Source organism: Pinus tabuliformis, chromosome 4_1 (genome assembly GCF_031772625.1).
Source record: "Pinus tabuliformis cultivar Carrire ecotype Pingquan chromosome 4_1, CPIR1, whole genome shotgun sequence".
NCBI classification, from domain to species: domain Eukaryota; kingdom Viridiplantae; phylum Streptophyta; class Pinopsida; order Pinales; family Pinaceae; genus Pinus; species Pinus tabuliformis.
In genome coordinates this window covers 347,122,540-347,266,718 of record NC_142303.1, presented here as the reverse complement: position 1 = coordinate 347,266,718, position 144,179 = coordinate 347,122,540, and the positions used below count along the sequence as shown (strand labels likewise).

Here is a 144,179-nt window from a genome sequence, read left to right as displayed (position 1 = left end):
TTTCATTGTACCCGTTCATTATAATTGTACCCTTTATCTCGTATATATACACCAAGGAGACCTAGTCTGAAGTGATAATATCATGTCTTCTGTATTGAATTTATTGTAAAAGAAGGCTTTCCCCTCATATTTCATTGTATCCATTTCCTTGTCATTTTTAAGGTGCATGGTTCATAAATTTTGGTATCAAATCTATGGCCTTAGGGTAAGATTTTTATACCTCAATGAATTCATCTTGGAATTTTCATTATAAGTCTCTTTTGATAATCTTAAGTTAGAGAAATTTTGTGGAGTTTGAGGAAAAATATATATGTACAAGTGGTAGAAATTCCATACTATGTTACAATATTCTTTCAAAGATATATACCCTATGCAATTTAGGATTTGTGTTTGGTCCTCAATTTAGTTTCAAATGATCTATCCTAGAATTTTTGTTTTATTATTTTGAGAAGTTTTAGATAAATATTTTTTTCTTTCAAAATTTTAGTATAAATATTTATGTATAGATGGTAAAAATTTAAAGTTTTGTTTCACTAAAAATTAAGAGATATGGCTTATGGAAGATAGGGTTAGTGACTAATCCTTAAACTAGTCTCAAGAGAGTCATTCTTTTATTTTCTCTACAATTTCCTTTTTAGGAAGTTTCAAATAGAGAAATTTTATGGAGACTAAGAAGACATATCATAATAATATGGTGAAAAGTTAATGTTTTGATCCATTATAATTTCATAGAGATATTTTATGGAAGATAGGATTTGTGACTAATTCGTTCTAAAAGAATAATCTTGGAGTTTTCACTGTAATTATTTTTCAATGAGGTTACAAACTCTAAACTTTTAGAACCTAGAGGAGGCATAGTGAATGATATGTGGAATTATTTTTATATTTTTAATCCTTATAATTTATGAGTTATATATTGTGCAATTTTAGATTATTTTAAGAGCGATTTTTGGTCTTAGAAAGCTCATTTTTTTTTTAATAGTGATGTGTTTCAACATCTTTAAATAACATAGGATTTCTTGTTTATTAAGTAAAATAATAATTAGGGAACAATACACATAGGAACTGCATGAGGTTTCACCTTAATAGAAATCATTTTCGGCACCCCTTCATGTACTATTACATCAGATAATACTTGTGTATCTAACCTGCTTCACATATTCCCACCAGATGTATGTTTTCCATTTGATGCTGAAGATATAATATTTTGTCCTTCATATTCTCTGTGTATTCATGCAACTCAAAGAAATTCTTCATCTTTGTTGTTTTCCTTCATTATTTCTTGTTGTAGGGATGCTTAAGTGTTGTATTCAAGACTTTTAGCCTAAAAAATAATCAAATTGGTGATGAGGGCAACTTTAGGCCCTGCTGACATAGTAAGAAGCTCTAATAGCATATCCATCATCCATGGAATACTCCACCTAGCAAGCACAACGGGCTAAAACAACAAAAATTACCACAGGCATGCCTTTTTGGTTAAATATCAAGCAGCTCGCATGGTGGATCATCGTCCATCTCCACCTGATTGGCCCCCGGAAACATTTCGGGGGGGTAACTTGCCCGTACGATAGACCTGTGCTACCCCCCAAAGTGGAATAGTCAAGCGAGTAGGCCCACCAATCCAATGGCCCAGATTAATTCTAGGGGGCAACCGTAGGATGTCGTCTCCCATTCTTCCACTCAATTGAGGAACATAAGGACCACCCACCCCGTCAGAGTCTTTCCAACACCATTTTTCAAGAAAGCGATGAAAGTAAAGACAAAATGGTAACTTTATCATCCCCCGCTCCTATCCACCTGTCACCTAGGTCACCCAATCTTCCTTCACTAGGTGTCCCCCCCATGACGCCATCTGACTGTTGCTCCTCTCCACCTATAAAAACCCTTCCTACTCCAAATTTTTGAATTTGTTTTGCTTTCTCAGTGCTAACTCCTCCCGTAGTTCGCCCGTTCTAAAACACTATTCGATCACCAAGTTGGTCCAAAACTCCCCTCCAATGTGGTTTTTAGTTGTCTCTAGGCCAATTAGGTAACCTGTCAGTCCCCTCCACCTAAGAATTGTTTGATAGTTGTTCAAAATGAAGAAAGCGACCCCCAAGACCCCAAAAGCCCGAGAAACCAAACCCTCCTCCAATGTTGAAATTCTCATGGACAAGGAGGCACAAATCTCAGACCCCATTTGTTCTTAACACTTGTTGGACCTTCGGTTCGACATGTATGGCTACCACGTTAGAGCAGAGGACCCACTTTGTGTCGTTGATTGATAGCTATATTATCAGATCATCCCTTATTTTCATAATTTCCCTGAGTTCATTTCTTGGTTAACTATTGCTTACATAGAAGAAAATAATTGTTTTATTTCTCCCACTGGAGCTAAAATCATAGAGGTGACCCTAGAGTTGAGTCAAAATGCTCTAATTTACCGAAGCTCCCCTGAACCCCAGCAATTCAGATAAACCATTCTAGTTTATAATTATAATACCACTTTAGTTGATGAACAAAAATCCTTTCTACAAATGTTCCTAGCCCCTGGCCTATAGTCCTTGCCCATTATTGATAGTTTCCCAATAACTATCTTTTTTGAGTTTGTGCAGATTATTATGTCTATAATTACTCATATTTTTGGGTATGACAATTCTAATATAGCCAATAAATCATCCCTAGGGTTTCTAAAGGAGATTATGTAACCAGGCCATCTGTTTGACATACCTTTGTACTTGGCTGAGTCCATAAAATTCCAATTATGTCATTTTCCTACCACCACGTACTTAAGGTATTATTCCTTATTGTTCTATCCATTTGTGTACACCCATGTGGATGAATTCAATGCCTAGGTCTTAGTGTGATGGCCCCAAATAAACATAGGAATTTTTTTTTGACTGGGACACTACTATTAGGAGAAGACCAGATAATGATGGCTATTCATAGTTCATGTCCTCCTAAATGGCCATTGCTTATAAAATTATTCATAATGTTTCCCCTGCAAGAATCCCACCCCAACAAAAATCAATCCTTCCATTGAGAAAGGACACCAAGGTGGGAGAGTGGTATCTATTTAAGGATTACACATATATTTAGGTCTATGGGTGTGAGATTCCTCCTTACCGCTTGCCTGCATTCATACCTACGAGTATATTCGCCCCGGAGTTCATTAGACAGAGTCTTAGTGTCGACTAGGTCCACTTTGTCCCTGCCAAAAAGGTATATATGTTCAAGTTGGGTAAGCCTATATGGAATTTTATTGTTAACTCCATATAGGCCTTCATGGCAGCTAAGGAATTACTGAAGCAAATAAATTTTGATATGGGAGATGTTTGGCATTATGATCCTCATGGGGTCATTGTAAAGGAAATTCAAAGCATAAAGACTTCAACTTATGAGAATGGATATAGGCCCAAGCTTCAATGGAAGACTAACCTTGATTCATAGCCTCTTAACAGAAAGATGAAGATCGAGACTCCAACAATAAAGGACAAGGTGCAGAAAAGGACCATTGATGAGACAGGGGATGTAGAAATGGAAGATGTACACACTAGTAAAAAGCCCAAGACCCAAGAGATAGAAGAAAAAGAAATCGAGACTAGGTTGATGGAGACAAAACCAGAGCAGCCAGGCTTCAAGTTGACTTTGAAATACCCATTGCAAGGTTCTGCCTCATCATCTTCAGAGGTATCCATTATGATTTCAACACGAAGTACAACTACAACTGAGCCTAGTTAGCCTACTCAAAAGATCATTGAAGAAAGGAACAAGAAAGTAAGGGAGGAGATGCATCAGAAAATGACATCCCATTCAGTAGCATACCAGATTAGATTTGGGGAGAAATCAAATGAAATTCTCCCTGCATCACTCACTAGCACAACTACTACCATCAGGCTTCGATTTCAAGGCCCTGGATGTTTCTTTAGACTTGGGAAGTGTCCCCCTACTTGATAAGATCAACTTCCACATGAAAGTGGGGGAGATGTTGTACAGTGAGCCTAATCAAAATGCAATGACCATAAGCAAGGATGAGAAGCTGCTGGAGAAGGCCACAACAAGATTAAAGCATGAAAGAGCTAACTCCAAAGATCTCCATATGTAGAATGAGAACTTCAAGGACTTTCTTGTGAAACTGGCATTGAATCTAGAGGATAAAGCTTCATTTGAGGTCCTTCTTCAAATCTCACAAACAAAGGTTCAGGAGTTAAGAAGCAAGCTGAAGATCTCATTTAATGAGGATGTGCAGTCCAAGAAACTTGCACAAGTGAAGGAAGAGAAAGAGGTCCTGGAAAAAGACCTGATAGACAAAACCAATGAGGTGGTGGCTCTTAAGCAGTAGGTAGTAGACAGGGAAAATTTTAAGAACCCCCACTAAATTTATATGTATAATAAATGGGTGAATCTCCATGGTATATAGGAAAAATGGAAGGCGATTTTATCAATAATATAATATGTATATATAATTTTTTGGCGAATCTCTCACCAGGCATGGCGAATATTTTACTCAATTATAAAATCTTGTCTTTATTGAATACACAAATGAAATCATTGCATTTCTTTAAAATATCTTTTGAAATCAAAATTACCGAAATTACATATCGATAACCTAGTGGGTGTAGGATAAAATTCACCCGTGTCATTCACAAAAAGCATGAGAAAAAACCTAATACTATATATAAAACCAAGAAAAATTCAAATTCATCACTTTTAGGGACCTCGTAACCACCCTGCCAATACACAAGTATGTTCCTGTTTGCAGTTAGAACAATTACCCAAATTACACTCTATTTACTCCAGCATATGTTGGAAAGTTATAGAAGGATGACTAGTGCAATCAATCCATTCCTTTTAGCCCTGGATTTGTTTCAGTTTAAAACAGAAGTATAAAAATATACTTGTCCAATGTCTATGCTTTAACCATTCACCTTAAGATGATTTTACAGTATAATTTCCTAAGTCTATTTAATATCTTCATTATCATAAAAACCAACCTATATCCATCTTAACTCCACATCTACCACTCTTAGGGGAATGAAATCTATTTATCCCTCTGAGCACTTGGTAGACACAGAATTAAGATGGATCTAAGATGATAGAATTTCACCTTTAAATAGTCTATGCTCACATGAATACCATGGTATTACCATGGGTCAATACCATGGGTTATCATAAACCTGGAGCTTAAAATTTACTATTAGTAATTTATAAAAATTAATAAAATTAATAGTTGATTTTTATTTTATTTTTTATTTTAACCAAGCTAAAATGTTTAACCTACATTAAATTACAACATCCATTTTTACTTTTGATCTGCAAGCCCCGAGAGGGATCAAATATTTTTTCTCTCTATGCTAGTTTGCATATCACGATATTTGATACCTCTCGGGGGTTAGTAGATCCAGAGTAAAGATGGATCAATGCTGGTTTAATTCCCCCATTTAAATAGGCTACATTCCAGGTGAATACCATGGGTCAATACCATGTGCCATTTTGGTGAATACCATGGGTCAATACCATGTGCCATTTTGGTGAATACCATGGGTCAATACCATGTGCCATTTTTATTTTTATTAATACTAATATTAGGGTTAATAATGTTTTTTTGCATGGTATTAATAACAATCTAGTCTATGGTATTTGTCCCATAGTATTCTGCCCATAGGTTTCAACTAAATATAATGCATTTTTTGAATGTTCGTAAATATAAGGTGACTTATGGAGTAAATATAAAAAAATGTTTTATTTGTTTACGATACCTCTCGTTTATTTATATTTTTATTAATTTACCATACATCTTTTACAAATATGGTATTTGGCCCATATGATTCACTTAAATAAAACCTCTTTCTTGAGCCTTCATAAATAGAACGAGGGTTATGGACTAAATATAAAAAGAGGTTTTATTTATTTACCATACATCTAGTTTATTTATATTTTTATTTATTTACCATACCTTTTGAGTAAGTATAAAAAGACGTTTTATTTATTTACCATACCTCCACTTTACTTATATTTTTATTTGTTTACACCCTTGCATATATATAAGGTGGCTTATGGAGTAAACATAAAAAATGTTTTATTTATTTACCATACCTCTCATTTATTTATATTTTTATTAATTTACCATACCTCTTTTATAAATATGGTATTTGGGCCTTTGGCCCATAGGATTCACTTAAATAAAACCTATTTTTGAAAATGGGCGAATGGATTCACTTAAATAAAACCTATTCCTGAAAATGGGCAAATGGAAGGTTGTAACTCCTAATTTCAAGGGCTAAATTTACCTTTTTTACCCTCTCCCTTAAAATAAGGTGGGCTATTTGAGGTGATTTGTAAAAATGTACTATGATACAAAATATTCGCCCACTAAAAATTTAAAACCCCTTAATTTCACCAAAGGGCGAACATTCGCCCCTAAAATCACCCCTAGTAGTAGAACATCAGCTGAGAATAGAAACTCACATTTGTGCAATGTTAGTGCCTGAGAACCCTTAGAATACCACATAAAAACTTACAAAGAAACTCACTAAGCTCTAGTTCTCGGAAGGGGAGATTAAGAAGGTGCAGAAGGACTTAGACACAACCCATCGAGCTTTGTCACCAAAAGAAAAGAAACTTGAGGCAGCTAGGACAAATGTAGATCTAATTAGCAAGAACCTACAAGCATCCAATTAGGAGATCTTTGATCTCAAAGGCAAACTGAAAGGAAATATGTCCCTCCTACAAGGTAAGAAACAAGTCTGGGATGAAATTACTACAGAGATGAAAAACAACTAGAAGCACATAAATCTAATGGATGAGAAAAATATTGTGATCGAGGTCTATGAGTTCTTCATCCTAGTTGCCAAGGAAGAAGGTGAAAATAATTCCCATATTTCCAAGAAATTCATCCAATTCATAAATGAGAAGCCACTTAAGGAGTTGAGGGCTATAGATGTGGTGGATAGAGTGTCTGCTATCATGGAGATCTCCAAAGTAGTTTAGAGGGAGGTGATTAGAGCCAAAGATGAAGAATGCCTAGACATGGTGCTGAAGGATGTGGCTGCCTTCAACTCTGAGTTTGAGGAGAGACTCAAAGAATGATTTTCTAACTGTTAGGATATTGTGGGAGTATTGCTCCCTTGGGAACAATAAAATCAAATGTTAGTTGAGGCCAAGAGCAAGGTGGATTCATCTCATGAGAAGACTTCCACCCTTAAAGGTAAAACTGTGGTTAATTATCTGAGAAGGGATTTTTAGTTGTTAGGATTGGTGAAGACCTTGTTCCACCCTAGGTTGAACTATATAGGGCTCACAAATCTCAATATTTCATATCAACGATTCTTTCACGCTCCTCTACCAGCTCCAGCAATGTGGCAAAGATGTGAACAATTCATCAATCCTCCAGTGCTCCATATCATTGACCCAACGACACTGCATCCTAAACCTATCTATCATGATTAAATATGTTGTTGGTTGTGTCGATGATGACACTGATATTTTATGTTTTATGTAAATATTTTGTTTTCAGAGACTAAAGTGCCAGTTAGTTAGGATCATGTTAGTACAACTATGCCACTAAAGCATGCTAACATTTTTGTTATGATGAGTCACTACCAAATAAAGAAGAATATTTTGTAAGGGGTTCTCTCCTTCAGGCCCTATAAAAACAGTTTATGATATGGAACAAAGGGTTCAGAATTTTGTTTTCAAGAGGGAATCTCTACAAATTTTAAATGAATTGTATGCCTTGTTGAAGATTAATGAATTTTTTTGGTGATTCTAGGACATATGAATGTGTAGTATGTATTTTCTCTTGTTTTTGTTCCATATACCCTCACTCTTCTTCTCAAGTTACATGTAATAATATATGCTGGATATGTTTATATGAATTCATGGATTCATCTATGTCTAATGTTGATCTAAGATGCCTATGACTAATAAGAATGATTATCCTTAAAAATGTACTCCATGTATCTTAATATATCATTTAATTTTTTTTTCTCATCCACTTCATATTAAACATTGATGAATTGGATTCCTAATTTAAGCCCTATGCGTGGTTTTATTTCCTTCTTGATTATTCTCTCCAATATAATAAAAATGACTGATAAAACTACATGCTCATGTGGTATTGGCCATTGGACTTAGACATTATTTCTTTTATGAGTATTACTTTGCATCGATATTTGCATTTCTACTTTTAAAGAAAGTTTTGAATCAATTTCATCTTACATATGTTAAATATTGAGTGTAAGAGAAAATCTCAGCAAATCCTGCAAGAACTCATCATGATGTCCTAGGTACTAGCCCCTCCTCAACCCACGGGTTGTCTTTAGCTGCTACAACAATCCGAAGCAACCATTCCTCTGCATCTTTTGGCTTCTTCTAATCACCATAAAAGGTAGGTGGCTTAGATTTCTTGAACTCATCTAGAAAATATCCCTTGTCATTCCTCCTATAAGGATGATAGTGATGATGACTATGGTACATGTTGGACCTAGAACTAGAATAGAACCTGTTTCCGTCACCTCTCCTATCCGGTATATCCAAGAACCTTCCATCCCTAACTGTATATTCCCTATCCGACTTATGACCACCACGAGACATATTACCATATTCCCCATTCACCCTTTCCTCCTACTCATAACTGATCTATGGTTTTCCATGTCTCTGCAATTCCTACAAACTCTGAAGAATAATTGCATTGACCTCTCCTTGTTTCTCTTGTTCTCTGGAAAGTCCCTCCCATGACTAAATGATTCAATCATTATATACTTTGAAACATCTTGTTTCTGCCTTCAAACTTCTCAGTGTCTGTTATGTGAGGGGAGTACTCATCACCATGTTTCTCATCTGATTGGTAGGGAGTGTCTCGTTAATTGTAGCTTACCATCTTGCTAGTCATCTTTGATCTTCTTCCTGCAAGTATATCATGTCATATGAAAAAAATATAAACATAATCAAGATACGCAGTATAGTTCAAGGGAGGATATCTCGTCTACAAGATCAACTTGATTAGCATAGTACATGTATAATCATAATTGTAACAATATATCACCATCTTCTCAACCATTATCCAGTTACCATGCATGACAATACCAACTACATACCATGACCTCATGCACGACAACCATAACCATGACAATGCATGCATACCAACATATAGACACTCACATGCATAACAAATTCATAACTGCCATGCACTCATGATGACCACACTTCAATAACAACACCATCAACTTCCACATGACAACACAACTATAACAATGACCATCACCATGCATACATAACAAGCACATATGCAACCTATATGCATGCATCACAAACACATTCTTCCCATCTAGTCTAAGTGTTGAACCATGCTATGATACCAGTCTATAACACCCGCCTCCCACACTTACCCAAGAGTATCAATCCAATGGGGTAAAGATATGATGAAGAGTTACTATGATATGACTTGACCTCCTAGATCTCCTTAAGGAAGTGGAATCAGCAAAGAGAAAACTTCACTGACCTCCTTGAGGTGCTATAGGGCCCCTAAGGGCTAAAACACCCTTCTAGTTGTTCAAACCTTGAGTTAACTTGAGTTTTTAATGATCTAGACTCTGATTCACTCCCATGACAAGGAAATCCAGTGACGGTAAGCCTCCAGTCACTCTTGTAAGCCTGCATCCTAGATACTATACACTTTTTCACTCATTTCTATGCTAGTGACTCCAATATGTGAGCCACTTCTTCAGGGATAGGATCCAAACCTCTGCCCAAAACTTAATGAAACTCTCAGAAACGATAAATGACATAGGGACAATGCCTTCCATACAAAACTTAGACAAGAACCTGGCCTAGGAATTCCTAGTAATGACAGATATTCCGTCAAACATTTCATGAACATGTAATGTATAGGTCATAAATACACATCTGAACATAGAGGTTTCATACTTATCTCGGAATTGTTAAGAAGGACTAATTCCCTCTCATAATAGCTGGATTTTCATCTATTATGTCATAAATTCATTATTCATTAATTTACTAATCAAAACATGAAGAGAGCCATATCTAATAACTATCATAAAACAATGTTTATAACCAGTATATAACCAATAGATTAACAATGATGGAACAATTATTAAAATCACATAATAAACAAGCACATTTGCTCATAAAACTCAAGAGGAAAAGAGCTCATATTAACATATGCAAAAACCAACCAATTTAGGGATTTCCATGTACCACTTGACCGTAGATTGGGATGGACCAAATCTTTCTTTCAGCTAATGACCCCCATGCCATATTCCAAGCATGAATGTGGGACTCACAAAAAAACCAACGAGGGCTTCTCAAGCTTTACCATGTATCCCACCATTACCATTGAAGGGATTACTAGGCCCAAAACCCTGATCTATACAACCAGGATTTACCTGTATCTTGCCATTACCAATCAAGGGATTCCTAGGCCAAATAATAACATACACTATGAGGCCAAACAATAAACATAGTAAAATTCTTTGATGCATCAAACTCCGAGAGTGCAAATATTAAAGGAGGTTGGAGATATGTATGGAACTGCTCTTATTTCTTCGCAAATCAAGTAGTTTCTAGAGAAGCTTTCTCCATTTGTGGCCATTAAAGAATCTCTACCATTGCTAGACAGCTATATTTGGTGGAAGGGGGAGCCAAAACCATAAAAAGAAATGGTAAAATGCATCTTAGAGGTACTTTTTGTTCCTGCAAGTGATGAGAATGTAAAAGAAGAAGTAGCCAAGATTGAAATAGAATAGAGATCGTGGGCACCGAGAAGAAAGGTTAGAAGTTCAAATGCCCACTAAGAAAATTATGGTGAGTTGTTAGGAATGCATTGTAATTATTGTTAGACCACTATTTTATGCTTTATGTGAGCCGCTGCCTACCTTCACTTTGAAGAGGAGTTATGTAAAATCCAATATTTCATCTAGATTAACGTGCAATGAATTCTACCACAAGTTCACCACAAACAAAATTTGGAACTACTGTAGAGTCAGTCAGTATAATTCTTAGCAACAATCGAGGCTTTTGAAACACTTTGTGACATCATGTCAGGCTTGTGAAATTTGTGACGCCATTTTGCAGAGAAACCCTTATCATGCCAAAATTTCCAAAATTATAATAGATCTAGAAATAGAGTGAAAGTAGAGGTTCGTTCACATCTTGAATTATCTCTGAAGTGATTTGTGTGCCTACACGATATTGTCCTCCTAGGTGAGCTTCGAGAAGAGGTCAATTTATTTTGCCTCACCATCCTTAGTGACCTTTGCATGGAGAAATATAATGGATCGAGGAGGCAAAGGAAGCAAGGAAGATAATGTGTGCTAAAGCTTCATATCTCACTTAGAAAATCCTTAAGAAATTTGAAAGCAAAGAAGAGGTAGATGGGATCAAGTGAGGTAAAATCTTAGCATGGATGGTTGTCAAGTTAGTTGAGGAGTTCTGAATTTAGGGAAGGACCCCTCATTAGTTGTTGAAGACATGAGCGCGATCTACTAGAGATGTTATGCGACAACTTGTGGATGTTGTCCAGTAATTAAATTTAGGAGATCCGTGATGCAAAAGTTCAAAAGCGGGACTCGGGAATTCAACTCCAAAACTACACTTTTATGAGTGTTAAGAGACAACTTGATGGAGTTAGTAGCCTATAAGATTTTGAAATGATTAAGGAAATTTGATGAAGACCTTATTTGATAGAGATCAAGAAACGTACTCATTAAGGGTGCGTTGTGGAGTAATTAACTCCTACTTGTTTTGTGATGGAGTGATTTGCTTTTTTTAGGAGTTTGTTAGATTTAGGAGAGCTCTTAGATTCTATTTAGACGTGAGGTTAGGATATTCAATCAATAAAATAATTGAGTGATTGAGGTATTCAACGTATCTTAAGTCAAGCTTAATGTAAAATATGTGGAATAATGTTATGTGTGAACAATGTTCTCTTTCCTATTTTCTAAAAGATACTCTATAAAATGAAATCAGGTACCTTTGAAATCCATCAAAGTTTTATTTCTTTAATGATACACGAGCTCCAAATTAATATAAGATGGAAATATGACCTTCGGTTTTGAGCTTAAACAACTCATACAATACAGTTTGGCTCAACCCCAACCCTACGACGGATTTATTCCTCCCCCATTGGGGGAATATAGACGTAAATTCATTTGTTACAGATCTATGCAACTAACAGCTTATGTGGCCACATGACATTCAAATTCCAACAATATAGTGTGCCAAGTCTCCGATAAAGAACATAAAAACAAACAAATTACAAAAATGATTATTCTATTAAGGGATTGTAAACAAAAAAATTATGAAAATGATTATTATATTCAGGGGATTGTAGACATTACATTATGCATGGTCTGGGGTGTATATAATGGGTAATTTAATGGATTTAACTAAACCAACTTTATTCTTCCACTACTTCGCAATTATTCCAGGCATATTTGATCTTGCAATTTTGAAATAACTTGCTCTACAGGTTTTCAGTAAGCGAGCATACTTACTGCACTTAGTCAGGGTATCCATCTTTCCCTGTAGTTGTCATCGAATCATTCTCACAAAGTATGGCATGGAGTTAGAGGATCGATTTCACAACAATGTGAAGACTAGTTTGCAAAAGATGATCAAAGATGGAAAGCTATGATATAAATTCAACTAAAGAAGAATTTACCTAGAAGAGAGCATAGGATTTTCAGGCGTGGCTGAGGAATTGAAAGGTAACAGAGGATTGAGAACTGTCCTCTCCATTTCCTTGTAACATTTGGACAACCTTCGTCATACAAGGACGATCTCTGGAGTTGTACTGAATGCACCACAATCCAACTTTTGCAAGTTTCATGGCCTTCTCCTCATCTGTAGCTTCTATTTCCCCTCCTCTCAATCTCATCCCAAACTCACCACTCTCAATCAACTTGAAGGCCCACTCAGGGAAGTATAACTGACTCGACGGGCTCACCTGGACATCGATATTCTTTATGCCGCAAACAATCTCTCAACAGCATTCCGAAACTATAGACATGTGATTTATCAGTAACAGTATCCATATCTCTCGACCACACCTCTAGCGCAACATATCCAGGCATCCCTCTCGGCACCGTGATCGAAATATGATATTCTCCCTTCCCACAAAGTTATGCTAGACCAAAATCAACAACTTTAGGGTTGAAGTCGTGTCCAGCAATATTTTTTGAGGTTTGATGTCGAAGTGTATAATGCGTTTTTCACAATCTTGGTGTAAATATGCAATTCCATGAGCCACACCCAAAGCAATTGAATAAAATTTCTCCCACCTTAAAATTTTCCCATTCTCTCTTTTGGCAAATATAAACTTCTCTGGAGATCCATTGACCATGTATTCATAGACCAGTGCGCTTGTATGGATTTTGAAGCAATATCCCAACAGCCGAACCAAATTGATGTGATGCCGTCCAATTGTGACAATTTCATTCATGAATTGGGTTTGGTTGTGCCTATGACTATAAAGAAGCTTAACAACCATTAAAGCGCCATTCCAATGCTTTCCCTTGTACACAACCCCATAACCTCCTTCCCCCAATGTTTCCTCAAAATTGTTTGTGATCTTCATAATGTCTAAGAGTGAATATCTGGTTGGTATTGCTTCAGAAGCATAATCTTGTAGGAATTTCTCCACCTTTATAGTGCAACTATCAGGAGGATGTCTTCTCTTCTTGGCATAAGACCTTAAGAACAATGATACTATAGTTGTTCGCCTAAATATGTAACCTGCAGTGGAATGGAGAGTTTCGTATGAATGTGACATTTCTGAATTTAATTCTGGCTTTATCTCTCAATTCCTCCAACCTCACCAGTTGGTTGATCCTCTCTTGAAGTAAGGCTGAAGGGGTTCCTCTTGAAGCTTGGGAGAGCTGTAAAGAGGGAATGGTAACATTTGGAGGCAAGATGGCTTCCTGTCCATAGACGTGGAAGTATGGGGAGTTTCCTAAGGTCACCTTAGGGGTGACCCTATCGGCCCAAAGGGCATTAGTTAGAGCATTGTTCCAGTTCCTCTGGTTGCCAACGACAAATTTATGGATTATGCGTATGAGGTTCTTATTTGAGGACTCTGCAACTCCATTTCCCTGGAGGTAATAGTTTGATGCATACCTGATGTGAATTGATTTAGCAAATTCAATCAATTTCAGTGATGAAAAGTAAGAATAATTATCAAATATGAGAGCATCAGGGATGCCATACCTGTTGATAATGAATTTCTCAATAAATGATATTACTCATTTTGGTTTACCTTCTGAAATGGGATGGCTTTGGTCCATCTGTTGAAGTAGTTGTTCGCTGTGAGTATATACTTACGCTGTTGTGAGGAGTTTGGAGTGATCTCGCCTATGATATCTAGGCCCCATTGCTAGAATGGGTGATAAATCATAACGGGCCTGAGGGGAACAACTGGCTTTCTTTCTCATCCTGCAGCGGTTTGACACACTTTGCATTTATGAGCATAGTCATGTGAGTCTCTGAACACTGTGGGCCAATAATATCCAGCTCTTAATATTTTGTGAGCAGTGGTCTCCCCGCCGTAGTGACCACCTGCTAGGCCATCGTGCATTTCTTTCAATACATGGTTGGCATAATCCTTTTCCAAACACCTCAACCAAATTCCATCATAATTTTTTCTGTATAATATGTCATTGGCCAAGTGATACTGATTAGATTTCAATCTGAGCGCTCTCCTCTGTGATGCATCCATGTGTTCAGGACATGATCCCTGTGTGAGATAGAAGTGTATGTCGTAATAGCACGACTCAGGATCCAAAAGGGCTTCTGACGCTTAGCGTTCATATATCAGTGCTTCATTAATCCATAGGGGCTCCTCCCTGCATTCTACTTGTTCATTTTGCATGATGCTTTTGGTTCTTCGGATGCCCCTTCTCTATCCACCAAGGCTTCTAATGCTAGCCTGCACAACCCCTACCCTCATACTATCTTTGTTGGCTTAATTTCGAGGTCGAATTCTTGAAGTGCGGTGATCCAATTCCCTCTCTGTTCACCCATTTCTTTTTGCACAAAGAGGGCTCTCATAGCAGGATGGGGAATGATTAGTTTAGTCCTAGCCTTTAATAAATAAGGGCAAAAGTGTTTTACGGCTTTAAAAACCACAAAGCCTTGTTTCTCCACCTCTGGGTAGTTCAGTTCTGCTCCTTTGATATTAGAACTCATATAAGAAATAGGGACTTCATTACCATCATCATTTTTTGGAGTGAAAATTGCGGCATATGAAAGATCAGAAGCAAAAGTGTACAAGAAGAATTCCTTGCTGAAATTGGGGTTGACCAATGCAGGAGCTTCTGCGATGGCTTCCTTGATTCGCTAAAATGATTTCTTAGATTCATCGCTCCACTTATACACAACATCTTTCTTCATCATTAGCTTCATGGGGTGCACTATTTCCGCGAAACCTGAGACAAATTTTCTAGCGAAATTAATCTTCCCGAAGAAAGATTGCATGGCATTTTTATTTGTAGGGGGTTTTATTCTCATGATGGTCTCTATTCTTTCGGGATCAATAACAATCCCTTCGTTAGAGAGGATATCACCCAATAGTTTCCCTTTTGTGACTGCGAAGACGCTCTTCTTGGGATTTAATGATATTCCATACCTTCGACATCTTTCGAAAATCTATCTCAGGTGATAAATATGATCCCTTCTGTGATGTGAATACACAATGATGTCATCCATGTAAACCACTACTGATCTATTAATCAACCCTTGGAAAGATATGTCCATAGCTCTCTGGAATGTGGCACCCACATTAATAAGTCCAAAAAGAATTTTACAATATGCGTAGGTGCCCCATTTAGTGTTGAAGGTTGTCTTCAGCTGATCCCCAATAGATACCAACACTTGATTATATCCTGAAAACCCATCTAATAGGGACAACATTTCAGACCTAGAAACGCACTGAAGAATGTGTTCCATAGAATGGACAGGGTAGTCATCCTTTTGCGATTCTTTGTTCAGGTTTTTGAAATCGATACACAACTTGATGTCTCCATTTTTCTTTCTCACTAGTACGAGATTGGCTACCTAGCGAGTGTGTCTGACGAGGAAAATGATTTTAGCATCCAACATTTTGTTCAATTCTTTCTTCACCAACGGTTCTAGGCTTGGATGCATCTTGCGAAGTTTTTGATGGTAGGGCTTAGCCTCCTTTTCCAAAGGAATTACATGCTGCATAATGCTGGTATCAAAGGTTTTTAGGTCTCCATATGTCCATGCAAAGACGTCCTTGTATTCTTTAAATAGCTTGACAAATGCAGCCTTTTCTTGTGGAGAGCACCCTAAGCCCAAATTAACAGTTTTTGGCTCTTCTTTGGTTCCAAGGTTGACCGATTCGTACCTCATGGATGAGCTATGTGTTTTGCAATTAGTTTGCTTCTTGAATTTACCATGTAGGTCATACAAGTTCTCCATCTTGACAACTGAGTTGGGAATCATATTGCATTGATCCTTTTCCTCATCCTTCCTCTCGTTCATAAGATTGTCATGCTCCTTTTCATTAATGACCGAATTCTTGAATGTGTTCTCGCAGTGCAAGAACTCAAGGATTTGCTTGTCATCTTTGAACACCTGCCAATTTGAGATGTTATCAGGCACGGATGGTCTGAAAATCAATTCAACATAACATTTATTCTTCTTCAATCTAAAATCAGGCAAACGTTTAGCAGCCATACTAGCCATCAGATCAACATCTTGGTTTTTCCCTCAAGGTATGTATGTGATATTAAAAGAATCAAAACTGTCGATTAAGCTCCATACCTCATGCTGGTACATTACCATGTGTGGCGAATTACAGTGTATCCTTTTCCTTACCTGATCCATGATTATCTGTGAGTCACAAAAAACTTAGATTTTTCACCTTCATATCAATGGCTTTCTTTAGGCCCTACAGAAAGCCTTCATACTCTGCCATGTTGTTGGTGCACGTGAATTCCAACCAGTTGGCCATCAGATGTTGGTTCCCTTGTGGATCAATGAGAATGATCCCAACACCTACACCTTCAAGGCAGTTAGAGCCATCAAAATAGAGTGTCCAAAATATAGATTCTAGTGTTACATTAATTGAATTTCTTCTTACGAAACTAGTTCTATCATCTACTATATTACAAGGTGGTTCATCAGTTGGATTATAGGGGAGAGATTCGAACTGTGTGTTTATTGCGGTTTCTTCAGTTGTTTCTACATGGAATTCTCCAAAATAGGTTTTTGTGGCACAACATTGAAACTATAATTCCAAAGAATAGAGTTGGTAAACATTACAGGTTCGTTGGGACCGTTTAGCTCTGTCACTACATACTTCATGTATCTTTCACGATCAACTCTCAGCATATCACCCTTCCCCTTCTGAGGCAGCAAGAGATGGGACCAATCAGTTGAGAAATATCCATTGATTTTTGCTGACCAATCCCTACTAAGCAACATTCCATAAGCCTCGGGTATATCGACTACCACTATATCAATGACTTGTGTGTATTGTGGTTTAGGAGTCATTCTGATCAATACATCTTTCAATTCCCCAATTACTTTCATATTTTTCCTATCTAATTGAATGATTCGAGTTCCAGTTTTCTCAGGTATTGCATGAAGTATTTTAGCAACAACGTAAGGCATCACAGTGGACGAGGCACCTGAGTTTACTAAGCAATTGTGTACGTTCATGTTGAAGATTTCAAATGTGATTAGGAAAGGGGGAGTCATTGATTTTGATTTCCTTCCTATCATGGCTGCACTGACATCTTGGGGGTTTCGATTCATTTTTGATAGGGTGGCTTCCATGGTTGCTACCTTTTGGGTTGTACTGCGAGTACTAACAAGTCTGGAGACCAACTTTTGGGTTTGGCTGCTCGGAATGGTGGGAGTTTTGCAGTTCCTCGCATTCATAGATTTCAAGAGAAAATCTCTTTTCTGCGTTAATTTTAGCAAATCAAAGTATGTGATATTAGCCCTTGATTTCTTAAGATCATCCACAATATTGTAATCAATGTTATAAACATGATAGTGCAGAGTAAACATCCCAATTTTTCCATTCTTAGGTGGGAGTTTACCATTTTGAGTCACCTTTGTTGGAGTGGGAGATGCATTTTCACTCTCTGGATGGTTTGCAACTGGGGTATTCTTGGACTAACCACTAGGTCTACCCTTCTCAACAGGAACTTTGGGAGCGGGTACCTTCACAGGGCGAACATCTTTCTTGGTCTGATCTACAGGCTTCATCACACCCGCAAGTGGCCCCTTGCTTCATCTGTGGATTTCATTAGTGTGGATCTCTGCCATACTGTCTACTTGGTCATCATCGTTCTCATTTGCATAGAAATCCCACAGTGTGTTGATTTGAGATTCTTCTTCCAAGGGCTCTTCTACTTGGTATTCTTCCTCATTTTCTTGTTCTGGCTCTAGCTCCACTATAGGTTCTTCTTGGTTAAGGAGTGATCCAATAAGAGCCAGCTCTTCTGTATTTAAATTCCCTTCATTGGGTGGAGCAGGTAGTGCAAGTGGACCTTGACTACCTTCTGTCTTCTTACGATAGAAAGGTTTGAAAGGTTTTATGTTGTTATACTCTCCTCCACTCCTCCTTGTACTCTCTTCAGAATTCCTTTTCATATCGATGATTGTGTTCGTTAGTTTGTTAATGATCCGATGCAAACCTTCCACATCTGTGGTATCCTTTTATTTGGTTTCAGTCCCTTTGTTATCACTCCCATTATTCTTCTTGGATGCTTGAGAGGCTTTCTTTTCTTCAGTTGTATGATGGCATGCTGTGAGACTGAGCATTTCATTCTTGACTTTTACTGCTTCATCGATAGCACCCTATAAGGTTCGTGCGTTACTCCTTTTGACCCACATCGCAGTAGGGATAGGGAGAGTAGTGATGTAGAATTCCATGAGCACCTCCTCAGTAGGTCTAGCGTTGGCCAGGATTCTATTGAACAAGGTGTTGAACCAGATGTTAAAATCCTTGACCTTTTCTTTGGTTTCCATTTTCAAACAGGATAGTTCTAGAACTAAGGCCGCATGAGTTTTGTCATCGCCATACTTGGCTAAAAAGGCCTATTGAAAGGTAGCCCACGAGGTGATTGATCCCGTTCTCAAGCTAAAGTACCATGTGGAAGCTGCACCAATCAGGGTAAAAGGGAATAGGTGACATACTATATCTTCATCGGCTACCCCCAACATGCGCATGACCAAGAAGAAAGAGTGAATATGGTTAGCAGTGGTGTCTCCCTTCTCAGGGTCGAATTTAGGGAGTACTCTTTCTGCATTCTTGGGTAAGGGATGCTGCTTCCTAGGTATCGCTACGCATCTTGAGCAAACCAGGGAGGAAGTGCTCCTGGAGGAGGTGGGAGTTGGTTCCCACCCGATTGAAGCTGGTTCCCACCTGGGAGAGGAATGTTAGACATATCATGGATAGGGATGTTCTGGTTGAAGGTTTCTTCAAGGCTTTCTTTATTAATACTTCCCAAGTCGGGCCAGGGAACACCTTCAGCGAGTGGATCTTTAGGAATTTCTTTCCAGGGAGTGTCAATACTTTGCAAGGATTCAAGCACAATATCTTCAAGAGACGGGGTTGCAGATGCCTCTTCGTTTATGGAATATATCCTTGGCTTTCTTTTAGTTATCGGAGGTAAAGAGTGAAAGATGGGGAGTTGAGAAAGGGAACGAGTGTAATCCCGAGTAAGTATTCTGACTGGATGTTCCTGAGTGACAGGATACTTCCATAGTGTCTCTTCTTCGAAATGAGGATTTTCAAAATGGAGGAAGGGTATTTTCGACCTTCAAGATCCATGAATTAATCTTTTCGATTGCATGCGTGACATTTATAGATGAAATCATAAAAAGTTGTGGACGGTGGTTCATGCCCTCCTTCTAGTGCCAATTTGTTGACATGGCAAATTTTTGCTATACCAACAAGGAGAACTAACCTGATCGCAGACCCAAATTAGACCTGCTTTCGTTTGGAATAGCTAGTTCCAACGAGTTTTAAGGGACCCCGTAAACTGTTAAATGCATTGAAAGATTGCTTCTGGGAAGAAGGCTTCTATTAAATCAACAAAATAAAACAGCTAACCACTATGTATTGAATCCTATCTACACTTCTTCTAACTACTCTAGTCTATGTCCTAACTATCCTAATCTATCCTGCAGGAGCAAAACAAAAGGAGGATAAACAACATATATAAATCCCATGTCCAAATGAATCAATTGCTGGTCCACATAAGAACAAGGCTATATTAAATCCTAATCTCAATCCAATTACTTATACAGGAATATACATTCCTTTCCATACAAATAACACCTGCAACTGACGTTTAACAAAGTCTGGAATCAACAACCTTTCATGAATTATCAATGCTATTGAATTACATTCAAATAACCTGGAATAAACATGAATTGCTAGTTACCAATATGCATAAAGAAAATCACATTTGTCTTTATACCAGAAACAACACATTGATTCTAAACATATCAGAGAAAAGGGAAACAAATTTGAAACAACAAGCTCCTTCTTGAACCAAACAGTCCTCTTTATTCAAAATAAATGAAAGTTGTTTTCTCCAAATAGAAAAAGCCCTTCTCTCCTATCTGGAGGTAATATTTATGCCTCAAGCCCCATGACCTTTCATATTCCCCTGTTCTTTTCAATATACCAATTAGAATACACAGATTTAGAGCCATCAGTGTCACTTCTAACACGTAGAAGGCATTTCCTGTCACTGGAGTGCTTCATTTCCTTGGGAAATGAATAGGTGTTAATTAGAAGAGGATGACTATGTGTCATCTCTTCATGATGAAACCTGGGGAAATTTCACCTTCGAAATACACAGGAAAGACCTCTAAAGATGACTGCCAACAACTGAAGCCAAATCTTTAAATAAAACATATCTGCATAGGTGACTCTTCATATTCGCTCATGCATCTTTTATCTGGAGTCATACTTGAAGCTTATGCATCCATTCTTCGACCTCGCTTGCCTTCTCTTGGTCCTCGCCTATAGAGATAACCAACATCAGTCATACTTATATAATTATAATAAAATTCTTTAAAAAACACAAATCTTTCCTTCATGAAGTGCTTATAACATCAAAAGGAGAAATTGTGAAAGAATCGCCCCTTGGTTTTAACCCATGCATTGATTAAGTCCCGCAAGCAAAAATCCAATTTACACTGAAAATCATTGCATAACACCAGACCAGATGGTATTTCGAAAAGGGTATGAGTGGTAACTGGTATTGCGAGGAAGGCCCTTGATTCCACTCTTCAAGTGACACATAGCAGCTAGGAGGAAAGAGGATACTGCTTTCTGGGCGGGTATTCCTCGAGCAACTCATTCACCTGAAATCCGTGTGGACCGTTGGATCCACGAGGATAAATCAATGGTGGAGGGACTTGACACAGCAAAACTTAGAAAACCCCATGGCCGGGCCGTACAGCCGGACTTGAAACATTATAGATGGGAACCTGTACCCTATCGAGTCCGCCATATGGGTTTTTCCATTAAAAATTGCGACCACATTGTTTTATCGAATACACAGGAATATACGTGAAAACTTGTAGCCGAGCCGTACAACCGGACTTCAAAAATTATATACCAGAGCATATAATCATCGGCGGGTCCGCGGTATAACACTCTCCTTTGAAAATCGGGTCCGGAACGTTTTATCAAAAATACAAAGGAATACATGGGAAAACTTGTGGCCTGGCCGTACAGCCGGGCTTCAAAATTTATGCACCCGAATTGATAATTATCAGCAGGTCTGGAATATCGCAGCGCACCTTATATAAAGCTCTTGGGTTCCGCCGATTGGGATATGCAATATAGCTCCAGACTCGATATACATACATACATACATACATACATACATACATACATACATACATACATACATACATACATACATACATACATACATACATATACATATATATATATATATATATATATATATATATATATATATATATATATATATATATATATATATATATATATATATATATATATATATATATATATATATATATATATATATATTGCCATTAATAGTCCTAGCGAGTCCGCAATGTAAGCCTTCCCTTTGAAAAACCCCGACTTCAATGTTTTTCAAAAAACACAAGAATATACGGGAAAACCCACGTTCGGTCATAGAGCCAGACTTGAAATATTATATGCCCGGATCTATAGTCATCGGTGGGTATGGGTGATGGCGATGTGCCTTATATATAGGCCCCGGACGTTGCCGATTGCGATATGCGATGGGGCTTTCGGACCCGATAATATATATATTGCAGTTAATAAAGCCATCGGGTCCAGTAAACAGTGGCGCACTATATATATAAGTGCTGGACCTAGCCGATAGCGATATGCGATATAACTCCGGACCCAATATATATGAAATATGGTTAATAATGCCATCGGGTCTGGAGTATAGTGGTGCGCCTTTTATATAAGCCTCGGACCCACTGATAGCGATGTGCAATATGGCTCCAGACCCGAAATATATAAATTTGGGTTGATAATGCCGTCAGTTCCAAAAGAGAGCAATTCACAATGTTGATTGCAATAGGCCAAAAAGGGGTCATTTATGCATATTTGTGAAGAGTTTCCATTGTAAAGGGTTATAATGAGAATAAGGTGCGATAGAAGGCTTTTGAGGGTTAGAAAGGTTCAGATGGAGGAAATGAATGGAGGGTTAGGAAGGGCTAGAGATGAACCATGTGGTAGATATTCAAAGAGGGGGGTTCAACCATTAGGAATTGAAGATTTGACTCGGCAACGAGTTAAAGTCTCTAGGATAAAACAGATCACTCGGAGAGGTTAAAGATTAGCTTTAGTGGACCCATTCAAAATTGCTACCAAGGTAGGTTTTGATAGGGTGGTGGTTGTGGTCACAACACTTTGACAATTGTGTTTGTTTTTGAGTGAAAGACCATAAATTGTCATTTTTCATGAAGGGTAGTAGGAGAAACTCTTACTCCATTAATTAAGCATAAAGCACTAGTATTTTTTTATTCTATTTTATTAATTATTTATCTCATCTGACATCTCCTCCTTCCTTTTTTTGTATGTACTATCATTCACATATTTGGATTTGAAAGGATAGCTACGGTTGGAGTCATATAGGCAAAAAAAATCATCGAAGTACTGCCCAACTTTAGTTCTGGGTTGCATTTGATTTCAAGTATTTCTTTTATTTCTACATTGAAAATCTTCCAAGACCATATATGTTGAGAAAAACTAGTGCAAATAGAATTAGGGTTTCTTTAATAAGTTTTTCTCTTATTGTATTGACAATTCTTGTGATATAATGTTAGTTCATCATCATCATTATTATTTTGAGTTCTTTATCAAGACAATGCCAATAAAGAAGATCACAATGCAAACAATAACAACATAAATAAGCTCTAGGCTAGGGGAAACCCTTTCATAGGGAGAATACCCAAAAAATTCTCTTCTTATAGAAATTCAGGGAATACTTCCAAGACCAATGATTAAGACAACTCATCAAGTGATAAGCCAGCCACCCAAAAAACAATGCTTCTCTCAATAACTTGGCTTATTTCTCTTCCAAAGATCAAAATCTAAACAAAGATAACTTTCTTCTCATACATGTGAGCTTTCCAAACAAAGAATTAATGCACAAGCCAATCAAATAGACCTTCTTTCTTTCCTCACTATCATTCACCTCTTTCTAGCTCTTAAATTGCCTATGACTTCTTGAAGAGACCGAATTACATGTGTGACTCAAATGAGGTCCAATACCTCTCCTTCTTTAATAAATCTAAGGCATTATGTGAGTTAGATTCTTCAATTTGATTTTCTTATATTTACATTTACTTTTGAAGTTATATGTTGATTATGTTAGTGTTCCTTTCATCAAATAAATTCGAACATGAACATCACAAAGACAGGAACATAAGATGTAGGTGCACAACTAGGGAAAAACCATTATGAAGTAGAAATTGTCAACTCTTTCTCTAGTAGATTAAATTAGGTTGAGACACACTTGACCCTTTGATTAAAGAAATATACTTACTCTAATCACCAACCTAGTTACACCTACAATTGTCTTTGGAATCATGGTTCTTGGCTCCTTCTGTTTCAACTTCAATATTTTGACCCTCCTTCTACAATAGTCTTGGTCCTCCTACTTTAGAAATCTCAGCCTTCCTGCTTCAAAAATCTCGACTTCCTTCTACAATAGTCTCAGCCCTTTCTATAATCATGTATGTAACAAGGAACTTCCACCTACCTTTGATTATTTCTCCAATTCACATTTTTGACTTCCTCTATATAATGGTCTTATAATATTCTTGGATTCCTCTCCATTTCTCAGTCATATAATAGTTTCTCTTACTTCTTGAATGAATTCTTCACTTCTCTCCAAATTGTGAAATAGTAGGCTATTTATACATATTTGTCACTTTGCATTTGAGATGACATGAACAATTTGACTTGAATCCGCCTTGATTATCTTCTGTTCGAAGGCCAACTTTGAAGGATTAATGGTAATCCTTTTGGGATAAGGAATTGATTTGGTGGAGGATATATTTAGACACAAAAGCATTTTCATTTCTTAACCTTAAGGAGCCCAAGAAGAGTCTCTTACAAAAATGCCTTTGACTTTGACTCAACAAAATTTTGGCTTGACAATGCCCAAAAAATGTATTTTAAGGCAAATATTTAAGCATTTAGATTTTAGAGTCATGCCCCTTACTCATTTAGTGTTGTCTTTTCAATGTAAAGTGAACCATTTTTTAGAGTTGATGATAAATTTTGAAAGATATGAAAATTAAGTTTGTTACCCAAGTATCAAATCCATGGAAATTTGTGGAATGAGATATAAGTCGAGCACAACATCCCTTTCAAGACATTTGATGACATTGCTTACTCATGGAGAGGTTACAAAACATGTATTTATTAATCTTGTAATCAATGCTATAGAAAAAATACAGAATGAACTTAAAGATGAAACAAAGCTTGGAAAGTTGTAAGGAAATATAGAGATTTAGATTGAAGACCACATATGTTTAGAATGTTATCATGTGGAATTCCTTTTAATGAATTAATTCTTATTGGATTGACCAGAACCACCCTTGGGGTACCATGAATGAAATGTGAAGCAACGATCTCAAAATAGGTATCTAGAATAAGCACATGCTCCTAAGGGGGTTGCAGGGGAAAAACTATGGATATATTTAGATATATAACCTATTATAGTTTACAAAAAATGAGGTCATTATTTAGTCCCTTGATTCTCATAGGATATAGAGAGGAAAAGCGTATAAGATCACCAGTTAGCGAAAGATTCCCATGACAATAGTAAAATACCTTAATAATTAAATATAAGGTACCTTTATGTGTTTCATTTAACATGGTATTCAAACATTAATGATCATTCTATGTCCAAGACTTCTAAAGATTTCACTTGAATGAATCAACTTATCTATGTGAAGTCATTTCTAGATTTGTATGATCCCTATTGAATCAATCATAAAATACAAGCTCCTAGGGACCTCTTGATCAACTCTAAGTTTTATTAAAGTAGGGACCTTTTTATCAACTCAGAGTTTTACTAATGTTTTTATTCTCTAATTTCGATTATTGACGTAGTGTTTATCTATGATTAGTCATAGTTCACATTTACATTATGGTTCACACTTAAAATTTGAGGCTTCCACTATGTAGATCAATTTCTAAGCTTCACTCTCTACGGTTTGTGACCATCTCAAAATGATATTATAGTATATATATACTATGATATTTCATTCTTTGTGGTATAATCTTTTAGGACGTTGAATTCTTCCTCTTCATATATTCTTCAAAGGGCTTGACTAAGCCTCTTCAGGCTGACTTCATATTTGTTAGCCAAGATGTCACTTTTGTCCACCAAGAATAATTTTAATAAGAGAGCTGAATTGAATTCCTGAAGTAATTCTCAAGGAAGGTTGAAGTCAGTACTGTAATAACCAACTAACTTCCTAGAAAATGTACTCGGTCAACTTCAGAAGTGATCACAAAAGGGAGAGTGAATCTGTCTCCAATTCTCGGCAAGAGCACCAACACAATCAAATATATAAGCAATCCAAGTCATTATATCAATGAACCCTTGAGGAGAACCAAACTATAGAAAATATAACCATATTAAGCTTCTTCACAGCTATAGATATACCTTGTAATAGAAGACCAAAATATTTTCAATTGCAGACATAATTTGATGACCTTGATGATAGTTAAAATGATAACAAAAACCCCGTTAAGCACAAATCAGGAGTATCCTAGTTAATGAGTCCTGGAGATTTTCAACCATATTAGGTAATAATATACAACATAAATAAAATATAATGTTAGTTAAGGAGGAAAAATCTAGTGGGAATAACCCCCTAACTCAAAATAAGAGTGCTTTTATCAAAAAGTTCAACTTTTAAGAGCCTATGTTCTTCACTCGGAAGAGTTCCCACATAGACGTGAGTCTTTTTTGCATGTAAATATTGGTGAAGATGTCTATATAATACCCAAGAGTGGAAATACTTCATATCAATTACTCAATTATTCATGTTCTCTCTAATGTAGTGCATGCCAACCTTAATGTGCTTGGCTAGTTGTCTCTAAACCCAGTCTCTATAAAAATTGAGTGTATTTTGGTTAACGCATCATATCACTATAGGAAGTTGAACTTGTACACAAATATTTATCAAAATTTCTTAGAAGCAATGGATTGAATAAAAATGTTCATTATACCCCTATATTGTTCCTCTACTAATGAAAGAGTAGTAGTTGTATGCTTCTTGCTTGACCAATACATGGGATTGAAACCAAGTTAGAAAACATATCTTAATGTGGATTTTCAATATGTTATATAGCTATCCTAACATGAAACTACGTAGCCAAAAATATGTAAGGAAGACCCTACTGCATAGTGTAAACCATAAGTTGTAGTCACATGTCTAAGAATCGTCTTAGCATCTTCCTAGATTAGCTCATATTGCTCATGCAGGTATCCAGAAAGTGCTCCAACTACATAGGATATTATTATGATAAAATGTGTAAGGTATAAATACTCCTAATCAACTATTTATATATAATAGGGTACACTAATGTTGTAGCATTTCCATCATCTAGATTAACTCTCAAAATGAAAGAAGTGGGAACCTCCTTGCAACTAATCATCTAAAATGTGTCAAAAATGTCACTAGCATTTATGGAATGAATCAAATTGATCCTATAATCACCTTGGATGATATACAAACAAAGAAAAAATGAAAAGAAATCCCATATTAGTCATGTCAGACCTTTCTTTAGGAAGAGGTGCCAATTCCCAAGTGTTGATCTCCATTAAGTAGTTGTACTACTCTCTCATAGTTGCTTCACAAGAGGGGTTCCCCTAAACCTCTGCATAGGTTTGAAGTTTTGATCCAAAAATAAAATATCAATTGATATCACGTTAAATATCCATGATGGGCATATCTTACAGGGGCTCCACAAACTACAACTTGAGTCTCTATGGATTGGTAGGATGATTTGCTAGATCACCAACTACCGAAATTGTTTGTTATACCCTTTAAGGCCTTGGCTATATATCTACAATTTGTTCTACTATTTTGAAGTATTACGATCCAAAATTTGATCAAATTATTCTATGATGAAATATCGTTAATATTCATCAAAAGTAGGGGTGGTGAGGATGAATTAGGATACAATGGAAGTTATTATAAGGACCTTCTTCAAATATACCACTTCTATGGATGAAAAAAGTATTTCTTGAAGAGTCTAATAGTTTGTATATCTTAAATCCATCTAGATATCCCATGAATATGCACTTCATCCTTTGAGGATCGATGGACTTCCTCCTATTATAGGGAATCCTAGCCCATGTGCATGAACCAAAATATTTAAAGTGAATAACATATAGGCTTTTTGTATAAATAATCAATGGCAAGACTATATTATATTCTTTTTTAAAATGCAGACCACCATTGAGTATTGGACGAAAAAGGCCAATCATCGAATATTCAATGGCTATAGGTCAAAGTACTCATCGGATAATCGATTCCCGAATCGACGGATAGAAGCACCGATAATTTAGCACTCCTATCAGATAGAACTCTCATCTGTTGCATATCCAATGCCTCACCACTAACCTACGAGTGTCGATGCGATAACATTCTTGTTGCAAAATTTAGCTATATCGTCGATAACATGATGCCTAAATGTTGTTGTTTGCCTTCGGACAAAATGACCTATGTGTCGAATATCTAATTGTGGACTGGCACAAAACCTTTTGGATATTTGACGTTCGGTTTGTCACATATCCGATGATTTTTAGGATCACAAAACAAACTTCTAAATGTTAGTTTTTTAATGACCACATTGGCCTTTTTATGTGTCGGATAATCAACATCTATGTTGTTGAATATCCGATGGTTAATAAAATGTCGACTACTCGACATAATTCCAGCAACGATTTCATGAGCACCTATGTGTCGAATATCCGATTCCAATAATTTGCGTATCCAACTAATAGTCATCATATTTTGGCCCCATTTGTACTAGTCATAGAAATAATGAAATTGAGGGTCCTCTTCGATAGTCCCAACTCTCACTAGCCCTTCAGCTGACTAATGCCACCTAGGCCACTGAACCACTACCACATGAAGCATGAACAATATTCCTACAATTCTATCCTACCACATGGCACATTGCATCTTTGTCACTAATCATAGGTCAGTGCCGAATTGGAGTAAACGTCTTGTACAACAGGAAGACCAACCATAGACGGAAAACAACACATTAGTGAACATAAAGAAGTTTTGACCATGTGGACCAGCTTGATACAATGTTTGAAACTAGTCAAACGACTGTGACACCATAACATAGTCAATAGTCAATCATTTAGAGTAAAGCTAATTCCAAATAGGCTGACCATAGTCGCCTCTGACTTTTAATATAGGAACAACGTCTTCCAGGTAGAAATTCGTACACATATATATGGTGTGAACTTGGAATAAGACGTCCAACTGAACATTCAAGGTATGTAGGCTAACACAAGTTTATTTATTGAACTGTTCGATAGTAAATGTCGCAGTGAATATTATGCTCATAATCGTACATTACATTATCTTTATTTCCTTGCAAATAGATGATTCGGTGGCGGTCTACCCTACTCATCATACATTGAACATCATTGTGAAATAAGACTCAAGGGATCTCAACTAATGAGAATGTAAATAAATATAATTCAAAAATTTTTAAAATAAATTGTTTTTTCTTTCTAATGTTCACTTTATAAATTGTCTCTTTAATTTTTGGTCAACTAGCAATTAATTAAAGGGTCAATGCAAATCAATTGCATTATATCCTACAAGTTACACAAATAATAATGGGCCAATTGATTCATTTATCATATTATAGATATATAATGTTGGAATACCATATAATATGTATAATATGTTTATATGCCATAAGTATTAATTAAATATATATTTATAATATAATATATGGGAACATATATGTAATTGTGCGTTATATTGGTATGCTATATGGGTTATGTTATATATATATATATATATATATATATATATATATATATATATATATATATATATAGTTGTAAGAGTTAACCTATGGTCACATGGAGTATGTGGTAGGGTATGATGCTTGTGGAGGGGTTGTGGTGGGTCCATCCTATTTTAAAAGTACTTATTTCAATGCATGTATTGAAACAATTAACAATATGGCGAAGGGTAGGCCCACACATTATTTTTATTTAAAGTATGATGATTTGAAAATGGTGAGTGCGTGGTCAGAGCCATGCATGACAAGGTCCCACATGGCTATTTTATATATATATATATATATATATATATATATATAATATTTTTATGTAAATTAGTAAGCATGTGCATGCTTTTTGCACGTTGTTTAACAACAAATTACTACAATATATGTGAAATAGTTAATATGGGAATCTAATCAAGGTTGTTGTGATGTTGATTATGTAACTATCAAAGAAACAATCGTACACAACATAGGCCTTGTGGGTCTATGATCATGAAGTACCTAGCAAGGTGGATCACCCAAGAGACTATTAGTCAAAGAAGGGGATGTCTTAGCCTGGAAGAGCAAGTAAAACTTGACAACATGATAAATATGTTGGAATGCAAAGGTAATTATTTAAGGGCTTGAACGGTACCTAGAGGCCTATCTGGAGGGCCTGGGAAAAGGAGTAGTTGGAGGCTATTATGGCTTGGTACCCTGGCCACTGAAGAATACTAAATATGCATTTAGTAATGGGAAAATAGATACCCATGAAGTTAGTTGCATATCATCCCTTACGGATAATTGTTGGTTTCGACCTATTGTATTAGTATATATGTTATTTATTTATGAATCAAAATTATTATAAGGATGCACTATTCTTGGTATTGACATGAAAATAATGTGATGGTTTATTTGTTGAGTCATGTGGGTAATATGTTAGGGGAATAAGACCCAGAGCGCCACAATTAAGTGAAGTACTTAGTAGTGGATTAGGCAGTGAGTTATGGGTTTGAACTTTAAAAGTAATAGAAGTGTAATTATTCAAATAATCATACTTGATTTGATGCATCTTAGTTGAGAGCCTAGGTGGTTGAGAGCTTGGGACTTTGGTTTATAGCTATGGTAACTATGGAGTTCTAGCATGAACTTCATTTGATGAGAGTCAATGAGTCCTCAGTTTGGACTTTATAACTCACTAATTAGTCAGTGAACCCTGTGAATGGAATCTATAACTGACTGAGGCCAAGTCATTCAGTTACCCGTGCTAAATTGGACGTTTCCTATTTATATAATCTACTAAGCAGTTTTGGGAGCTTGGTGGATCAGGTTTAGGGCTCAAATAGTCGTGGAGTCATCATTCCATTGACTCTTGAAAGGCAAGTAGAAATTTTATTGCATACTCTATTCTTGCATAGTAAAGATATATGATTATGTCTTAAAATATGTAATAATACAATATTATGGGTAGATTATTGATTTAATGGGTATAAAAATCATTTTTGGCTAGTAAGTAAATATACCAGCACATGTGCCAATTAATATCCATGGTAAATTGGTCATAGGTTGTAGCAAGACTACAATACATTTTGTAATAGGTGTTACAAATCGTTATACAAGATTATAACAAGTGTTATCGCAAGATGGTAATGGGTATGTCATAAGTTAAGACAAACCTTTGACATGTCATGACATGTTTTTTGTGCAAGTTGTTACAAGACCATGCAGGTGTATGAAAGAATTATTGATAGGTTGGGGAAAGGTTATACCATAGGTCATAATAGGTTCAGTAAAACCTCAGACACAAATTTGATTAAAGGTTTACTAGAAGCTCAAGCTATGATTAATCACTCCCATAAAGAAAATAGTCAACTTAGTATAGATTTAGAGAGGAAAATGCTTGAACTTGAATAGAAATGCAAAGAATTAGAGCAAGAAGAAGCTCAAAATTATTTTAACAGACTGCAAATGTTTTGGAAATCAAAAGATAGGAAAACCTCTACAACAATTATGTCAATTGATCAGGCATTAGAGAAATTTTGGAGTGTAAAATGGGTCTCCTAGGAATATTTCAAAATTTTAGTGGAAATAATAAAATAAGATTATATTACATCATCAAATTTTAGAGGGGAAAAAAAGAAAAAAAAAAACTACTTTTTTTCAACTTGTATTTTCAACCTATCTCACTACGGTTTTACATAAATTTTAAGTGGGAGCACTCGTTCGATGTAGAATTTAATTGCTCATTGAAGGAGTACTCATGCTACATATTTTTAATGGACCCTGCTACACGAAAAATGAGAAATGCATGGAAAACATGATTGCAATCACGTTTTTCATTTATTTCTAATTTTTCATGTAGTAGTGTCCATCAAAAGCATAGAACATGGGCACTCTTTGGATGAGGAATTAAATTATGCATCAAACAAGTGCTTAGAAAAATGAAAAATTAATGAAAAGACGTGATTGCAGTCACGTTTCTCATTTATTTCTCATTTTTTACATAGCAGGGTCCAAAATTATGAAATATGGTTACTCTTTAGATGAGGAATTAGATTATGCATCCAACATGTGGTCCTACTTGAAATTTGGGTAAACCTATAAGAATATAAGTTTGAAATACAAGTTGAAAAAATAGTTTCCTTTTTTAATATTTTTACTTTTTGACTCCAAAAAATGCTAATCTTCCCCTTGGTTGACATCATCATATTGAACCCTATTGGTTGTTATAATTTTTTTTTGGTTTTACATTTTTGTTTTCGGGCCGATTTTTTCTTCAAAATTTCTCTAATTTTAACTGTTAATTGCATGTAGGAATTGTATACAACAAAAGTAGTAAGTAAGATTGTAAGGAAATTATTTGCAAGAGTACAACTAGAAATTGTATATTGGGACAATATACAATGTTGTACTATAAGAACAATGATTCTTAGTTGAGGCACACTAATGCTAGAATGGCATAATTTTTTGTACCATTTCCACATTACAGGAATATTGTAGAATTATGTATAGTAATTAGCAGAATGTTTGCACGCATATGACTAATGTTGTTCTTTTTGAAACCCCATATGACATATGACCATGTTAACATTTAAACCCCATTTATTTTTCTAAGTTGAAAACTAGCTTCAAATATTAAGTTTCTTATAAATCTCAATTAATGAAAAAATATTATTATAAATATTTTACTGCTATTTTTTTTTTCTATATTTTAAAATCAAAATAATAATTATTAAAATTATAAAATATTTCTAATTTATATAATAAAATAATGATTCTATTAATCCAAAATCAATATGCTTATTTCAAATTTATAATATAAAATAAACAATTTATAATATAAAATAAAGAATGAGTAACCAAGGGAATCTCTAATAAAATACAAAATTTTTATTAAATTATTTATAAATATTTTGACACAACACAACTAATTTTAAATTTATATCATAAACTAAATAATGAATAACTACTCTTTCTTTTGTGAGTAAAAAAATTTCTATTAATTTTGCAAAATATTACATTTGATATTCAGAAAAACATTTGCTCTCCAAGCTTCAATCCAACCAGATTTGTTGGCAAGGATAAGAATGCAAAATTTAAGGAAAATATGCCATGCCTTAGATAAAGACCATAAACTAACCAGCTAGATAGCCCAGAAAACACACGAAATGAAGAGACAACCAACCAAATTCACAAAAATATAGGTACATTTGGTGCATTACTAATACTACGACCATGATGATCAAAATCTTGATGGGCATGAAACTCAACATGGGTCAAACGTGCCTCCAAATCATCTAAATTGTTATTGGTTCACCTCTGGCCTCTTAGCAGGGAAGTTAGATCATCAAGAATGTCCCACTGATTTTGTTGCATATCATTAAGAAATGCAATCACTTCATTCCTGTTGTCATGGTGTTGTCGATGCATGTCCTCAAGTGTGGTGAAGGTAAGATGAATTTGCATGTCAAGGAGTCCAAAAAGAAAATGGCTAAACAACATGGCCTGGGGGTTGGACTGAGACATGCTCGAAGTATTCACCTAGCTCTACTCGGGCGATCCCCATAACTTCATCCCCACTTGCTTGATCGTCTCTTCCCCTTGGTGGGCCATGGGGCTCCATCACCCTCCAAGCCTGGCCTCTCTACTGTGACATAACAACCCAAACACTAGGGCTAAGACACTGATTATACTCGATGATTTTTCTCCTAGGCTCTATCTCTTGAAGCCCTAGTTGAAGGATGGTATCGTCAGTCACACCAAAATACACCAGCACCACCTTAAGCCAGGTAAAATGCCCCCGCTTAATAAGTGCTCTAGAGTGGACCCTTGCAATTCTGCAAACCACAAAGAAACTCTAGCCACCAGAAACCCAGAGCCAAAATTGTCTTGACTTGTTACGCACATGCCAAATAGAATTCACTAGTAAACAAATATATAAACCACAATTGAAACACACCACCACAGAAAGGGCCAGAAGGAACTAAGTACAAGTAGGGGAACCAATAAGAAACCTTACCAACAACCTTCAGAGCATTTCCAAAACTGTCAAATTTCCGCTCACCATAGGGCAAAAGAGCGCTTCAACTCCACTCGGTTTTGAGAGCCAACCACCAAGAGAGGCTTCAGGTGCCTTATCACCAAGGTCCCAAATGAAACAACAAATTCCACTATTAAAGGAACATTGAGAACCCTAGCACCAGTAACAACTACCGATAGTAAGTTTTTCGAGAGAGTGATCATGCACAAGTTTGTATCCTGTGAATACTCCATGATGTTTGCACCACTGTACCTATCTCCTATAACCTAAAAGAAAAAGAAAACCAGACATACCACAACCCTTTAAAACTTGTTGTGGCCTTCTCAAAGATTATGAGCCACACTTGCGAGTTGTCCAAATCACCTCCCTCGTACTAATTCTCTATCATTCACACAAGTATATTCCACAGCAGCCCACGCTTCGTGATTCAAGGTCCTCCACCCCATCGAGGTAATGAACGAATTCTCCAATATATAAAGGAAATCTTTAATAAAATATATGATTTTTTTAAACTATTTATAAAATTTCTTAAAAAACCATGGAATATAATTACAGTTTATTTTATTTCATACTCTTTTTCAAATAAAAAATATTATTATTATAATCATTATTATTCTAATCATCCCATCCTTTAGAATATATATATATATATATATATATATATATATATTATATTATTGATATCATTTTAACTATATATTTATAATTTTTATTGTAAATTATTTTTTCATAAATTTTAGTTTCATAAAATAAAACGATTAATATATTGTTGGAGTCATTAACTCATATTTGTTTTGTTTAGAAATTTGTTAGATTTATTAGAAATTTTGAATTCTAAATGTGTGATTGACATCTTTTCTGAACAAAATAATTCAGTGATTGAGTTATTCAATCTATCTTAGTCGAGCTTAATATATAAATATGTGGAATAAGTCAAGCTTAATGTATAAATATGTGGAATAATTTTATGCGTGAACAACGTACTCTTTCCTATTTTCTAAAAGATACTGCATAAAAAAAAATCAGTTACATTTGAAAGTCATCAAAGTTTTGTTTCTTTAATGTTAGAAGGGCTCCGAATTAATATACGATGGAAATATGACCTTCGGTTTTGAGCTTAAACAAGTAGTACAATACAGTTTAGCTGAACCCCAACCCTTTCCTTTGCTACTCATCTGTGCAACTAACAGTTTATGTGGCCATGACATTCAAATTCCAACAATATACGTGTGCCAAGTCTTCGATGAAGAACAAGAAACAAATTATAAAAACGATTATTCTATTCAGGCGATTGTAAACAAAAAATTATGAAACGATTACTGTATTCAGGCGATTGTATACAATATTACATTATGCACGGTCTGAGGTGTATATACTCACTACATCTTTTTAGGAAGCGAGCATACTCACTGCATGTTCTCAGGAAGCAAATCAAACCTCGGGGGCTGTCACTGGGTATTCAACTTTCCCTATAGTTTTCACCGAATCATACTCACAAAGTATGGCATGGAGTGAGAGGATCGATTTCGCAACAATGCGAGACTTTGAAATAGCTTGCTCTACAGGCTTTTAGGAAGCGAGAATACTCACTGCATGTTCTCAGGAAACAAATCATGGCTTGGGGACTGTCACTGCACTTTGTTGGAGATCATTAGCTTTCTCCATGGTTTTCCGGGGATCGATTTCGCAACAGTGCGAAGACTGGTTTGCAAAAGACGATCAAATATGGAAAGCTACGATATAAATTCAACTGAAGAAGAATTTACAGTGGAAGAGAGCATAGGATTTTCAGGCGTAGCCGAGGAATTGAAGGGTAACGGAGGATCGAGAACGTCCTCTCCATTTCCTTCTAACATTTCGACAACCCTCGTCATACAAGGACGATCTCTGGAGTTGGACTGAATGCACCAGAATCCAACTTTTGCGAGTCTCCTCGCCTTCTCCTCATCTGCAGCTTCTATTTCCCCACCTATCAATCTCATCCCCAACTCGCCGCTCTCAATCAGCTTGAAGGCCCACTCGGGGAAGTATAACTGACTGGACCGATTTACCTGGACATCGATATTCTTTCTGCCGCCAACAATCTCTAGCAACAACATTCCGAAACTATAGACATCTGATTTATCAGTAACAGGACCCATATCTCTCGACCACACCTCTGGCGCAATATATCCGGGCGTCCCTCTCGGCACCGTGATCGAAATATGATCTTCTCCCTTCCCACACAGTTTTGCTAGACCAAAATCAGCAACTTTAGGGGTGAAGTCGGCATCGACCAATATATTTTGAGGTTTGATGTCGAAGTGTATGATGCGTTTTTCGCAATCGTGATGTAAATAAGCAATTCCACGAGCCACACCCAAAGCAATTGAATACAATTGCTCCCACCTTAAAATTTCCCCATTCTCTCTTTTGGCAAATATAAACCTCTCTAGAGATCCATTGACCATGTATTGATAGACCAGTGCGCTTGTACGGCTTTCGTAGCAGTATCCCAACAGCCGAACCAAATTGATGTGATGGACCCGTCCAATTGTGGTGACTTCATTCATGAATTCTGTTTGGTTGTGCCTATTACTATCAAGAAGCTTGACCGCCATTAAAGCTCCGTTCCAAAGCTTTCCCTTGTACACCACCCCATAACCTCCTTCTCCCAACTTTTCTGCAAAATTGTTCGTGATCTTCTTAAGGTCTAAGAGTGAATATCTGGTTGGCATCGGCGCTTCATAAGCATAATCCTGTAGGAATTTCTCAACCTTTGTAGTAGAGCTATCAGGAGGCTGTCTTCTCTTCTTGGCATAAGACGTTAAGAACAGCGATACTATTGCTGTCAGCCCAACTCCTCCGAAGATGCAACCTGCAGTGGAATGGAGAGATTGGTATGAATGTGACCTTTCTCCATTAACCCCGATGAGAATAGTGGAAACAAGATACAAGTTCACAGTGGTTTTCAATTGAAAGAAATCATAGTTACCTATTACAATGGCCGGTTTGGTTTTCATACCTGCAATGCGGCCATGACAAATACTATGAGTAAAAGCAACGGTCCATAGTTTTTGCAAAAAGAATGAATACTTGACAATATTGCGAAACACATCGACATATATCCATGCTCCAAAGCGCAGAATCGATTGAGCATTTAATACAGCATTGAAAAGCTCTGGTTGCGAGTTGCCACGGGGACAAGGGCAAAGAAATATTGAACTTGGTTCTGAATTGTTAGAACCACAACTCCGGTGACTATCCAAACCGCAGTTATCAATTTCAAAATCGATTTGATATGGAAAAAGATCGACATTTAAATTTCGATATAGGAAAAATTGATATGAAGTAGATATCTTTAATATTAAGCTTTCAAAAGAATTTCCATCACTTTTGCTCCTTGTTAAAATGTTATTTCTGTTGTAATTTGAAACATTTGTTAATATTAATGGGATTGAAATGTTGTTCTTGTATCTAATGTTGTATAATTCTTTCCAAACAAAATCGTGAATACACAAAAGTATATCCTTTTTTAAAGGGCTGAGAAACCTGAACCTCAAATGAAATTTACCTCTTATTCCATCCAATCCTCCCATCTTAACAGAGGAAGAGGGAGATAAATTTTTAATAAAATATTTAATTTGTTACAAATGAGAATATGTTTCAATAGTGAAGAAATGAAAGCAAAATATTTTTTTTATAATATATTTAATTTGTTACAGATTAGAAGATGTTTCAATAGTGATGAAATAACGTGTATTAACTGGTGGGATTAAAGCAGCCTTATTAGCGGGTGTACTACGGACTTTGTCAACACGAACACAGTTTTATAGTTGAAAATAAAACATATGGAATTGGGAGAATGATTCCCACGAATTATGGTTGAAAATAAATCTTTCGTGGAGGTTAAGAATGAGTGCCAGCAGATGGTGAACTATTCAAGCAAGGCATATGGAATTGGGAAACCTGGTTAACAAAAAGATATAATACGAAAACATGGAAGGAAAGGCAAGGTAACCTAGGAAACTAAAAGGATCATGCATTTCTACAAACCGAGTTCATAGATCACATGCTTCCATTCGCTGTACGACATCGGCTAATCATTTTGATGCCAGCTCGGACCGTGACAAATTCTTAAATTCTTTAATCCGATTCTTTCGTCCAATTCTTTAATTGTTTAGCCCCATTCTTTAATTATTTGATCCGATTCGTCCAAATGTTTAGAATATTTGAATGATACTTATGAACAATAATGGTGATTAATTTTTAGGTCAGTTACATCACCATTGTTGGACTCATTAGCCAATATGCCAACTTATAAAGTAACTTTTGAGTCTTTACATAGGTCACATTCCAAATGAATATTATGGGAAAATTCATAAGCTCCTTGAAAAACTACTAAAATACATGAATCAGTCTAAAAATCTTTCCCTAAACTTGAATAAGGGAGATTGACGTAACACTAATAATTAGTTATTGTATCTGCTACTTATCTAAGACATCTTTTAGCATACACGGTTCAACAACCATCTCACTGAAATCTCACATACCCCTCATTGAGCTAAGATACCAAGAGACCTACCACCCTGGTATCTCTCCAAGTGGTCTATTCCACAACTTTATGACTCCATGCACCACTACATTGCATGTATGCATGAGAAAAATCTTAAAGCCTTACAACTATGCATGCTCCTTCACAACATGTCTGCCTGAATATCAGTCTTACAACTTCCTAGGGGAATACACTTGCCTATAATAGGATTTCACGACTTGGACCAAAACCCTTACGGTGTGCGCATGTCACACACACTAGATCCTTCATTCTATACTACTCCATCTTCATTATGTTCATATCCATACAATCACTCTCTTAGATTCTATATCTTTTGCGATCTGTAATTTGACCTGGGCTTTTCAACACCATTTATACTTGCTAGCTCCAGGTTGTTAGTCCTCGAGTGCCTCAACTATGTTACAAATGCACAATCATCAACCAACTACTTTTAGAAATTTGTTGGGAACTGAATCTTCAGAACTTTTTCAGGAGATTCTCCATCCTTCTTCTCAACTCCATAATCACCTTTCTGCTTCTTTCCCATAGCCATATAATTATTAAAATCTTCTTTTTCCACTTTTATGTCAATAGAACTTTTGGGCTTGCTCTAACTTATGTGTGCCTTAAACGTTTTGTGACAATTCTTTTTCTTTGCTCCCACAACTTCTACAATAAAATTTTTTACTCTCTCATATTCACTAGGCCGTGATATTTACCATTTTGGCTCTGATTCCAGATGTTAAGGTCACAGATCACCGAGAGAAGTGGTGGTGTCTAAAGACATCATTTCTTGATCCTATTATCCAACAGTATGATTTAACAAGGAGCTTCACTACAAGAAAAAAGGTCATTGGTGAGGGTCATGCTTGTAACGGACCTTTAAGGTCCATCAACAATGTCGCATATGGTGATGGTCTTTAAAAAAGCGTTATTGTAAGTGTATATAGTGATGGTCCTTTAAGGTTTGTCATCAAATCCATTTTCAATCACACTTTTGGTGAGGGTCGTTAAAGGCCCGTCACTAATTCTCCCTTTTGTGACACTTTTGGTGAGTGTCGTTAAAGGCCCATCACTAATACTCTCTTTGGTGACACTTCTAGCGACAATCTTTTATTGACTGTCACCAATGATCGTTTTGGTTAGGGTCGTTAATGGCCCGTCACTAATTCTCTCTTTGGTGACACTTTTGGTGAGAGTCGTTAAAGGCCCATCACTAATTCTCTCTTTGGTGACACTTCTAGTGACGATCTTTTTATTGACCCTCACCAATGCTCTTTTTGGTTACTTTTGGTGACGGTCCAAAAATGTTCGTCATCATTGATCATTCCAAGGAGTTTTTTATAATGCTATGTACCTATTACTATATTTTTTCTCAAAATATAACGATTTAAGACCATTGTTGTGGAGTCTTTTTTATTATGTGTCCAAGGTCATAGTGGTTATAATAATCAGTCAATTTGTTAAGAAGTAATTAGTGTGTATCATTTCCCTCAAGTCATAAGAATATAGTCTTCCTATGAGTCAACACATGATTCATCTATATTAGGTTTATTATCTAGCAAGTTTTCTTTAAATAAAGTTCCACTAGTGTATGTAGGAACTATATTATTTAATACATAATCAAGCTCTATCACTTATATTAATGAGAGAGATCTAGCACTTCTCAACACTCATGGCACACCATAACATGCTTTGGAATAGTCCACTAACATTCCTTGGCACCTCGCATGTCTTTGAACATGCTTGTACCTGGAACATCTTTGTACCTAGAACATCTTGCCATGAGTAGGACGCCCAAGCACATGTTGGCATGCCATAGCTTAGCATAGCACTCCCCTATCATGTGTTGGCATTCCCTTTAGTCCCTAGCATGCCCTGGAACTCCTTGGCATAATATTGCATTGAAAAACATTAGCACTTGGCACACATTGGCACTTGGCATGTATTGGAACATATTATTAGTGTGCCTAGCATGCCCCTTTTGAAAAAGATAAAGTCCAGACTTATTAACCCTCTTATGTGTTCATTTCCTTTCATTTTAGCTTGGTTGTTCCTTTTGTTGCCTTGAAACTCCTTAATGCATATTGGCATACTCTGGCACCCTACACATCCTATCATGTCTTAGCACCTGGCATGCCTTGGCACTATTTGACACATGTTATCACAACTTGAAACTACCTAGCACACTCTAGCACTTCTTGACATTCCCTGAAATTCCCTGGCATGCCTTACCCGTGCTTAGAATACCTTGTCACTCCCTCCTTGGCATGACAGCTAGCATTGATTGACACTTCCCCACACGCCCTCATATTCATTCACTTCCATGCAATTTGACATAGTGCTCCCGTGTGTTGTCCTAGTACTCCCTAACACTCCTCAGCATGCATTGGCACTCTCTAGCACACCTTAGCACTCATAAGTGAAGAATGAAACTTGTAACCAATATTACAAGACTCAGAATAGATAATAAATTAGTGAGGCAAAAGAGCTAAGAGTTTTAATCGGATTGGGGAAAAATTGAAAAAAAATCAGGAAACAATCGAGAAAAAATCAGTGAATTTAATAAATAAAAATATACACATATATTGAAATAAAAAAAAAAGGCATTTTGCATTGATATTCAGTAAAGCCATGTCCAAACAATTAATAATATCAATATATGTCCAAAATATCATGAATAAATAAGCATCTCATATATGTTATGAGTCCAAACATGATCCAAAGTACTGAGTCATGACTCCTAACTAGTGACTACATAGAACTAGAAGCAACTGCTTCTAAAAGTTTACCAACAACTGCATACTAATTAGAAAAAAATCAATAAGTAAGAGTCAAAGACTCTTAAGAGTGAGAACTAGAAGCGATTCCTCCCACTCCTTCGCTTGCTTGACTCTCAAAGTTCTTCAAGTCATGTAGGCTTAAAAGAGGAGCCCCCTCTAATTGGACCCAATCTGTTGCATTTGTAGTTTGCAAATCTATCTGTTCAAGGTATATTGGTGAATGATCCAAACCTATCATTATCATGAGACATTGAAATGTGAATTTAAGTTTGAATTTTAACTTTAAACTTTAAATTGGAAATCAAATTATGAAACCTTCAAATTTAAGCTCTCACCTAGTATTTGCTTGTTGCGAAGTTGTATATTGTAATGGAAAAATACAAGGTCATTTAAGTGCTTTTGTGTCAATTGGTTGCTCTTCTTAGAATGTATTCTCTCAAACATGCTCGAGTTGCACTCACAACCTGAAGCATTGCATGCTTGGTTTAAGATTTGAATGGAAAATCTCTTCAAATCTACTGTATCACTACAAAATTTTTGCCACCAAAGACCAAGCGAGTGACAAGGGTTCTTGAGTAGACATACTAAATACTAAATAGTAAAAGATTAAAAATACAACAAAATTTAATAAAACATTTAACATACAAAATAAAATTTAAACAAATTTAATGAATTGATGAAGCCTTCAAGCCTCAAAGGGTACCTAGCAACATCTTAGACCTTTCTCGTATAAGACTGGTATAGGCAAATCATTTAGCTGGTGCTCTATAATCCTCTAGTTGGGAAAAGACACGACTTTGAAATTAGGGATCAGGGAAGCACCTTTCCATGAATGTCATAAGCCCTCTGCAAAGCTCCCCATCCTCATTAAACTTTCTGTTATCATAAAAATATTTTGGGTTTAAGAAGTACCTAGCAACATGTAAGGGAGCATGCAATTTCCTATCCCAACATGCATCAATAATTTCCCAAAGAGGCATATACTTTGCCTCCTCATCCCCATATCTTCTTTTGATGCCTTCCTTTTTGAGATCCATCGCCTCGTAAATGTAACCCATAGCGGTTTTTTCACCATCAACCATCCTGAAAGTTCAAGCTTTCAAATTTAAATAAATATGAAACATTGAAAATAAAAAGAAGCTTGAAATGAAATTTAAAACATGAAAAGGTTAAAAGACTTGAAGTACCTGAGAACTCTAACAAGGGACTCCATCACAGCAATAATCTCTTCGGCATCTTTCCAAAAATCGTCATTAAACACAAGTGCAATAACTTCAATGCCTTCAAGGGTCTTGGAATGTTTAGATTCCATCCACTCAGGTCCCAAGAACATCCTCTTCAGATTTATCTTTTGCTCAACCACAAATTACAAAGATATGAAATTTGTTGCAAATCTAGTCACTGTAGGTCGAACAATTTCTTTACCTTTAGTGTATTTTATCATGGTGTTTAGGAAAATAGTGTGGTTGTATAGGTATTTGGTTATGGATTTTTCATTCTCCACAACCTCATGTATCCAATGAAGCTTACCAATGTCCTCAAGCATTAAATCTATGCAATGGGAAACACAATAGGTCCAAAAAATAGTGGGGTGCCTAATCTCAAAAAGTCTACCAACAGCCATATAATTAGCTGCATTGTCAGTGACAATTTGTACAACATGTTATTCTCCCACTTCTTGAACGACTTCCTCCACCATTTCACAAATAAGTTGTGCATTCTTAACCTTGCCTGAAGCATCCACTGATTTGAGAAACATTGTACCTACTGGACAAGATACAAGGACATTTATTAAAGTTCCATTCCTCTGATCTATCCATCCATCACTCATGATGGTGCACCCTGTTTCTAGCCATGATTAACGAAACTCAGATAGCACAAGCATGACATCTTCAACACTTTGTAATAGAAAATTTGTCCTAATGCTCTTTGATGAAGGGGCTTTGAACCCTAGACCCGCAACAACAACTGCATCAATCACAGCTTGCCAATAAGGACTTATGGCATAGTGTAAAGGTATGTCAGAATAGTAACAAAAGTTAGCAATGGCCTTCCTTTCCTGACTATGGATATTTTTTTTCCAACCAGTGGCATCCAAGGTAGGCTGGGAACCAGGTTTTCTGTGGGGAGAAAAAAAGTTGTTTATGTTTCCACCTCCAATGTTGAATGCAGGAGGATTCATTTGGTCTTGAGTTTGACATGGACTTGGAGGCATTTGTGGGAAATTTGGGAACTGCATTGAGGATTCAACAAAGGGAGATGACAATTGGGTAGTGGAAGAAAAATTGTCAACTCCAAGAGTTCCTATTTCTTGTTTTTTCTTTCCTTTCTTTGCATTATACTAACTCAACATATCAATGGCCAAGGTTGCTTGGTGTTTGACATTTTTGTCAATGTTTTTGCAGAGACCTATATCATGGCCAGGTATTTGTGCAAGGTGTTACTTGAATCTATAAATGCCTCCACTACATTTCGCTTTGCAAAATTTACGAAGGAGCTTGGGGTCTCCAAGAATCTTGTCACAATAATCCCAAGCAAAGTCCTTCTCCCTGAGCATTGTTGTTGTTTTTGACTTGTGTTTAAATTGCGGATTCTGTTTAGATTTGGAGTTGTGCCTTCTATTTATTTTGGCTTGTGTAAAAGACAATAAAAAATTAAAATTAGACATGCCATATATAACTTCGCAAAAAGGAGGTTTGGTTTTAAAGGATATGAGGTTTTGTTAAGGATCAAAGAGGAGTATGTCCAACAACACAAGCACATTTCGACCTAATATATCATTATGACCTTGAAACACAATTAGATATATATGAGGAAATGCTACCTAAAGGAAATATTATGAACATATATTGCACTGTAATATTGAATTTGCAAGTTCTTTTAGCATAAGACAACTGAACCAATACGTCAATAATAGATTCTGGAAGAACAAAAATACCCAAAGTTGTGAATGCATGGTTAAAGCCTTTGGAGTCTGCAAGACATCGACCAAGGAAGGAATTCTTGATGACTTGGACGGTGGTTGGTATGAAACCATTTATTAGTGCATTTTTAAAATCTATTTAAGACCCATTTATAGGGTTGAAAAGTCATAACCAAAGGAATACGCCGAACATTCAATTGTTGAACAATGAAACTTGAAACTTGCCATTGGAAACGACATTGAAACTTCAATATAGTAATATACCTATTATTTAAGCCAAGTGCCAACATACCTCGATTATTGAATAGTGAAGCGGTTAAGCCTGAAGGTAACACACGTTGAAGGTGATGCACGACTGCCCGAGGATCGATATGGAGTATGGATAGAGCACATGCTAGCGACTACCTGATATGGAGTCTAGACTTAGGCTCACACTAGCGGTTCCCCAATATGGAGTCTGGACTGTGTAATAGTGAGTAGTGATTTATTACTGAAGGTCTTGACATATGAGTTGCGGGCTTGAGAAATGAGAAATAAATTTTAGAACGACCAATGTTTAGTTTTTAGCAATGCGGCATACCTAAACTTGAAAAACTCGTGCTCATCGAGTCAAGGCCGAAAATCGAGTAAATCAGAATCAATCACAGGAATCTGCTTTAATCGGCAAGTCGCAAGTCAAACTTGCATTGACCACGAGTTAAACTTGGTCAACGTGAGTTTGACTTGCAAAGATTTGGATCAGATTGTTTGGAGAGATTCTGACTCATGATTAATCGCAATTGATTGGTGAGTCCTGTTTCACTACTTGTAACTGAAATCTAAATTGAAAATAGGAGATCTTACAATTGAACCTAATTGTGAATTTTCTAAATTGAAATTGGCCCATCAGCATTATTTCTATTTGCAGCTAGGTGCGTCAACGGAAGAGATTCATTTTAAATTAGGTTCATGGAGAAAATATTTTATGGAAGATGTTTGTTTTATGTTGAGGAAGACATAGTAATATTTTTTATTAAATTTGAGTAACTGTAGTATCTACTTTGTATCTCACGTATCTCATTATTTTTATCTCCTGTAACTCATACAAAAAGTGGGTTAATAGTGGACATGTAGCATCAAGCTCCACTCCTTTTAATCCAAATTTCTACATGCAAACCTTTGTGTCACTTGCGCCACAAAGCCTTTGTTGTAGAGTGTGGAGTTAATAGCTACCTCTGCACAACAAAAGCTACACATACCTTTTGACGTAATTTTTTCACCTTTTGTCCATTCTTTGTGTGGAGTCTGGGACAACAAGATCCACATACTTTTTTTCCATACCTCTATGTGAGTGTAACTTTGCACATTTTATTTGCTTCAACCAATATCAAAAGAATTTGCGAGCTTCTTTCAAGGCATGAATACATGCTTCAATCAGGGAAACTAGCAAAGTTTCTAAAGCAAAAAATAATCATGGAGTTAACCTTTGCCATTTCAAATATGTTAGGATTCTATTGAGAGTTTTTTAGAGATAATTATTAACTTGCCCTCTACTTTTCGCTTTTTCTTAATATAACTTGCATCTCTTATTAAATTTCTAATCAAGAGATTTACATCAAATACTGGATCAAAGGGCCAAGGACTTTTCATAAATGCTTCCTTGTCCAATGGAAGAATAAATGGTCAACATGTCAGCTTGGCTCCAATTTCTTGGGAATTGATAATTGTTCTGAAAAATGACCACTCTTGTTTGAATCTAGAACTATGTTTAAGCTTTGAAAATGGATTTTCGTCCAAATTGATCTTGGAAAGGTCCTTATTAAAGGCTTCTCTATATCTCCTCGTCTAGAATGAATGGCTTGTATGTTGAAAAGTATAGCAGAGCTCCCTCCTGAAAAGACTGATCATTCCATTGTCACCAAGAGCTCCTCCTTTTCCCCAAATTGGACCCAAAACAACATTGAGTACTTAATTATGATCCAACCTGAGAAATTTTGATTGACATTGCAACTCAAGAGCTATTCAATTTAAAGTGCGCTAATAGGATTCATCATTCTTTCATTGAATAAGTATATTGTTTTTGAATTTGTCATTTGTGCTTGTAGTATGTGGTACTGACCTTGTTTCACGTGAAAGGGTTTTTATTCTTGGACTATGACAATGCTAGTAAGATTTAGGCCTTTTGTAGTATTTGTACCCCATGATCATTTTTGCAAGATGTATGTCCTGTGTGGAAAGAAATAAGCATTTAGTTATTACCTCCTAAACTAAAGCACTGTTTCTTTTATTAGGTGCCATGTAATGTCCTCTACAAATTGAGGACGAATGAGACGTAATATCCTATTGTTAAATTGGAAACTAGGGCCAAACTCCATGTGGGCCAGCTTATTTAAGGCAGCTGATATTTTTATTGGATCCCTCTCGTTGAGAGGTGTAGGATTGATCTAAAGATCATCTAATTCCGATAAGTATTTATGGAGTTATGAATTTATTTGTATTATAAGACTAATTGTCAAGTCGACCAACATCTTATGTAGGCTCGGAAGCCCAATACTCATGTCCATTCATCATCTACATTTTTGGTATAAATAGATGAGGATTTGATGTCATTTGTGACACACTCTTCATGCGATCTCCTCTCCATGTCTGGGTTTTTGGAGAAGGAGAAGGCAGGCCTAGTATGATGCCCTAGCTGCAAATGATGCCCTAATTCGTTGCCAAGGAGACACAGTCAATGTGTGGATGTTAACGTTGGGTTCAATACGCAGTCAACATGTGGATGTTAACGCTAGGTTCACGCTATCAGTGGATGTTAACGCTGGGTTCAATACACAGTCAACGTGTGGGTTATACGTTGTCATATTCACGCGCTGGCATATACACATATCAAACACTGTCATAAACGCTGCTCATGGATACACGCACCAACGCAGTCATGATACACATCAACACAGTCAAGATACGCTGCTCGTGGAAGTAGATACGCATATACGCAGTCTTACGCAGGGCATATATCATTGTCACAGATACGCATATACGTAGTCCTACGCAATGCATATATCAGTCACAATCATATACATATATACGCATATCATACATATATACCATTGTCACAGTCATACGCAATATACGCAGGTCATACGCAGATTGGAATACGTTGAAATGGAGATAAGAAGCCGCAGTTACCTAGAAGGTTTCGGTGCAGTCACAACCTCGATGCCAGGAGCAATGAATAACGTCATCACAGTAAAGAAGAGTCTCAACATACCTATGATCTGAAGGAGGTATCTCACATTCTTTCATGTGAGTATTGGCGCAGATCTGCTCTACAAGATTTATCATATTGCTTGGCAAAAATGATAAAGGAAAGATGAAGTCTCAGCAGCATAATAGTGAAAAGGGTTACATAATAAAGCAGTAATGAGAATCACTGTCTCAACAAATATACATTGATGACAAAGGTATATTGCAACAATCCACATAATGATGGCTTCAATGGTGCTGAAATGAGGAGGATCTCAACAACGATGGAAAAGAGGATTAGAGATCTGGTATATGGATCTCAGTGACATGCAGCAGTGACTTGGAGTACAGCATGATGTATGAGATCATGGGCAGCATGATGAATAGGCAGCATGATAGATGAGATCATGGACAACATGATGTATGGGCAGCGTGATGTATAAGATCATGAGCAACATAATGATGCATGATGCAGCATGATGGTGCTTCACGGTAAGGTGCAGCAAATGGATGAGATGCAGCACGATGATAGGTGAAGCAGTCACCTTGGAGAATCAGTTGAAACAGAATGTCTTCAACTGATCTCATCATTATACGAAATGATCTATGCTTGATCTAGATAATTCAAAGTGTTGACTTCTGTTGTAAATGTACTATCTCTCCCTCTCTCTTTCTCTGCTGAACTTTGAAGAACATAAAAGAAGAATTGATCAAGGGTTTCCCCACACATTGTGGGGTTTGTCCCTGGCTTGCGCCAAATCTTATGTCCTCTTGTCTTGGCTTGTCTTCTACGATTTATATTTATGTTCTATCTGAAGTTTACTTTATGCTGATGTGATTGCTAATATGGAAAAGAAATTAGATAAATTGCTCTAGCATAGAACATAACTAAAATTAACACCTATCCATCCACGTAGGTTATAGTCCTCCATAAAGGGGGGGAACCCCAAAATACCCATTATTAGGCAATTTTTGGGGAAATTGGGCTTAAAAAACCCAAATTTTGGGTTTGAAGTAAGGTTTGCTCAATCACTTAAGAAAATGAAACCCCTCTGGAAAATCTATAAATAAAGAAGGATTGAATTCATTTTGGATTAGCAAGTGTGGATTAATTCATTTGTTCTTGAATTTTGGTGGTGAAAGAATCCACCCTATTTTACATTCCCTTATTATCTCTCTATTTGGGCACAAGGGTCTATGGCTGGTTAGCGAATTTTGTTGGATATTGGTCTCTTATCTTTTTTTGGGCACAATATTTCTATTAAAGGTGAATGAATTTGGAGGATAGTGTGAGATAGCTTAGTTCTGTTTGGCATACACCTCTCTTGAAGGAGGCAACAAAGTTTCTGAGTCCTTAATATCTTGTTTTCGGCAAAGCACTTACCTTAGGCAGTGGATTCGTTTCTGGCACCTGGAGTAGCGAAACTCTTTGCTTTATTTAGTTTTTGCATGCACAGTTAAAAGGAGCACTTCCCAAGTTATTAATTCTCAGCCTTAGCTAGGGAAGCATGTTTGCATATCTCATATCATATTCAGTAGAGGTAGACTTTAATTTTCTTGTCTATCCATGCAAGGAATGTGCATTAGGATTAGGAGTTAAGAAAGTTGAGTCATTATTGTACATGTTTCCATATTCATTGTACCTTCTAGACTAAAGGAAAAGTGAATAGTAGTGTTTGAAATTTTTAGTTATTTCTTATTTCAAAGAGTAATAAATATTGATGTGATTTGAGTTTGAAATCTATGTACTTACTATTACTTTCTTCAATGGCATGTGCTTCCCTGTTCAGAACAAGGCATTTTTCTACAGTATCTAGCCTCCAAGGCTTCTTCAATGCAAACTAAATATCAAATCATGCCCTCGTACTCCAAAGAATCTAAGGCATCACCCTAGAGAAGCTCCAAAGTAGACCAATGAGCTTTGACAGGCCAACTCCAACCCCATGTCACCATACAAGTGTTGACACCACTGCTACAAAAAGTATTCTGAAGTGTTGCATCCTACACCAATTCCTAAGATGGATGCCCAAAGGGGTTCTGAACGAGGCCCAACCTTCATTTCCACATTTAAGACTTTTAAAAGGGACCGGTCCCTTCAAACCATACCAATTTTTACACTTTCACAATTTGGCCTTGTTCTTATCAATTTTATTTTTTGTATTGAAAAGTCAGTCCTATTTTACCTGTTTATTAACTTTAGGAACAATTATAGGTAAGCTCCAGAAAAATGTCAACAAATTTGTGGGTTAGTTTGGCATTTCTCCAAATACTATCACACATGTATATATAATCACATATTTTCCTTTTTAGATATTGATTGGTTGAACAAAAAGGTTCGTTTCCCGTGTAATTTTGTCCCATACCTCCTCATCACCACTCATAGATAACAATCTTCTTAATTATTCATCTGTGTGCACAGTAAGGTCCCTTTTGGTTTCTATTTTTGATGGAGCAACCTCTGACAGTACACCTTTTACCATAGAGATGTTGTTGTTGGATAGAAATCTTGAGAGGAGTCTTACACCAGACATATACATGGCTATTGTATATCACAATAATAAGCATTAACATATGAAGATGTGGCAGACCCTAAACTCTATGCATTCAATCCATTATTTTTTCTTTCATGGTAGATTTCGTTCCGCATAGTATATGTGTTGTGGCACTTGAGTGTGTTCAAATAAAAAATTATAAGGCCAAACCCAGACTCTCATGTGTCATGGAAATTCAACATATGCCTTGTTCACCTAAGAACTACTTGTAACTCATATTAGCATACTCATGTATAATCTCAACTCGGCCCACTTAACAAGTTACCAAGACAAGGATCATCACATCCAACCTTGGTATAAAACAATTAAGAAACACAATTTAAATCTTGACATTCCATAGCACTTGACATGTCTTAGAATTCCTTGGAACTATGCGGTATGCGTTAACATCCCCTACATTCCTTGGCATGCTTTGACACTCCCTAGCACACCATGGCACTTCTTAACATTCCTTGTTAGTTTAGCATACCTTGGCATTGCCTAGCATATAACTTTGTCACTCCCTCCTTAACACACCTAGAACTGATTGAAACTCCCTCTCACACACTCTTATTCGTTCATTTCCATGCAGTTTGACCTAGTGCTTCCTTATGTTTCCCTGACACCCCTTAACACTCACTAGCTCACCCTAGCACCTAACACATCTTGGCCTACCGCCTTAACACTCTAGCATTCCTTGGCACTACATAGTATACCTTATCACTCTCTCCTTAGCACACATAGAGATCATTGACACTCTTGGTCACAAACTCTTATTCATTCATTTCCATGCATTTTTACCTAGTGCTCTCTTGTGTTTCCCTAGCACTCCTTATCACTCCTTCTCACGTGTTGTTACACCCTAGCACCTATGACATCTTCACTTGTTTCCCTAGCCTCTAGCATGCCTTAACACTGCCTAGCATACCTTGTCAATTTGTCCTTAGCACACCTGGAACTCACTGAAACTTCTAATCACAAACTCTTATTTGTTCATTTCCATTCGTTTTGAGATAGTTCTCCCTTGTTTTTCCCTGGCACTTCCAGCTAACACTTCCTTCCACGTGTTGGCACATCTTGGCCGCATGTCGCCCTAGAACTCTAGCATTCCTTAGCATTGCCAAGCATGCCTTGTAACTTCTCCTTAACACACTTGGAACTCACTGAAACTCCATGCCATAGACTCTTATTCCTTCATTTCCATGCATTATGACCTAGTGCTCCCTTGTGTTTCCTTAGCACTCCCTAACACTCCTTGGCACACATTAGCACACCATGGCACTTGTCACATCTTAGTAGGATTTCCTAGCACTCTATCAGCTATTGACACTGCTTATCATACATTGTCACTCCCTCCTTAGCACACTTATAACTTGTTAACACTACCTATCACACACACACACACACATTCATTCATTTACATGTAATTGAAATGAGTCATCCCTTGTGTTTCCTTGGCAATCCCTAGCATGTGTTGGCACCACATCCTAGAACCTAGCACACATTGGAATGCCTTAGCACTTGGCATGTCTTGACATGCCTAACATTCCTTGGAACTTTCTAACATGTGTTAGCACTTCCTGAAATTCCCTACACACCTTGGTACTCCTTAGTATGCATGCCCTCATAGATAACCTTACTTTTTTGTGACTTGGGAACCCAACCAAATCATTGAAAAAATAGTGTTGTGCCTAGACCAAAGTCTCCCTTTGTCTCAAACTTCTTTTTCTATCCTCTTATCACAATCATAGGATTTCCTCCTACAAGTCCTAATATGAAATTATCCTAACACACTTCTTCCATGGGACACCTAGAATTCACTGACACACCCTCGCATAATCTCTTATTCATCCATTTCCATGCACTTTGACCTAGTTCTCGCTTGTGATTCCCTAACACTCCCAAGCACCCCTTGACATGCATTGACACTATTTGGCATAGGCTAGCACACCTTTTCATTCCTTGGCATGCCATGGCACTCCTTATTTATCATGCCCTCATAACTACCATTATTTTCTTTTAGAGTTAGGAACCCAACCAAGTCCTGCCTCGACTACAACAACTTTGCCAAGTTACATTTACTACAACTAGACTATGCATTGTTCCGCTAATGGACTATAAATCATCATAGGCTTATTATTTCCAATATTAACTCATCCCACTTAATAGGTTAGCAAGTCAAGTCTCACATCCAACCGTGCCCATAAAACAACTAAGCAACATAGTTTACATCTTCACATGCCATAACATTTGGCACGTATAACAATCCATTGGCACTACATGGCACACATTATCATCCCCTGCATTCCTTGGTATGATTTTCCACTCCCTAACAGAGTCTACCACTTTGTAACATGCCCTGATACTCTCGCATGCCTTGGCACTGCCTAGCATATACCATTGTCACTCCCTCCTTAACATAATTGGAACTTGCTGACACTCCCTATCGCACACTCTTATCCATTCATTTCCATGCAATTTGAACTATTTCTCCTTTGTGTTCTCGTGGCACTCCTTGACACACATTGGCACACCCTAGGACTTGGCACATCTTGGCATGTCGCCCTAGCACTCTAGCATTCCTTGGAACTATCTAGCATACCTTGTCACTCCCTCCTTAGCACAACTAGAATTCACTGGCAATCCCTATCACGCATTCTTATTCATTCACTTCCATGCATTTGAAACTAGTGCTCCCTTGTTTTTCCCTAACACTCCATAACTCTCCCTGGCATGCATTGGCACACCTTAGCACCTAGCACACCTTGTCATGTTTCCATGGCCTCTAGAATTCCTTAGCACTGCCTAGCATACCTTGTCACTCCCTCCTTACCACACCCTGAAATCACTAACACTTCCTGTCACAAACTCTTAATCTTTCATTTGCATGCATTACTTTCACATAGTGCTCCTTTGTGTTTCCCTAACGCTCCCTAACACTTCCTAGCACTATTTGGCACACCTTGCCACCTAGCACATATTGGCTGCATGTCGCTCTGGCATACTAGAATGACTTAGCGCTACTTAGCATACCATGTCACTCCCCTCATACCACACTTGGAACTCATTGACACTCCCTGTCACACACTCTTATTCATTAATTTCCATGCATTTTGACCTAGTGCTCCCTTGTGTTTCCCTAACACTCACTAACACTCAACACACATTGGCACACCTAACTGCAATGAGTTTCACTAACAGTCAATCCAAAAACCCTTCTAGAGTCTCGCTAGTTACTTGTTCTTCACTAAGATATTAGGGTTAGGTTTATTTGTATAGTGTTTAGTGTGAAAATATTACTGGGTGTTTTTATTGAATTACATGGAAAGTGGCTAAGCCACAATCATGACGGTAAGGTTCCTGAATCTTGGATTGTAAAACTAACCAACAAATATATGACTATAAGATCTTTTGGAAATTGTAGTTCTCTAAAGAGATTCATGGTAGTGATTTTCCCATTGGGCTAGACCCGAGAACTCGATTGTTAATTAGATGCAGAGAAGTGGTAGTTTGATGCTGTAAATGTCAAATGTACAGTTCAAAAACATGATGGAGACTTACCTCTGACATCAGACTTCAGTTTGTTATATTTGTGGTGCAAACCCCATGATGTCCAAGTGTGACACCCTCCTTGAAACAACACACTTCGATTAGTTACTCAGTGACTTCCTTGCCTTTGATTGCCCTCTCCTCATCTTGTTCACTCTCAGTTCCTTCTCCCTTACTCTCCTCTAACTGTGCTCTTTTGCTTCTTATTCTCCTTATCCCAATTTCTCTTCTCTTTCTACTTCTCACTCCATCCTTCTAGTTAGTTAGGGCTTGGCTAACTGGATTTTCCCTTTCCTGCCATTTGGCCTCCCATTTTCTCCCCATCTGTCATTTTCCCTCTTCCTAGGTCTGTTCTAGAATCGACAAGGTGTGGGGGAGGAGAACAATCCGTTCATGTGTGCTAATAGGTTGCAAAATATCTCCTTGCCCTCATTGACTGCATCAAGGCCTGTAAATATTATGTCTGTGAGTGGCTGTGAGTCTCTTCTTAGGTCTTGGGTCGAATTATTTTTACTCTTTCAACTATATGAGCCGAGCTATATGCTCTTTAACCCACCCATTAATAGACTTCCTTATACTTGTATCATGCCCCTGGTATAAAGACATATGTATATGTTATTATGGTATATGTTGAACTTTTGTTATTACTGATCTGAAAATTGATCTAAGACAAACAATAAGGTATTACAGACTCATGTGCATGGATGTGCCTATGTTACTTTGTGCAACAGATCGATAAGATTGCGAAATACACATGCACAGAAGCAGTTAAGGAAAACATAACAAGCAAACATATAGACACAACAAGTTTAATAAGGATTTCACCCAATACTCCTGGGCTACGTCTCCTGGTCTAACCTTCAGTGGTGGCCTCTCTATTATGTTTTCAAAGTAGAGTTTTTACAACAATGAGCTCAATTTGAGTCTCACACAACAGATATCAATCAATAAGACTGTACTTGGATCCCCCAAGTCTCTGGAGTACACAGACTCTTCTTACTGAACTCTTGACCTCTATTGGTCACAGTCGTATCAGCCCAATCTAAGACTCATACATGATAGGAATATATAGAGGAGTTCGCTTGAACCTCTCAAGCCTTCTCTGGAGTATACAGACTCTTTGACTCTCTTTGGCTCTGTTTGGCTCGATGTTGCCTTTTCTCCTGCAGGTCAGCTCAACTTCTTCTCTCTGCTCTTAGCTTGCTTTCTTACTGCTTTCCTAACCTGCTTGCTTCTCTCTTTGTCATTTAGTGGCTTTAAATCCAATCTGCTTTCTGACTGTTCATTTCTGCTTCCCCTGCCTCTACCCATTTGAATCCCTCTGTTCTGCGTAATCATCACTGTATAACGCCTCACAGGGAGGTGGCCACCTATTTCATAATGAACTGAGTGTCAGTTCTCTTGGACGTTTTCAAAACGATCGTTTATTTCATTAACTCCAAGAATGCCCGCGAACACGACCTTCTGCCAATGCATCATCCATGTCGGACTTCAAATCCTATACAACTTTGTCTATTTGCCTCGTCAAATCCAGTCATCCATCGGAACGCTTCTCCGCCATTGATCTAGAGCCTCCAAATCCTACGGTCATTGTCCATATTGGGCAAATAAGTAACATGATGTTTATCCATTCGATGTGACCGGTTTTCTCTCTCCCTACTGGGATGCATGGCGATCGTTGTGTGGCATCGGGCAGAACTCGGCTGAAACCACTTACCGCTCGAAGCCCCTCCAATATTCTACCGGTTTTTTTGTGGAACCCCACTTCTGACGGAATCAGATCGATATTCGTTGTATTTTATGATTTTTCAGGTTCGGGTGTTTGCGGCCCTTTTCTTCTTTGAGGGGTTTTCCTTGCGATATGTGATTAGCGACTTGTCGCTAATTGCATATCAAAAACTACCCCCATTTCTTGAACTGGCCTCTGGTTTTGCTAATTTGTGATAGCGCGCGTTACCATGGGCCGAGTCTATGCGCTTGACCGAGGGTCCTCGTTGCTCTACGCTGATCACAAATTGCAACTATTACAAGGATATCTCTGATAAGCTTGATCTTTATAAGACTTGTAGCCTTTGGCATAATTTTTAAAGAGTTCATGAAAACTTAGAGAGTGTTCTAGGATCTAATTCGGATCATGGCCTTCCCACTGAAAAAGCTTTTGGACCACCAAAAGTTGGTTTTTAAGCATCAATCAAGTGAGGATATAGATTCCTCACTTGCCCAATTTCTATCCATTTTGCACTACTTGGGTTTGAACCTTTGAGTCCAATCTTGAGGTACTCAACATCCCCTTTGTGCGTAGTTCTCACCTTCCTGTCCAAAACTGTATCTTCCTACAATTCATTGAGATATTTAGGCAACATATCATCAATAGAAGGCAATTGACTCTACTCTTCGAGATCTTCAATTAATGAAGGTTCAAATAGTCTCAAGCTTTCTGCACTAACAACTAAGTAGATGTGCATGTAAGCAGGAAAATCAAGGCGAAAAGCATTCTCGCCAATTTTCTCAAGTATCTTGAAAGGTCCATACCTTATTGGCTTCATCTTCCTACCTTCACCTTGCATTCTGTCTTTGTTGATATATAGCGAGAATTGATCACCAACTTGGAAATTATGCTTAATCCAATGCTTATCATGCCTTGCCTTGTACTTGGCTTGGCTCTTTTCCAGCTGTTCCTATACTGCCTGGTGAATTTCTTGTATTTGTTCAATGAACTGGGTTTCCTTGTCCACATCACTGTGTCCATCAACCGCTATGTATTTACCAAAGACAAAATCCAAGGGAGACCTTGGGGTGAAACCAAGACAGGTCTGAAAAGGAGATCTTTGTGTAGAAGAATGTTTAGCTCGGTTGTAAGCATGTTGCACATAACATAAATGTTCATCCCAAAGCTTGGGATGCTTGCTGCAATAGCCTCTGAGCAAGTGGATCACTGTCCTATTGACCACTTCTGTTTGGTCATCTATTTGCGGATGAAAAGCAGTGCTCTTCTTTAGTCTAGTGTCCATCAATTCCCACAGACTCGACCAAAATTTCCCAAGAAATTGGGAATCTCGATTAGATACAATGGAAGTGGGTAATCCAAAATGAACCCATACATGCTGAAGGAACAACTTTGTAGTTTGTTCAGCTATAACCTGTTTGTTACAAGGTATTAAAATACACATTTTGCTGAACCTATCCACAATAACATATAAATAGTCATGACCTTTTCTAGAATTAGGCAGTCCCCCAACAAAGTCCATGAAAACACTTTCCGAAAGATGAGAAGGAACTGGTAGTGGAGTGTACAAGCCTAGTTTTCTATTGCTGGGCTTGCTTTTAGCACACATGGTACACCCTCTTACATATCTAGAAACTATTTCATTCATTTTTGGCCAATAACAAAATCTTTGCAACTGTGCAACTATTTTACTTACACCAAAGTGACCTGATATTAGAGAAGTGTGTGCTTCTCGAATTATCTTTACTCTTTCAGTTTGTGGAATGCATAACTTTCCAAAATGATACAAGAGTTGGTCCTTAACATGATAATCCAATTCTTCTACTTGTTTGCCACGACTTAAAGTTGCATATACATCTTTAAAATCTATATCTTGAGCATACTGTTCAATGTAGCTTTCATGCAATACTGAATTATGCTTAAGTATAGTAGATGCATTTATGATTGGTCTGGACAACATATCTACAACTTTATTGTGTATGCCCTTTTTATATCTGATGATAAGATGAAACTGTTGTAGAAAACCCATCCACCTATAGTGTCTTGATTGCTGCAACTTAGTTTGTGAGTGCAAATATTGAAGTGGTTGATGATCAGTATGTATAACTGTCTCTTTGCCCATTAGATAATGTTTCCACTTTTTCACACTTTGTACTAATGCATACAATTCTTTATCATATGTGGGATAATTAACTACTGCAGAATTAAATGTCTCAGAATGATAACATATGGGTTTACCGTGCTGCATCAACACTACTCCCATGGCATAGTCACTGGCATCCATTTCAATCTCAAATGGTATTTGAAGATCGTGTAGTGCTAGTACTGGTGTTGTACTAATCTTTTCTTTCAAGGTATCGAAGGCTTTCTGCAGTTTTCCTCCCCACTGAAACACCTTGTTCAATCTTGTTAAAGCATGTAAGGGAGTTGCAATCTAGGAAAAGTTAGAAATAAAATTTCTCCAATACCGTGTTGCTCCTAGGAAGCTTCTAACTTTTGTAGCAGATTTGGGTTTAGGCCAATTTACAATGACTGCAACCTTAGAGCGATCTATCTTCAATTCACCACCCACTACAATATGACCCAAATAATTCAAAGATGTTTTGGCAAATTCACATTTTGATAAATTAACATAAAGATTTTCTTTCTTCAAAACATCTGGAGTCTTCTTTACATGCTTCAAATGTTCTTCCCATGTTTTACTAAATATAAGAATGTCATCTAAATATACAATGAAAAAATCATCAATAAAAGGCCTGAGTACATCATTCATTACTCTCATGAGTCATGAAAGTAGCAGGAGCATTAGTTAAACCAAAAGGCATAACTAACCACTCATACAATCCCTGCTTCGTTTTGAAAGCATTATTCCATGCATCCTGCTCTGCAACTCTGACTTGATGGTAGCAACTATGTAAGTCCAACTTGGAAAAGTAAACAACTTCTTTCAACTGATCTAATAGATCATCTATGCGAGGAAGGGGATAATAATTTTTATCGTTATCTTATTCGGTGCTCGGTAATCAATGCACATTGTCCATGAGCCATCTTTCTTTCTCACCAAGACAATTGGAGACCCACATGGTGATGTGCTAGGTCTTATGAACCCTTTCTCGAGCAACTCCTGTACCTACTTCTTGATTTCTGCATTCTCTAAAGCGGACAACCTGTACATTCCGATGTTAGGCAATGGAGCATCTTGCTGCAAATTAATATCATGTACTATTTCCTTTTTGGGTGGCAGACTTTTAGGTTCTTGAAATAGTATATCATATTCTGAAACAACTTTTTCTAAATCAGCTTGCTATTTAGCATTACAGCCCTCAAATACATTGGTTTTATCAAGTTTCTTTTCCTTTACAACCATCAGTAAAAATTGTTTGCATGAATTTACAATTCTTTTCATCTGCCCTAAGTTTATGAGAGTATAATTATTCTTGAGTTTATGAGCTCTTACAATATATTCAATTCCATCTTTAACGAGTTGATACTTGTTTTCTGCTTTATAGAAAATGGCTTTTCTATCATACAAGTAAGGACTTCCTAAAACAATTCCACAGATGTCCAAGGAAACAATATCTAACTCAACCTCATCTACAAATGCTGACCCAAAAGAAAACCTAAGTTTACATTGTCTAGTCACTTTTAGCTTTGCTTTATCACATAACCTACCTAATGGATATGGCTTCTTGTGAGGTGTGGTTAGTAATCCCAACTTCTTTACAATTTCTTCATAAATTAAATTTACTTGTGACCCACTATCAAACAAAGTTTCAATCTTTTGATGCTTGGAAATAACTCTAATATGAAAAAGCTCATGTCTTTTCCTCTCATTTTCTTCATGATTAGTAGATTGTGTAGAATTACTAGTAGATGCTTCAGAATTTTTACCTTTTATACCTGTGGCTATGATCGTTGTTTCATCCCCTGAGTCTGACCCCAAATCTTTTTGAATAGCTGCAACAGTCTTCTTCTTTTTGCCATCGTACTTCTTGGGCCTCAGCTCCGGATGCAGAATCCAGCAGTGTTCATCATCATGGCCATCCTTCTTGCAGTGAGTGCATGAAGGCTTGGTCTTTTGTACAACATTTTTCTTCCTCTCTTTCCATTTCTTCTTTCTCTTTTCCTTGTTCTTGCTTGCAGTGGGTTTTGATGATCCCTCAACTTCTGGGTTCACATTCTTGTGTCTAGCCTCTAGATGTTGTTATAGACATTTTTGGGCACTGCAACCCCAATCATAAATTTCCATAAACCAAGGGCTTCTAAGTCCCTAAAGGTGTTGTTCCGACCACTAAAAGAACAAGGTCAACTGATTACAGCATCTCCCAGAAGTTCTCCATGAAAAACTACTCAGAACTGGTCAAAACTGGACCATTTCACGTGCTCCATGGCCAAAGTGCGTTGCATCCCACCTACTGACACACAGTAGGTGCGATGCATGTTGAAAAGCCCTTCTATGGGGTGCGATGGGCGAGAGTGGACAAATGGCAGGGTCATTCTGCAAGGTGGAGAATCATGGAATCGTCTAGAAACTTCTCCTGTGACACTTGCCTCTCTGCATTCGCCCAGGGATGAATAAGAGATCATCAATCTCCAAGTGGAATCAAGAACTATCAGAGGGAGGACACTAATCAAATCTCAAAAGCTGACTCACTCCCCTTGCAAACATCTATATATGGATCCCTCATCCCAGAGATCCAGAGGCTGGAATTTTGTATCTTGTGAGGAAGTGCCGCTGGTTTCTTGGTGTAATATCATAGTGTTGGGTGATCTAAGCTTTTCATGAGGTGAAGAAGGGCTTCTTGCTGAGAGGATGATGCTGGGTCAGAACAATTGGTTGTAATTCTCTTGGCTCTTTCTTGATTATCAATAAAGCTATTCACGTTTTCCTCCACATTCTTGTATGATTGATATTTTATGCATTTGTGTGGTCAATGTACATCTGGTCCTATGTTGTTTATGATAATAGATCTATGTTCTTGGATAGTATTATGCTGCTTTGATTCCACAGGTGCCTTGTGAAGCTGGGTAGACAAGGAAGCGAGTAGCAAAAGATCTATCAGAAGGGAGAGGGATCGAACAAGGAACCAAGTGCAAGACAGAGGTTGGTCTCCTTTATTCTTCTCTCATCTATTTCTCATAAAGGAAAACGAAAGTAGTTTTAGGTTGTTTGTTTCTAAGGTAGCTACTAGCCTTAGTGGGATTAGCAGCTCTGCATAGACACTATTCCCGGTAACAAAATGGCGACTCCACTGAGGAACGAATAGATTGATTGTTTATCTACATTTGTTTACTTTATAAACTTACAGACGGAGCCTGAAGTCAAGCCAGCTAGCCTTCGAACTGCATTTGCTATGCAAGTGCAAAGTAGATCAACGCTGCTTCAGTCTATCTCCGGGTTTTGTTTATGAATTAAACAACTGATTTGCAAGCTCTCTAATTGCCCTTGTGGTGGCTCTAGTAACCTCTTTGGATCTACCCCTGTGATTGATTTACTAATTACCACTTGCTCGGCCTAAATCCCTGATCTGAACTGCAAGCTGTGACCCGGAACCCAGTCAAAGTCTCGTCCCTGGTCCATCGCACTGTCTCTTCTCAGGATCCTGAATGCATCGCACTTCCCGAGTGGGATAAGTGCGTTGCATTTCATTTTCCCAGTGCTGCAGGTGCGCTGATCAGACCTCTTCTGCTCTTAGATTTTGACTTATGTGTTTACTCTTTCAGTTCTATTCAGGATTTTTGTTGTTAGTAGCCAGTACACCTCTGTTGAAACCCCCTTCCTTGCCATTATTCTGCCTCCATTGTGCAAAGAACTGTAAATGTTTTTATGTATTTTTGAGTCATTATCAGTTCTCTTTTGCAAAGAAGTAGCGTAATTGAACTGTCGTTTCTTGATTTGAAAGTGTCGCAAGTGTCGTTTTCAGTCATAGAAGAGAATCTGATTGTTCTTGATAGTCGATTACACGGTTACTCTTGTATTTGATCTGAATTACTAGTTTTTCTAGTGTCGAAAGCAAGTTTTCAATTCCAAATCGCAAAGTGTCGTCCTAGTCTTCATTTTGTTTTTAAAAGAAGCTTGTTAGTAATTGTCGCTTTGAAAAATAATTCAGATTTGCGCATTAGCTTTATTTTTATCATTCACACATTAAGAAGGCTGAAAACAAATACATGCATGTGCATTTGCATTAAGACGGTTTGTTGGTTTGATTTAGGACAGTGCATATAATGTGTGCTCTATGCTAAAAGAATGTTATCTCTCTTTCCTTAGTAGCTAGGATTTTCATTGCACAAAGAAGATAAAACGATTGTTTGTCATCTTAGATTGCATTTTAGGAATTGTACATATACATCACGCGGTGAACCTAAAAGGAAAATTTCTTAAGCAAGATCAACTATAAAATAAATTTAATTAATCTAACAACGCTTTGGAACCTAACGCACAACATCTAGAAGTCTAGACTAGAGACGTATTTCGGCATTGTAAAGCCTGGTAACTGTTGTTTTCACTGTTGGTTGGGTGATTCCTCCACTTTGAGACGACAAGTGCCAGTACGGACTTGTGCTCCCACGGACCGTCGAGTATATTTTGCGAGACCACAATAGGCTTTATCCTTTATCCATAGGAAGCCGTGTCTGCCGCCCTATCGATCGAAATGCACTGAACACAACATTCGGGAAGATTGACTATCGTACCGTAAAAAGTATTCTGCAGTTTTGCGATTGGTTTGGTAATCACTCTGTCTAGATTTCCAGAGTAGTCTCTTTCGTTCCTTTTCAGACTCCTTAAAGGAAAAGGTCCATCTGAGCACTTGTCACTTCAAGCTCATTAAAAATCGAAGGCGACTAGAGTCATCTTTTGTTTTTTCTCGACTCTTAAAAATTGAAAAAACAAGTTCTGTCAAAGCATCTAAAAATTTATTTTAATTGGAATAAATATCACCTTTCCTACGTTGGTCTTAGGTTGAGAAAAATGGAGTCCACCAACCAAGGGATTCCCCTTGGAGGAAATCCTAGTCCCTTCTCCTCTTGGGGAGATGTTGGTGCACCCCATATGGCCACATTTTCGCTTCCAGGATTGACAATCGGCTTGCCCGTATGGCTCTTCTCAACTTCTGTCATTTAGAACCCCATGATTCCTGAACAATCGAGTCAGCAACTAGACGACACCAAAGTTACCCCCCAACCCTCTACTTCATCCAACTCTTCCTCTCCTCCTTCCTCTTCGCTTGATGAAGCTGGTAAAGCCAAAAATCAAGTAACCGAGAAGAACAAGGAGAAGAAGAAGAAAGAGAAGAAGAAGAAGGAGCCAAAGGCGAAAAGGGGCGACCTGGCATCGTCTAGCGAAAATCCACACACTGCACCATCCAGGCCTAAATCGCCATGTGTCATTTGCAAAGGAGACCACTTTCATCGAGATTGTCCTTGCATCCCTCGGATCTTAAGAGACTGGTTTTCTCATTTGCACAATCCGGTGTCATCAACCTCTGACGATCATGTTGAAAGTACACCGTCAACTAGTGAAAGTGAAGCCCCTGGACAAAAAGGAAAATATAAATTTCCTTGTAAATTGTGTGAAGGCGATCATGCCATCCACCATTGTCACTTCTTAGACGAAGCTAAAAAAGTTATGGACGACCGTCCGGTTTCACCGTTACGACTTCCTCCTGGATATAAGAAACTCTTGCCGAGTCTGTCACTAGTTGAAAATCCGGCTGACACGCCCTTGTGGTCGGTCGAAGCATCTATCATTGAAGAAAAGCCATCTGAATCCATACCAGACGAAAGTCAAAAGGTCGAAGTGGTAGTTGACCCGGTCTTGCCTTCAAAGGATCCATCTTCAGATGATACAATCACCGAAGAGAACAAGAACGACACCGTTCAAATTCTCTTCGTAAGCACATACTCCGACGAACATGGGGGCAGTCTACCTGTTCCTTGACCGCAGGAAGGAAGTTCTTCAAATTCATATCCGGCCTTCTATTCGGTCCCACCTCCAAGCAACCTAGTTGTTTCCTTCGACTGGAATCTACTAGGCAGACCCCGTTTACGGGCTAGTGTACCATTTCGAATCATTACTCAAATATATAGAATGGTCCTGGCTGGTACCATCATAGATGAAGGGGCTTCTGTGAGTATCCTTTCCTCGACTGTTTGGAAAGCGCTTGGTTTGCCATCGCTTTTGCCTGAAATGAGAAATCTAACAGGCTTTGGCAAAGGAACCAGTCGACCCTTAGGGATCCTTCCCGATGTGCCGATAACATTGAGAGGGAAAATTGTTCACATGAATGTAATGGTAGTCCAAGGACCCCTGGATTATAATCTACTCCTTGGACGCGACTATATTTATTGCATGGGAGCCATTGTCTCATCACTCTTTAGAGTAATGTGTTTTCCGCACGAAGGAAGAGTGGTCAAGCTCGTAGACCAGATTTCATTCCCTTGTTCACGCATAGCAAATAGTCATATACCATCCCTGAATGGTCTTTTCACGCAAGGAATGTCTCATCAATCCCTAGTCCGTCCACCTGATGAGCGCGAGTGATTCGGGAGACATGACTGAAACCCAGGGGGCATGCACCCCGGTCTGCTTCGGCAAGAAAACTTTAGGTATAGGGTAGATTTCCGCGAAGGATATATGACTGGTCTGACACACCAGTCTGTTTAGGAAAATGGGATTATACTGGAATAAGTTTCCCTCGTCAAAGTTATGTGAGTGGAGGCGTCTGTGCCACTCACCTTTTTCTATTTCGGTAGACATCGCCGAGGAAGTGCTTTTCCTGAAGTATGGATAGAACAATCTTTGGTAACCTGCAAAATTTTTTGCTATACCTGGGGGCATGCAAACCTTTTGGCATGCAAGCGAAGAGCGACCATTTATTTTTTAAATTTGTAGGTCCTCTAACCCTCTAAACTCGTAGGATTGGTCGTTTCCTAGCTTGCATAAAGAAAGGATGTGGGGCAAAGCTTTGAAAAAATGTCGTTTTTAGATGAGACATCCTTATTATATGACTGGATCGAGCAGTTTTAACGCGGACTTCAAGCTCGTTAAAAAATAAACATAAGCAATGAGCAAATGTTCCTCCAGAGTTTAAGCTCATTTTAAAATAAAAAATGAACCAATTTCCGGTAAATAACCATCGTGAATGTATTACTTCAGCCTTTGAAGCCTTGGTCGTGTTCTCATCATCACCTCCACTCTGTATTGGCCGATCATTCACCTACACTTGATTGTTTATCCTTTTTGAGGAACAGCTACGAAGAGTGATCCTGTTAGCCATCCTTATGACACTGCCGTGACTGGAAAATTCCAAACCTCACCTAGAATTAGCTGCTACCCAAATTTATCACTCGTTCCTCAAAAGACGAGTCTCCTTTAAGCTCTTTTCAACTGACTCGTAAAATATGAAAATATTGCCCAGCGATTGGCCTCTCCAGCTCATTAAAGTGACCAGAAGTGCTATCCCTCCTTTAGATTTTAATCTTTTTGGACCTGAGGGATTATTACACCAAAAGATCGAGTGCTTGCTTTGTTCGGCTCGTAAAAATTACCGAAAATTCATCCCTTTTGTATCGTTTTATACTTTTTCGGACTCAAGGGATTATATGACGAAAAATGTTTGTTGGAGTCTTCTTTACGTCCCTTTTCAGACTCTCTAAAATTGAAAAGGACCGAGTTATCTTTGTCGTTAAACTCGTTAAAACCGAATAGCGACAAACTTGTCCATAACAGACAAGAACGAGTTTCACTATCGCTAGGCTCGTTAAAACATAGCGATGGGTTTGCCCGAAGGGAAAATTATAGAACAAGCATATGTTATCCTCCTCAAGCTTGAAAAAAATAAAGAGGTACTGGTCAGCAATGACTGGGGAAAATTTGGGGGAAAACTTGAAGAAACTTCATTGGTAGCAAGTCGCTCTTGAACATGACACTTTCACTCCGCATCCGAGTCGGGTTGGGTTGTTCCATTCACTGGTCACATCACCATGGTTCCGTCACACCATCCATATTTGGGGTTAATGCTACCAATCCATCATGTCAGTGTCGACGGTATGTTCAAGAGAAGTCGCTCAGAGAATTCACCTGTGTCTCACCCACAGCAATACATTCACGCTCCATTCTTTCATGACCGCCACCCTGAACCTTATGTCGTCAGATTGTTTTCACCTCCATTAAAATCATTTTCTCCGTTTCGTGTCATTGATGTGGGATTCACTAAGGCCCTCCTATGAAGGATCGCTTCTTGTCGACATCAACCCATTATCCAAGAAGTTGATCTAGTTACAACCCTTTCAGTACTTTGAAGCTTGCATGCCTCAATGGCAAGTTTCTCACTTTCGGTGATAGGTTTACATCAATGGCCTTCGACCAAAAGATTTTGCGTGGTGTTCGATGCCAAGTCCCTTATTCACACCACGTGAATTGTACTGTAGTACCTTGAGGGTCATCATCATTATCAGTGATTCCTCTCGCGCCTGTTAACAACTTACATCATTGGTTGGTAATCAGGTGATGTCGTTCCATGTTCGACTCCAGAACATTTCTCACATGGGTTGACTTGTACTTTGAGTGAAGATCGAACGAGATTGAAGACCCCGGATCTAGTTTCATCCATCCGGGCTGCGATATATATTCAGGAAAATAAAGACATTAAATGTACATCATTGCTGCACAGATAATCATCCAATCTAAGGGATGATGGCTCTACCGGAATCATCATTCTACACTTAGACGATTGTCTATCCTATGTACATGAAAATGAATTTATAAAGCTGAGCATGGGAAATGCCCGCCTCAGCTAGATCATGAAAATATTATGAAGATAATGTATTGTATTATATCTTATTACAGGTCGCCTTCCATCTTGAAAAACTTCGGATCCTCATGATAAAGCATTTCACCCGACATAAAAAATTAACGACCTCATGCTTTAGGGGGCAACTGTTATAGAAATTTTTGGGCACTGCAACCCCAATCATAAATGTCCATAAACCAAGGGCTCCTAAGTCCCTAAAGGTGTTGTTCCAACCCCTAAAAGAACAAGGTCAACTGATTACAGCATCTCCCAAAATTTCTCCATGAAAAACTACTCAGAACTGGTCAAAACTGGACCATTTCACCTGCTCCATGGTCAAAGTGTGTTGCATCCCACCTACTGACACACAGTAGGTGCGATGCATGTTGAAAAGCCCTTCTATGGGGTGCGATGGGCGAGAGTGGACAAATGGCAGGGTCATTCTGCAAGGTGGAGAATCATGGAATCTTCTAGAAACTTCTCCTGTGACACTTGCCTCTCTACATTCACCCAGGGATGAGTAAGAGATCATCAATCTCCAAGTGGAATCAAGAACTATCAGAGGGAGGACACTAATCAAATCTCAAAAGCTAACTCACTCCCCTTGCAAACATCTATATATGGATCCCTCATCCCAGAGATCCAGAGGCTGGAATTTTGTATCTTGTGAGGAAGTGCTGCTGGTTTCTTGGTGTAATATCATAGTGTTGGGTGATCTAAGCTTTTCATGAGGTGAAGAAGGGCTTCTTGCTGAGAGGATGATGTTGGGTCAGAATAATTGGTTGTAATTCTCTTGGCTCTTTCTTGATTATCAATAAAGCTATTCAAGTTTTCCTCCACATTCTTGTATGATTGATATTTTATGCATTTGTGTGGTCAATGTACATCTGGTCCTATGTTGTTTATGATAATAGATCTATGTTCTTGGATAGTATTATGCTGCTTTGATTCTACAGGTGCCTTGTGAAGCTGGGTAGACAAGGAAGCGAGTAGCAAAAGATCTATCAGAAGGGAGAGGGATCGAACAAGGAACCAAGCGCAAGACAGAGGTTGGTCTCCTTTATTCTTCTCTCATCTATTTCTCATAAAGAAAAATGAAAGTAGTTTTAGTTTGTTTGTTTCTAAGGTAGCTACTAGCCTTAGTGGGATTAGCAGCTCTGCATAGACACTATTCCCGGTAACAAATGTGTAGCCTGAACAGATACCTCATCTATGCTAGTGGGATTAAACATGAGAATGGTGTGCTTTAAATAGATGCTTAGACCATCTATATACTTCAGTAGAGTTTCAGGTGAGTCTAAAGAAATTCCTAGAATCAAAGCTCTCTTTCTAAATTCTTGGGTGTAGCCTTGTACACTTTTCCCTTTTAATTGGTGAAGAGTTTGCCAACTCATCATGGCTTGCTACATATAAGTTAGTGGATAGAACTATTTTTTAATTGGAGAAACAAATTCACTCCAGACAGAAAGGATTTTACCATGCTTCTTCATGTCAACTTGTGTCCTGCCTTCCCACCATACCAAGGCAGTGCCTCCAAGGCGTAGGCTAGCTAGCTGAATCTTAATTTTGTTTGAATCAATGCTCTGCACTCTACAATACACATCAATCTGTCTAATCCAATTATCCAGCTTCTCTGCATTCAACTCTCCATCATATATCGACAAATCAAATTTAACATCTAATTTAATCAAAGATGTTTTCTTTTTATTTTTAGGGCTATTAGGAGGTGTGGGAAGCTTTTCTTCTTTCCCTTTGCCTTTAGAATGGTCATGGAGGAGAGATTCTTCTGCTCCTTTATCTTGTTTGGAGTTTGATGAATCTTCATCTCTACCTTTCTTAAATTCTCTATACATTTCCTCTACCATGGCTCTCATGGTCATGAAACTATCCATGAACTGGGAGTCTGATTCTAAGGGACTTTCTTCTACCATTTTCCTCTTAGGATAGACTCTTCTAATTTCTGGGTTAGCTTTAACCAATTCTCCTTCTCCTAATTTGAGCTTTGTCCTAGTTAGCATTCAACAACAAAATCTAGCACAAGCTTGTCTAACCTTAGCAACCTAGAGCTCTGATACCACTTGATCTGGAAATTGATCTAAGACAAACAATAAGGTATTACAGACTCATGTGCATGGATGTGCCTATGTTACTTTGTGCAACGGATTGATAAGATTGCGAAATACACAGGCACAGAAGAAGTTAAGGAAAACATAATATGAAAACATATAGACACAACAAGTTTAATAAGCAGTTCGCCCAATACTCCTGGGCTACATCTCCCAGTCCAACCTTCAGTGGTGGCCTCTCTATTATGTTTTCAAAGCAGAGTTTTTACAACAATGAGCTCAATTTGAGTCTCAAACAGTAGATATAAATCAACAAGACTATACTTGGATCCCCCAAGTCTCTGGAGTACACAGACTCTTCTCACTGAACTCTTGACCTCTATTGGTCACAGTTGTATGAGCCCAATCCGAGACTCATACATGACAGGCATATACAGAGGAGTTCGCTTGAACCTCTCAAGCCTTCTCTAGAGTACACAGACTCTCTGACTCTCTCTGGCTCTATCTGGCTCGATGCTACCTTTGCTCCTGCAGGTCAGCTCAACTTCTTCTCTCTGCTCTTAGCTTGCTTTCTTACTGCTTTCCTAACTTGCTTGCTTCTCTCTCTGTCAGTTTGTGGCTTTAAAGCCAATCTTCTTTCTGACTGTTTGTTTCCACTTCCTGGCTTTCTGGTTCCCCTGCCTCTGCCTATTTGAATCCCTCTGTTCTGCGTAATCATCACTGTATAATGCCTCATAGGGAGGTGGCCACCTTTTTCATAACAAACTAAGTGTTAGTTCTCTTGGACAGTTTCAAAACGACCGTTTATTTTGTTAACTCCAAGAATGCCCACGAACACGACCTTCTACCAATGCATCGTCCACGTCGGACTTCAAATCCTATACAACTCTATCTGTTTGCCTCGTCAAATCCGGTCATCCATCAGAACGCGTCTCCGCCGTAAACTAGAGCCTCCAAAAATACTATGGTCATCATTCATATCGGGTGGATAAGTAGCATGATGTTTATTCATCCGACGTGAGCGGTTTTCTCTCTCCCCTTCGGGACGCGTGGCGATCACTGTGTGGCATCTGGTGAAACTCGGCCGAAATCGCTTACCACTCAAAGCCCCTCTGATATTCTGCCAGGTTTTTTGTGGGACCCCGCTTCTGATGGAATCGGAGTGATATCCGTTGTATTTTATGATTTTTCGGGTCCGGGTGTTTGTGGCCCTTTCCTTCTTTGAGGGGTTTTCCCTGCGATATGTGATTAGCGACTTATCGCTAATTTCATATCAGAAACTGCCCCCATTTCTCGAACTGGCCTCTGGTTTTGCTAATTTGTGATAGCACGCATTACCATGGGCCGACGGTCTGCGCGCTTGACCGAGGGTCCTCGTTGCTCCATGCTGATCACAAATTGCAACTGTTACGAGGATATCTCTGATAAGATTGATCTTTATAAAACTTGTAGCCTTTGGCATAATTTTTAAAGAGTTCATGAAAACTTAGAGAGTGTTCTAGGATCCAATTCGGATCAATTACCCTCACCTTGAAGTCATTGAGGTTCCATATAACTCCCCCTAGTTAATACAAGGTTCATTGAGTTAGAAAAATGTGCCATCAATAATTATAAGTGGTTACCTTAAGGAAGGACCATTGGTTGAAGCCTCCTCAATGAAAATTGGGTCGATGGTTAGGGTTTTGATTCCATTAGACACTATTCAATATTATATTTGTAAGAATAGAGTAATTATGATCTTCCCCATGTACACAAGGATAACTAAGAATTATTTCCGATAATCATGCAAGTGGAACTTCAACATGTACATCATGGTAACCACAAAATATTTATCATATTTATACAATGCAAGGTGATAGGAAAATATTTACATTATATACGTGAATGTACTAAGATAGGGACCATTAGCATCATATCTACATATTTACCACAAGACGAGGGTCATTACAACCCCTTAAAAATAGCCATAAGGCCTTCCTCTTTTGCAGCTCCTTGACCACAAGGTTTTAATAAAAAAATGCATAGTTCCTTTAAAGATTTGTAGGTTGAGGCAACCACTTCAAGCGCTTGAATTAAAGATAATCAAATATTTGCAATTTGTTACAATAATAAGTCCATTACGCACACTCCTCATCTTAGAGTTGGGTAGAGAGGGAGAATACTTGATTGGTGCCAACCTTGTAAATGAAAAACTTTGCCTACTCATCGGTTGGACTCTCCACCACTAGTTTACACCACTAACACACACCAAAAGTCCAAGATACCCATAATATGTGCCCTACACCCAAGGGCTTATACTACACTTCCATAAATTGTACCTTCAACATTAGATGTCGCAAAACAGTAATATCCTAAACCTAGCATATTTGTTATATTTTTGTAACTTTCTCCTTAACTAACATTTGTTTTTAACTATTTAATCCACTTACCATATACTCTCTCTTGTTTGCACCCACCTAGTATACAAGAACACTTATGTTTTTAATACAACCAAGTTAAGAGGGCATGTTTCTTTCTTACACATAAATGTTTTCATTACGACCAAGTTAAGAGCACGTGTTTCCTTTTCAAATTCTAAAAGTATAACATGTCTATCTCTATAAACTAACAACAAAATCGTTGCATAAAAAAGGTAAGCTTAAAATTAAATTAAAATTAGATTATATTATTATGATAAATACACCAAATATGGAAAAAATGTTTTCAAACACAAGCATAAAAAAAAGCGTTAGTTTATCAAATACAACTACAAACTTATTAAGCCAGCCTAGATTGATCTTAACCCGAATCTATCAAGTGCTGAGAGGGATCCAATCTCTCGATGTGAAAACCTCTTTTTTGGTGCTTGATAGATCCAGGTTAAGATGGATCTAGGATGGTTATATAATACTATATAATATCTATATTTGTATCTATGTGTCTCTTTCTTATTCCCTCTCTCTATCTTAGCCCCCAAACATACACACTCTCTCTCCACATCTATCTCTCTCTCTCTCCCCCTTCCTCTCTGCCTCTCTCTCTTCCCTTTATCTCTCCTCTCTCCATCACTCCCTTGTCACTCCTTCTCTCTCTCTACATTTTTCCCTCTATGTCTTTCTTCTTCCTTCCCTCTCTCTCCCCCTCTAGCTTCATCTCTCTCTCCTCTCTCTTACTCCTCTCTCTCCCTTTCTCTCTCACCTCCCTTTGTCCACCCCCATCACTCTCTCTCTCTCCCCCCTCCATCTCTGTGCCTCCCTCTCTGTCTCTTTCCCTTCTCTCCCTATCTTTATCCCCACCTATTCTCTCTCTTCCCTCCTCTCTTCTCTCCCTCTCTCTCTATCCATCTATCCCTTGTCACTCCCTCTCTCTCTCCACCTCTATCTCCCTATGCCTTAGTTATTTCCTCCCTCTCTCTCCCCCCCTTCCTTCTTCTCTCTCTCCCCCTCCAACTCCATATCTCTCTCCCCCCCTCTCTTCTTCTCCCTCTCCCCTCTCCCTCTTCCTACCTCCTTTTCTCTGTCTCCCCCCATCACTCTCTCATTCTCTCTCTCTCTCTCCCTCCACCCTACATCTTTGTCACTATCTCCCTTCCCTCTCTTCCCTTCACTTTGCTTGCTATCTTCACTTGGATCCTTAGTTAAGATAGATCTATGCTGATTCTTACTAATATTTGTATTATATAAATTTCACATCTTTAAATACAAAAGTAATCCCATTTTAAATTTTATTAAAACCTTAATTTAATTTATATGGGAATAATTTTAGTAGTCTTGAGTATAGAAGGTTTATATATATCTCAAAACTAATTACAACCCTTTTCCTATTAGCTTCAAATAGAAAATGTTATAAAATTAAATTAAATTAGAATATTTTTATTGTGAAATAAGTTATGGTTTTTGGGCATTTGGTATTGATAAGCGATGGTATTGGCTCATGGTATTGTAACAAAGCCTATTTACAAGTTAATAATATCCATGGTAAAGTAGGGGTGAATATCAATGGTTAAGAATCTTGTCATATTGTTATAAAATATTTAGATTTTGAAATAAGATATGATTTTTTGGCATGTGGTATTGATAAGCCATGGTATTAGCCCATGCTATTGTAACAAAGCCTATTCACAAGTTCATAATATCAATGACAAAGCGGGGGTGAATATCCATGATTAAGAATCCTGTCATATTCTTATAAAATATCTTGATTTTGAAATAAGTTATTTTTTTGGGCATGTGATATTGATAAGCCATGGTATTGGCCCATGGTATTGTAATACAGTCTATTTCCAAGTTAATAATATGCATGGCAAAGTGAGAATGAATATCCATGGTTAAAAATATTTTCATATTGTTATAAAATATTTTGATTGTGAAATAAGTTATGTTTTTTGAGCATGTGGTATTGATAAGCCATAGTATTGGCCCATGGTATTATAACAAAACCATTTTTTTACAAGCTAATAATATCCACTCTAAAGTGGGGGGTGAATATCCATCGTTAAGAATCTTGTCATATTGTTATAAAATATTTTGGTTGTGAAATAAGTTATGGTTTTTGGGCTTGAGGTATTGATAAGCCATGGTATTGGCTTATGGTATTGTAACAAAACCTATTCACAAGTTAATAACAAAATCAAAATATAACAAATTGAATTTTATTATTCTTATTATTAATTGACCCAACATTTATATTTTTGCACTCGTCCCCATACTTTTGACTCTTATTATTATTATTACTATTATTTTTTAACAAAGACCATATTTAAAATTGTTTACATACTTACATTACACCTACACATCTACTCTATACTCTATAAATATTGTATTTATTGTTTTTTAGGCAGGGAAATTTTAACATTTTTGAAAAAATTCATCCTTAATTTTGACGTAACAAAGCCCTCCCAATTCCAATCTTCATTTACACTCTAAAACTAGTATATTTTCACTTTTCATAGGGTGGAGGGAAAACGAGTAGATATTTTCACTTTTCATAGGGAGGGAAGGAAAACGAGATTGAAGAGAGTTGTGAATTAAATTTTCACTTTTCATAAGGCGGAGGGAAAATGAGTAGCATATTTTCACTTTTCACAGGCATGAGGGAAAACGAGAACGAGATTGAAGAGAGTTGTGAATTAAGGTTTTACTAGTAGCATACTGATATGGAACCCCACCATTGGATCTTAATCCAATAACCTTGCCCATGTATGTTTCATTTCTAACCTCACTGCATTTCCACCCCACTTTTAGTCTTCTTCCACACAGGGAGGAGTACACACACCTTAGATCTCTAACCCCACCATTGGATCTTCAATCCATTAATGGCGCCCAGGTATGTTTCATTTCTAACTTCGCTGCATTTCCACCCCACTTTTAGTCTTCTTCCACACAGGGAGGAGTACACACACCTCAAATCTCTAACCCCACCATTGGATCTTCAATCCATTAATGGCACCCAGGTATGTTTCATTTCTAACTTCGCTGCATTTCTGCCCCACTTTTAGTCTTCTTCCACACAGGGAGGAGTACACACACCTCAGATCTCTGGTTCAAAAATCACTATTTTTTTCATCCTTTCTTTTAATTTTACGGGTAGCATATTTTCACTTTTCACAGGGCATGAGGGAAAACGAGATTGAAGAGAGTTGTGAATTAAGGTTTTACCAGTAGCAGATTGATATCGAACCCCAGCATTGGATCTTCAATCCATTAATGGTGCCTAGGTATGTTTCATTTATAACCTCACTGCATTTCCACCCCACTTTTAGTCTTCTTCCACACAGGGAGGAGTACACACACCTTAGATCTCTGGTTCAAAATTCACTATTTTTTTCATCCTTGCTTTTGAGTTTATGCTTTAATATTTATGCCTCACTTTGTTCCTATTTGTAGGGATAGCATTGGCATTTGATGACTTTGGGAAGCCATTTATTATAATAAAGTAGGGGCAGAAGACCCAAATGAGAGGCTTAGATGTTCAAAATTTCTAACATTGTGGTCACCAGGGTTGTTATGAGAATACTGCACACCTCACTGGACTCCAATGGAATAAAAATGAAGCTCTAGCACCCCTGTGATGATGTCATCATCAGTAAGCTCCTATTCTTTTTATTCATTCTCTATTTTTGGATCAGTGAAACTGCCCTTAAATTATGAAAATTAGTAGAATTTATTTTAAAACTTGTATGATTCATAACTAAAAATTACTTAAATTTTCTGTAAAGACTGAAATAAACCATTAAATTATGAAAATTAGTAGAATTTACTTTAAAACTTATATGATTCATAACTAAAAATTACTTAAATTTTCTGTAAAGACTGAAATAAGCCAATACTCTGTGATCTACTCACTCTTTCTCACAAACTCTGAGGCCCACCGAGCTAGATGCTCTAATGTGCATTAAGGGAATTTCAGCCCCTAGATTTGTATGTGCCATATTCCATCATGTTGGTTCCATTTATAGGTGCATGTCGATTTTCGTTGTGGTTAGTTCTCCTATTTTATAGGAGCTAGATTTTTAGGACATACATGTCAAACGTAGCTACATGGTATTGATCCATGCATGTAATATACCCAATAAATTCTGTGCACTTTGAGGATGTGGTACTTCAGTTTACCACCCAAATTTACACAAAAACTGAACCCAAATTCACACAAATTTACGAAGTAACTAAACTGAATAATTCACACAAAAAGTGAACCCAAATTCACACAAATTTATGAAGTAACTGAACTGAATTGTTTCTCTTATTAAATGTTTACTATTGACATGGATGAAACTATAGATTTATGCAACCTAAATACACACAACCATTCCATTAATCATGAATCCATAAATCAAAAATGCGGCTAACACAAGCAGGGAAACCTAAAAATTAATTCAGCAATGAAATAAACCATAAAAAATTAGTAATAATTCAATACAATTCATATATACATTTAGGGTTCAACAATTAGTTGTAGAAGAGGGAAGTAAGATCACAACCATATAACTGAAGATCAATCACAGTTCATATTTTACTCGATCACTTGCTTCATCATTGACATTAGCACTATTTCACATGATCACATGATCCATTTTTAGTAATATCTTTGTTTGACAATAGACCACACATAAGGGTATGCAAGCGTATTGCCTTACTGTCCATAAGCATACCTGAAATATAATCTTTTCATGATTATAATTGATGGCCTTTATTATATTCGAGCATCTATATTTTTCCTTCTTTTATGGTTTGTCTCTATAGAGTTGATTTTACTAGGTGTACACTGTATGCATCTCAAAATTTCTCTTTAGGAAATCCTATTTTTATTCTTTCCAAGAAAAACTCTCTGGGGAATCCCAATGGATGTTTCCCCACATTCATGGATGGCATCCCTGGTAAACCCATTAGCATTGACTAGTGCACCTCACCTGAGGGATTTCGAACAGGGCACTTACCAGCACAGAAGTAGCCATATACCCAGTAACATTAATGACATTCGGTTGGGCTAACCCCTTGGGCTCAATAAATCATAATCAACTACACTATTTTCCATATTAACATATTGATCCTATTTAACATTTTGTTAGAGTAACCATAACAATCCAAGTCTATTCCTATTTTTATTTTGGTTTTTAATTCCTTTTTTGGTGTGGTGACAACTTTATATGACTGTATAGATGTTTATTTTTGTCAGAGTATATGTTGAAAAGTAGATGCTCTCTTATATTCTACCTTGTCTATTATGTATTGATGGAGTTCAGTTTCATTAGTTGTGACCAACGAACTGTGTCAGTCATGTATACAAGGATTCTTGTATCACTATTTATAAACTGAACATTGTCCTTAAACAAGCAAAGTAGATCCTTAATGCTACATGTTTGCATCTCAGGGAAATTCCAATCCTAATAAATGAGGTGAAATTTAAGTGTTTCCAGAATCCAAATATCAGGTTTTCTGAATTCACTCATATATGGTCCTGGAAAATCCAAGTGAAATTTAATTATTTCCAAATCTTAAGTTCTGTGAATTCACTCATATTTGGTGCTGGAATCTTTCGAGCAAATGGGAATAATTTCTTCTAGTTTCATTCAAATTTTCCAAAAATAATACTAAATTTCTCCTTGACTAAAATTCTCCCTGAAATGGCTTTGGGATTGAAATTTTTTTAAATATTTTTAGGGAAATAACCCAAAATACTTTTTCCAGATTAGAGTTTTATAACACTAGGTACTAAAACAGTCTTCTATTTTCTGTTGCAAATGTATGATAGATTCTGCCAAGAAACTAATCAGAAAATTAGGTAGATGCACTGAACGGACTAAATAATTTTGAGTGAATAATCACTTGACATAAATGATATATTAGGTTCCATAAATATATAACTTAGAAGCATGAACTGAAGAAGAAATCTCAACTAGATTGACATATTCTTATTTGAGTTGAATGAGGCCAGGAATAACTTTGACTAGAGGGTGTTGAAAATGGCATAATTTTTTTTTGGTTGGATAGATTTAGAACTAAAAATCAGCAGTTTTCTTGCTTGCATAACTTGGGAATATTTTTGTATCTCAAGTCTCAACCTTATTGAATAGTATGATTTATGCCTTGTGATGTTGAGATATGTTGTGATACCAGTTGCTAGTAACCTAAACACTTTGGATGAAAATTTAGTTGTGAATTTTACTTGCAAAAGATATAAGTAAAAATATAGATTAATTGTCCCTTGTGTAGAATTTCATTGAAATTCTACTACTGCTTGAATGAATAAATTTGAAACTAATTGTTGCACCAAGACAAAAAATATCTCTACAAATTTGTAGTGGAATAGAATAGAAATAAAACACAGTAACACTATAGAAAAAAAAACAAAATTTTCTAGGGAACCTAACTGGGAAAACCCTCTGCTAGCTATAGAAATTTAAAATACTATCCATATTAGACTTTGAGACACCTTCTTCAAGACCAGGTTCATCGATTCTTATTCATTTCCATATTCATTTTCATAAGCATTAGGGTTGTTGTCCATCAAATGAGAGTAGCTAGGTGTTATAGACATTTTTGTGCCTTACAGCATTGAGCATGAAATGTCCATAATCTAAGGGATCCAAAGTCCCTAAACATGTTGTTCCTAACCCTAGAGGAACAAGGCTAACAAACCACAACAATTCACGGAAGTTCTCCACCAGAAACTGCTAAAAAACAAGTCAATTCAGGATCAATTCAATGGCCCCACTAGCTGTCTGCGCTGAATGTCAAAGCCAACACTGGCTACCTGCACTGCAACGCAGGTAGAAGCACTACCAGGGTGCGTTGAGCGAGAGTTTCCAAATGGCAAGTTCATTCCAAGAGGTGTCAAGACTCAGGAAGCTTCCAGAATCTTCCTCAATGACACTTGCCTCAGTGAATTCGACTAGTGATGAGTAAGAGGTTCCAAATCTCCAAGTGGAAGCAAGAACCTCCAAGTGGAATCAAGAACTGACAGAGGGAGAGGAAACTAGTCAGATCTCAAGCTGACTCATCCTCTCTCCAAACATCTATATATGGATCTCTCCTCCATGAGATCTAGAGGCTGGAATTTTGTTATTGCAAAGAATTGCTGTTGGTTTAAGATTGGAATTATTGGGTGCTTAATGCTTTGAAGGGGGTGAAGATAGGAATTCCATTTTCTGGGAAGGAGATGCTAGATTGGAGCCCTCTGGGTTGTATCTCTTCCTGAACCTTGTTATTCATCAATAAAGCTATCTTGGTTTCTCCTATATACTGATGTATCTTTGATGTATGATTGCATTAGTATGTTTAGTTTATTTCTAATCCTGAACTAGTTATGAATGTGAATCCATGTCTTGTGTAGTGTTCTCTTCTTGTGATCTTGCAGAAACCTCTTGAAGTTGGGCGAGCGAGAAGGCAAGTAGCTGGGAACCCTCAAAGAGAAGAGAGACCGGATCGAGGGACAAACAGAAGACACCGGTTAGTCCATCTATCTCTTTTCATTCTTAATTCATAAAGGAAGAATACTAGAATAGCTGTCTCTGTTTGTTGCTAAGGCACTGTCACACCTTAGGTGGATAGGATCGTCCTGCATAGGCATTTTTCCCCACAACAAATTGGCGACTCCGCTGGGGAGATCTGTTTAGTCATTTTATTTGTGTTTCTATCATTGTTTGTTTCATAGACTCGACAGCAACAATCGAACTGCATCTGCTATTCCCAGATGCAAAGTAGACAGTTGCTACTTTGATCCAATCACTGGACTTGTCTATGATCTGAACAATGGACTCACAAATGATTTGATGATCCTTTGTGATAGATCTTAGTACTCCCTCAAAGCATCCCTTTGATTGTACCTTGCTTGTTGCTTTGATTTGGCCTGAAACTGTAGATTAAATAGAAAACTGCAACCCAGAACCAGTGAGAAACTCTCGTTTCTCCTTCAGCGCAGACCCTGTGAAGGGATTCTGCATTTCAACGTAGGTCCCGTGAAGGCTACCTACGCTGAATGTCAAAACCCCTGTGTTGAGGTTACGCTGATCCAGTTAGGCCTTATGCAGCTGGGGTTCTCTGCTCTGTTTTGCCTTGTTTTGATCTCTGATTTTTGCAGCCTGTAACCAGCATAGGTACCAGTCTAATAACTCCTTTTCTCTGCTTAAATTCCGCCTCCTTTTTTACAAAAAGACTGTGAGTGTTTTTATGTGTTTTTGGCGTCATTTGCAGTTTTCCTTTGCAAGAGTGAAATAGTCATCCTGTAGCCCTTGATTCAGATCTGTTGATTGTGATCTTAGGAGAGAGTTCATTGGCTGTTTGCAGTTGATTATACATTTACTTTTGCTTTTGGTTTGAGTTTGTCTCTTTTAAGTGTCGAAACAAGTATTCATTTCAAAAATCGTTAAGTGTTGTAATCTCTTCTACCCTCTCTGATTTCGAAAAAGTAAACTTGTTTGTATTTTTCATTTAAAAGCAAATTCAATGTTGTACAAAAAGCTTTCTTTGTAGGCATCAATACTAAGAAAGCGGAAAACAAACACCTGCATTGTGCATTTGCATTTTGATAGTTTGCATGTCTGATTTAGGAAAAGTGCATTAGAGTGTGCTGATTGCTCTTTGAGAAAAGATGGTGTCTTTCTTTTCCCTTAGTAGCTAGGATTTTCAAAGTTGAAAAGATATAAAGCTTGCTTATCATCTTTAGACTGCATTTAGGAATTGTATCATACATCTCGTGGTGAACCTCAAAAGGCAAACTTCTAAGAAGATCAACCTAAAATAAATTGAATGAACTTAACAATGCTTTGCAACATAACGCACAACATAGAGGTCTAGGCTAGAGACGTGTTCCGGCGTCGTAAAGCCTGGTGACTGTCGATCTTGTTGATGGTGGGTGATTCCTCCTGAGAGGCGATAGCGCCAGTATGGATTGTGCTCCCACGTACCGTCGCGTATATATTGGGAGACCCCTATGGGCATAAAACCTTTATCCTTAGGAAGCCGTGTCGGCCGCCCTACTGATCGCAATGCACTGAACACAGCATTCAGGAAGATCGACCGCCCGTACCCTAAAAAGTATTCTGTGGTTTTGCGAAAAGTTTGGCACACCCTCTGCCTAGAACTCCAGAGCAGTTCCTTTTGGCCTTTTTCAAACTATATAACGGAAAAAGTCCATCCGAGCATTTTTCACTTCGGGCTCGTTAAAACATCGAAGGAGACTAGAGTCATCTTTAGCTTTTTCTCAACTCTTTAAAAGTGAAAACGCAAGTTGTGTCTAAGTGTCGTTAAAATTTTTTTTAAACGGAACAATCACCCCTTATTCCTGCGTTGATCTTTAGGTTGAGAAAATGGAGCACACCAACCAAGGAATTCCCCTTGGTGGAAATCCTAGTCCCTTCTCCTCTTGGGTAGATGTTGGTGCGCCCCATATGGCCACATTGTCGCTTCCAGGACTGACAATTGGCTTGCCGGTCTGGCTCTTTTCAACCAATGTCGTTCAGAACACCACTATTCCTAAACCGTCGAGTCAACAGTCAGACCAGACCAGAGTTGCCCACCAACCTTCTACTTCATCTAATTCTTCCTCTCCTCCTTCCTCTTCACTTGACGGAATTGGTAAAACAAAAAACCAAGTTCCTAAGGAGAAGAAGGAAAAGAAGAAGAAGGAGCCAAAAGCGACTGGGGGCAGACAAGTGGCGTATGACAAAAATCCACACACAGCACTGACTAGGCCTAAATCGCCATGTGTCATATGCAAGGGAGACCACTTCCACAGAGATTGTCCCTGCATCGCTCGGATACTAAGGGACTGGTCTCCCCGTTTGCACAATTCGGTAGTGTCAACCTCTGATAGCCATGTTGACTGCTCACCGTCAACTAGTGAAAGTGAAGCCACAGGACAGAGAGGGAAAGCTAGATTTCCTTGCAAACTATGTGAAGGCGACCATGCCATCCACCGTGTTCCCTTCTTAGACGAGGCTAAAAGAGTTTTGGAAGATCGCCCGATTTTACGAGCGCAACTTCCTCCTGGATATCAAAAACTCCTGCCAAGTCCTTCACTAGTTGAGAACCCGGCTGGCCCGCCCAGGTGGTCAGCCGAAGCACCTATCATTGAGGATGAACCGTCTGAATCCATACCTGACGAAAGTCAAAAGGTTGAGGCGGAAGTTGACCCGATTTTGCCTTCAGAGGCTCTATCCTCGAATGATATCATCACAGAGGAGAATAAAGACGACACTGTCCAAATTCTCTTCATCAACACAGACTCCGACGAACAAGGGGGCAATTTGCCCATTCCTTTATTGCAGGAAGGAACTTCGCCAGAGTCATACCCGGCCGTCTATTCGGTCCCACCACCAAGCAACCTAGTTGTCTCGTTCGACTGGAACCAACTAGGCAGACCCCGGTTGCCAACAAGCATACCATTCAGAATTATCGTTCAAATATACAGAATGGTAATGGCCGGCACTATCATTGATGAGGGGGCATCTGTGAGTATCCTTTCCTCTATTGCTTGGAAAGTGCTTGGTTCGCCAGCGCTTTTGCCTGAAATGAGAAATCTATCAGGCTTTGATAAAGGAACCAGTCGACCTTTAGGGATCCTCCCCAATGTGCCCATAACATTGAAAGGGAAGACCATTCAAATGAACGTGATGGTCGTTCAAGGACCCTTGGATTATAACCTACTCCTTGGACGAGACTATATATATTGCATGGGAGCCATCGTCTCCTCACTCTTTAGAGTAATGTGTTTTCCGCATGAAGGAAGAGTGGTGAAGCTCGTGGACCAACTTTCATTTCTCGGATCACGCATCGCAAATAGTCATATACCATCCCTAAATGGTCTATTCACGCAAGAAATGTCTCAACCCATGGTCCGTCCTCCTGATGAGCGCGAGTAATCCGGGAGAATATGACTGGAACCCAGGGGGCATGCGTCCTGGTCTGCTTCGGCAGGAAAATTTTGGGTATAGGGTAGGTTTCCGTAGGAGAATATGACTAGTCTGTACCCCGCCCATGCTGGAAGAGGGTTATTCTAGAATAAGATTCTTTTGTCAAAGTTATGTGAGTTGGCGAGCATCGTCGCTCACCTTTGTCTATTTCGGTAGACATTGCCGAGGAAGTGTTTTGTTTGAAAGATTAACAAGACAATCTTTGGGTAACCTGAAAGAGGTAAGCCTCTCTCGTTAAAACAAATGTTTTGACAGAAAAGAAGTAGAGGTAACCTTGAAACTCTGTTTTATGCCTGGGGGCATGCAAACCTTTTGGAGTGCAAGCAAAGAGCGGTTATTTATCTGTTTTTTGGGTTAGCCGTTTCCTAACTTGCATAAAGAAAGGATGCGGGGCATAGCTTTGTAAGATGAAGCTCCATAAAAAAATAGAATCTTAATGAGACATTCTTATCATATGACTGGGTAATCGAGCAGTTTTAGCACACAGTTCATGCTCGTTAAAAAATAAACGCAAGATCCGAGCAGTTTTAGCGCATAGTTCATGCTCGTTAAAAAATAAACATAAGATCGAGCAAATGTTTCCACCCGCGTTTAAGCTCGTTAAAAAATGAACTATTCCGGTAAATAACCACTGTGAATGTAATATCATCAGCCATTAAAGCCTTGGTCATGTTTTCCCGTCACCTCCACTTTTCCATTGGCCGATCGTTCACCTCCATATGTTTGTTTACCCATTTTGAGGAACAGCTGCGAAGAGTGATTTCACTAGCCATCCTTGTGACACTGCCGTGATTGGAAAATTCCAACCTGTACCTGGAATCAGCTGCTAACCCGTCTTATCACTCGTTCCTCAAAAGACGAGTCTTCCTTAAGCTCTTTTCATCTGACTCGTAAAATATGAAAAGATTGCCAAGTCCTTGGCCTTCCAGCTCGTTAAAGGGACAGGAAGTGCTATCCCTCCTCTAGATTTTAATCTTTTTGGACCTGAGGGATTATTGCACAAAAAGATCGAGCGCTTGTTTTATTCGGCTCGTTAAAACTATCGAAAACTCATCCCTTCTGTATTGTTTTATACTTTCTCGGACCTAAGGTATTAGATGACGAAAAAGGGCTTTTGGAGTTAACTTTATGTACCTTTTCAGACTCTCTAAAAATGAAAAGGACCGAGTTATCTTTGTCGTTAGACTCATTAAAATCATTAAATAGCGACAAACTTGTCTTTAGATGAGAATGAGTTTCACTATCGCTAGGCTCGTTAAAACATAGCGATGGGCTTGCCCGAAGGGCAGGTTATAGAACAAGCATATGTTATCCTCCTCAAGCTTGAAAAAAATAAAGAGGTACTGGTCAGCAATGACTGGGGAAAAATTGGGAGAAACTCAAGAAAACTTTGATGGTAGCAAGTCGCTCTTGAACATGACACTTTTCCTCCGTACCACAATCGGGTTGGGTTGTTTCATTCACCGGTCACATCCATCGTCTCGCCATACCATCCATATTTGGGGTAATGCTACCAATCCATCGCATCCGTGTTGCCATATGTTCAAGAGAAGTCGTTCAGAAAAGTCAACTGTGTCCCATCCACTACCGTACATTATCCTTCATCCTTTCATGACCGCCATCCTGAATCATATGTCACAGATCGTTTTCACCTCCATCAAAATCACTAGCTCCGTTCCGTGTCATTGATGTGGGATTCATTAAGGTCGTCCTTTGACGGATCACTTCTTGTCGACATCAGCTCATTCTCCAAGAAGTTGATCTAGGAACAACCCCTTCAGTACTTTGAAGCTTGCATGCCTCAATGGCAAGTTTCTCACTTCCGGCGACAGGTATACATCAATGACCTTCGACCGAAAGATTTTGCGTGGTGTTCGACGCCAAGTCCTTTATTCACACCACGTGAATTGTACTGCAGTACCTTGAGGGTCATTATCATCATCAGTGATTCCTCTCGCGCTTGTTAACGGTTTACCTCATTGACCGGTAATCAAGCGATGTCTTTCCATGTTCGACTTCAGAACATTTCTCACATGGATCGACTTGTACTTAGAGTGAAGATCAAACGAGTTTGAAGACCCCGGATCTAGTTTCATCCATCCGGGCTGCGGTATATATTCAGGAAAGATAAAGACATTGACATGTACATCATTGCAGCAGATAATCATCCTACCCAAAGGATGATAATTTCATCAAAATTATTAGTCTACCATCAGACGATTGTTTGTTCTATGTACAGGAAAATGAATTTATAAAGCTGAGCATGGGAATGCCCGCCTCAGCTAGATCATGAAAGCAGTATGAAAAATAATGTATTGTATTGTATCTTATTACAGGGCTCCTCCCAGCATTGGATGAACTTGGGATCCCCCTGATAAAGCATTTCACCCGATAAACGGCCTCACACTTTAGGGGGCAACTGTTATAGACATTTTTGTGCCTTACAGCATTGAGCATGAAATGTCCATAATCTAAGGGATCCAAAGTCCCTAAACATGTTGTTTCTACCCCTAGAGGAACAAGGCTAACAAACCACGGCAATTCACGGAAATTCTCCACCAGAAACTGCTCAAAAACAAGTCAATTCAGGATCAATTCAATGGCTCCACTAGCTATCTGCGCTGAATGTCAAAGCCAACACTGGCTACCTGCACTGCAACGCAGGTAGAAGCACTACCAGGGTGCGTTGAGCGAGAGTTTCCAAATGGCAAGTTCATTCCAAGAGGTGTCAAGACCCAGGAAGCTTCCAGAATCTTCCTCAATGACACTTGCCTCAGTGAATTCGACTAGTGATGAGTAATAGGTTCCAAATCTCCAAGTGGAAGCAAGAACCTCCAAGTGGAATCAAGAACTGACAGAGGGAGAGGACACTAGTCAGATCTCAAGCTGACTCATCCTCTCTCCAAACATCTATATATGGATCTCTCCTCCATGAGATCTAGAGGCTGGAATTTTGTTATTGCAAAGAATTGTTGTTGGTTTAAGATTGGAATTATTGGGTTCTTGATGCTTTGAAGGGGGTGAAGATAGGAATTCCATTTGCTGGGAAGGAGATGCTGGATTGGAGCCCTCTGGGTTGTATCTCTTCCTGAACCTTGTTATTCATCAATAAAGCTATCTTGGTTTCTCCTATATACTGATGTATCTTTGATGTATGATTGCATTAGTATGTTTAGTTTATTTCTAATCCTGAACTAGTTATGAATGTGAATCCATGTCTTGTGTAGTGTTCTCTTCTTGTGATCTTGCAGAAACCTCTTGAAGCTGGGTGAGCGAGAAGGCAAGTAGTTGGGAACCATCAAAAGAAGAGAGACCGGATCGAGGGACAAACGGAAGACACCGTTTAGTCCATCTATCTCTCTTCATTCTTAATTCATAAAGGAAGAATACTAGAATAGCTGTCTCCGTTTGTTGCTAAGGCACTGTCACACCTTAGGTGGATAGGATCGTCCTGCATAGGCATTTTTCCCCACAACACTAGGAAGTGTGACTTCAGAAAGCAGATCAGGATCAACTTCATCCAAGAATCACCTAGAAGTCTCATGAGTAGCAAGAAGAAAGGTCTTTTTTTATTTTATTTCATCACATGCCTCCATCATAATCATTGATTTGTCTTCATTTCTTTCACAGTCATTTTCAATGTTAGATGCAAAAGGTAATTTAGTATGATATAATCCTTAGGTAACAAACCTCAAACATATTGTTGGTTAATTTATGTTGATTGAAGTTTATTGAGTTTTAGGTTTATCATGAAACTACTAGAAGCATACTAGCATGGGTGAGTTGATTATCTTGATAACAATGTTATGGTTTGATCTAGTCCTTGAAAGGAACTTATACTTGATGGTCAAAATTTCACATTCCTTTCATTTTTTTTATCTTCACATATAACAAATATCTTTATGTTATAGCCTCTAGCTAGATATATAAAGTAACTGCCACTCAGAAGTTGGATGTCATCATTTTGGACATTGAGCTTAGTCAACTTACCTTTGTTTGAGTTGAAAATGTCATTAGATCTCATTATATCATCTATTGCAGAGCATGAATCCAATTTACCTTTGTTTCAATTTAAAATGTAATTAGACCTTGCTATATAATCTTTTGTAGAGAATGAATCCAATTTCTCATAGTCCATTTGCTTGAGGTATAAAAAAGCTACTTTAATTCATTAAAGTAGCTTTTCATATTCTATTTGCTGATTGTGATTCTGTAGGACACATCTGCATTGGAAAAGGGGCATATTTAATGAAGTGTGGAAGGAGATGGAAGCTTCAGTTATGTCATTTCAAACTTTCTAAGCTATGTAATAAAAATTTTAAAAAATTCTCCGTAGAATGTTGTGCTTTAACTTTTTTTTTTCAGAATGGATTATTTATGTGATCTCCCCTCTCTTACACGCAACCACAGTCCAGAGGTACATGGTTTTTTGGGATATGTGGACAATGGACATATTTACGCTAGCCATTTATCTAGAAATTTACAGTGTATAAGATCAAGCATTTGTAGTTGAATATTTCCTTGCCACTAAATTAGAGTTGAAGAGTCAGACTCCTATTTGTCAGGCATATACCTCACTTTTAAATCAATTTATTGCTGACTCTGTATAGACCTTCCATGGGAGGGAAAAGAGTGATCACTACCATTTCTTAATCTTTCTGCAGACCAAGTAAAGATTCCAAATGTGTATAAATTAGTGGCTCCTTAGAGAATCCCAAGAGTGGCGCTATTGTAGCAACAAGAAATTCGTTTATTTTCAGTTCTTCATTAGTGCATTGATAGTATATTGTTTATTCCATACAATACCTCAATAGTGTATGATCAAATTACAGTTAAGCCTGTCATAATATTTTGACTTACCCTCTTTTAGAGGGAAACTAGAGTGTGTGTCAAGCTTGCACGTCACAATTGTATCATGCAAAGTTTACCTGGGACAAGTTTTGTGGATCTAAGCAGCAAGATACCTGTTGGAATTCAAGAGGCAACAATACTACAAAGTGGGAAAGAGGTTTCACAGTTAACCTGGATTTCACATTATGGTTGGAGTTGGTTTGTTGGCAAGATGTTGGATACCCCAACTTCCTTTTTATGACTGAGTGCAAGATTGAATCCTTTGACATATTCCTCGCTCAATTGTCATTAAGTGATGGGTTTTCTCAGAAGTGCTTCACACCTATAAACTTTACTAGAGTTGTTCTTGAGTCTTTGGAGGTGGTTAGCTTTTCAAAGCACACACCTGTAAATAATATGCCCAGATAATTTGAAGTTATCTTCTTGTGAATAGGGTGTTCCCATTCATAAACCTAACGACTTGCTCTACTTCTTTCTAGTGAACAACTTTGGGACTTGCGATGAATCGTGAGACAATTCCAACCCCATAACTATACATTTCTTATTTAAATCTATACCCAATATATTAGAATCTACATAAGGAGAACTCCATTCTTGTTTCGAAGGAACCTGCAATCGACTTGTACCATGCTATTTAATCTTTTCTATATTTATTCACATCCTTGGTCTGTGACATAAAGATGCAACAAGATACCTTTCATTTTCTATACTAACACTCCTAAAAAATAATAAAGTATGCCCAAATCTATCATTTCAAATGATCTATGTAGCTCACCTCTTGGTTTTTCAATTATCGAAACTGTTACCTATATTGATGAGATCTTATACAATCGATACCATAGTGACAATATATGTTATAGTTTTATTCGTGTTTCTCTGAAGGTGTTTCTAATTCAGTAGAACACCAATACACTGTAGTTTCCATTTAGGGGAGAAGTGTACCCAGTAGCAACCTTGGCCTGTGTGCAGATGTGTTGAATGCACATTAGTCTCTATCTGTTGTTTTGAAGGTGTTTCTCCTTCAACAATACTTCATCTCAGTAGATCCTTTCGGTCTGCACCTTTAGTAGATGCATGCAACCTTGGGATACATGTTGTAGATTATAGTTTTCCTATGAGGTTGTAGCAACGATGAAAGAAGTGCATCGATTTTAGGCATCTTGTGGTTGTTGTATGAAAGCATGTTTGTTTAGTGTTTCCCAAACTTAGATACAACCATATTTAGTATGCTTTTATAGTTTGACTTAGATGCTCACTTTTCTTAATTTAGGTGTTTTTCTTAGTTCTGTTTTATGCATAGATTTATCTTTAAGAAAAGTGCACAGTAGAGAAGGGTTCTATATTATGAGCATGGGACATACTTCTAGGTAGGAGGTACTCTATTCTAGGAAGATTTTTCCATGTAGGTTAGGTGATTTATTTGAGAATCCCAAGAGGTGCTATTGTATCAATAACAAATTCATTTATTTCGAGTTCTTCATTCATGGATTGATAGTATATTGTTTATTCCATGCAATACCTCAATAGTGTATGATCAAATTACAGTTAAGATTGTCATAATATTTTGACTTACCCTCTTTTAGAGGGAAACTAGAGCGTGTGTCAAGTTTGCACGCCACAATTGTATCATGCCGAGTTTCCCTAGCACGAGTTTTGTGGATCTAAGTAGCCAGATACCTGTTGGAATTCAAGAGGGAACAATACTACAAAGTGGCAAAGAGGTTTCATAGTTAAACTGCCTTTCACATTATGGTTTGATCCAAAATATTTTGCTTATAGATGTGTTAAAGAATTACATGCATAAATTGTAGCTTAACATAGAAATTTAATGTGCACATGAGAGAAGAGGAGAAATGCATAAAGCATGAAGGAAGAGAAAAAACCTTGACAACGGAGTTCATCCAACTTGGACTACCTCTCCGGGCCCTGCTCGATCAATGGGGAGGCCTTCATTCATTAAGTGGCATCAGAAAGAAGAGTACAGGCATCAGTTACAAAAAAGGAGTTTTATACCTCCATACTGAAAAATGGCCGAAAAATGCAGAACTCTAATGGAGAAATGGACAGCGCCATTGCATTCGTGGCATCGAGAAGTGCTGAAACCATATAAAATTTGTCAAATTCTGACAAAGTGAAAATTTGGCCCTCCTACAAAATTCTTCCTCGAACTGTGTGCACTGCCTCCTCTGCCTGGGCGCACTGAAAAACTACGTTTAAGTATAAACTGAGTGGCATATTTTTCAATGAAACTGTTATAGTGTAGTTGGTGGAAGGTCCAGTTAATATGGAGGAGGTCGGGTGGTCAAACCCTGCCTCCCTTTTTTTATACTTCACAGCTGATTTAAAAAAAAATAAAAATTAATGGTTGGGTTGGGCCCACCTTGGGCGGCCTGCCCATCGTACCGACCTCCTTATCAACGGCTTTTGTAATAAATGGTTCCCTTTTTGCGTGGTTGGGTCCATGCCCCAAGGGCCGACCCACCACCCACTATGCATGGTTCATAACGGTGCCGAGGTGTGGGGTGGCGGGGTCATGGCCACCCACCCAGTGTTTATTGTTGTTCCATGGGAGGGGACGGGGGTCATGGCTCGCCCATCCACCAATGTATTTCATTGATATGCAGATGTTAGTTGGGGTGGCGGGGTTGGTGGCCCACCACCTCCCTTTTTTTATATATTTTTTGTTATATAAAACAAAGTATGCGTTTTTGGAAATTCGTTTTCGGACCGAAGGAATCTTTTTAATGGGGCAACAATTTTTCCCGGAATTCGGCCAAAGTTGGTTGGATTCCATCCACCAAAAAAATTCCAAATTGTGCCTTCATTAATCATGCCCAGCCATCAAAAAGTCAACCCAACTTTGACTGCCTCTATCTTCTTCATCCGGACTCGGATTGGAGTGTCGTTCACACCATTGGAATCAGGGCGACGAGCACTTTGACCTAATGTCAAGTTCATCGCCTTTCCGCCACTTTGAATTTTGAGCTTTTTCCATGCCACTGGTGTTTGGAGATCCTCATCGATCAATCCTCCCCATTGAGGAGCTTTTGGACCGCCAAAAGCTTTATCAGTCAATTGGCAAGTGAGGGAATTGTTCCCTCACTCTTTCTTTTTCCAGCCATTTTGCCTTGCTAGGGTGCATCCCCTTGAAACCAACTCGAAGGTATTCCACATCTCCCCATCATGAAGTCCTGGTTCTTCTGTCAAGGATGATGTCTTCAGGTAACTCATCGAGATACTCTGGTGCAAAGTCATCAACTGTAGGAACTGTGCCCACCTCTTCAGTGTCCATAATCAATGGTGGCTCATACAGCTTTAAGTTCTCCACATTCACTACAGAGTACATTTGCATATATATCAACAAATGGAGATGTGAGGCATTGTTTCCAATCTTCTCCAAGATGGTGAATGGACCATATCAAATTAGTTGCAACTTCTTCCATTCTCCCTTCATCTTGTCCTTGCTGATATGGAACCACACTTTGTCGCCCACTTGAGATTTATGGTCGACTCTGTGTTTGTCATGTCGAGCCTTGTACAGGGCTTGACTTTTCTCCAACAGCTCTTGTACTGCTTGGTGAATCAACTAGATCCGCTGAATGAACTGCTGCGCTTTGTCCCTATCATCACATCCACTGGAGTCATCTTCCCTTCCAAAGACCATATCAAAAGGGTCTTTTGGCAGGTAGCCAAAACATGTCTCAAATGGTGAACAATGTGTAGATGAGTGCACTTCTCGGTTGTAGGAATGCTACACATATGGAAGATGCTCATCCCACAGCTTAGGATGTTTCCCACAATAGCCTCGCAACAAGTGTACCATGGTGCGGTTGACAACCTATGTTTGTCCGTCAGTCTGTGGATGGAATGTCATGCTTCTTTTCAACTTGGTGTCCATCATCTTCCACAAGCTGGTCCAAAACTCTCCGAGAAAGAAAGAGTCCCGATCTGACACAATCGATGTGGGAAACCCAAAATGGACCCAAACATGTTGAAAGAAAAGATGAGCAGTCTGCTTTGCAGTGATTTTCTTTTTACAAGGCATTAAAATACACATCTTACTAAAGCGGTCAACGACGACATACAAATAGTTGTGACTTTTTATAGACAAAGGAAAACCTCCTACAAAATCCATCGACGCACTTTCCCATGGATGACTAGGAATAGGGAGTGGTGTGTAGAGCCTGAGTTTTCTATTAGAGCACTTTGAAACAGAACACATCACTCAACCCTTTACATAGTGAGTCACAATGTTCTTCATATGAGGTCAAAAACAAAATCTTTGTACATGACACAAAGTTTTGTCAATACCAAAATGACTAGACACAAGGGAGGTGTGGGCCTCCCAGATTTCATGTACCCTTTCTCTTGTGGCTATGCACAATTTTCCAAGGTGATACAACAGTTTCCCCTCCAAGTGATAGTTGTCCACCTATGAACTATGGGTTAGTTTTGCATAAATCTCCTTAAAGTCATCATTGTTAGCATATTGTTCTTCATAACTTCCAAAATATAACAGAGCATTATACAAAACAACAGAAGCAGAAATAGGAGGGCGAGATAGCATATCGACCACTTTGTTGCTAGTTCCCTTCTTATACTTTATTACCAGATGAAACTGCTGAAGAAAACCCATCCACCTGAAATGACGAGATTGCTGCAACTTGGTTTGTGACTGAAGATACTGCAAGGGCTGATGATTCGTATGGATGATGGTCTCCTTGCCGATTAGGTAGTGTTTCCACATTTTCACACTCTGGACCAAGGCATATAACTCCTTGTCATAAGTGGGATAGTTTATCACAGCCTGAGAGAACTTCTCTGAATGGTAACATATCGGCTTCTTTTGCTGCATCAGTACAGCTCCCATGGCATATCCGCTGGCATCTGTTTCGATCTCAAATGGCTGTTGGAGATCTGGTAAGGCCAAGACTGGTGTGGTGCTGATCTTTTCTTTCAATGTTTTGAAGGACTTATGCTTCTTTCCTCCCCATTGAAAGACTTGCTTTACACTTGTCAATGCGTGTAAAGGTGTTGCAATAATAGAGAAATTGGCAATAAATCTCCTCCAATACTGTACTACACCCAAAAAGCTGTGAACCTCGGTTATACTAGTAGGTTTAGGAAAATTTACAATTGCTTCAACTTTAGAAGGGTCAATTTTTAGCTGACCATGACCAACAATATGACCTAGGTAAACCAAAGAGGTTTTCCCAAACTCACACTTTGACAATTTTACATAGAGTTCTTCATTTTTCAATACATCAAGCACTTTCTTCAAATAACATACATGTTCATTCCAACTTTTACTAAAGATAAGAATATCATCTAGATAGAAAAGAACAAATTCATCAATGAAAGGCCTAAAGAGATCATTCATGACCCTCATAAAAGTGGCTGGAGCATTGCAAAGTTTGAATGGCATCACCATCCATTCGAACAACCCCTATTTGGTCTTGAAGGCGGTTTTCCACACATCCTGCTCTGCAATTCGGACTCAGTGATAACCACTACACAAATCCAATTTTGTGAAATAGATGGCATTCTTTAATTGATCTAATAAGTCATCAATGTGGGGAAGATGGTAATGATTTTTCCCCGCGATTTTGTTCAGTGCTCGATAATCCACGCACATCCTCCATGTGCCATCTTTCTTCGGCACTAAGACAATCGGTGAGATGCATGGAGAACTACTCGGTCTGATGACCCCTTGGTTGAATAGTTCCTGCAACTTCTTTTTGATCTCCTCCATCTCAATGGTTGACATCTTGTAGATGCCAATATTCGGTAAAGGAGCATCATGCAGCAATTGGATCTCATGTTGGATTTCCCTCTTCGGAGGTAATCTCCTGGGTTCCTGAAACATCTCATCATAGTTAGAAATTAATTCACATAATTCCTTTGTATGCACATGATCACAACCCTGGAAAGCATCGGATAATTTTCCATATTTTCCCCTTACAACCATAAGCATGCAACCCTTGCTAGAATTCACCAACCTCTTCATTTGTCCTGCACTTACAAGGTTGGCATTGATTATAGTTTGATGAGCCCTTACAACATATTCTACCGCATCTTTTGTGATTTGGTATTTGTTTTCATGACGGAAGAAGATTGCCTTTCTATCATATAGACATGGACTCCCTAACACCATGCCATAGATATCCAATGGTATCACATCAAGTTTTACCTCATCCACTAACTTAGAAGCGATCACAGATTGAACCTTACACTGCTTAGTTACATTCAATTTTTCTTTATCATGTATCCATCAAAGTGGGTATGGTTTTGGATGTGGTTTGTTTTCCAAGCCTAGATTCTTTACCAAGGACTCTATAATTTAGTTTGCTTGGCATCCCGTATCAAATAGAGTTTCCACTTTTGTATGATTTATGATAACTCTAATATGAAATAGTTCAATTCTCTTTCATTCATTAGGAAGAGACTCATCTATTGAACTAGTGCCTTCATGTGATTCAGAGTTAACATGAGGTGTAAGAGTACCTTTTGTTCCTGCTGCTGTGATCAATGCTTCATCCCCTGAATCGGATCCAAGGTCTTACTACATAGTTGCCACTGTCTTCTGCTTTCCTTTTCCTCCATACTTCTTTGGTCTCTTTTCCGGGTACTGTTTCCAATAATGATCATCGTCATGACCTTCCTTTTTGTAGTGATTATAATAAGGTCCTTCTCCTTCATCTTTCTTGGTTGATTTCGTCCTCTTCTCCTTTCCCTTTCCTTTCACTTTGGGTTTGCCATTTGGAGGTTTCAAAGGTGGTTTCTTGAAATGATCATCTCTTTCATTTTTGCCCCTGTTCTCAAGATGAATTTCCTTCACACTGGCGCAATGAATAGTAGTTGGTTCAAACAATAATAATGAATGTCTAAGGTAACTATGTAATGATCCAATATACTTAGTTACTACTTCAGGTGAGTCAGGTGCAATGTCCAAATTAAGTGCCTGTTTTCTAAATTTCTCTGTAAAGCTTTGAACATCCTGACCTCTGCTTTGCCTTAAGTATTGCCAATCCATTAAGGCTTTTTGTTTATAACCCAAGGGATAGAATTTTTCCTTTAATGTAGAAATGAAACTAGGCCACGAGGAAAGAAGATTACCCAAACTCTTACTTCTGCGCAATTTCCTCTCCCACCAAATGAGAGCAATGCTACTCAACCAAAGAGAGACCAGCTGAATATTTGCCTCGTCCTCTTCAATCTGCTAAATCCTGTAGTAGATTTCAATCTACCTAATCCAGTTAATAAGCTTTTTTGCATTACTTTCACCGTTAAACATGAGAATATCAAATTTGACATCTAATGTAAAGAAAGGTTTCTTAGATGCATCCCTTGAATATCTATGATGATGGTGATGAGAGGAAGAAGAACTTTCACTCGTGGAAGGAGAAGGAGGGGGTTCTTCTCCATCATTTCCATGCACTGAACCTTGTTCTTCTGGATTTCTCTCTTCTACTTTCTCCAACCTTGAAAGCAATTGACCGACATTCTCTGCGATTGCATAGATGGTTTTGCGGAAATTGTGCTCCTCTTCATGACGAGCCTCTTCATTTGCCATGTTTCTCCTTCAATGTGCACACCTCACTTCGGGATCGAAAGACTTTAGCTTCCCTTCATGTCTTCGAAGCCTGTTTCTTGTTAGCATACAAACATGAAATTCACATCTAAAAAAGGCTTGCTCTCATACCACTTGATCCAAAATCTTTTTCTTATAGATGTGTTAAAAGAATTACTAGCATAAATTGTAGCTTAACATAGAAATTTAATGTGCACATGAGAGAAGAGGAGAAACACATAAAGCATGAAAGAAGACAGTAAGACTTGATAACAGAGTTTGTCTGAATTGGACTACATCTCTGGGCCCTGCTTGATCAATGGGCAGGCCTTCATTCATTAAGTGGCATGAGAAAGAAGAGTGCAAGCATCACTTACAAAAAAGGAGTTTTATACCTCCATACTGAAAAATGGCCGAAAAATGCAAAACTCTGATGGAGAAACGGAAAATGCCATTGCGTTCATGGCGTCAAGAAGTGCTGAAACAATATAAAATTTGTCAAATTCTGACAAAGTGAAAATTCGGCGCTCCTACAAAATTCGGCCTCGAACTGCGTGCACTGCCTCCTCTGCCTGGGTGCATTGACAAACTCCATTTAAGTATAAAATAGGTGGCATATTTTTTAATGAAACTATTATAGTGCAGTTGGTGGAAGGTCTGATTAATATGGAGGAGGTTGGGCGGTCAGACAGCGTCTCCTCCCCTTTTTTATACTTCAAAACAGAGTTTTTTTTTAAATAACTTAATGGTTGGGTCGGGCCCCCCTTGGATGGCCGGCCCACCATACCGGCCTCCTTCACAATGGCTCTTGTAATAAATGGTCCCCTTTGTGCATGGTTGGGTCCATGCCCCAAGGGCCGGCCCACCACCCATTATGCATGGTTCATAACGGTGTCGAGGTGTGGGGTGGCGGGGTCATGGCCGCCCACCCCATGTTTATTGTTGTCCCATGGGAGGGACCGAGGGTCATGGCCCACCCGTCCACCAATGTATTTCATTGATATGTTGACGGTAGTTGGGGTGGCAGGGTTGGTGGCCCGCCACCCCCCTTTTTTTATATATTTTTTGTTATACAAAACAAAGTATCCGTTTTTGTAAATTTGGTTTTGGACCGAAGGAGTCTTTTTAACGAGGAAACAATTTTGCCCCTAGTCTGGCTGGAGTTGGCCGGATTCCGTGCACCAGAAAAAGTCCAAATTTTGCCTTCATTAATCATGCCTAGTCATCAAAAAGTCAACCCAACTTTGGCTGCCTCTATCTTCTTCATCCAAACTCAGATTGGAGTGTCGTTCACACCATTGGAATCAAGGCAATGAGCACTTTGATCTGATGTCAAGTTCATCGCCTTTCCGCCACTTTGAATTTTGAGCTTTTTCCATGCCACTAGTGTCTGGAGATCCTCCTAGATCATGGTTGGAGTCGGTTTGTTGACAAGATTTTGGATACCCCAACTTTATTTCTATGACTGAGTGCAAGATTGAATCCTTCGACATATTCCTCGCTTAATTTTCATTAAGCGATGGGTTTTCTCAGACTTTACCAGAGTTGTTATGCAGTCTTTGGATGTGGTTATCTTTTGAAAGCACACGGACAAGAAGACGAGAAATAATATGCCCAACTAATTTCAAGTTATCTTCCTGCAAATAGGGTGTTCCCTTCCATAAACCTGATGACTCACTTTGCTTCTTTATAGTGAACAAATTTGGGACTTTTCATGAATTGTGAGACAGTTTCAACCCCATAACTATCAGTTTCTTATTTAAAGTTATACCCACTAGATTATAACTCGTGCAAGGAGAATTCCATTCCCGTTTCAAAAGAACCTGCAATCGACTTATACCATGCTATTTAATATTTTATGTATTTCTTTGCATCCTTGGCCTGTGACATAAAGACGCAACAAGCTACCTTGCATTTTCTATACTAACACTTCTAAACAATAATAAAGTATGCCCAAATATGTCATTTCAAATTATCTATGCATCTCATCTTTTTGGTTTTCAATTATCGAAGTTATTACCTATATTGATGATATCATCGACAACTGAGGCCACAATGACAATATCTGTTAGAGTTTTATCCGTGTTACACTAAAGGTGTTTTTTCTTTAGCAACACTACAATATATTGTAGTTTCCATTCAGTGGAGAAGTGTACCCAGTAGCAGCCTTGGTCTCTGTGCAAATGGGTTGAATTCACAATAGAATTTATCTATTGTTTTGAAGGTGTTTCTCCTTCAATAGTACTTCATCTCAGCAGATCCTTTCAATCTACACCTTCAGTAGATGCACACAGCCTTGGGCTACATGCTATAAATTCCAGTTTTGCTGTGAGGGTATAGCAACAATGAAAGAATCGCATCGATTTTAGGAATCTTATTCTTGTTAAGATAGTCTTCGGCAAAATCACATAACCAATCTTTTGTCGACGCGTTTCGAACCAACCAGTGTGGTTCATCGTCAGGACAAGTTGAAGAACCAATCCGGCTTAGCTTGATTAAATAGAGTGTGCAGAGACTCCAACATCTATAATGCTAACGGCTAATTTGACCTAAAGATCCTGGTCAAACTACTAAAATAGTTAATTAATATTTCTAGAAATAGTTAAATTAGGTAAGGGAAGGAATTCATTTGTTAATTTAAAAATAAATAGAAATAATATTATTATTATCACAAATATTAAGAGATTCTATAGTATAATATTAATATTTTAATTATCATGGTCATTATACCTCGTAATATATATTAAATAATTTATTATTATTCCAATATTATTTAAATATAATTGAATGGTAATAAATCACTATTATTTTTATAATTTATTCACATTAGGTAATTATGTAATAATTATTTAATGGTCCATTGGTAAGTTAGATCTTCATTATTTAGTTCTTTTAAATATATCATATTTAATATTTAAATATAATGGTCCATTAAAATGATACGTTATATAAAATAATCTATGTTTATTATTTAGTTACATTAGGTAATTATGTAATAATTATTTAATGGTCCATTGGTAAGTTAGATCTTCAATATTTAGTTCTTTAAAATATATCATATTTAATATTTAAATATAATGGTCCATTAAAATAATAAGTTATAAAATAATCTATGTTTATTGAATACTCTATATCTACTTAATAATTTATAATCCCAAACAAATTGTTAAAACATTATTATTTCTAGAGTTTAGTTATCATAGGTAAATACCATAATTAAAAATAACCGTATAACCAATAGTATTGGTAAATCAAAAATTATCCTTTAAACTTAATTGTCAAATACTCAGAATTAGTTCAATATTTTTTATTCAATACAACTATTAGAGGTACCTAAGACCCTAGGTAAATAAATTATTACCTATAGGGTTGAATGTTTATTACTAAAGTATAGCTAAAATCATTGGTCTATCATAATTTATCCTTTAAACCTAATGGTCAAGTTTTTATTAATAATCGATATTTATTCAATATTTATTTATTTAAAAATATTAAAGTTAACTATGTCATACGGTAAATATTTTTATTCTTTATAAGGATTAAAAAGGGGTTTTTTAGACATTCGTTAAAGGGAAACTAAAAAAGAAACATTATCAATGTATAATCAAATCTAATTATAATTGCCCAATAGTATCATAAACAGGTACAGATTAATACAATAAATAGTCCAAAACCAATTCTTAACTTATTAAAGACCCAAACACTCCAAAATAATCAGACAAATCTGCCAAAAGAAAAATAAAGGAGGGGGAAGACAGAAACCCTAAGACCAAACAAAAAAAGGGAAATGAGGAGGCTAGGAAGATAAGGCTGGGACCTAGCAACTGCTAATCTTCCAACCATCATCCCTATTAAGATTGTTTGGCCTTTTCTCAATCTCCAAAGTTGCGCAGTTTCACCATCGCAAATTTAGAGAGGCCCTGGAGATTGAGAAAAGGCCAAACAATCTTAATAGGGATTATGGCTGGAAGATTAGCAGTTGCTGGGTCCCAGCCTTATCTTCCTAGCCTCCTCATTTCCCTTTTTTTTGTTTGGTCTTAGGGTTTCTGTCTTCCCCCTCCTTTATTTTTCTTTCGGCAGATTTGTCTGATTATTTTGGAGTGTTTGGGTCTTTAATAAGTTAAGAATTGGTTTTGGACTATTTATTGTATTAATCTGTACCTGTTTATGATACTATTGGGCAATTATAATTAGATTTGATTATACATTGATAATTTTTCTTTTTGAGTTTCCCTTTAACGAATGTCTAAAAAACCCCTTTTTAATCCTTATAAAGAATAAAAATATTTACCGTATGACATAGTTAACTTTAATATTTTTAAATAAATAAATATTGAATAAATATCGATTATTAATAAAAACTTGACCATTAGGTTTAAAGGATAAATTATGATAGACCAATGATTTTAGCTATACTTTAGTAATAAACATTCAACCCTATAGGTAATAATTTATTTACCTAGGGTCTTAGGTACCTCTAATAGTTGTATTGAATAAAAAATATTGAACTAATTCTGAGTATTTGACAATTAAGTTTAAAGGATAATTTTTTATTTACCAATACTATTGGTTATACGGTTATTTTTAATTATGGTATTTACCTATGATAACTAAACTCTAGAAATAATAATGTTTTAACAATTTGTTTGGGATTATAAATTATTAAGTAGATATAGAGTATTCAATAAACATAGATTATTTTATAACTTATTATTTTAATGGACCATTATATTTAAATATTAAATATGATATATTTTAAAGAACTAAATATTGAAGATCTAACTTACCAATGGACCATTAAATAATTATTACATAATTACCTAATGTAACTAAATAATAAACATAGATTATTTTATATAACGTATCATTTTAATGGACCATTATATTTAAATATTAAATATGATATATTTAAAAGAACTAAATAATGAAGATCTGACTTACCAATGGACCATTAAATAATTATTACATAATTACCTAATGTGAATAAATTATAAAAATAATAGTGATTTATTACCATTCAATTATATTTAAATAATATTGGAATAATAATAAATTATTTAATATATATTACGAGGTATAATGACCATGATAATTAAAATATTAATATTATACTATAGAATCTCTTAATATTTGTGATAATAATAATATTATTTCTATTTATTTTTAAATTAACAAATGAATTCCTTCCCTTACCTAATTTAACTATTTCTAGAAATATTAATTAACTATTTTAGTAGTTTGACTAGGATCTTTAGGTCAAATTAGCCGTTAGCATTATAGCTGTTGGAGTCTCTGCACACTCTATTTAATCAAGCTAAGCCGGATTGGTTCTTCAACTTGTCCTGACGATGAACCACACTGGTTGGTTCGAAACGCGTCGACAAAAGATTGGTTATGTGATTTTGCCGAAGACTATCTTAACAATGTTATGGATCAAAGAAGTCTAAATTCCTTAATCTTATTCTTGTTGTATGAAATCATGCTTGTCTAGTGTTTCCCAAACTTATATAGAGCCATATTTATTATAGTTTTATAGTTTGACTTAGATGCTCACTTTTCTTAATTTAGGTGTTTTCCTTAATACTATTTTATGCACAGATTTATCTTTAAGAAAAGTGCACAGTAGAGAAGGGTTCTATATTTTGAGCAGGGGATACTCTTTTAGGTAGGAGGTACTCTATTCTAGGGAGCTTCTATCATGCATGTTAGGTGCTTTATCCTAGACAGAGTTCCAAGTCCTTGCCTCCTTGACAAAGTCCCTACTAGACAAGACACCGGTGGATAGAGTTCCAAGTCCCTAAATTTTCCAAAAACCCACCTGAGCCTAGCTATCTAGCCTAAAATCCTTTACATTCCAGTCATCTCTTGGTTGTGATTTCATAGAGAGAGCCCTCTCTAGTTTGGTAGGGCTAGCTACCAAACTAAAATCTTGTTCCGTGGTTACCTCTGTCGATCTCCTCATCAACCTAGGACATTATGGAGGATAATAGAGGGCATGAAAACTAGGGAGTGCCAAGGTGTTCTAGTGAATGTAAGGTTCCCAAGTCATGGAAAAATGCAATGCTAGTTGTGAGGTCATGACTGCCAAGGTGTGTTAGGGAATGCTAGGGCATGCTAAGATGTGCCAGATAGTACGAAGACATGTCAAACAAGCTAAGATGTGCCAAGTGCTAAGGCATGCCAAGATGTACAAGGGTTCCAAGTCCCTGCCTCCTCTTCTTCCATATGCTATCCACTTATGACATTTCCTTTGCAATATTTGGTGCATTTGATAGTTATAGGTCATTTATAGGTTATAAATGTCTTCAGAGTTTCACTTCTAATTGAGTATTCAACTTAACATATTGATTCTCTTATACATAACTATTTTTTCCTCCACCCAATTTTCATAACTTCAATAACCATTAGGTAGGGGCCTATAGCTTCAATGTTGCTTTGCTTGTTTAGTAAAATATTACCGAGACTTTAATTTATTGAAAGTTGTAGAATTTACAATTTATGAAGTTTCAAGGTCTAATTTTTAAAAATATAATTATTTAAAGTGTGCTAGCTCAATGGAAGAGCACCTGCTTTACAAGTAGGAGGTTGGTGGTTCGATTCCATCATGCCCTGACATCCATATAGAATGGTGACGATCAATTTTTTATGATAGAGGCTCTTTTTTCCATCACCAATGAGCTTGGGTGACATTTTTCGACCCTCACCAAAAATATGAAATGGTGACGGTCAACGAACGCCACCATATATACGCATCAATAATGACGACCCTCAAAGGTCCGTAACCATAAATCATTGTTGTTGATATGAAATGGTGATGGTCATTGTCTGTCATTATAGTCATTATTCATGACAGACCTTGAATGTCACCATAACACGTATACTTCTAGCAATGCAGCGTTTGGTGACGGTCAATGAACGTCACCATATATATGCACCAATAGTGACAATCATTAAAGATCCATCACAATAAAACATTATTGTTCATATGAAATGGTGACGGTCACTATTCGTCATTATAATCAATATTCTGGATGGACCTTGAATGTCACCATAACACCTATACTTTTGGCGACGCCACCTTTGGTGATGTTAAGTTTTTGGTGACCAAGGCTATTGTCTATCACCATTGATCATATGCAATAGTGACGGTCGCTATCCGTCATTATAAATCATTATTAGTGACGAACTTTGAATGTCACTACAACACCTATACTTTTGGCGACGCCACCTTTGGTGATGTTCAGTGATTGGTGACGAAGGCTATTGTCCATCACCATTGCTCATATGAAATGGTAACGATCGCTATCCATAATTATAAATCATTATTGGTGACGGACTTTGTATGTCACTACAACACCTATAATTTTGGTGACGCCAGCTTTGGTGACGTTCAGCTTTTGGTGACGAATGCTCTTTTGACCATCACCAATGAGCTTATGGTGACATTTTTCGCCCCTCACCAATGTCCTTTTTTCTTGTAGTCCTTATTTGTCTTTGTGATTCTATCCTTAGTTCTGATATATATACCATTGAAATTATCCTTGTTATGGTAGTGGATATACTCTTGGAGCATTTTGGCTCACCCACAATCATAATTTGCATCGTGGCTATCATTGTGACTGTCCACTTTGTCGAGGGTTTTATTCAAAACTTGTATGCATGCCTTGCACAAGCAATAAAAAACAAGATCTTTTTAACATCAGTTATTCTCCACAATGCCACAACTAGCTTGCACACAACCAATCATTTTCTATAATTTTTCCTCCTATACAGGGGCACATGCAAAAGTGTTCTCTGTTGATTCGAGCACTCTATAGAGTCATAGACTACTCTCCCATACTACACATAAATTTTGTACAACTTGACAATCCATGGATCTCTCTTTCCTTTACGAATTGCACACACTGCCAACACAACTCTCTGGCTTGGTCCAACACACATAGATTCAAAGCACATGTAATCCTCCACAAAATAGATACAATAATCCACAATGCACATCTAATCATCCACATACTCAACACAACGCAACTTCCACTGACAACCAATCTCTCACCTATGCCTATGACTCAAACATCATACAAGTCGAACTTCAACTATTTCTCATTTGCAACGATAATTGTTGGCTAGAGGGGGGCTGATCTAGGTTCAGTGTTAATTAGCCAAAAAAAATCCCTACACTATTGGCCTTTTCGGCATCAGCCCGTGGAGCACGGAAGGAAGCCTCACCTGAAGTAGTATGGGGGGATACTGGAACCAAGTTTCCACACCCAGAGATGGTTGTGATGTTGGTTCATTCCTCTTATTCCTGCCTTCATGTAGGTCACTTCATTCTAGGGCTTGCCAGAGAATACCTCTATTCCGTCCTTCAATACCTCAGCGAAAGGGTACGACTGGCCTTCGCGTAGCCCTAACCCTTGATCTAGATACTTTCGCGCTACTGCTGCGGCGTCTTACACAGATTGTCAAGTTATCTTAAGAGTCTTACTTGTCTTATTAAATACTCACAGTTAGCACCGCGTAAACAGATATTCTTAATTGCGTTCAGTTATCCAACATAATTATATACAATCACGCATCACATAAGCATTATAAAGGAAATTCATACATAAAATGACAATATGCATTAATCGGAACAAGACCCAGTTATTGCAGAATACTTCTCTTTATTAATGTCTTCCAAATGATTACAGACTCTATCCATCCTGCGCACACAGCTACAGGGGTCTGCACACTCAGTTGCAGAATTCTACCCTAGGCCTCTGTGCACTAAGTTGCAGAGCCTCTAACTACGCTATGACCCAAAACTTATACTTCTATTTCAGAGCTATGATTCTCTTCCACACGATTAATTATTCTAACTACATAGAGCTTAGCTCTTTTTATACAATGGGTATATCTCTTATAGCCAACTTTACTTTAAAAAAATAAGGGTGGACAACCCTTTATGACTTATTACACCTTGGCACTCTGCGATCACAAAATGAGGAGTCTTTACAAGTTTATTACAAAATTTAACCAAAGCATGGGCTTTTAGCCCCAAAACTGTCCTTGGGGGATCCTGCTCCCAACAGGCCCCCAACACAAACATCGTGACTCGCCCTCGAGTTACTCGGTAGGCGTGAAGATATTTGTACGAAGCCCTTCCATCTCAATCCATATGACCGCAACCTCGGTCGTGCACTGAGGTACCACCTGCTTCGTGTCTTCCACTATCTGCTCAGTCACAGCTCCTGCACTGTCAGTCTGGAGCTTTTATTGCGTCGCCTGCAGAGTCGTAAGCTTGCCTTCGATATTTCTTGTCACTATGTAGACTTCCTCTAGCCAAGTCTTTAGTCTCGCCTTCAGCACTGCTTCCTTGTGCAATGTGGCGTCCACCTGTTCCTTCAGTTGCTTGGCCTCGTGCAACTGGGCTAGTCTCTATGTCAGCGCGACTGTTTGCACTGTGCCCTTAACCACATCATAGTTTTGTTGTAGCTCACGCGCTTCTATCTCTAGCCTCTATATATTAGGGTCCTCCTGCAAGCTTGTCAATACCTCAAATGATTGTTCAAACAACTGCATGCAGTCTTCTACTGCACTATCCACCACCGATATTGCTTCTGTGACAACAGTCGCCCGCTGTTCCTTCACTTCTAGCAGAGTTGAAGGCTAGGCCCTCAACTGTGACTCTACAGTTTGCAGGTTCAACTCCAACTAAACTCGCACCATCTCAGTCTGAGTGTCGCACATCACTGTGGCCAACTTGCGGATGCATACCTCGACTGGCTCCTCCTCCGGAATGGCCAACTGTGGGACCATTCTGCATGCCTCCTCAACGAACTGCATCATTTACTTGCTCTGATTGGTCACTTCGGTCTCAACAACGATGGCAACATTTCTCTGTAGGGCCATCTTCTCATTGTTGATCCATTGATCACTGGTCACCTAGAGGGCGCGGTGCTCAAGGGCCCTTAGTTCTGCAATTACTCCATCCTACAAGAGGTGGGATGCTTCATGCGGGAGCGCTGCCAGGTTCAACCCAACTCCCTTTAGGGCGCTGATAGTGGGCCTTTCAGCCTCATTCTATGTTTTTAGTGATCCATCCGGTAGCATTATCGCACTGGAAGCCTTCGTGTGCAACATATCGACAGCCTCTGAAGTGCTGATAGCTAAGATGGTAGACACCGTGCCAGCCTACGACGTGCAGGTCTGTAGCTCTTACAAGCCTGTCTAGATAGCCCCCAGGATGATCTGCTATTGCTGCTCGAATTGTTGCAGGGCCTCTGTGGTGACATCCTTGACTGTATCATCGATATCATGTAAATCACCCTCTATTAATGTGATGGCGTCTATTGAGGTCTTGGTCGACTTTGATTTCTTCTGGGACCCTCCCTTCTCTAGCTCCCTTGGGTGCTTGATGCGGGAGGACGTCTCCTGAGGGTCCACGCCATGATGTTCTATTTCCTCTTCTGTCTCAGGTGAAAGCGACCTCACGTCTTTGTCAGAGCCCCGCTCTGTCCCACCTGTCTGCTTCCCTATTTGCTGTGTAGCCTCACGCTCTACCTGGGACTTATCAGGAGCCTTCTTTTTCCTCTTCTCGGCTAGCTATGCCATCTTAAGCTTGGCCTCCTCCTTCTTCTTCTGTGCGGTAGACTTGCTCCCGCCCACGGCCAAGTCTGTGGTAGTGCGCCACTCCACCTTCCATTGATCAAGCACCGCATCAATGGCATCATCTGTTACCAGATAGGGCAAGTCATACCATTTCTGTGCAATGTCCTTCTGTGCCCTGATGGATACTTGATGGAAGTCGAGTTCGAATTCAGTGTAGCCCTACAGGTTGGCGTACACCGTAGGAGACAATCACAGTTTCTGATTGATGGCCATCCGGATGTTCATCTCCATCAAGATCCAAAAGGTCATGATGTCCTTGACTTGCTGCGCATCCTTGGTCGCCCACAATGAAGTGTACTTTGCTGCTTCTTGGAGGTCTGGCGTGATTGAAGGGAACTGGCTATCCTTTGGCAGCTCCCACGCTACCAGCACAATTGAGGGCAAGAGCCACGCGTAGTGGAACATCTTGCTGAGCTCTTGTGCTTCGCGATAGTTCACTAGGAACTCTCTGTGAAGGTAGTCTGACCAGTTCAACTCGACTCCTTTAGCACACTGTGCTATGAACGTGACAACAGGTGTCAGCACCTCATTGGCGTGACACTTCCTCATCACCTTCCCCGCTAAGATCTGTGTGGTTACCTTCACAGTGGGGTTGCAGATGCTAGATATAGCGTACCTGTGCGGCTTCTTCACCAGTTTAAATTTTTCCTTCATTGATTCTGCGAGAGCATGCTCGCCACCTTTTCCGCCAAAGATCATGGTCAGATTCTCTCTTGTATATGGCAGTCGCGTTATCCGGTGAATCAACTTATCTGTGATGGGTATCAGCTCCTTAGGCCACAGACACCCATCATTCACCAAGCACAACAGCTACTTGATGACCAAAACTGTCACCGGGTGCGGTTGTAGTGCGGCACCTGGAGCAGGTGGAGCAACCCTGCCTTTTCTACTCACTCGAGCCACCTCCGCAGCTCCGATGCAGTCATTCCCGTATTCGTATCAATGATGCGGTGCATCAGCTACTCGGTCGCCAGGTGTGGGAAGTTCTCGTGGTCCACCAAGTCCCAGTCTTCAAGTTTCAGCAATAGCACTCGTGCCAAGCGCGGACCATCAAAAACAATTTCATCCAGTAGTAGAGGGGTTTGCAGGGGAATTTTGCTCTCATCGATGTCGTTTGGTATCTTCTTCTTAGGCTTGCATGGAGGGACATACTCCGGCAACCGAGTAATAGGGTATGAACCCTAGGCTTCAACATCCTCTACTTCAGCTCCCACATCCTCATCATCCATTGGGATGTCTTCAATATGTTCCTCCTCTGGTTCTAAGTTTATGGCCTTGCCTTTCTCTTGTGCAGTGGGATTTGGTGGGTTTCTCCTAGGCGATGCACACAACAGTGTGGAAGGCTATTTGCCTTTCTTGTCCTTCACAGTTTCCTTGGTTGGGGTCGGCTTTGTTCTCGATGTCCTTGGTGATTTAGGGATCTCTGCTAGTACTTTGGCCAAATTATTCCGGAGCAACTACTTCTGCCTCTATTTCCATTTCTTGTGCCGCCTCCTCTACTAATTCTTCTATATTTATAATTTCTACAAATGTCGACATAACGCTTTCTAACAGTGCTTGCGACGTCTCTAACAAGTTCTAAAATGTGGGAGTCTCTTTGAAAACCTCAAAGAATTCTCAGTTCATGGGTGCCTGAGAGCTCAACAACTCAATTCTCAAAATGCCAAGTGTTTTTCGTTGGACAACCACTTGTAATTTATAGGGCATTTTGAATTCAAATCCGACCTTTTCCCCCAAATTCGGTTCATTAATGCCGGATTAGCGGCATATTTTCAAGGATCTGAGCCATAAATTTCATCTTAAATTCCAGCCTCCTACTCCATTTGCCCGCACTTCTACCATCAAATTGTGAACAGTGACTTTAACGGTCACTCTCTAGCCGACCTGCACGATTTCTTCCTGGGTAGCGCAGCTCCCTCCGCACTGCCACGGACCCTGTGACACTTCCTTACTTCGCACCATCCTCTAATCATGTAGCTCCCCAACCCGGGCAGTGTAGTTTATAGTCCCGTGCCTCCTTTCATCTACTTGGAGTGCTAAGACTGTGTTACCGTCATCTAGTCACATGGCTGGACTGCCGGTGTATGGCTTCAACTGATTGCCATTCACCTTTCCTGGGAAGGGTTGTCCATTTAATTTGACCAACTGTAACACTCCTTCATTGGTAATTTCCTTAATGACATAGGGCCCTAACGAGTGCATTCTGAATTTTCCTGGAAATTTAGCAAACTTACTGTTGTATAACAAAGCCAAGTCATTTACCTTAAAGGTGTGCAGCTTAATGTGTCGATCATGCCATCCCTTTTCGTGCTACTTTTGGACCTGTTGGTGAAATCAAGTTAAAAATCTCTCTTCCACGAGCTCATCTAGCTGTGTGAGCCTTTCCTCTAGGGCTCCATGATCCATCATACCTGTGAGCACTGCTATGCGCAAACTAGGCACAATCTATTCCATAGGCATTACCGCTTCAACCCCATAGACAAGACTAAAGGGGATTTTCCCAGTCAACTTCTTGCATGTCGTTCGATAAGCCCATAGTACTGCAGGTATGCGTCAGTCCCAATCACTTCGCTGAGCATTGAAAACCTTGGTCAGTGTGTTTTCGAGGACTTTGTTGAACTCTTCCACCATCCTGTTAGCCTGCGGGTGATAAGGTGTGCTCTTATGGTGGTATACCTAAAATTCCTCCATCAACGCGTTGATCATCTCATTCAGGAAGTGCGTACCGTGATCACTCATCAAGATCTTTGGACAGCCAAATCACGTCAGTACGTGCTCAAAGAGGAACTTTGCAGTGGTCGCGCCTGTGCAATCCTTCACAGGTTGTGCCTCCACCCAACGAGTCAAATACTCCATCGCGGTGATAATGTACCTTGCTCCTGTGTTTCCTTGGGGCTGAATGGGTCCCACAAAATGTATCACCCATTTCTCAAAGGGTTGCAATGCCATCTGTGGATTCAAAGGCATCTCATCCCTCCACGATCGCCTGCCAGTCCTTTAACACACATCACACACCTTGCAATACGATCTTAAGTCTTGATGGAGGGTTGGCCACCAAAACCCTACGTGTAGAATCTTCTACGTAGTTTCTCTTCCTACATAATGTCCTCCCCCAGCGCCCCCATGAGCATCCACGAGGATGTTGTTTCTTTTAAACTCAGGTGCATACCATCACAATATCTCATCAAACCCCATGATCCAGATTTAAACAGGAACGCAATAGATTACAGAGATAACCATAAATATAGAGATGCGATAACCATAAATACAGAGATGCAGCGGAAATAATACTTCATTTCATTAATGGAAAATACTGAAATATGCTTACAAACAGAAATGGCAATAAACTAGCTACGGCGATGGTAGCTTATCTCTGAGAAGAGATGTGATGGCTACATGCCTTTGAACTATTCCAAACTGTATTACAATGAGGCTCGAAGGCCTATTTATTGTTTAGAAACAATGGAAAACCCTTCACATTCCAAAACCTAGCCCTAGAAGATGAAACACCAAATTGTGGGCCCCGTTTGGGTAAATTGGTACATCAATTTCCCGGGGTCGTAACTTTGGCATACAATCTCCGTTTGACGTGCACGATAGCTCGCTAGAAAGATCTATCCGAGTACTGGACCCATGTTGCCCCAGAATCCCAAAAAAACGTCGTTTAGGGCCTCAAAACGGCTCCGGAAGTTCAGGACCCGAAAAACTGCTAAAAATAGTAAACTGTGCTGCAATTTAGGAAACTGAAAAGACTGAAAGAGACAGTTGTGGGGGTCCAAATGGGTTGGTGGGTGGCCACCAACATCCACCTGGATCATTCCTCCCCCCTTAGGAAGCAATGGTCCCCATTGCATTGAGTTCCTCCATCTGCTGAACTTGTCCTGCAATCTCTGATGTGTCCAGTGATGGCGGGAAGCATGGTCGACGATGGTACACATTGAACATTTGGTGCAGGCGAAGGAATGGAGGAATGATGTGCTCCAAAGCATTGTTCTCCATAGCCTTGGTACTACTGTAAGGACCATGTCGGAGTGATCTGAGCTTCTGATGGGTTCTAGTAAGGCGTTCTTTCTGTCGATGCAACCAGACTTTGTTGCCCACCTGAAACTTGTGTGGTACCCATGTGGGTGAGGAGAAGTTGTTCCTGTGTTTTGTCATGACCGTATCCCTTTGCTGCTGCTGCTGCATGGAGGAACCCTTTGCAGGGGTCATGGATGTAGCAACGATCTTCCCCTTATTTTGGGAGTGAACCAGACAGATGAATTTCTTGGTCTGTGAGATGAGCTTGCTGCCTTTCTTAGCGGTGATCAAAGATGTGGCGGTAGGTGGGGCTACCTCCGGTATCCTGTATATTGAATCATTCAAAGAAATAATGACAGCACGAGGCCTTGACTCATACACAGCATGTCGCCTCCACAAGTATGGCTGGCCTAATAATACATCACAAACATCCAGAGGTGTAACATCACACAATACCTCGTCTGTGAAGGGCTTGATGTTGTAGGGAAGGCGGCATTGCTGGCGAACTTTGATATCTCGTCCTTCATGAAGCCACCCGATACTGTATGGCTGTGGGTGTGGTGTAGTCGGTAGGCCCAACCGCTTCACGACCTCTACTAAAATGAGATTCTTTTGGCTGCCACTGTCGACAATGAATTGTAGCGGCGAACCCTTCACCCACATTTGTGAGTGGAAAAGACGCTCCCCTTCCTCTGGATTTCCGGGCTCATCTTTCTGGATCTTGGCGGTGGCAACAGTGGCGCTGGGATCCACATCAATGATCTGCTTCCCTTTTCCATTCCCCTTGTCGGGTTCTGGCTCAGGGTTGGAACATGCATCTGATTCGAAAGCCTTCAACTCGGCCACCAGCGACTGCTTGGTCCGACACTCACTTGTGTTATGAGTGGGACTCTTGTGGAACTCACACCACTTTCCTGTGTCCTTCTTCGGCTTCGCGGTGTTGTTCTTTTCTTGCGGCTTCGATGGGTTGTCTTGGGTCACCCCGCCTTGGCTTTGTCCTTTGGGCTTCGGATTTGCAGATCCAAAGTCTCGCTTCTTCTGTTTGAATTTTTGCTCGATTTTGACAGCATATCGGTATGCTGTGCCGAGTGAGGAGATGTTCAAGAACACCATCTCTTCCTGGATGTATCTATGTAGGCAGCCACGGTATTTGAGTACCAGATGCAGCTCGGAATCTTTGATACCCAACTGTGTGCGAAGGGTATGAAAAATGTTTGTGAACTCTGGCACATCTTGGTCTCGTCCCTGCCGCAGTGTGGTCCGTTTGATGTATTTGTCCTCATAGCTTCCGACAGGGTAGTACTGCTCCTTGATGGCATCCTGAAAGTCATTCCAAGTGGGTGCGGCTGAAAATAGTGAGCCTGTACTTTCATCCTTCTGCTCGCAGTAGGTTTCCCACCAGTCCTTGACGTGGGGGGCTGCTTTGAGAAGAGCAAAAACAATCTTTTCCCGACTTGAAAATTCGTGAACAGAAAAATACCCATCTAGCAGATTTAACCATTTATCTACGGCATCTGCATCTATTTGACCCTCGAAGATGGGGATTTCAAAATTAACTTGTACCTTGAAGGGTGTTGCATTTCCAGAGTCGTTGTTGGAAGCCGATGTGTCGCCTCTGGGTAGCCGCTGAAGGATCTGCGCAAAGCTATCCATCATCGCGTTCCTTTGCCGCTCGAGCGCTTCTTCAAGCAAGATTTTGATAGGATCTCCTGCCCCCTCGTCTTTCTTCTCATCCGCCATGGGAGGCCGTCGGGATTTGCGAGGCTGGTCTTGCAAAGGTTCGACCAGTTCAAGCCCTAACTCCTTATATCCCGACCTCGTTGGGGACATGCAAAGAAAAACAGAGAAAAAGCAGACCGCTCTGATACCACTGATCCAGATTTAAACAGGAACGCAATAGATTACAGAGATAACCATAAATATAGAGATGCGATAACCATAAATACAGAGATGCAGCGGAAATAATACTTCATTTCATTAATGGAAAATACTGAAATATGCTTACAAACAGAAATGGCAATAAACTAGCTAGGGCGATGGTAGCTTATCTCTGAGAAGAGATGTGATGGCTACATGCCTCTGAACTGTTCCGAACTGTATTACAATGAGGCTTGAAGGCCTATTTATTGTTTAGAAACAATGGAAAACCCTTCACATTCCAAAACCTAGCCCTAGAAGATGAAACACCAAATTGTGGGCCCCGTTTGGGTAAATTGGTACATCAATTTCCCGGGGTCGTAACTTTGGCATACGATCTCCGTTTGACGCGCACGATAGCTCGTTAGAAAGATCTATCCAAGTACTACCACTTTGGGAGGCAACATCGGTCCATGGACCCATGTTGCCCCAGAATCCCAAAAAAACCTCGTTTAGGGCCTCAAAACGGCTCCGGAAGTTCAGGACCCGAAAAACTGCTAAAAATAGTAAACTGTGCTGCAATTTAGGAAACTGAAAAGACTGAAAGAGACAGTTGTGGGGGTCCAAATGGGTTGGTGGGTGGCCACCAACATCCACTTGGATCACCCCATCTTGTAGAAATTCCTAGCAATGACAGAGAAATCTGTCACGAGCACCACTAATTCCTTCTTCTATTGGACAGTGTATCCTTCCATTGTAGTTCCTGTCATTAGTAAATGTATTATAACCTCAAAATGACCATCTGCGACACGCACTGCAAATAGTTGCGCATCAGGAAATCCTTCCTCCAAATTAGTGGGCTCTGCCCCTATTTCAATGTGCAACAGATGGTCTGGTCCCGCTTTCAATCATCCAGGCTTCACAATAACTTCAAAATCATACTCCTGGAACAATAAGAGCCACCTGCAAATTCTCCCCCCCAACGCAGGCTTATTGACCTAGTACTTCAGTGCGGAGTGATCTATATACATCTTAAAATGGCCTCCCAGCAAGTAGTGCCTAAACATCTGGAGCACATACACCATGGCTAACCCTTCGCGCTCGGTGGTAGAATAGTTCTTCTCCGCTTTGGATAGTCTTCGGTTTATTTACCTAGAGCTCCCTTGTGTTTCCCTAGCACTCCCTAACACTCCTTGGCACACATTGGCACACAATGGTACTTGTCACATCTTAGTAGGCTTTCTTAGCACTCTATCGGCTATTAGCACTGCTTGTCATACGTTGTCACTCCCTCCTTAGCACACCTATAACTTGTTAACACTCCCCATCACACACACACACATTCATTCATTTACATGTAATTGAAATGAGTCCTCCCTTGTGTTTCCTTGACAATCCCTAGCATGTGTTGGCACCACATCCTAGAACCTAGCACACATTGGCATGCCTTAGCACTTGGCATACCTTGACATGCCTAACATTCCTTGGAAATTTCTAACATGTGTTAGCACTTCCTGAAATTCCCTACACACCTTAGTACTCCCTAGTTTGCATGCCCTCATAGATAACCTTACTTTTTTGTGACTTGGGAACCCAACCAAGTCATTGAAAAAATAGTGTTGTGCCTAGACCAAAGTCTCCCTTTGTCTCAAACTTCTTTTTCCATCCTCTTATCACAATTGTAGGATTTCCTCCTACAAGTCCTAATATGAAATTATCCTAACACACTTCTTCCATGGGACACCTAGAATTCACTGACACACCCCGGCATAATCTCTTATTCATTCATTTCCATGCACTTTGACCTAGTTCTCGCTTGTGATTCCCTAACACTCCCAAGCACCCCTTGACATGCACTGACACTATCTGGCATAGGCCAACATGCCTTTTAATTTCTTAGCATGCCATGGCACTCCTTATTTATCATGCCCTCATAACTACCATTATTTTCTTTTAGACTTAGGAACCCAACCAAGTCCTGCCTCGACTACAACAACTTTACCAAGTTACATTTACTACAACTAGACTATGCCTTGTTCCCCTAATGGACTATAAATCCTCTTAGGCTTATTATGTCCAATATTAACTCATCCCACTTAACAGGTTAGCAAGTCGAGGCTCACATCCAACCGTGCCCATAAAACAACTAAGCAACATAGTTTACATCTTCACATGCCATAACATTTGGCACGTATAACAATCCATTGGCACTACATGGCACACATTATCATCCCCTACATTCCTTGGTATGATTTGCCACTCCCTAACAGAGTCTACCACTCTGTAACATGCCCTGATACTCTCGCATGCCTTGGCACTGCCTAGCATATACCCTTGTCACTCCCTCCTTAACACAATTGGAACTTGCTGACACTCACTATCACACACTCTTATCCATTCATTTCCATGCAATTTGAACTAGTTCTCCTTTGTGTTCTCGTGGCACTCCTTGACACACATTGGAAACAACCTAGGACTTGGCACATCTTGGCATGTCGCCCTGGCACTCTAGCACTCCTTGGAACTACCTAGCATACCTTGTCACTCCCTCCTTAGCATAGCTAGAATTCGCTAGCAATCCCTGTCACGCATCCTTATTCATTCATTTCCATGCATTTGAAACTAGTGCTCCCTTGTTTTTCCCTAACACTCCATAACTCTCCCTGGCATGCTTTGGCACACCTTAGCACCTAGCACATCTTGTCATGTTTCCATGGCCTCTAGAATGCCTTAGCACTACCTATCATACCTTATCACTCCCTCCTTACCACACCCTGAAATCACTAACACTTCCTGTCACAAACTCTTAATTGTTCATTTGCATGCATTATTTTCACATAGTGCTCCTTTGTGTTTCCCTAACGCTCCCTAACACTTTCTAGCACTATTTGGCACACCTTGCCACCTAGCACATATTGGCTGCATGTCGCCTCTACGCACTGAGTTGCAAAGCCTCTAACTACGTTACGACCCAAAACTTATACTTCTACTTCAAAGCTACGATTCTCTTCCACACGATTGATTATTCCAACTACATAGAGCTTAGCTCTCTTTATACAGTCCCATGGTTCGTGGACCATGGGTATATCTCTTATAGCCGAATTTACTTTACAAAACTAAGGGCAGACAACCCTTTATGAATTATTACAAAATTTAACCAAAGCATGGGCTTTTAGCCCCAAAACTGTCCTTGGGGGATCCTGCTCCCAACAGGCCCCCAACAAAAACATCGTGACTCACCCTCGAGTTACTCAGTAGGTGATCCAAGTTGATGTTGGTGGCCACCCACCTATCCCACTTGGACCCCCACAACTGTCTCTTTCAGTTTTTAGTTTCCTTAATTATAGCGCAGTTTACTATTTTTAGCATTTTTTCGGGTCCTAAACTTCCGGAGCCATTTTGAGGCTCTAAACGACGTTTTTTGGGAAATCTGCCACCAACAACTTTTTTTAATAAAAATCGTCTTTTCCGTCGTAGTCCTCGGAGATATCTTTCCAACGGGATATCATGTGCGTCAAACGGAGATAATACGACCAATTCGCGACCCCGGGAAGTTGGCTGTCCAACTCACCCCAAAACGGGGCCCACAATTTGGCGTTTCATCTTCTAGGGTTAGGTTTTGGAATGTGAAGGGTTTTCCATTGTTTCTCAATAATAAATAGGCCTTCGAGCCTCATTGTAAAGACAGTTTGGAACAGTTCAGAGGCATGTAGCCGACACATCTCTTCTCAGAGATAAGCTACCATCGCCCTAGCTGGGTTATTTCTATTTCTATTTGTAAGCATATTTCAGTATTTCCCATTAATGAAATGAAGTATTATTTCCGCTGCATCTCTGTTTTTATGGTTATCGCATCTCTGTATTTATGGTTATCTCTGTAATCTATTGCGTTCCTGCTTAAATCCGGATCAGTGGTATCAAAGCGGTCTGCCTTTTCTCTGTTTTTCTTTGCATGTCCCCAACGAGGTTGGGATATAAGGAGTTAGGGCTTGAATTGGTCGAACCTTTGCAAGACCAGCCTCGCAAATCTCGACGACCTCCCATGGCGGATGAGAAGAAAGACGAGGGGGCAGTAGATCCTATAAGAATCTTGCTCGAGGAAGCCCTCGAGCGGCAAAGGAACGCGATGATGGACAGCTTTGCCCAAATCCTTCAGCGGCTACCTAGAGGCGACGCATCGGCTTCCAACAGTTACTCTGGAAATGCCACACCGTTTAAGGTACAAGTAAATTTTGAAATCCCCATCTTCGAGGGTCAAATAGATGCAGATGTCATAGATAAATGGTTAAATCTGCTCGATGGGTATTTTTCTGTTCATGAATTTTCAAGTCGGGAAAAGATTGTTTTCGCTCTTCTCAAAGCAGCCCCCCACGTCAAGGACTGGTGGGAAACCTACTGCGAACAGAAGGATGAAAGTACAGGCTCACTGTTTTCAGCCTGCACCCACTTGGAATGACTTCCGGGATGCCATCAAGGAGCAGTACTCCCCTGTCAAAAGCTATGAGGACAAATACATCAAATGGACCACACTGCGGCAGGGACGAGACCAAGATGTGCCAGAGTTCACAAATATTTTTCATACCCTTCGTACACAGTTGGGTATCAAAGATTCTGAGCTGCATCTGGTACTCAAATACCGCGGCTGCCTACACAGATACATCCAGGAAGAGATGGAGTTCTTGAACATCTCCTCACTCGGCACAGCATACCGATATGCTGTCAAAATCGAGCAAAAGTTCAAACAGAAGAAGCAAGACTTTGGATCTGCAAATCCGAAGCCCAAAGGACAAAGCCAAGGTGGGGTGACCCAAGACAACCCCTCGAAGCTGCAAGAAAAGAACAACACCATGAAGCCGAAGAAGGACACAGGAAAGTGGTGTGAGTTCCAAAAGAGTCCCACTCATAACACAAGTGAGTGTCGGACCAAGCAGTCACTGGTGGCTGAGTTGAAGGCTTCCGAATTAGATGCATGTTTCGACTCTGAGCCAGAACCCGACAAGGGGGACGGCAAGGGGAAGCAAGTCATTGATGCGGATCCTAGTGCCACTGTTGCCACTGCCAAGATCCAGAAGAATGAGCCCGAAGAGCCAGAGGAGGGGGAACGTCTTTTCCACTCACAGATGTGGGTGAAGGGTTCACTGCTACAATTCATTGTCGACAGTGGCAGCCAAAAGAACCTCGTTTCAGCAGAGGTCGTGAAGCGGTTGGGCCTACCCACTACGCCACACCCACAACCGTACAGTATCGGTTGGCTTCACGAAGGACGAGATCTCAAAGTTCGCCAGCAGTGTCGCCTTCCCTACAGCATCAAGCCCTTCACAGACGAGGTATTGTGTGATGTTACACCTCTGGATGTTTGTGATGTACTATTAGGCCAACCATACTTGTGGAGGCGACATGCTGTGTATGAGTCAAGGCCTCGCGCTGTCATCATTTCTTTGGATAATTCATTATACAGGATACCGGAGGTAGCCCCACCTACCGCCACCTCTTTGATCACTGCTAAGAAAGGCAGCAAGCTCATCTCACAGACTAGGAAATTTATTTTCTGTCTGGTTTGCTCCCAAAGTAAGGGGAAGATCATTGCTACATCCATGACCCCCACGAAGGGTTCCTCCACACAGCAGCAGCAACAGAGGGATACAGTCGTGACAGAACACAGGAACAACTTCTCCTTACCTGGAGGGGTACCACACAAGTTTCAGACGGGCGACAAGGTTTGGTTACATTTGCAGAGGGAGCGCCTTACCAGAACCCATCAGAAACTCAAACCACTTCGACATGGTCCTTACACAAGTAACAAGGCTACAGGAAACAATGCTTTGAAGCACAGCATTCCTCCATTCCTTCACTTGCACCGAGTGTTCAATGTGGACCATCGCCGACCATGCTCCCCACCATTTCTGGACACATCAAAGATTGCAGAACAGCTCACCAGAGACCCAGCTCAGCAGAAGCTTCCTCATCTCAGGGAGGAACTCAGCGCAATGGGTACCATTGCTTCCTAAGGGGGGAGGAATGATCCAGGTTGATGTTGGTGGCCACCCACCTATCCCACTTGGACCCCCACAACTGTCTCTTTCAGTTTTTAGTTTCCTTAATTATAGCGCAGTTTACTATTTTTAGCATTTTTTCGGGTCCTAAACTTCCGGAGCCGTTTTGAGGCTCTAAACAACGTTTTTTGGGAAGTCTGCTGCCAACGATTTTTCTGATAAAGATCGTCTTTTCCGTCGTAGTCCTCGGAGAGATCTTTCCAATGGGCTATCATGTGCGTCAAACAGAGATAATACGACCAATTCGCGACCCCGGGAAGTTGGCTGTCCAACTCACCCCAAAATGGGGCCCACAATTTGGCGTTTCATCTTCTAGGGTTAGGTTTTGGAATGTGAAGGGTTTTCCATTGTTTCTCAATAATAAATAGGCCTTCAAGCCTCATTGTAAAGACAGTTCGGAACAGTTCAGAGGCATGTAGCCGACACATCTCTTCTCAGAGATAAGCTACCATCGCCCTAGCTGGGTTATTTCTATTTCTATTTGTAAGCATATTTCAGTATTTCCCATTAATGAAATGAAGTATTATTTCCGATGCATCTCTGTTTTTATGGTTATCGCATCTCTGTATTTATGGTTATCTCTATAATCTATTGCGTTCCTGCTTAAATCCAGATCAGTAGGCGTGAAGATCTTTTCACGAAGCCCTTCCATCTCAACCCATATGACCGCAACCTTGGTCGTGCACTGAGCTACTGCCTGCTTCACGTCTTCCACTATCTGCTCAGTCACAGCTCCTGCACTATCAGTCTGAAGCTTTTGTTGCATTGCCTGCAGATTCGTAAGCTTACCTTCGATATTTCTTGTCACTATGTATACTTCCTCAAGCCAAGGCTTTAGTCTCGCCTTCAACACTTCTTCCTTGTGCAACGCAGCGTCCACCTGTTCCTTCAGCTACTTGGCCTCCTGCAACTGGGCTAGTCTCTGTGTCACCATGACTATTTGCGTTGTGCCCTTAACCACATCATAGTTTTTTTGTATCTCACACGCTTTTGTCTCTAGCCTCTATATATTAGGGTCCTCTTGCAAGCTTGTCAAGACCTCAAATGACTGTTCAAACAACTGCATGCAGTCTGCTACTGCACTGTCCACCGTTGCTACTGCTTCTGTGACAACGGTCGCCCGCTGTTCCTTCACTTCTAGCAGAGTTGAAGGCTGGGCCCTCAACTGTAACTCTATAGTTTGTACGTTCAATTCCAACTGAACTCGCACCATCTCAGTCTGAGTGTCGTACACCACTGTGGCCAACTTGCGGATGCGTACCTCGACTGGCTCCCCCTCCTGAATGGCCAACTTTGGGACCATTCTGCATGTCTCCTCAACAACCTGCATCATTTGCTTGCTCTGATTGGTAGCTTCGGTCTCAACAACGATGGCAGCATTTCTCAGTAGGGCCATCTTCTCATTGTTGATCCGTTGATCGCTGGTCACCTAGAAGGCACGGTGCTCACGGGCCCTTAGTTCTGCAATTACTCCATCCTACAAGAGGTGGGATGCTTCACGCGGGAGCGCTGCCAGGTTCAACCCAACTCCCTTTAGGGCACTGACAGTGGGCCTGTCAGACTCATTCTATGTTGTTAGTGCTCCATCCAGTAGCATTACCGCACTGGAAGCCTTCGTGTGCAACATATCGGCAGCCTCTGAAGTGCCGATAGCCAAGATGGTAGAAACCATGTGAGCCTACGATGTGCAGGTCTGCAGCTCCTACAAGCCTATCTGGATAGCCCCCAGGATGATCTACTATTGCTGCTCAAATTGTTGCAGGGCCTCCGCGGTGACATCCCTGACTGTGTCACCGATATCATGTAAATCGCCCTCTATTAATGTGATGGGGTCTAGTGAGGTCTTGGTCGACTTTGATTTCTTCCGGGACCCTCCCTTCTCTAGCTCCCTTGGGTGCTTGATGCGGGAGGACGTCTCCTGAGGGTCCACGCCATGCTGTTCTATTTCCTCTTTTGTCTCAGGTGAAAGTGACCTCATGTCTTTGTTAGAGCCTCGCTCTGTCCCACCTGTCTGCTTCCCTGTTTACTATGTGGCCTCACGCTCTACCTGGGCCTTATCAGGAGCCTCCTTTTTCCTCTTCTCGGCTAGCTAGGCCATCTTAAGCTTGGCCTCCTCCTACTTCTTCTGTGCGACAGACTTGCTCCCGCCCACAGCCAAGTCTGTGGTAGTGCGCCACTCCACCTTCCATTGATCAAGCACTGCATCAATGGCGTCATCTGTTACCAGATAGGGCAATTCATACCATTTCTGTGTAGGGTCCTTCTGTGCCCTGATGGATACTCGATGGAAGTCGAGTTTGAATTCGGCGTAGCCCTGTAGGTTGGCGTACACCGTAGGAGACAATCGCAGTTTCTGATTGATGGCCATCTAGATGTTCATCTCCATCAAGATCCAAAAGGTCTTGTTTCCCCTGACTCGCTGCACATCCTTGGTCGCCCAAAGTGAAGTGTACTTTGCTGCTTCTTGGAGGTCAGGTGTGACCGAAGGGAACTGGCTATCCTCTGGAAGCTCCCACGCTACCAGCACAATTGAGGGCAAGAACCAAACGTAGTGGAACATCTTGCTAAGCTCTTGTGCTTCGCGACAGTTCACTGGGAACTCTCTGTGAAGGTAGCCTGACCAGTTCAACTCGACTCCTTTAGCACACTGTGCTGTGAGCGTGACAACAGGTGCTGGCACCTCATCGACGCGACACTTCCTCATCACCTTCCTCGCTAAGATCTATGTGGCTACCTTCACAGTGGGGTTGCAGATGCTAGATATAGCGTACCCGTGTGGCTTCTTCACTAGTTTAATTTTTTCCTTCATTGATTCTACGAGAGAATGCTCGCCACCTTTTCCGCCAAAGATCATGGTCAGATTCTCTCCTGTATATGGCAGTTGCGTTATCTGGTGAATCAACCTATCTGTGATGGGTATCGGCTCCTACGGCCATAGACACCCATCATTCACCAAGCACAACAACTACCTGATGACCAAAACTGTCACCGGGGTGCGGCTGTAGTGCGGCACCTGGATCAGGTGGAGCAACCCTGCCTTTTCTACTCCCTTGAGCCACCTCCGCAACTCTAATGTGGTCATTCCCGTATTCGTATCAATGATGCAGTGCATCAGCTACTCGGTCGCCAGGTGTGGGAAGTTCTCGTGGTCCACCAAGTCCCAGTCTTTAAGTTTTAACAGCGGCACTCGTGCCAAGCACGGACCATCGAAAACAATTTCATCCAGTAGTAGAGGGGTTTGCAAGGGAATTTTTCTATCATCGATGTCCTTTGGTATCTTGTTCTTAGGCTTGCACGGAGGGACATACTCAGGCAACTGAGTAATAGGGTATGCACCTTAGGCTTCAACATCCTCTACTTCAGCTCCCACATCCTCATCATCCATCAGGATGTCTTCGATATGTTCCTCCTCTGGTTCTAAGTTTATGGCCTTGCCTTTCTCCTGTGTAGTGGGATTTGGTGGGCTTCTCCTTGGAAATGCACACACCGGTATGGAAGGCTATTTTCCTTTCTTGTCCTTCACGGTTTCCTTGGTTGGGGTCGGCTTTGTTCTCAGTGTCCTCGGCGATGTAGGGATCTCTACTAGTACTTCGGCCACTTCTGGAGCAACTACTTCTGCCTCTATTTCCATTTCTTGTGCCGCCTCCTCTACTAATTCTTCTATATTTATAATTTCTATAGGTGTCGACATAACGCTTTCTAATAGTGCTTGCGACATCTCTAACAAGTTTACAAATGTGGGAGTCTCTTTGAAAGCCTCGAAGAATTCTCGGTTCATGGGTGCCTGAGAGCTCAACAACTCAATTCTCAAAATGCCAAGTGTTTTTCGTTGGACAACGACTTGTAATTTATAGGGCATTTTGAATTCAAATCCGACGTTTTCCCCCAAATTCTGTTCATTAATGCCGGATTGGCGACATATTTTCAAGGATCTGAGCCATAAATTGTATCTTAAATGCCAACCTCCCGCTCCATTTTCCCGCACTTCTACCATCAAATTGTGAACAGTGACTTTAACAATCACTCTCCAGCCGACCTGCACGATTTCTTCCTGGGTAGCGCAGCTCGCTCCACACTCTCGTGGACCCTTTGACACTTCCTTACTTCGCACCATCCTCCAATCGTGTAGCTCCCCAACCCGGGTAATGTAGTTTATAGTCCCGCACCTCGTTTCAGCTACCTGGAGTGCTAAGACTATGCTACTGTCATCTAGTCACATGGCTGGACCGCTGGTGTATGGCTTCAACTGACTGCCATTCACCTTTCCCAGGAAGGGTTCTCCGTTTAATTTGACCAGCTGTAACACTCCTTCATCGGTAATTTCCTTAATGACATAGGGCCCTAACGAGTGCATTCTGAATTTTCCTAGAAATTTATCAAACTTACTATTCTATAACAAAACCAAGTCATTTACCTTAAAGGGGTGCAGCTTAATGTGTCGATCATGCCATGCTTTTTTGTGCTACTTTTGGACCTGTTGGTGAAATCAAGTTAAAAATCTCTCTTCCACAAGCTCATTCAGCTGTGTGAGCCTTTCCTCTAGGGCTCCGTAATCCATCATACCTGTGAGCGCTGCTATGCGCAAACTAGGCACAATATATTCCATAGGCATTACCGCTTCAACCCCATAGACAAGCCTAAAGGGGGTTTGTCCAGTCAACTTCTTGCATGTCGTTCGATAAGCCCATAGTACTGCAGGTATGCGTAGGTCCCAATCACTTCGCTAAGCATTGAAAACCTTGGTTAGCGTGTTTTTGAGCACTTTGTTGAATGCTTCCACCATCCCGTTAGCCTGTGGGTGATAAGGTGTGTTCTTCTGGTGGTATACCTGAAGTTCCTCCGTCAGCGCGTTGATCATCTCGTTCAGGAAGTTTGTACTGTGATCACTCATCAAGATCTTTGGACAGCCAAATTGCGTCAGCACGTGCTCAAAGAGGAACTTTGCAGTGGTCGCGCCTGTTCAATCCTTCACAGGTTGTGCCTCCACCCAACGAGTCAAATACTCCATCACGGTGATAATATACCTTGCTCCTGTGTTACCTTGGGGCTGAATGGGTCCGAAAAAATGTATCACGCATTTCTCAAAAGGTTGCAATGCCATCTGTGGATTCAAAGGTATCTCATCCCTCCACGATGGCCTGTCAGTCCTTTAACACACATCACACGCCTTGCAATACGCTTTTAAGTCTTGATGGAGGGTTGGCCACCAAAACCCTATGTGTAGAATCTTCTGTGTACTTGCTCTTCCTACATAATGTCCTCCCGCAACGCCCCCATGAGCATCCACGAGGATGTTGTTTCTTTTAAACTCGGGTACATACCATCACAATATCTCATCAAACCCCATCTTGTAGAGATTCCCAGCAATGACAGAGAAATCTTCCGCGAGCACCACTAATTCCTTCTTCTACTGGATAGTGTATCCTTCCGGTGTAGTTCCTGTCATTAGGAAATGTATTATAACCTCAAAATGACCATCCGCGACGTGCACTGCAAATAGTTGCACGTTAAGAAATCCTTCCTCCAAATTAGTGGGCTCTGCCCCTATTTCAATGCGCAACAGATGGTCTGGTTCCACTTTCAATCATCCAGGCTTCACAATAACTTCAAAATCATACTCCTGGAACAGTAAGAGCCACTTGTAGATTCTCCCCCCAAACACAGGCTTATTGACCTAGTACTTCACCGCGGAGTGATCCATATACATCTTAAAATGGCCTCCTAGCAAGTAGTGCCTAAACATCTGGAGCACATACACCATGGCTAACCCTTCATGGTCAGTGGTAGAATAGTTCTTCTCTGCTTTGGATAGTCTTCGGCTTGCGAACGCGATACAATGGTTCAAGTCTCCTCCACCAGGATGTGTCAGTACTACTCCCAGTGCTATACATGATGCGTCAACATGTGCACGAAACTCCTTCTTCCAATCCAGGAAGACTAGAATCGACATGGTGACCATCTTTTCTTTCAATATATCCAAGCTCTTCTTACAGTCCTCGTTCTAGCAGAATGTGACATCCTTCTTCAACAATTTCTCCATAGGCACGGTGATCTGGGCATAGCCTTTGATAAACTTTCTATATAGTCCTGTATGTCCCAGGGTAGCATGCAGTTTCTTCACACTCCTTGGTGCTTTCAAGTTAAGTACCACCGCGATCTTCGTGGGATCTACCATCAATCCTTGTCTGCAAACCACATGACCCAACAGGGTCCCAAAAGGAACACAAAACAGAAACTTCTTTAGATTGAGCGCGATCTGGTATCATCTATAGGTATCCAACATCAAGCGCAAGCTTGCTACATGGCGTTTTACTAGTCCAAACACAGTCGAGTCATCAAAGTATACCTCCAGGAACTTATGAATAAATTCCTTGAACGTAGCAACAACTATGCGTGAGTAGATCGCAGGTGCATTCTTCAATCCAAACAACATTACAGTGTACTGAAAACAACCCCACTCAGTCGTGAAGGTTGTCTTGCTCCTATCCTCCAACGCGATTTTGATCTCATGGTATCCTAAGAAGCCATCCGTGAAGGAATATGCTTCCTGGCCACCTACATTGTCCAAAACCTCATCGGTGAAAGAAGTCAGGAAAGTATCATGTACACAAGCATCATTCAGCTCTCTAAGATCCATGCATATCCTTATTTCATCCTTCTGCTTCTTCTCATGTAACACCATCGAGTTTACCCAGTCAGGTTCTTCCATTGGCTCAATGATGCCTGTCGCGAGCATGTTGTCTAGCTCTAAGCGGACCTTCTTCTTATACTTTGAATTGAGATGGTAAGGTCTTTTCTTAACAGGCTTCACATTGGGCTCTACTGTGATCTTTATAACACCCAGGTCCCTGATTATCCCCTTCAGATCCGTAAACTTGGTAGGGAATAAATCCTAGTATTTGCAGAGAAATTCAGCGACCTTATCCACCGTCATGTCATCCTAGTAGTCTCCAATATTGGCGAATTTGTGTTCTGCCCCCATACCAATGTTTACTTGTTTTGTTTTTAATGGAGTGGTTATATCAGGGTTATCAATTTGCGGTCCTTCAACCTCGCAGTGAACTTCTGTTTCAGGAATGTTAATCTTTCGCAGATCCTTATCCTCTTCTTCAGTAGTTACAATATAGCATTCCAGTGCCTGACTTAGCTGAGTAGCCCACTCAGGCTGAATTAGGTCCAAAGGATCCTGCGGTGTCCTAAAGATTACTGCTTTCACTTCTTGTAGCGCCTCACCTATACAATCAAACCCATATTCAAAACTGAATATCATTATGAACCCTTCACATAGAATATCCCATTCACTTGTACCATGGCGAAGCTTTCTTTCTACGTACCAATTCATCGGGACAACATCCTAGGTGTGATAGAACAAGTGCACCCATTCAGGTTGGGGCTTCGCAACATAAGCTTGGGCCCATTTGGCCAAGTGTGTGCGTGGATCATCCTGCCCATCATATTTGTCTATCATTCACATCTTTGGTTTCCCAAAGCGTGTTCTGATCATCCTCCTACATTCGCGCCAATCATCAAATCTTCCCTTATGCGTATCCCACCATCTTGCTGGCGTAGCGCGCACTGCCCAGTCCAATGCCTGGAAACGCTTCTTTTCTGGTATTTCCCTCTCAAATGCATCTAAAAATACATCTACATCATTCAAGCCATCATAAGTAGGAAGATTTCTTACCTTAGAGGACACACAGTGCAGCGATCGTGTCATCATGTTGCAGTTCACCATAGTCACTTCGTGTAACCGATTCTGCCATCATTCTAACTCTTCATCGGAGTCCGAGGTGTAGGAGCTCTCGCTATCCGATGTAGTTCGTCCATCCGCGTTGGGGTTCACCCAATCTTGGTCTCACGCTGTTATCTTATAGATACAGTCCAAATCGTCATTACTCTCATAATTGCAGACTGGTTCTGTATAGCACGATCCTTCAGCAGGATCTAGGGGTACTATTACGTGTAGTGATTTCTTCTCAAATATCATATTTAATTTCTTTAGATTGATTACCCCATTCATATTAGTAGCCCAGTCAATTCCCAGGAGTGCAAGATAGGGGTTGTTGTCATCCACTATCTCTATTACTTCAAAATTAGCTAGCATGCTCACAGCTTCAATATCCATAGTCACCCCCTATAGTTGCCCCATGGGGATGATCTTCTAATGATTCGCCATCCTTAGCTGAATTGGAGACCATTGCAGCGCGGGTCTCCCCATCCCTTCCCAAGTCCTCTTTGGTAGGACGTTCACATCTGACCCTAGGTCCAAAATAACCTGATCCATTTCATACTCTCCTATCTGCGCGGTCAGTCTCATCTCCCATCTCGTCCTTGTTTTATGCTTGTCAATATTTCGTACCACGTGTGGCTCACCCGAAGCAGTTATGGCGCATCTATTTATGAGCTCTTGTAACCCCTTCACAGCCTCACTATCACGTAGTAACTTCATGCAAGTCTCCAGGAAGGTTGTGAGCATAGTAGGGTCCATCTCCTGATGAGGCTTATCCTTGCCTCCCGAGGTGGAGGCCTCAGTGAAGCTCTTCTTAGCTTCCATGAAGGTTTCACGTGCGCGCTCCAAATTGAACTCAGCCTCCTTCGCCGGAGCTTTGCAATCCCATGTACTGTCTTTTGGTTGTTTCCCCTTGTCATCTCCTGTTGCGATTCCACTCTAGAGCACTATATTCACGTTTGGACCCTCTTCGCATGGCTCATACCTCATCATCTGCAGGTTCTGAGTCGACGAAGGTGGTAGCGCCCCTTTGTCACATATCCTAGCTATCAGCGTAGGACAGTCTCACGTTTCATGATCAAATAAAGTACAATACTTGCACGATGGACATGTTGGGTTACTGCAATCACGGGCATAGTGTCTTGGTCCTCCACAATTGTAGCAAATCAACTGTCCTCGACCTCTACCAGGTCCTCCTCTGACTCGGCCTCATCCGCGCTCCTGAAATCTAGTCCGTGCCATCCCTGCACTTTGGTCAGGGGGGCCGTGTTTCTGCCTAAACCTTATAGGCGAGTGTTATATCCATCATCAATTCATAACTCCTGCAATTACGCTCATCGTGCCCTACCGACTTACAAAAGTTGCAGAACAGATGTTGCGGTGTCTGTACAAACTTCTGTAGCAAATAACAGCTATTTGTGGCATGTTTTTTTGCTACCTGACATATAGCGCACCATAATGAAGGCCCCGTGCTTGGTCTTGCTTGAGTTTGTGGCCTCAAAAGCATCGGCCCTCCTCCTGCAATGTAGTTCGCAAAGACCGGGCAATGGTCTTTGTCATGTCCCTCACTCTTGAATTTTAGGCACCATACCTCCTCGCACACCTCTGGTCGAACCGTTCTATCCTGCTTCAGACTTTGCATCTCAAGACACAAATTCTTCAACTGCGCATGGATCTATTGAACCCCTAGATTTGGATCTTTGATCAGTGTTTCATGCAGTCTCGTGGCAATCTTGAAGGCCTCTGCCTGAGTTGTTATCTTCTGTTCTGACAACGCAAACCTTAAGTGTGGCAGTAGCGAAGCCACAAACCACTTGCGATGCTGTCCGTCTGTCAAATTCATGTTAGCTTTGTGGATTGTACACTTCAACCTCTCATCTAGTTCGCAAGGCATCTCACCTGGTTGCATCACGATTTCTTTGAATCCCACAATCGACAGTGCCTCGGATTTAGGCCTGCTGAATTCTCTATTCAGTGATGTCTGGATGTCTGCCACTCCAGCATTCGGGTTATCATTAGAGTACTTGATATACCAAGTTAGTGCGCGATCTTGCAGAGCACTAACCAATGTCGCATGATACTAGTACAACTGCAACCTAGTATCTCTCCAAGTGCTCCATTCCACAACTTGAAGACTCCATGGGCCATTGCACTGCATGTATGGCTATGAAAACTCTTAAGGGCTTACAACAATGTGTGCTCTTACGCAACATGTATGTATGAACATCAAGTCTTACAAATTCCTTGGGAAATATACCTCCGTATGACGGGATTTCACCACTTGGACCAAAACCCTTAGGGTGTGCACACATCATACACATTGGCTCCTTTATTCTAACCACTCCATCTTCATTCATTGTGTTCATATTCATACCACCACTTCTCTCAATGCTCTATGATTCTAACATAATGCTTATTATAACCACTATTAAAAAAAATAAAAGGAGGGGGAGGCTGGAGCAGGAGGGGTCTTTCTTTGCCCCAATGGAAAAGTATGGAAAACATTTGCCTCTAGATTGGGAATAGCTACAAACAATCAGGCAGAAGCATATGCATTATGACAAGGGCCAAGATTGGCAACCGTCGAAGGAATAACCGAATTATCTATTTTTGGGGACTCTCTTATTACAATTTAAAAATGTATACATTGGGCCAAAAACAAGGACCATGATCTAAATCCAATATCGTACAGATTTTAATTTTTTTTATATTTGATAAGTTTAAATTTATAGAATTCTTCCATAGAAGGAGGGAAAACAATAGGCCGCAGGGGGCAGATGATCAAGCAAATTAGGCTGTCACCTTGTAGCAAGGTGACCTTATGGTGGATGAGGGTGCATTAAATAAATGTCACATTCTATCAAGTTATTTAAATGAAGATCCTTGAGCGACAGGAAGAGCTAATACAAGAGTGAATTAACTAACATGATGATTAAATGCTTAATGTATATACTGGTACATCTATTATGCAGAGGAAGGACTGAAGATTTGTTGTACCCTTCATCCTCCATATCGACATTTATGAACAAACATGATAGGACCAAGGACAGTTGGAAGGTCGTGAGCCAGGATTTAATGGAGAGAGAGCGAAGGAATGACACATTCTCAATTCGAGGAGGATTAAATGCTTAATGTATATACTGTTGGAAATTTCTGTTTATTTCAAGCACACAAAAAATAACACACAGAGAACAACGCTCTGAATTTCCACAGGATCTTTATCATATAAAAATAAAATTAAAAACTGTTACAGAATTTGTCTTCCTCGACTCAAAGGGATTTACAACAGGAACTTCAGTTCCAGAACCTGAGTCCAATATCTCAGAAAACTAAAAATAGTTCAGCACTGCTGTGCGTTGCAAGAAGAAAAAGAACTTCTTGGCTAATACTCTCTACACACTTCTCGTCTCTGCTCTTGCATTTTCTTTTATATATGGTGAACAACACAAAATATCTTTTCAATACGTGTTGTTTTTCCCATACTTCCGTGAAAATAAAAAATAGTAAAATTTAAGATTTCACCTACATTTACCAACCCTAGTAAATATCATTTATTACACGGCTCAAAATATCCTATTTGAATTTAATGCATGCTTATCACACCATCGCATCGCAAGAAGAGAAAGATGTGCCACCGCCTCTATAACCTTTAAATCATGCGATCTGCGATCTGCGATCATGCGATCTGTGATCGCATCACAAATATCGCATCGCAGACAATCAAGCATGCAGCGAAGGGTGACGAGGGAAAAATGCGATATGCGATGGGATCGCATCGCAGGAAAAAATCTGCAAGTTGAAATTACCATTCCAACACTCCCCTTTAATTTTAACTGCTGGGTTTTTTCTGCATACCCAGGCATTTCCTGAAATGATCAAAGCTTTTCTTTGCTAATGGTTTTGTCAAGATATCAGCTCGCTGATCCTCTGTTCTGCAGTGGTGCAAAACAATCTCACCATTGTTAACCAATTCACGTATGAAGTGAAATTTGGTGTCTATGTGCTTTGTCCTTTTATGAAAAACAGAATTTTTTGACAATGCTATTACTGAGCTATTGTCGCAGTAAATGGTTGTGCCCTTTTCCTGTTCATGACACAAATCTTTGAGAACTCTTCTCAGCCACACTGCTTGGCATGCTGCTGCTGTTGCTGCCACATATTCTGCCTCTGCTGTTGATAAAGCTACGACTAGTTGCTTCTTGGAAGCCCATGAGATGGCTCCCGATCCCATATGAAACACATATCCTGATGTGCTTTTCCTATCATCAACACTTCCAGCCCAATCACTGTCAATGTAACCTGTCAACATGAAACTTTCAGAAGAGGAGTATAAAATACCAAACCCCTTCGTTCCATTCACATACCTTAGAATCCTCTTGGCTGCCTGCCAATGAGTCTCTTTCGGTCTTTCCATAAATCTGGAGATTAAACTTACAGCGTGCATAATGTCCGGCCTAGTTGCAGTCAAGTACATAAGGCTGCCAACTATGCTCTTGTATAGTTTTGGATCAAAATATTTGTTGCTGTCTTCTTTGGTCAATTTCAACCCCATTACAGTTGGAGTCACAGCAGCTTTGCTGTTCTGCATGTTAAATCTCTTCAACACTTCTTCTACATATTTATCTTGAGAAATGGAAACGCCATTTTCACTTTGGTCTACTTCAATTCCAAGAAAATATCTTAAGAAGCCCAAGTCAGTCATTTCAAATTCACTTTTCATGACTGCTTTAAAATCAACAATGAGAGACGCATCATTGCTAGTAAAAATCAAATCATCTACATATAAAACAACAATAATAATCTTACCGTCATTCTCCTTTATGTAGAGTGTGGGTTCACCATCACACTTGTCAAACCCATTCTTAATCAGGTAAGCATCTATTCTGTTGTACCATGCTCTTGGAGCTTGCTTCAGCCCATAAAGAGCCTTCTTGAGTTTGCAGACTTTATGCTCTTGGCCTTCAACTTCATAGCCTGGAGGTTGTTTAACATAAACCTCTTCTTTTAATACTCCATTCAGGAATGCAGATTTAACATCCATCTGATAAATCTTCCACTTGTGTTGCACTGCAATAGACAACACAGTTCTGACTGTTTCCATCCTTGCTACTGGTGCAAAGGTTTCATCATAGTCTTTTCCTTGTTGCTGCTTGTAGCCTTTCACAACAAGTCTTGCTTTGTGCCTGTCAATCTTGCCTTCAGCATTGCTTTTGGTCTTGTAGACCCACTTAACTCCAATGGCATCTTTGCCTTTAGGGAGGTCCACTAACTCCCATGTTTTACTCTTCTCAATTGCACCAATTTCTTCATTCATTGCTTCAATCCATTTATCTTCATTTACAGCATCTTCAAAATGAACTGGGTCATCAACATGACAATATAAAGCGAATAATGAATTCAGACCGGTATTGTTACTTACCTCTCCTTGTTCATAAATCTCATTCAGATTTCTGAATCTTGGTCTTCTTGGTGTGCTTGGAGTTCCATCCGAACTTGAGGGTATTTCAGATCCCTGTGGTGTGCTTGGAGAAACACTTCCTTGACTTCTTAAGGCTGTTCGAATTCCAGATTGTGGTGTGGTTTGTTGTACTTGTTGTGGTGGAGGAGGACCCACCAAGGAAGGATTATTTACTGTTGTCCCTTCCTCTTCTTCTTCGTGAGACATAATTGTCTTCACATTCACTGTCTTCTCTAAGCTTCCATCCCAAGCTTCATCTTCAATGAACTGCACATCTCTGCTTACGATCAATTTCTTGGTGGATGGATTATAGAGTTTGTATGCTTTTGACTCATCACAATAGCCAATAAAGACACACTTCTCCCCCTTACTATCAAGCTTCTTCCTTAGCTGATCTGGTACATGTGCATATGCTACACAACCAAATACTCTCATGTGAGTGACAGTTTGCTTTTGACCACTCCATGCTTCTTCTGGTACTTTGTTCATGACAACTTTAGTTGGGCATCTATTCAAGATGTAAACTGCGCAAGTAACAGCTTCTGCCCAATACTCATGCGGCAAGTGTTTTGCCTTCAGCATACTTCTGACCATGTCAAGAATGGTCCTATTCTTTCTTTCAGCAACACCGTTTTGCTGAGGTGTATACCTCGCGGTGAACTGCTTTCGTATGCCATTCTCTCTGCAAAAACGCAGAAAGTCTTGGGAGATGTACTCTCCTCCTCTATCTGTTCTAAGCACTTTGATATAATGCCCACACTGCTTTTCAACAAGAGTTTTGAAGTGGTGGAATTTCTCAAACACTTCACTCTTCTGTTTCAACATATACACCCATGTCTTTCTGGTGTAATCATCAATAAAAGTTAAAACATATTTATTTCCGGAAAATGATGGTGTTTGCATCGGTCCACACACATCAGAATGAACAATTTCCAATGGTGCTATTGCCCTTATGCTCTTCCCGCTTTGAAAACTTTCTCTGTGTTGCTTGCCCAAGATGCAGCCTTCACAAAGGCTGTCTGGTTTCTCAATCAACGGCAATCCCTTTACCATTCCCTTTCTGTGCAACAGATTCAAGCCTCCGAAATTGAGATGTCCAAATCTCAAATGCCACAACCAATTCACATCTTTCACTTGTTCCTGAAAGACTTCTTGTGTTACAGCCGCAATAGTTCTGCCTTCCTTCAAATCTGCCCTGAGTTTGAGAGGAAACATTCTATTGCTGGTCATCTGCACCTGTGCAATGATCTTCTTACTTGGAGGTATGTCTCTGATTGTACACAAATCATCTTTGAAGAACACGTTGTAACCCTTGTTTATGAGTTGTCCAATGCTCAAAAAATTACATTTCAGACCAGGTACATAGTATACATCTGGCACAATCATCTGTTCTCCATTTTTTGCTCGGATACTGACTCTGCCCTTACCCTTGACAGATATCGTATTATCAGTCCCTGTTGTTACCTCAGATTTCACATTTTCATCGAGAATGGCAAACATTTCAATATTTCCAGTCACGTGATTACTACAACCTGAGTCTAAGAACCAGAAATCTTCTTGTTTGTCTTGTGCTATGTTACATGTTAACAGCACGTTCTTTGAGTTCTTATCTTCTTCATTTGCAAATTAGCATTCTGCCTATTATTCATGTCACTTTGCTTTTTCTTACATTCATTGGCATAGTGCCCATATTTCTTACAATAATGACATTGGACTTGGGATTTGTCATACCTTTGTCCATGAGCTTGTTGTTTGCTTGAACCTTCATCTTGGTTCTGATTGCAGCTCCTTCCGCTTGTGCTTGCAGGATAATTTCTGCCTCTGTTTTGGCTTCTTCCACGACCTCTGTAATTTTCTCTGCCTCGACCTCTTCTTTGGCCAAAAGACATCTGAGTCTTGAATGCTTGCTCAAAAGAGGAATCTGTTCCTCTACTCAGTCTATGTTCATGAAACAAAAGTGAAGCACTCAGCTCATCTACCGTGAACTGTGAGAGATCTTTTGTTTCTTCTATTGCTACCACAATAGATTCAAACCTTGAGGGTAAACATCTCAAGATTTTCTCTACAATCCTTCTTTCTTCAAGAATCTCACCATGAGATCTTATCTGGGTTATTAAGCCAATAACCTGAGTGAAGAATGAATCTATTGTTTCAGATTCCTTCATGCTGAGATTTTCAAAGTCTTTCCTCAACATCTGCAACTTTGCAGTCTTCACCTTCTCCATGCCTTGATAGGCAGTTTTGAGAATATCCCAAGCCTCCTTAGATTTTGTTGCTGCAGCAATCCGCGGAAAAACACTTTCATGCACTGATTGGAAGAGGAAAAAGAGGGCTTTGGCATCCTTCTTCTTGTCGCTCTTCAACTAGCCTCTTTCTGCTGCTGTCAAAGCAGCCAACGCTGTTGCATCTGCCGGTTCAGCACAGCCTGTTTCAACCAGCTCCCATATTCCTTGAGAAGCAAACAATGCTTTCATTGTTATGGACCAATAACTGTAGTTTTTCCCATTAAACTGTGGCAGTTGGGGATTTGTCAAACTAGTTCTAGTATCTGCCATCTTAACTTGTGTAAATAAAGAAGAGATACTGACCCAAAAAAAAAAACAAGCAAAAAATTTCTTTGCTGGAAAAAATCTGCTCAGCAAGCTTCTTACAGCTCCTACAGTGAAAAAACAAACTCTGTGTTTTTGAATCACTGAGTGCCTAGACTAGCTCCGATACCATGTTGGAAATTTCTGTTTATTTCAAGCACACAAAAAATAACACATAGAGAACAACGCTCTGAATTTCCATAGGATCTTTATCATATAAAAATAAAATTAAAAACTGTTACAGAATTTGTCTTCCTTGACTCAGAGGGATTTACAACAGGAACTCAGTTCCAGAACCTGAGTCCAATATCTCAGAAAACTAAAAATAGTTCAGCACTGCTGTGCGTTGCAAGAAGAAAAAGAACTTCTTGGCTAATACTCTCTACACACTTCTCGTCTCTGCTCTTGCATTTTCTTTTATATATGGTAAACAACACAAAATATCTTTTCAATACGTGTTGTTTTTCCCATACTTCCGTGAAAATAAAAAATAGTAAAATTTAAGATTTCACCTACATTTACCAACCCTAGTAAATATCATTTATTACACGGCTCAAAATATCCTATTTGAATTTAATGCATGCTTATCACACCATCGCATCGCAAGAAGAGAAAGATGTGCCACCGCCTCTATAACTTTTAAATCATGCGATGTGCGATCATGCGATCTGCGATGGCATCGCAAATATCGCATCGCGATCATGCGATCTGCGATGGCATCGCAAATATCGCATCGCATGCAGCGAAGGGTGACGAGGGAAAAATGCGATATGCCCAGGAAAAAATCTGCAAGTTGAAATTACCATTCCAACATATACTGGTACATCTATTATGCAGAGGAAGGACCGAAGATTTGTTGTACCCTTCATCCTCCATATCGACATTTATGAACAAACATGACAGGACCAAGGACAGTTGGAAGGTCGTGAGCCAGGATTTAATGGAGAGAGAGCGAAGGAATGACACATTCTCAATTCGAGGAGGATTATTGCAGGCTATTCTTATGGGAATTTTTCTTGAGGCAAGAAGCAATGGAATTAAATCTAATCACAAGAAGAGCATTAATGAAGAGAATTGAAATAGAAGCGACCTCTATCGCAGTTAATTTGGAATTGATCCAAACTATAAGGATATGGTTAGGGAGAGCATACACATTGTGGATTGCAACTCACCTTCTCTGTGATAATGTCATGGTTTCTCCATCTCGGAATGGAGCGGGAGACTCGCGTGAGAATTCTTGTGCATTCACGAATGAAGTAGAAGCGATGATCTCCCGGATTGGAGGGAAAAAATTAAGTAAAGCCAGGTCACATTTTTCCCGTGTTAGGTGAGTTACACGGCTTAAGGAAGGACATGGAGATTGTCGAGAAAACTTTGCAGGTAATCATGATGAGTATTGAGAACTTGGTCTGGAAGGCTGAGAACTCATAAGACAAAATGGGATTGCGGTAGTCAATTCTAAAGCAAGCGTTTGGTATCGGTGAAGGCGACGACAATGAGAAAGCTAGCGATGACCAGGGAGTTCTTTCTCCGGAGATTCCACATGTGGCTGTGCAAAGTTATCCCCAGGATGTAGAACAGCAAGAGGAGGTCGAAGAGGAATAAGACGTTAGTTAGTCTTTATTTATAGTAGTTAGACTATATATATAATTTTTTGTGTTATGCAAATATGTAAAGCGTAATGGCGTTTTTTGACAAACACATAAGCTAAATGTTGTAAAAATGTTGAGTCAGAAACCTCTAAAAACTCTTTCCCTCTGGTCAAAACTATTTTAGAAAAATATAGAAATAAAAATGATGTTGAATATATTAATTCCCCCAAATTCCTACTTATTCAATAGAAATATTACCAATTTCTTTTAAATAATAATAATATGATAAAAATTAAGAATTCTACTCAAATTCTTGAACCTTAATTTTCAAATAGTTAATCTAATCTAAATATAAATTATATTTTAAAAAAAAAATTTATTTCTTATTTCAGGATTTAAATTTAATTTTGATTTCATTGTGTGTCATGCTCATTTTCTGGTAAATTACTTTCATCTTTTGAAATACAGAAATAAAAAAATTGAATGTTTTTTAAATTCTATACATTACTATTAAATTTTATGAAGTTCAGTGATACCTTTGATATTATAAAATAATAAAAAGAAAAATCAAGTGAGAAGTAGTTTAAAAGAAAAAATCCTCAAACAAAATTTATTTGGCGGATACGAATACATGTCAAATATTTAACCTGCTGTTACCCATCATAACCCCATTTCTTGGGTAGCAAAGATTAAATTCATAACATCTTAACTATACTAGCCGTTCCTAGCGGTTTTGCGTAAATTTAAAATAAAACATACCATGGCCGGGGAATTTGTCAGTACAGGGTCCATCTTTGCAATAGCAAACGAACGGCGCAGCCACAGTTGAAACCGAAGTGTTGTAACCACATATTCCATGACTTTCTTCACATAACGTACAGCTTTCGTCATCTTTGAGAACTGGAACTATTGATGCCGCATGAACTGGTAATTGTTCCAGCAGAGACGCCGAAGTCGAATTATCCTTCTCATACGAGTAATAGACACTACCATTACATCTCGACAGATGTAAGTGATCCTGTTCCTTATATTTGTAGACATATACAGTCAGGACCTCTGTAGCCGTTAATGTGAAGCCCGTGCCTTCAAATTCTGAAGACTCTATCGATTTATTAAGGCTAGGATCCAAAAATTGACAATTCTGACCCCTGGTGATAACTAATGTACTAGGAGGCAGAAGCGCTTGTATTGTGTAATTCATACCATGAATAAGGATAACAAAATTTGAATTCTCCACACAGTGGACCTGGAAGCTAGGGTCACCGCATCCACGATTTCCTACGCCGTAGGGATACCCTATATTCAGAGTTCCACATTTACTGTTATTTTGGCAGAACTCATATTGTGTGTCCAAGCTTAAGGAGCAGGGGAACAGCGAGGTACAGCCGACAATAACGACAAGGAAGAAGAGGTATTGAGGCAGCGAAGGAAGAAGGCGTTGAGATGAACAGATAATTGCATGAGGAGAAAACGAGATGATAGCCATCGAATAAGCGTTTCGAACAGAAAAGTGATCCCCAAACTGTAACAGATTGAGCGACATGGAAGCGTAGGTATCGTTAAATAATTTAATTTAGTTCGATCGCTTCTCCTTTCCCTTCCGCGGACTTGTCAGTGGCCCATAAATCAATCATATTCCGCACGAGATGCCATCACATGGCGGCACGGAAAATTTGAGCACGAAGACTATTGTTGTTGATAATACTTCTAGAAAATTAACATGACGGCAAAGACTTTGAGGTCGGCAAATGTGGCAACTTCGTGATCATGGAGTCAATATGACAACAATAGTAGGGAATCGTGAATGCGAGATGCCAGCGGAAGGCACATAAATCTATATTTGATGCCGTAAAGAAGGGGTGAGATATGCCATCACACGGCGGGACAGATTCAGAAATTTTCAGCACGAAGACAATTGTTATTGATAATACTTGTGGAAAATTAACATCACAAGGAAGTCTTTGAGGTCGACATAATGGAGTCAAGAGTGAATATAACAGCTATGGTGGGCTGACACGATAACCAATACACCCTTCAAGTCATAGGTATGAATGGTACTTCTAAAAAGTGGAAAATATTATTTGAAGTGTAAAGATCCGTAGAACTTGCTAATACGATGTATATGACTATTTGGAGCGTAGAGCTAAACCAAATATCAAAATGTTGAAAAGTAGGTGCGCACCAGATGGATGTAGACTAAACAGTGAAAATAGTGCGGATTAAAAAGAAAGAAATAAGATTTGGGTAAAACACGAGAAATAGCTTCCTTATTCAAGTCAATAGATGAAACCTTCAGAAAAATGAGATGCTTGATTAGCTATGTAAATTAAACGAACAATTATACATGAACAAAACTAAATCTATGTATCATAATCAAATTGAGGAAATTGTTAGCGTGGTTTCACATATTTTGGTTTCAATTTGAGGCACAGCCGAGAGTAACGATAAGGAAGAAGAGGTTGAGGCAGGGAAGGAAGAAGGCGTTGACATGAACAGATAATTCCATGAGTAGAAAACGAGATGATAGCGATCGAATACGCGTTTGGAACACAAAAATGATCCCCGAACTGCAACAGAATGAGCGACATTGAAGCGTACCTATGGTTAAATAATTCAGGGATTTCTATGAAATTGAACAAATCAAGTCAACGCTTTTTAAATTAGTTTTTACCAAAACATTAAATAATTTAATTTAGCTCGATCGCTTCTTCTTTCCCTTCCGCGGACTTGTCAGTGGCCCATAAATCAATACATATGCCATAAGAGATGCCATCACACGGCCCAGGGTGGGACGGATTAGCGCGAAGACTCTGAGGTGGATAATACTTTTGGAAAATTAACATCACGGTGAGACTCTGCGGTGCGCAACAGCAGTTTCCGTGAATGTTACAACTTTGTGATCATGGAGTCACGAGTGAATTGTAGAATGGTATTTCCAGCAATCTCATCCACACAAATGTGGATAACACTATTCGAAGTATAAATATCGGTAGAGTTTGCTAGTACGATGTATATGACTATTGGGAGCCTAGAAATATTAAAAATATGAAAAGTCTAAGTTAGGACGTAAGAAGCACGTTTTTGCAAGCGAATATCAAAATGTTGAAAAGTAGCTGCACGCTACATGGATGTAGACATTAAAGTCTAAGTTAGGACGTAAGAAGCACGTTTTTGCAAGCAAATATCAAAATGTTGAAAAGTAGCTGCACGCTCCATGGATGTAGACATTTATCTTGTTTGTACTGAAAAACCAAGTAATATCGGTAGAGTTTGCTAGTACGATGTATATGACTATTGGGAGCCTAGAAATATTAAAAATATGAAAAGTCTAAGTTAGGACGTAAGAAGCACGTTTTTGCAAGCAAATATCAAAATGTTGAAAAGTAGCTGCACGCTACATGGATGTAGACATTTATCTTGTTTGTACTGAAAAACCAAGTAAATAAACCAAAGACTAAACAGCGAAAACAATGCAAATTAGAAAGAAAGAAATAAGATTTTGGTAAAACAGGAGAAAAGGCTTCCTTATTGCAGTCTATAGATGAAACTTTTAGAAAATGAGATGGTAGATTAGCTATATAAAGTAACCCCTGCATAAAATTATATAGATATTAATCCACGAAAAAAATCTATGATAAAATTACTTTAAGATACATATTATAGTGTCATATATATATATATAAACTAAATTATAATAATATTTTTAAATTAGCATTATCATTATTGTTAATTAGGTTGATACACATGTTTATTTCAAAATAAATTTTCATATATATATATAAATTAAATTATAATAATATTTTTAAATTAGCACTAGTATTATTATTAATTAGGTTGATAGACATGTTTATTTCAAAATAGTTCTTCTGAAATTTTAATTTAATTATTAGTGATTTTTAGGTGGATGATACACATTTAAGATAATGAAATATTCATCGTAATATTCAACATTAGTTTTGTTCTTTTAAATAATTTATCTCAAATTAACTAATTAAAGAAAATGTCATATCAACACATGTCACATTGGGTATGTGGTATTGGTAAGTCATAGTATTGTAACAAAAACTATTTACAAGTTAATAAACTAGCAATTGCACCACATGTTGCAAAGGAAACCCCGTAAGGAGATAACGTAGGAAAGAGTGGCATAAAAGTCATCACAAGTAGAAAATGTGAGATAAAGAGAAAGTGAGGGGCATATCCATAAAGTATCACCCCCCAAAGCCTAAAGCAATCAAAATGTCAGGAGTTCATGGAAGCCAAGAAAAAATAGAGAACCAAAGAAGCTATTTAAGCCATGAAATGATTTACCTATTGTATCACCTCTTCCAGATATAAATTTGGGCAACAAATCTGGAATCAATATCAGGCGATTAGGGACAAAATGTTTCTAGACCAGGGAGAAAGAACACTAATTATGGAAGAGAATCCCAGACTAAATCCAATAGAGGACCATTTTTGTCAATGTAACGGTTCTATTTTCCCCTTCATTGGCCCTTTTCCCATATCACATGGGAATCACATCAACAATCATAATTACTGAATAGAAATATATATAATCCCATCAATTGTGGTAATACCAACATTTCCTTAGCGAAAATAACATTAAGCTTACGAGCATACAACGATACAACGATGTAGACACAATTCTGAAGCATATTTAACAACTTTAAAACTGGGTAAAATAATTTGCACAAAATTCATGATAACATTAGTATCTACTATAGTCTATTTTTCTTAGTACTAATTAGATTCTAGAATGAAAAACAATTAATTTAAATTTTAAATCAATTTACATTCTAGAATGATGAATGATGAATATGGATCAATGTATTTCATTATTTAATTCAATTATGTATGGATCAATATATTTATTCTTTCGTTATATATATATATATATATATATATATATATATATATATATATATATATATATATATATATATATATATATATATATATATATATATATATATATACCCTAGCGTCTCTCTATCCCCCCCAAACTTTCGTAAAATTTGAAGGTACTCCTACACGTCCCACCTACACATCTCCTCGCACCCGCGTCCCCAGTGCCAGAGTCTTTGTGGAACACTGATAATAACAACTAAAACCCTAAATTTTATAACCTAAGTCACTAAGGTGGCTTTATTACAAATATAAGCGTTACATTCTAACACCAAAAGGTGGGAGATTCGAATGCACACTATAATGGATTTCCATGACAAAACATCAAAGCTACAAACTCTTTAGCAATTTATCAATGATTTCTTCTATATATAATTGTGAAAAAAGGGTCAAATCACCATTGAGTTTTAATTTCTTAACACATTTTTGTTTTTATTTCATGTTTATCATTTCTAGCCTTTAACTTATATATAAGGACCCCTCTATCCCTCCATTCCCCATGGGGTGTCTCCACATGTCCCAATAGTGCATTTTCCCACTCCCACATCCCCACATCCTAAAAACATAGTGAAACATTGATATGATCTTCAAATGAGGATTAGAAAGAAATGCCAGAAAAAAATGAGATGAGCCTGGATTAGGCAATAATGTTAGAAAAAAAAATAACACAAGAGCCCAAAGAGAATACCAAATGGATCTATGAAGATTTGAAACATCTGAATTTTGAAAATTGTAATCACAAGACTCTAATAGAAACTTGTGCAAGTTCAAGAATGAAATGTGAGAAAGTAATGAAAACAAAAATACTAACATGAAATCACACAATTACAACAAATACAAGTGTTTATTACCCCTAACAATAACGAACTCTTCTATACATTACATGTATGTATAATATTACATAGGAAACAAAATTGGTATATATATAGGTTGAAGGAAAATTTTAAAAGAAGAAAAGATAAATGCTATGTACAATATCCAATCCATGTATGACATCATGCACACCTTTGACTTCAACCATTATGTCAGAACCAAAACCCTGACCTAAATATCACGTATGGTATTTTAAAACTAACAAAAGAACAATATATAATGGTGTTGTCTCTTAAATCACACATAACAACGATCATGAAAATTAAGACACATCACAACACGTAACACACCACATCCTCGTGAGTACCCTTATATTAGTAAAAAATTTGATAGTTTACGATATAAGCACCCCATGTGACCATGCAATGTGCCCCATCCAAATGTCTTCCCATTGCACAAATTCCTTCTTTTTAAAATCCAAAAAAGTTAAAATCATTATTCAAAGTTAAAAATAGTATCCAATTGATACTGTAAAAGGTTAAATGCATTATCATGGTTACAAATTAATTGTTTTGAGATTTTAAAATGATGCCCCTTCGACACCTAAAACAACTCTAGCCCGTTTCACAATATGACCAACCCTTGAACCAAAGTGGGCATAGTTGAAGTTATATTACATAATTATTAAGCTTTTTTTAACTATAAACCCTACAAAAAAGAAGAAGAATTGTTTATCCTTTCTCTCATGAAAACAAAAAAGAACTGGGTAACTACAGGCAGTATATGAGCTTTAGCCTTGGAGGCTAAACTAACACCTCTAGTTGTCTTTATTTCTCTGTGAAAAAGGTACTTTTCTTGTGTACAATTGGTTTTATTTTCAGAGTATAGCTGCAATTTCTTGCCACTTATGAGGTAATTCCTCCTTGTTTGCACTTGTTTTGTTCATATTAATATAATATTATTATCTTCACAGCAAGGAGTTCCACAAAAAATGCCCCCATAGATCTCACGAAACTTTTCCACGTAGATTAAAAGTTAAACTTTTTCAGATCAACTTGCAATTTCTCTATTGGTTCACTTCACACTCTACAAATCACTACTCAAAACATGAGAATGCAAATCTTATCGATGAGATATATTTAATTTATTTTGCACATGATTTCACAAACACCTTAAAATGGTCATCATATGCATGCACATTGATGAAATTTTTTTCTTTAATGTATATCCAATCAATTCCATGAAAATACATTTGAAGTGCTGACATAATTGTACCATGAAACAACATTTAGTTATAAAGTACATTAGATTCAAAATTTGTTTCCAACCTTGTTGCTGATCTAAAATCTCAATGAAACTCTAAACAAAGACACAAAACAAACTAACTTGCTTGGAAATTTGAAGATCACACAATTCATTTTATGTAGTTGGAAAATGTGTCGTTATTCTTCCAACCACGATTTTATCTGGGTAATCTTATCATTACCCATTATAATCAGGGTCGTTGTCATCATTATTATCACGATGCTTTTTGCTAGCAAAACTTCTACCTACGAAATCAATTCATCCAACCAAGAGTACAACCACTCTTCTTCCTTGCGGAAGAGTACAAGAAAATGTAGCTTGATTTATCATCTTGTGGGATTTTCATATTGGTCAGTCAATTTGTGGTCTGAAGTAATACTAAGATTATATTTTTTATTTCTAGCAAACAAAGCCAATGGGAAAATAATTTGCATGTAAATATCTATGAATTCTCCTTTCCACCCAAGTATCATATAGAAAAATAGTTTGTACTTGCAATAGCTACATGCATCATACAAACTTATATTCTATTGTAGTAGACTTCAAACATTCCAATAGGATTATCTTATTTAAGCACAATAGTCACACAAGTCATGACGCATGCTCACATAAGTGGATCAAATCCCACCCAATGTAAATTAAAAATAAAAGGGGTGGTAGGTGAAAGGTGATACTCTATGATCCTAGAGGGAAAAAGTAACATTATATGCTTGGTGCCTTGTGATAGCACCAAAAAATCTGGGAGCAACATATTCCCTCCTGAGGGGTCTCCATTTAGCAAAGGAATCTAAGCTAATATCACTGATTATATTAGGTGAATGCTTCGAAAAATGTCACCAATGGATAGCAAGCTTGATGTAATCATAACTTGAATGTGTTGAACTGAAAAGGAGGAAAGCACATTAATAAAAATATCATTCTACCATGTGAAGCGACAACTCAATGTAGAGGTTGATCTTTAGGTCAAGGAGGCCACCAAACTAACCAAAGGTTGGTTTGAAAAAAAATTGGGTGCACTCACCATGTAACACCCACTAAGGTATTGGATTAAATTCACAAATCAATCCACCTTTAGTACCCTCATGATTCATTATCAAATATACCAACCCCATTAGATTCGGATGAGAGCCTCTCTCACATGAAAGACTTAACAACAACCTTGTTTACTGAATGATTCAGTAAGAAAATTTGTTGACTCTGGAATAATGGGATATGGAAGAAAAGGAACTGGGAACACATACGGTTGAGACCTTCAAGTATCAGATCCCATTACAAACACCTTACAAATCTTTTCTCTCCACCCTCAAAATGTTCAGTGCTAAACAATGGGATTCTTAGTGGTGGGCATCTGTATTCCTATGAAGATATCCATGAAAACGCAGACCTAGCAATTGAAAAACTCATAAAAGATCCCAAATTATTCTAGCAGAGGCAACAACTTATATTGAAGGGTGAGAATTTTGTTTTCGGTACACTAAACTTCGATCTCAAGATCGAAAGCTAAACAATGGGATGTTGGGTTTGCACAGGTTTCTTGGAACTTTGTGAATGATGAATTGATGACGACATTGTGTCTCCAGTTCAAACCCCGCCAAGTCACTGGAGCAGCTTATTTCCAGAAACAGATGGCTTGATCCATTATTAGAAATTGAAAAAATGATCAATTGTGTACACCATGTTCTCTTTTTTATTGGAGGTCTCAACCTCCACATCCTTTCTTACTTTTTCATGAACTTCAGCAACTAGATTACTTTCTGGCATGGGTAGAATTACCTCCTTTGTGACACAAACAGAACCTTCCTCTAGAAGGGACAGTAAGTCTCCACCTTAAGTACTTTTAGGTCGACCTTTCGATGCAACTACAAATCGCTCCAATGTCTTGGTTTTGATGATTCTTGTAATTTCAAAAACATCTGGATAGTAATCAATGTAGGTCTTCTCACTAACATTCTCACTGTGACCTAGAGTTTTATGTGCATTACTCTGCAATTTGGCAGTTGGGATACTCACCCCTTTCCATGTAGCTGCAGAATGCACCAATGTATTGGTTTTGGCAGTTCTTGTAATTTGAAAAACGTTTGGATAGTAATCATTTAAGGCTTTATCACTAACATTCTCACTATGACTTGGAGTTTGATGTGAATTATTCTACACTTTGGCAGTTGGGATATTCAAACCAGAAAACATGTCAATGCTGAAGATACTCATGATGTCTGCTAATTCACCAGTTAGATCTTTGGATGTAGCTTCAATATGCTTTAGTGTCTTTGTTTTCATAGGGCTTGTCATTTTAGGAACATCTAGATAGTAGTTAGTACATGGATTTCCACTTGCATTTTCATTGTGAATTGGTGCTTGATGTGTTTGACTATGTGCTCCATCAGGTGGGCTATTTAAATCAACTACCTTGTAGATGATCGACATGTCTGCACTGTTCACCAAGTTTTCAAGTGTAATTTGTCTTGCAGTATGGTCTAATGTATTCATTTCCACAGTGCTTGGCATTTCCAAAATGTTTTGAAAGTAATCAATAGGGACCTTCTCACTACAAACTAGAGTTTGATATGTACTTTTCTCCCTGTCGACAGATAGAATGTTCAAACCAATTAAAAAGTTGATGTTGGAGGTACTTTTGATGTTCTCTAAATCAATTTTCCTACCACATGTTTCTCATAGATCAGTAGTCCAATTTTCTTCTATGGAGCCTAGACTAGGAATTGAATTGCATGTACTATATACCACAAATTTCATTAAATCATTCCCACAACTCCTAAGGTGAAAACAATCCCTCCATAAATTTATAGAACTGATAGCCTCTGCCCGCAACACTGATTCTTTGGCAATTTTTACTTTGCTTCGTAACTCCCTTGAAGTAACACACTCCAGAGAATGTTCAACATTACACTCCCATGCATCTTTGCCAGGCATGTGCTACAATGGATAATCCACACCTTCAGTTTAATGTTGAACATTTCCTCTGCCTTGACAATGTGTAATATCTTGAACCTTCTTAAATTTAGACATAAGATTCATGTTATTACTTCCAGTTATTTTTCTAGCAGAAAATTGATCTTAACAACACATAGTGTGGTAATCAGTTTCCTTGGCTTGATTTTTGGCAGCTTCATGCATAATCACATATTTCCTTGACTCAAGGTCTTGATTCTGCAT

General features: G+C 39.0%; 1 protein-coding gene across 1 annotated transcript; it reads right to left on the bottom strand.

Annotated features, from left to right (window-relative positions):
* Positions 1 to 35,398: 35,398 nt before the first annotated feature.
* LOC149175698 (putative receptor-like protein kinase At5g20050) lies at positions 35,399 to 135,615 on the bottom strand. Its single transcript, XM_089422934.1, has 3 exons — positions 134,742 to 135,615; positions 37,072 to 37,101; positions 35,399 to 36,954 (listed from the first exon to the last, which is right to left on the bottom strand). Exons 1-3 carry the CDS (start codon positions 135,523 to 135,525, stop codon positions 35,831 to 35,833), a joined length of 1,938 nt encoding a protein of 645 aa, XP_089279060.1. The 5' UTR covers positions 135,526 to 135,615; the 3' UTR covers positions 35,399 to 35,830.
* Positions 135,616 to 144,179: the final 8,564 nt, after the last annotated feature.

Bases quoted from the DNA above. Each gene is read 5' to 3' on its own strand.
- LOC149175698 (XM_089422934.1), bottom strand. From the start codon at position 135,525: ATGTCGCTCAATCTGTTACAGTTTGGGGATCACTTTTCTGTTCGAAAC. The intron at 37,102-134,741 runs GTATGTTTTATT...GCCGCATTGCAG, and splicing joins TGACAAATTCCCCGGCCATG to GTATGAAAACCAAACCGGCC. The intron at 36,955-37,071 runs GTAACTATGATT...ATTCCACTGCAG, and splicing joins CAAACCGGCCATTGTAATAG to GTTGCATCTTCGGAGGAGTT.